The sequence below is a fragment of the Nilaparvata lugens genome, chromosome 1, assembly GCF_014356525.2.
Source record: "Nilaparvata lugens isolate BPH chromosome 1, ASM1435652v1, whole genome shotgun sequence".
NCBI lineage: Eukaryota > Metazoa > Arthropoda > Insecta > Hemiptera > Delphacidae > Nilaparvata > Nilaparvata lugens.
The window spans coordinates 97950641-98083673 of NC_052504.1; the positions used below are offsets into that span (position 1 = coordinate 97950641).

At 34.5% G+C, this 133033-nt stretch overlaps 4 protein-coding genes across 4 annotated transcripts; 1 reads left to right on the plus strand and 3 right to left on the minus strand.

Annotated features, from left to right (window-relative positions):
* Nucleotides 1-2173: 2173 nt before the first annotated feature.
* On the minus strand, nt 2174-56343 carry LOC111059307 (protein scarlet). The gene is given in 16 exon segments (XM_039419731.1): nt 2174-3742; nt 5471-5656; nt 8702-8802; nt 13185-13290; nt 18093-18228; nt 20991-21215; nt 22973-23116; nt 27396-27615; nt 32913-33072; nt 33075-33153; nt 37535-37687; nt 40751-40884; nt 43161-43210; nt 46082-46130; nt 54323-54496; nt 56207-56343. Coding segments are annotated over 14 exon segments (1884 nt in total). The 5' UTR covers nt 54468-54496; nt 56207-56343; the 3' UTR covers nt 2174-3742; nt 5471-5474.
* Nucleotides 56344-56538: 195 nt separating this feature from the next.
* On the plus strand, nt 56539-64197 carry LOC111059304 (zinc finger protein 64). Its single transcript, XM_022346938.2, has 3 exons — nt 56539-56847; nt 59654-59762; nt 61992-64197. Exons 1-3 carry the CDS (start codon nt 56836-56838, stop codon nt 63425-63427), a joined length of 1557 nt encoding a protein of 518 aa, XP_022202630.2. The 5' UTR covers nt 56539-56835; the 3' UTR covers nt 63428-64197.
* Nucleotides 64198-74693: 10496 nt separating this feature from the next.
* On the minus strand, nt 74694-105878 carry LOC111059305. The gene is given in 14 exon segments (XM_039419733.1): nt 74694-75319; nt 77514-77657; nt 78719-78915; nt 81399-81577; nt 82502-82623; nt 84273-84551; nt 85600-85890; nt 88004-88253; nt 92321-92511; nt 95415-95527; nt 99382-99613; nt 105252-105317; nt 105319-105801; nt 105837-105878. Coding segments are annotated over 14 exon segments (2790 nt in total). The 5' UTR covers nt 105864-105878; the 3' UTR covers nt 74694-75103.
* A 348-nt stretch (nt 105879-106226) lies between these two features.
* LOC120349477 (high mobility group nucleosome-binding domain-containing protein 5-like) lies at nt 106227-119851 on the minus strand. The gene is made up of 2 exons (XM_039419734.1): nt 119693-119851; nt 106227-108211 (listed from the first exon to the last, which is right to left on the minus strand). Exon 2 carries the CDS (start codon nt 107220-107222, stop codon nt 106356-106358), a length of 867 nt encoding a protein of 288 aa, XP_039275668.1. The 5' UTR covers nt 107223-108211; nt 119693-119851; the 3' UTR covers nt 106227-106355.
* Nucleotides 119852-133033: the final 13182 nt, after the last annotated feature.

The following is a 133033-nucleotide window of genomic DNA, read 5'->3' on the forward strand; positions in this document are numbered from 1 at the left end:
TAATTTTCATTAGATGGAAAAATTATCACGGAACTGGATGAATATTATATAAATTGTGGAATAGAAATATATTCTATTCATTGTTTAAATTAACATAAATATTAATAAATTATGGAATACAAATTCAAACGTGAACTGATTTTGTTAACATTTAAAACAGTTGACATCAGGTACTTGTGGATGAGAATACTGCGTGAGGTCTACTGTTCACAGAACTACTAGTAAATTTTATCTATAAAATATGGAAAACATGATGAAACGCGCGTCAGATGTCATACACACATAAGTAAGCTCGTTTCACTTTGGAACAGCAGAGCTTGGAAAAAGATAAGAAAGAATAAAGCAGTAATGGAGTCGTTTCAAGAACAGGAGAACAATGGCAAGTATTTTCACTCAATTATGAGTTTTGAAGCTCGCAGCTTTGCGGCTGTCAACAAGAATTTTAATTAAAGTCTATTCGTGGCACATTTTCTTTGCGTTCAAAGGTGCATTCTATTTCCTGGAAGGAGCACATTAAGAATTTGATGAAAAAATTGAACCAAGCCTATTTTGTAATTTCAACTCTTACCAACTTACTCGACAGAAACACATTATTGACCGCCTATTATGCATATGTTTACTCCCACTTGAGCTACGGCACAATATTTTGGGGTAATTCTGTAGACAGCCGTAGAATTTTCATCATGCAGAAAAAGATATAGAGAGTCATCTGTAGACTGAGATCAAGGGACTCATGTAAAGCATTTTTCAAAGCATTATTTAAAGTAAATATCAGTAAGTTCCAATTTTGTACAGATAATCATGAATATAATACTCGAAATAGAAATATCATTGCATTTCAAATCCATAGAAATGTAGCTTTTGAAAAAACTCCATTTTATTCAGGAATGAAACTCTATAATAGGCTGCCAACAAACATTCGAAACATTGAATCAGTCATTCTATTCAAGCAGACAGTCAAAAAAATGTTATTAGAGAAAAGCCTTTACGCAATCACAGAATTTTATTAACAAGAAAATTGATTTATATATATATATATATATATATATATATATATATAATATATATATATATATCACCTACCTTCCTTAATGATACTTGACACTTCCTGAATAAATATTTTATTTTTTGATTGTATGTATTATAGTATTAGTATTAGTACTGACAAGTTACCTGTCAAATGGGATTATTCCCAAAATTGATGTAATGTAATGATTATTAATAAATAAATAAATCGAAAGCAGACTACAGTCCGGGCTCCGGGTCCTCTCCGGACGGCCTCTTGACTACAATACTACCCGTTCAAACACATGGATTTTTTTTTTTAATGTATCTTTTCATAAGCAATAGATGCTCTTTTGTATCTCCTCAAAAGCAACGTGTTGCATCCGAAAAGATACACAATGAGCTTTAATTTATCAAGCCGTAGTTGAGCCGAACTTGATAATTATAATACTTCACTCTTGAGGCAAAGGATTAAATAGAATTGTGGTCTATAATGAAAAGGCTGTCAAGGTGAAAAAACTTTTCACTAATACTATTATATAAATTCTTTATTACAACAAAAGATTGAAATATAAAACGTTTTTACATTGAAAAATCACAAATATAATTATACTCGATCAATAATATAATCAAACATGTAAAAATTTTATAAACGTGAAACCATAATTTTTTAATCCTTCAAAAAAAGCTTTTATTTCAACACTTGTTTTGAAGAATAGAATAACTATTTATTTATGCTTTTAATAAATTTATTATTGCATCATTATAATAGAACTAATTTTTTTTACAAACAGTAAAATATTAAACAATCATGCGGCAGTCAAGATTTAGGCTAAACTTTATTCGTTTTACAAAATTGTATATCACTCTCGATTAATAAAAGAAAAGTATTTCATCTTTTAAAGGTATTTGTAAAACGTTTACAAAAATATTTGATATTTTGATAATAAATTCATGAATCACATACATTCAGGATGAAAGGTTCATCATACTAGGAGTATAAAAATATAAATGCCCGGTTGCACAGAAGCCTATTAAATTTTAATTATGATTAAATTTCATGAGAAGGCTTTTTCGAAGATAAAAGGCTTCTATGATTAGTTCAGAAGGGATTCGATCACGATTCAAATTTAACAGGCTTTTGTGCAACCAGGCCTGAATGTTTTTAAAAAAAATGATAAAGCATCATTAAATAGAATTACAAAATATTTTATTTCCTGAAGAAACATTTAAGAAGCACCTGCCTGCCAGCCTCAACTGGAAGTATCTGAAATCACCTTTCAATAAAACTGCAGTAAGTTTATTGTAGCAAATTTATATAAAAGAGATTTTAAAAAAGGCTCTACATTTCCGTTACTTCATTGAGCTTTTACAGTTACTATATACTATATACTAGACATGAGATTTATCATTAATGACTTGATAGATTAACATTACCAACACCAAGTTGAGTCAAAGACTAAAAATTAATGACTACAGTAATTAAAAATTTCAATTATTGCACCTGTGAGCACCTGTTTTTGTTATACAAATATATTTGCTTCACAAAAGCCTGTTAAACTTTAACTGTGATTAAACCATCGATGGTAATATTTTCTGATAATATAATGGAAGGCTTATGGCTAGTTGAGCGAGAATCGAATCGAATTTAACCGCTGTAAAAAAATCATCAATCTGATGACAACACTATGACGTCATTCTAGGTTGGTTAAATTTGATGGGTGCTCGTGCAACTACCTCTCAGCCATCTTCTATTAACTTATTCCATGGAGACAACAGGTAGAGAAGTCTAAAAAATTTGAAGTAATACAGTACCTACATCATTTCGGTGGGCTTGGCATACTAATACTACTATAAGCTCAATAGAGATGCATTTATTGGCATGTTTTAATATTAGCTGATACTTTTCATGTCTAAAATTTTTAATAATTTGATAATGGTTATTTGATGACAATTTCTGTTTCGATAAAACGTTGAAAACTAGTAAAATATTCACTCATCTATTTCACTATCCATGACGAGCTGCATGTAATAATCCGTTTTTGAACTATTTTCAACGACACTGCAGTCTAATTTTTGAATATTATAGTTATTAAAAACTGGTACTCACATGTGGAGCACTTTCGGATATTTTCAAATCCATTTTCAACAATCTGAGTGTTGAAAAAGTCTGTGATTTGAAAATTTCCCAAGCGCTCCACAGGTGAGTAGGTACTAGTTTTTAATAACTAATATTCAAAAATTAGACTGTAGTGTCATCGAAAATAGGTAGTTGAAAACTGATAAAATATTCAATTATAGAAATAATATTTTCAAGACAAGACTAGTTACAGGAATTGGGTATCACATTCCTAAGTGTCTAGCAGAATATGTTTGTAGTTATGTTTCTGAGCTATTTCAAATTCACTTGGAAAAGTTTATAATGTAAATATAAAAATTAGCGTACTGTATTTTTGCGTTCTCTGTTTTTCCTACTTCTTCTCATCGCTACACTATTACCAAACTCTGGGCCTACTGAATATATAGAAAAATGCATTGAAATTTTATGGAAACAATAAACTATACGGTAATAAAAGAGAATACATAAACCAAGACAACAATAAAATAGAATTAGAGATGTAGACTAAGCATTGAAGTTTGACAATGATCGGAAATATGAGGGGAAAATGTTGCACTTCATAAGCTTTATCACTCAGTCATCTCCTGGTAGACATTCTTGGCAACCATTCTTGGGAACCTGCAAAATAAGATGTCAGTTATAAGTTGGGGAAGCTAATGGGTGATTTACAGCATTCAATTTGGATTTTCGTTGAAAAATAATAATATTTGGAGCCGGTTTCCGAGCTCGGGATTCAGCCAAGTTCTAGACTTTAAACAGCTGGAGTCAGAAAATTGGCTTCCCAAAACGGGGCGTAGTCGCAGCTTATATAACAGTAGTCGTAGTTTTTATTCTCCCATTTCTATAATTGGAAACGTTTTTCCTTGACGAAATTAGACATTCCTAAATAATTGAAAATAGCTGAAACTTTACACTATTTTCTCTTTATTTTATTTTGTGTTCAATTTTCTAGTTTCTCGGAATTTAATTTTAACGTGACTATGACAATGACTGCGACTACGCCCCGTTTTGGAAAACCAATTTTCTGACTCCAGCTGTTTAAAGTCTAAGACTTATCTAAATCCCGAGCTCGGAAACCGGACCTTAATGCACTAATTTTAAAATGTGTAAATATAAATAAAATAAAAATCTCAGTACCCTTTTTTGAAATATTTTATCACATATTTGTAAATATTTATAAATATTTTATCAAGTTTTGAAAATGGCATAAATGTCCGAAACATGTTGTGATAAAATTTTTCAAAAAAAGGGTACTGAGATTTTTATTTTATTTATATTTATATTACAAGTAGCCCTATACAGAAAAGAGTTTAAAATGTGTATATGATTGGTGTGTAATTGAATAGGTGCCGTGGTGCTTAGAAAAGTCTACGGTACTGTAATACCACTTGAAATTTTTTGTTCAAATTGTATCTGAAGCCTGATAATTGGGAATCTAAAATCAAAGTTTGCATAGATGAGGCAGAGCTCATGAATTTTTTACAGATATTGGACCTTTGACAGTTGATAGAGCTCATCAATGCCTATTTTAGGTATAAATTTGATCAAAATCGTTGGAGCCGTTTTCGAGAAAATCGCGAAAACCCCCGTTTTTGACAACATTTTTGCCGCCATCTTGAATTGCATTTTATTTATTTATTTATTTATTTATTTATTTATTTATTTATTTATTATTTATTTATTTATTTATTTATTTATTTATTTATTTATTTATTTATTTATTTATTTATTTATTTATTTATTTATTTATTTATTTATTTATATTTTTCACAAAGAAGCAGTGATTGGGAGAGAAAAACTAAGGATACTCCTTGTACTATTCCTCTCCCAAATTTAGATAACTTTTTAAAAGTCCGAAATAGGGTTATGATTTCACTTTACTAAAATTTAGTCCATTTTCACTCAAAAACAACAAAAACTAAGATTCTTGAATTTTGACGGTTGAAAACAGAATAAAAAAACAAAAATATCACACTCAAATCACCATTAATTGGAAAATTTTTGAGTAATTTTACAAAATTTAGAGCCAGAAAAACACAACTCACTATTCAGCACAGCTGATATACAAAAATGATCGAAATTGTTCGTGTCGGATCCTTATATTGTAAGGACCTTAAGTTCCAGATTTCAAGTCAATCCGTTAATTGGGAGATGAGATATCGTGTACACAGACACACATACACACACACATATACAGACCAATACCCAAAAACCACTTTTTTGGACTCAGGGGACTTTGAAACGTATAGAAATTTAGAAATTGGGGTACCTTAATTTTTTTCGGAAAGCAATACTTTCCTTACTTACCTATGGTAATAGGGCAAGGAAAGTAAAATAGGATTGTACCGTGTCAGTAGGCAGCTTGCTGCTTGCTTCGCCGGACAAAGGAGAGGAAGCCGATAAAGTGAGAGAAGCAATAAATGGCTCCAAGTCCGAGCAGATCCAGTCCTATGTCTGTGGATCGGTACCCATAGTAGTCCAGTACTCCGTCCCCTGTTCTGATGCACGGCGCACCCTTCACGTCCGAACATGCTGATAAACAAATGTCATCAATCAATTATCAAGTTAAAAATTGAAGTGAAATAGAAGCATTATTTAACGAAAATCCTAAATAAATGCTGTAAATCACCCCGAAGACTTCTGTTACTGCAGACATTGACAACAGGGTTAACAGCTAGATGGAAATTCGATGAGAACTACTATCCAAAAATTAGTTGCCAGCCCGGGAATCGAACCCGGTACCTCCCAATTGCTAGTCAGGAATGCTTACCCTTACACCAAACTGACAATCTCTGGATAGCAGCGCTCATTTTATACGAAGCCATAGCGGCCAACCAGTTACAGATGGAATATCAATCTGTAACTCCTGTAACATCCATCTGTAATTCCATCTGTAACTGGTTGGCCGCTATGGCTTCTTATAAAATGAGCGCTGCTATCCAGCGATTGTCAGTTTGGTTTAAGGGTAAGCATTCCTGACTAGCAATTGGGAGGTACCGGGTTCGATTCCCGGGCTGGCAACTAATTTTTGGATAGTAGTTCTCATCGAATTTCCATCTAGCTGTTAACCCTGTTGTCAATGTCTGCAGTAGCAGAAGTCTTCGGGGTGATTTACAGCATTTTATTTAGGATTTTCGTTGAATAATAATTACATATTACAGTAGCCTCTCTCTTATCCGGACTCATCGGGACTGAGGCCAGTCCGGATAACGTTTTTTCCGGTTAAACCGACGTTCCCTAAAAGTCGTTAAATTGGTACGCATATTTTGTAGTTTATAAGCCAATAATGACTTTTACGTAAAAATAATAAAACTAGACGCTTTATTATGATATCTGTGAACACAAAACACAAGAAAATAGTTAGTTGCTAAGCCTTTTTACATTTGAAATATTTAAAACCAAACAGCCATTATGATTCGTGGCAGGTGCAGAAGTACTGTACAGTCCGGTTGAACCGATGTGCTGATGATTATTTTCCGGTTAAAGAGATGTCACTACCATGGAGTGTAGTCCGGTTAAACCGATGTCCGGTTAAAAGGTGTCCGGTTAAGAGAGAGGCTACTGTAATTAGCATTTGAATAAATGCATTCTCTATTTAATTCCATCTGAAATAGAAGCGATATTGTAAGTTCCATAAAATTCATTCAGGCCAAGCTAAAGTTCCAATGCACAAAGGCATAGCCACCTCTAATACAAGGCCCCGGCCTACGATATTGCAACGTCGCAGTGTAGGCCTAGAATCTAATACATGATTTTGAATGAAAAAGACTGAGAAATTGTCAAAAAAACCACTGATTTATTGATAATTAGAAAGACCGGTTTCGGTTATTACACCATTGTCAATATCTGATAAACTAAAACTAAATACAAGAGCAGCAGAATTTATACTAGTAGGCGAGTACTGCTATTGGTCAAGGGCATGAATGACTGCCATTGGCCCAGCTGGACAGTCTCCTCCCACTCAACGGTATTTAAATTTAAATTTTGTTATCATGGCGATTCTATTGCTTAAGCCGCCATTTTGTCACACCGTTGAGTGGGAGGAGACTGTCTAGCTGGGCCAATGGCAGGCGTTCATGCCCTTGACCAATAGCAGTACTCGCCTACTAGTATAAATTCTGCTGCTCTTGTATTTAGTTTTAGTTTATCAGATATTGACAATGGTGTAATAACCGAAACCGGTCTTTCTAATTATCAATAAATCAGTGGTTTTTTGACAATTTCTTAGATGTATTGAAAGTTTGGCACAAATAAATAATTATGTGGAACTGACAATATCGCTTCTATTTAACACTAGCAGGTAACCTGTGCTTCGCAAGGGTCTTTCTTAAAACTTGACGTAGTGAAATCTAGAAGAATTCAAAATAGACCTATGTACAGTGAGTCAGTCATTCTATCAGGGCTCGAATAATTTTGAAATTTAATTAAATAAAAATGGAAGAATATAATTTCTTTATGTAAATAACAACACCTTCATTGAAAGACATATTAACTGCATGCGTTTTCATAATGCCGATACAGCATTGATGAAACTGTAGACGTTTATAATTAGCATTTGTCTCAAAAAAATTTCTAGCTGAAAAATTAATAATCCATGCCACGTGTACATTGCATCAGGAAAACGAAGTTTCAAAACTATGTTTTCCAGGTAGAAAGCAATATAGAAACAGATGTTCCTTTTTTGATTTCGACCATATGATTTGGTGATTTTTTAATGAAATTGAATGTACCATTAATGAAATTTAAACATTAATTCTGAAAAATCTAGAAGGAAAATTGAAATTTGGGCTTCCAGGTGCACGAGATTGATATTTTTAGAATCTATATGCAAAATTTGTAGATCTAAATCATTCCCATTTTTCCGGTATGCAATCCACAAGTTGACATGTTTTGATGCGAACAAACGAACAAACACAACCCTACTCTCTCTTATTATATAGATTTAAATGTGGAAATTTCACTACAGAAAATCTCTGTTCATAGTGTAGAAAGTCATTTATTTCAAGTCATTTTGTTTGATAATAACTTTCTCAAATAATATTATAAAACTTCAACTGAGTTTAGCTTGAAAATGTGACCTGTGTGGTCACGAAACCATGGTCGTGTACCAAATTAAGTGTAGAAAACTGACAACATCTATGTGTTTTTATTTCATCAATATTATAAGATTTTTTAATTATCAACAATACCTTGAAGAAATCAACCTCGAAATTTGATGAATTTATCTGATAAAATTTTACTAAATTTGAAATTATGTTTTGAAATGTCCAACTCTAGACACTCATGTATAAAAAATTAAAACAGTAATAGAAAAAATGTTACTGGGAATCTTTTTTATTTTGACAACTCAAAGTACCTATTTGGATCGAAAACTGTGAAATGATACTAAACTACCAGTAAAAAGATACTAAAACCTGCTGCACAGCCTTGATCTATCGATACACGTTCTAGATCTTTCTAGAACGTTTCTTGATCTAGTGATACACGTTTTTGAGACATATTATTTAGTATATTGATGAATAATCTATCATATGTATATTTTATTGATGTATATTATGAATTTGTGTTTATACTCACGTATGTTGTCCACTTGTTTCCATTGGAGAATGGACACGGCTTCAATTCCATAGTAGAACATGGACAGGTACTTGATTCCATTGAAAGGGAACGGCACATCACTGCAAAATACAATTAAAGAATGATCTGGCAACGTTGAGCAAAAAATGATAGCCCTATCAGCTTTGTCAAATCAGATCAAATTTATTGCCTTACAAAATATGTTCACAATTAAATACAGATTACAAAATGTAATATTTTAGAATAAGAAGTATAATTTAATGATAATAATATACTAATTGGGCGAAACCAGCAAAACCAGAGTTTGAGGGCCGGTGACGAGTACCAAAACAGAAAACAATACTATTACTTCCAATAGAAAACTTTGATTCAACAAGGTAAGCTAAACTATAATATTATAACTATACAATTCAATCAAGGTGAAAGTGGGGAAAACACATATTTATACTGTATGTAAGTTTGATGGCAATCCTAGAGAAAAAAATAGAATTGTGTTGTGAATTAGGTGAAAAACATTTGTTGATTTAATCCAATCAATTTTTTTTAGTACTTCTTCTTCTTCTTCATCTTTGGCTGTGCCTCATCCCATTTGAATGGGGTCGGCATTCCTTCCTCTTAGTCTGCCTCTCCACAAAGCCCTATCCAATGCTTCCTCTCTCCTCCAACCACTCTCCCGCAAGTCAGCCGCTATTCTATCTTCCCACCTCATCCTAGGTCTACCTCGTCCTCTCACACCATCCAAAACCAAAACCTGCACTCTTCGTCAACATAATCCTCCTCCCGTCGCTGTACATGCCCAAACCACCTCATCCTTGTCTCCTGCATTTTCTTTCCCAGTGGTCCAACTTTTACAGTGCCTCTGATCAATAATTGAATGAATTATTCATTTCTTATTTTATCTCTTCTTGTAACTCCACACATCCATCTTAACATTCTCATCTCAGTCACTTCCATCTTTCGTTCCTGTTTCTTTGAAATGGGCCATGTTTCTGTTCCATACAGCATAGCTGGCCTCACAACTGATCTATACACTTTTCCCTTCATTTGACAATTCACTCTCTTATCACAAAGAACACCACTCATTTTTCTCCAGTTCATCCATCCACAATTTATTCTATGCTGTATTTCCACATCAAGCCCTCCATCTCTCTGTACACTTGAACCCAGGTACTTAAAACTTGCAACTGGTTGGAGTTGTTTTTTTTCAAGCTGTAAGGGTAGCCCATCATTTTTTTTAGTACTTGATGCTATCTAAAATTAAATTATCGAGTAACAGGTCAATTTATTTATTTCTTTACTACATAGGGGAACTGTCTACGGCATACTATTAGGTCTGTCCTGGAAACACGGTAATTTGATGGCGATCTGAAATTGTAAGCTGGAATGTATGGAGTAAATGTTTTTTGGATCTATTGATATAAAGTATTAATTTTTTTATAAATAGTTGTCTCACTGTCAGAACCGGGAATTCTTCATAAAGTGACCCGTATATCGTCTCGGTCTTTGGAGAGCAGCTTTTAGTATGTGCCTCTGAATCACACCTACTTTATTGAAATGAGTGTCTAAGGCACCCCCCCAAACCCTTATACCATACTGAAATATGGATTGGGCACAAGCTGAATAGACCATCATCAATAACTTTAAATCTCCAACACTGCTCAATCTGAATGAACAATATATTTAATTTTTTACACATATTATCAATATGTGCATTCCACTTCAGATGTTGATCTATTTAAACACCTAGATATAATTATAACCTCTCTCTCCTCCAGACGGCACTTTGCCATGGAGAAAAATGCCTACGATAAAATGTTATAACTGATTTATTTTGTAATGTAATTATTGTGAAATTGAATAAAGGCCAATTTATTTATTATTTATTATATTTATTATTATTAACTTCTCTCACGTTTGTCAGTGATTGACATCTACAGTCCCTAACAACAAAATCTGAGTTTGACGGACTACTCCTTTCAGCACAGTCAAACGAAAGAATTTTAATTCCACCATTTAACATTTCCGCAGGGATGGAATTTCTTGTTGGCGAGAAAGTCATATTATACGTTTTTTAAAGTGAGCGTGTGCAGATCAAGCCATGACTTAACTGCTGTGAGACCTGATTCTGTTAGAAGTTTTGTTTCTTTTCAAGTAGAACCAGAAAATACTAGAGCTGTATTATCAGCAAAAGAGATGGAATAACAGCCAATAATATTAATTTTTAGTAAGTCATTTATGTAAATTAAGAATAACATTGGTGAGAGAACTGTGCCCTGAACTGTGCCCTGAACTGTGCCGAACTCAGTTAGATTTACTCTGCTTGATTTTAATATCTGGGATCTATTTTGTAGATAGCCTTCAAAAAGTTTGAAAACTGTTCCACGAAAACCTATATTTTCCAACTTTTTAAGTAAAGTTTGATGAGGGATGGTATCATAAGCCTTTGTCAAATCCAAGAACACAGCAAACGTTTTTTTATTCATTAAGAAGTTTTCAGACAAAATCCTCACCAGTCGAGACATTACATCCTCAGTGGATTTCCCCTATTGAAAACAAAACTGATTTTCTGCTATGAAATTATGTTTCCTGAGATAATTAAGAATACGCTTTTTTATCATGTTTTCAAATATTTTAGATAAATTACTAATTAAACTGATAGGACGATAATTTTCTGGAGATTTTCTATCGCCTGATTTGTATATAAAGGTATAATCAAAGGTATATAATTTGTCAAACGATATACAAGAATAGTAACACCAATGTTAATGTAGCCTACTGCCATTATAACGTGGACCTCACTATAGTTTTAGACGATAATGGTAAAATATTCTATAGTTATAACAAGTAGGTATAATATTTAAAACGTATTTTAAAGCCTTCCAAACTATAAAAATATATTACAGGAAACTTCATAGTTTCATAGTAGGGAATCGTAGTTTTTTGTGTGGCAATGTATCCGTCTAAATACATGGCAGGCGGTTTTCTCATTCAGTTTTTTATTCCCTCTCATATTTTCCCTGAAATACAGTTAGCTTTTCCCTTAGCTAATGACAATAATGCAATGGAAAATGCACTGAATTCAATGTAGATTTAAACATGCTCTTCATAGATTACAAGCAGGCTTTTGACTCTGTAATAGTTAAAAATCTCCTAGAAGCAATAGAAAGTTTTGGATTCCCTAGGAAAATTGTAAGGCTGACATCTATGGTCCTAATGAACAACAATGCCAAAGTACTCATTGGAGTACTCATTGGAGGAAAACCAAGCGGAGAATTTCAAGTTTCTCAAGGAGTGAGACAAAGAGATGCTCTTTCAGCATTACTTTTCAACCTAGCTCTGCACAAAGTGGTTGAAAAGTTGAACCTTACTGGGAATATTATCTTCAAATCTAGACAAGGACTAGCCTATGCCGACGATATATTATTGGTAGCTCGAAATACAATTGCCATGAAAGAAATGTTTCTCACACTGGAAAAGAAAGGAATAGAGATAGGTCTTAGAATAAACAATGACAAAACAAAGTACATGAAAGTTACCTCTTCTCAGGCAAGGAGAACAACCGAAGATCTTGAAGTTGGTGAATACAAATTTGAAAGTGTTGCTAAGTTCAATGGTTAGGTTAGGTTAGGTTAGGTTAGGTTAACTAATTAGGTTAGGTTAGGTTACCTAACCTAACCTAACCTAACCTAACCTACCTTGATACTGAACTCAATGTAGATAACAATCTCACTAATGAAATAAGAAGAAGAATTGACCAGGGTAACAGGGCCTACTTTGCAAACAGGAATTTGATAAAATCTAGACTGATATCGAGAGGAAAAAATTAAAAAATATATCAAACACTGATAAGACCTGTGGTGACTTATGGCTGTGAAACTTGGTTCCTCAACTCTCAAAACACAAATTCATTGAGGATTTTTGAAAGAAAAGTTTTGAGAAGATCCAGTATGTGAGGAGGGAGAATGGCGAATAAGAACCAATGCTGAAATTAACACCTTGCTACAAGGGAAAGATATAGTACGTTATATAAAATCCAGAAGAATTAGCTGGCTAGGTCATGTACAGAGAATGGAGGTGAACAGAATGCAGAGACAGATGCTTTCTGGGAGAATGGAAGGAATGAGAAGAAGAGGCCGCCCTAGAACACGCTGGCTGCAAGATGTGGAGACATGCTTAGGAGTGAGGAATTGGAAGAGGCAGGCATGTCAGAGAGATGATTGGAGGCGAATAGTTGAGGAGGCCAAGGTCCACGCAGGGCTGTAGCGCTTCGTAAGTAAGTAAGTAATGACAATAAAATTGCAAAAAATAACTCAAAATTGATGAAACATGATTCACAAAGTCATGAACTCTTCATGACCTCTGGAGGGTTTATTTTAAATTAAGATTAAAAACAGTTTTGGGTGAATGCCTGTTGTTTTTACATGTATACTATCTATTGCCTCTAAATGAAAAAAATAAATAAACAAATCGATAGATTACTAACCTCAACGACATGTAGATTCCACAGAAAATAAGACTAATCTGCTCAATGGGTACTGACGCCAATGATCCAGTGGCAACCGATTCAAATGTGGCCGAAATCAGGCAACCTGCAAACGTAACAAATACATAATTTTACAGGAAAAACTCAAAAAAATCTATAATGTAATTTTATTGAATAATGATACTACTCCTGTCCTACTCTACGGAAGGGTAGTATTGTTTATTCCTAATTCATACATTTTTCCCTGATAAAAGAACGGTATTTATTTAATTTTTTATTCATTATTTTTCATCTCACTGAGCTATGTTTTTGTTATATTATTGCTTGTGACTGTAAATATTGTGAATTTGAATAAATAACATAAGATTGAAAGCTGCAAAGATGCGATTCCGCCGTAGAATTAAGTAAGGGCTGCCATCGGAGAGAACATTTTAGAAATGAATATATCCGATCAGAGCTGGGAATATACTATTTGAATAAAAAGTTACAGAATACCGGATTCAATAGAAGGGACATATGAAAAGAATGTCTGCAGAAAGGTTTCTCCTACACGTATTAAATTAAATTAAAAATACTAAGAAATTGTCAAAAACTACAGAAATCTGTGGTCTTTGACAATTTCTTAGTCTTTTTCATTTAATATGAATAATTACCACACTATCAACTTCTCAACTACACAAAACGTATTAAATTATAAACCTTTAGGTAGAACATCAATTGGAAGGATCCAGATTAAAAGATTGGGCCCGGTTGCACAAAAGACTGCTACATTTTTAGCCTATTACGATTAAATGCCACGAGAACCAATCAGAGAAGGCTTTACCTTAACCTAACCTAACCTAACCTAACCTAACCTAACCTAACTGTGTGTGTTAAAGAAGTCTCCTCTGATTGGTTCTCATGATATTAAATCACAATTTAAATTCAACAGGCTTTGGTGCAGCCGGGTCTTGAAGTCATACGAACTGTGACCTATAAATTGTTTATTTTTTTCAAACTAGCAGGTAACCCGTGCTCCGCAAGGGTATAACTGAAAAATTTATAAACTGAAAATTTGACCTCTTGAAGAATTTGAAATAGGACTATTTAAACCATCCTCGAAAAGTTAAGAATCTATTCAAGTTAATCAATAATCAGTCAAGCAGTTCAGACGTGATGATGCTTCATTCTTGAATTCCCTATCCCTTACAGTCACGGTCCTGTAGCTTTGCCTATCGACGGAGGGCCACTAGAATACAATACTACCCGTTCAAAAACATCAAACATTTTTTATGTATCTTTTAATAAGCAACAGATGATTTTTGTATATTCTCAACAGCAAAGTGTTGCATCCGGAAAGATACGCCAATAGCTTTAATGTAAGCAACAGATGCTCTTTTGTATCTTCTCAAAAGCAACGTGTTGCATCCGGAAAGATACGCAAATAGCTCTAAAATGCATCTTTATATAAGCAACAGATGCTCTTTTGTATCTTCTCAAAAGCAACATGTTGCATCCGAAAGATTGAATTTATAGTTTATATTTATTTATTCATTTTCTCAGTCGTACAATTATTTTTACAGTTATATGAGGAGGCACAACAGGCTTATGCCCAAAACTGTCCCTTTCCAAAATTAATACTACAGTCCAAATCAAAATCTAGGTTAAGCTACTATCATTCATCAAAATAACAATTCATTCACACTTCAAAAAACAAACACATCATCAATTACAAATAGATATACTATGAATTCGATTTAGAATCATATATATCTCTTTCCTGTATAGGGCTACTTGTAATATAAATATAAAGAAAATAAACAAACATATGATCAAATTAAGAATCTTCCAGTAGTATTTATTTATTTAATTCATATCACTTGGAAATGGCATAAATGACCGAAACATTTTGTGATAAAATGTTTTAAAAAAAGGGTACTGAGATTTTTATTTTCTTTATATTTAGAATCATATACGGTACTATGTTTACTACAATATTTGTTAATATACCATGTATGACTAACAGTATCCATTTACTATTTTGGACTTTGAAGTAAACATGTTTTCTAAAAAAAGGAGAAATAAACGAGAATAAGTTTCTCTTGCTAAATTTTTCTTCTCGTGAGATCAGCTGGATGATCCCACACACATGCACTCGTTCACTCTCTTCCATTACGGTATCGACAGACGACAAAATTTCCAGCTGTTTTTCCAATGACGTATTTATCCTTTTAATGTCCTTCAGCGAGTTATCCAAGGGTTGAGACCTAGGGCAATCGAATCTTCATATCATAAACCTACTTTGTTCCAAATTCCGTGAAAATCGTTAGAGCCGTTTTCGAGATCCGGTCACATACAGATACATAAACATATCCTATTATATTGAGCAAGCAATTTCTGAATTTGAATTGTGATTTAATATCATGCGAACCAATCAGAGGAGATTTCTTAATGGTAAAGCCTGAATTTGAATTTGAATTGTGATTTAATATCATGCGAACCAATCAGAGGATATTTCTTTATGGTAAAGCCTTCTCTGATTGGTTCGCATGATATTAAATCACAATTCAAATTCAAATTCAGGCTTTACCATAAAGAAATCTCCTCTGATTGGTTCGCATGATATTAAATCACAATTCAAATTCAAATTCAGGCTTTACCATAAAGAAATCTCCTCTGATTGGTTCGCATGATTTTAAATCACAATTCAAATTCAAATTCAGGCTTTACCATAAAGAAATCTCCTCTGATTGGTTCGCATGATATTAAATCACAATTCAAATTCAAAAAGCTTTTGAGTAGTCGGGTCTTGAAGTCATACGAATGTGACCTATAATTTTTTTTCAAACTAGCTAAGCAGGTAACCAGTGCTCCGGAAGGGTATAACTGAAAAAATTATAAACTGAAAATTTGACCTCTTGAAGAATTTGAAATAGAGCTATAAACATCCTCGAAAAATTAAGAACGGAATCTATTCAAGTTAATCAATAATCAGTCAAGCAGTTCAGACGTGATGATGCTTCATCCTCAATTTCCTATCCCGCACAGTCCCGGTTCTGTAGCTTTGCCTATCGGCGGAGGGCCACTAGAATACAATACTACTACCCGTTCAAATACATCAAACATTTTTTATGTATCTTTCAATGAGCAACAGATGATTTTTTGTATCTTCTCAAAAGCAACGTGTTGCATCCAGGAAGATACGCAAAGAGCTCTAAAATGTACCTTTATATAAGCAACAGATGCTCTTTTGTATCTTCTCAAAAGCAACGTGTTGCATCCGAAAAGATACATAGTTACTAAAATCTTGAAGAATTTGATACAAGCCTATAACTATTCTCGGTAAATTGAAAACACATGCGAAATTTCAATTTTAATCAGTCCAGTAGTTGAGACGTGATGATGCGTCATTCGTGAATTTCCTATCCCGTACGTGTATAAGCCGATTCTTCCCTTCATAATTTTTAATATCGGGGGACCGAGCTTTGCTCAGGAGTGTAAAAGCATAGAAAATTTGTAACGAAAGATTGAATTTATAGTTTATATTTATTTATTCATTTTCTCAGTCGTACAATTATTTTTACAGTTATATGAAGAGGCACAACAGGCTTATGCCCAAAATTGTCCCTTTTCAAATTTATACTACAGTCCAAATCAAAATATAGGTTGAGCTACTATCACTCATCAAAATAACAATTTATTCACACTTCAAAAAACAAACACATCATCAATTACAAATAGATATACTATGAATTCGATTTAGAATGATATACTATGTTTACTACAATATTTGTTAATATACTATGTATGACTAACAGTATCCAGTTACTATTTTGGACTTTTTGAAGTAAACATGTTTTCTAAAAAAAGGATAAATAAACGAAAATAAGTTTCTCTTGCTAAATTTTTCTTCTCGTGAGATCAGCTGGATGATCCCACACACATGCACTCGTTCACTCTCTTCCATTACGGTATCGACAGACGACAAAATTTCCAGCTGTTTTTCCAATGACGAATTTATCCTTTTAATGTCCTTCAGCGAGTTATCCAAGGGTTGAGACCTAGGGCAATCGAATCTTCATATCATAAACCTACTTTGTTCCAAATTTCGTGAGAATCGTTGGAGCCGTTTTCGAGATCCGGTCACATACAGATATATAAACATATCCTATTATATTGAGCAAGCAATTTCTGTATTTTTATTTCTGGTTATTTTTATATCTGGTTATTTATGTTCAACGGATCTCGAAAACGGCTCTAACGATTTTCACGAAATTTGGAACATAGTAGGTTTATGATATAAAATTCGATTGCACTATGTCTCATCCCTGGGAAAACTCGCTGAAGGACATTAAAAGGATAATTCATCCTTGGAAGAACAGATGATAATTTCGTCGTCTGTCGATAACAGAAGATGTGTGTGCCTGTGTGGGAGATCAGCTGTGTAATCATTCAATCAGCTTACCGTATCTCGCGAGAAATAATTTTATTATCTAGAAACTTTATCAAAATAATCTGATTTGTTGACATGACATGGTTTATCTAATCACTCTAAATTAGAGTATATCATAATATTCAAAGTTAATCATTATTTCACAGTTTTAAGTGATTAGTGAGTGTTATTTTGTTATTCAATTTGGTTTGTAAACAATCTAAATTAGAACTTTTCTGTTTTCAAATATTTTGACTAAGAATTAAACCTGAATTCGAGTGTATGAAACATAACCTACTTTTTGGACCATTTATAGTGTATAAATCAAAATTCGGGAAAGAAACAGTTTCGGGTTGTGCCTGTTAGTCCTTCCCTAATCATTTTGAAGCATTGTGTTCTGTTTATCAATAAATAAATAACGAGCGAAGCTCGGTGCCCCGATATTAATATTTATATATAGATTTTATGAATTATTCGAAAATTGAATTTGAACTGACCATAAGCTGTGGCGGTGATTGCACATGCTATGACAGGTATACAGAATTGGATGCAACCCATTACTCCTCCAAACAGACCAGCTATGTAGAAGGTGAGCGCCGAATAAAGGATTGGCTCGATCAGAGCCCTTGGCAACTGAAAAAATTAACGAAAATTAATCAATCCAACCAGATTAATAACAATAGGATAGAGGAAATCATTAGAGTAGTGTGAGATTGCCATACCAGATTTATCTATTATCATTAATTGTTTTTATGTTTTCTATTGTTAATAATGTGGTTGCCGAATAGAGGATTGGCTCGATCAGAGCGCTTGGCAACTGAAAAATTCACCAATTTAACTACATTATTAAGAATAGAAAAATTAAAAACAATAATTGATGATAATAGATAAATCTGGTGTGGCACACTCACACTAGATAAGATAGTGAAACACCCATAGAGAACAGTATGGCACACTCATACAGAAAAGATAGCATATAAGTAGATATCCCATGGTTTTGTATCAAATTATGGCGTTGTGTATCAAGTTGAGATTGCGGCACTGTATCAGACTTGACCTATTTCGGACTATGTGTAACCTTATCTAAGTTTGGGAGAGGAATAGTACAAGGATACCTTTTATTTTTTCTCTCTCTATCATTTTGATGATGTAATTATTGTATGAACCAATAAAGAATTAAGTTAAGTTGATACTGTATCACATTGTGTTGATACTGTTATTTTATTTTCGCCACACTGCACAGAAAGCAGCTGTTTTCCAGTCCCTACGTAGATCTTAAAGACATTGTTTGCAGACGACTCTCGTCTAACGTCAGAACAGGTTTCTTTCCGGCCTAGGCCGGAAAGAGTACCCTTTCCAGCCGCTAACATGGAACTATGAAAGGTGATCAAAAAACAGCTGATCAAAAAACTTTTCATTATTTGAGTTCATTATTCAATAATTAAAACATTTATAATAATATCATCTTATTGTCATTTGAAAGAATAAAAAAGTATAAACTCAACCTCCCACATAATTGAACATCATCTTTTAGGTTATTTAGACAAATCAGAATAAAAAATTAAAATACTTGGACAATTTCCTGATATTCAGATTACCTCAGATTTGCTAGAGCTATCACCTTCCACTTCTGCTTTCCGAAGTGCTTAGTAAACAACTATTCTCATACATATATAATTGTTTATTTTTGTATGTGGCGAAAAATAGCGTTCGCACCACGGGCAAACATGTTTTTCCGGCTCTCAATCTTTTTGAAAACCGATTTCGAGCCAGAAAAATCTCATTTTCTGCTCTAGGTGCGAAATATACTATTTCTGATGTTTCCTGGGCATAAGGAGATAGCATTTTACATCAAACAATTTTCCCCGGTGCAAAGCACGGGTTACCTGTTACTATACATATACAAATACTATGTTTGAATCATAGAAAAAATATAGCATAAGAAGATATACCGTGGTATAGGTCGTTTATGTTCCAAATTGCAAGCCGATTACTATTGACTATACTATCTATTATTACTGTTTTGGCTGGGTGAGAGTGTGGGAACGACACAGTATGAGAGACTACCAGCGTCACATCATCATCATCATCCACGGCTCTACAATCCAAAACGGATCTTGGCCTCCTCCAGCAATCGCCTCCATTCTACCCTGTCCATGGCAGCTCGTCTCCAATTTCTTACACCCAAGCCTCCTTGCATCTTCAGTGACTGAGTCCATCCATCTCAGTCTTGGTCGACCAGGGCGGCTTCTTCCTTCCATGTTGTAATTCATGATTCTTTTAGCCGGATATGAGTGATCAGCTCTTTCAACATGGCCTGCCCACCTGAGTCTCCCTACTCTAATAATAGCCAGTGCATTGGTGTGCCCGTACATATCATACAGATCCCTATTCTTTCTTCTGTGCCACACTCCATCAATTTGCACACCACCAAAAATTTGGCGTAGAATCTTTCGTTCGAAAATGTTGATCATATTCTCATCCAGTTTTGTTAGGGTCCATGCCTCACTGGCATAGGTCAGCACAGGCAGAATCAGTGTGCGGTAGATTCTTATCTTTGTCTTTCGGCTCAAATTCCTTGATCTGAAGTGTTTACCAGCGTCACATAGCTTCACAAAAATACTACATCAGCTTTCGGCTTGAGTTACCTAACAGTGAAAATTGGAACATAAACCCAATATAGAATGGGATATTTTCTAGTGCTATCTTCTATCTACGGTGAAACTCACAGTACAGCCTGTTGTGAAATAAAGATTTCGTTTTTCATTGCAACAAATATAAATAACTCACCAGAAAAAAAAGATAAATACAAAAAGATAAAGAGTAACAGAGCACTTCCAATCCATGGAGATCTTCTGGATTTGGGTGATCGGTTGAAGTCAAGGCATCCTCCCATGCGCATGGCAGAGCAACTGAGCGATGAAAATTTTTCCATGAGAGCAAGCTGGGAGGAAGAGTGGGTGGAAAAAGCCCCTCTCAGCATCTGCTTTAGGTACTCAGTTGGTGTAAATGTGGCTGGATTTGAACTGCCAAGACGGACGTGGGCGGCCCTCAACAGGGTTAGGACTGGCCACGGGAGATGCGGGGCCTCTCTTAATGACTGGGGCATTTACCTTCCCCTGCTTGTGATTGTGGAGAGGCTAGACAGACGCTGAAGCACATCATCGGAAATTGTAATATACGTGCCTACCAAGGCGATTTAAATGATTTTATTTCGGCTTCTCCACAATCACACTACACTACCTTGACAACCTCGACATCAAAATTTAATATATTTACAATATCTTATTAACCTGACAACGGTCTCATGACCAGATTTTTTCTTTGACTACCTACCTATATGTTTGTGTGTGTCTATATATATGTGCCATACGCTAATAATAATAATAACTCACCAGAATGACCATTTTGGAAACATAGTAGGGGCCTGGCGAATACAAGCCGTTACCGATTTCACGCAGTAAAACTGGTAGCTCGGAGGGAAAGGTGTGGAACACACTGTAGCTGAACATAAATATGGTCTCCACTATGACCAGGTACAGGAAACCCTGGATGTTCTGGATGCCCTTCTGGTCGACTGTCAGTCCCACGTACGGTGTTGAGATCAGCAACGCAATGAACTGCCAACAAATATATTCAATTACATAATCGATAAATTGATAAACACTGATTTAAAAAATCTGGTGTGGCTCACTCACACAACTTTCCTTGCCGTTATAAAAATTGATCACCTGACGCTAGTGTTCCCGCGCATCTCAAGTCTACTATTCAAAGGTTTGAGCCAGCTGGTGACAGGGTAATAACGCTGGAGACATCGAGGTCTGCTATCTTTTCATAGTGAATGATTTAATAGAATCAACAATAATTTGCAATTGAATAATCACATTTTCTCGAATTTAAAGCTTATTTTCAATTTTAGGTGAAAATGTTACTGAACATTAATTGTAGAGATTTTCATGCTCAATCTACTCCACTTGATTTTTTTCGTTTCAATTGTATCTGAAGCCTGATAATTGGGAATCTATCTGCATTGATGGGGCGGAGCTCCTGAAATTTTCACAGATATGGGACTTGAGAGCTTATCGATGACTATTTTAGGTATGAATTTGATCAAAATCGTTGGAGCCGTTTCCGAGAAAATCACGAAAAACCCTGTTTTTGACAACATTTTCGCCATTTTAGCCGCCATCTTGAATTGCATTTGATCGGAATTGTTCGTGTCGGATCCTTATAGTGAAAGGACCTTAAGTTCCAAATTTCAAGTCATTCCGTTAATTGGGAGATGAGATATCGTGTACACAGACGCACATACACTCATACACACACACACACACACACACACACACACACACACCACACACACACACACACACACACACACACACACACACACCACACACACACACACACACACACCACACACACACACACACACACCACACACATACAGACCAATACCCAAAAACCAGTTTTTTGGACTCAGGGGACCTTGAAAATAATAGCAAATAGAGATCCTTTTCATAATAAGATAATTGAAATGAAAATAATTCGGTTATAGCCTTTCAATATTATTTATACCGGTACCAGTACCATAACCTATACGGTGGGCAAACGTAAGCATGGACGAAGTCTAGGATGTTCAATGTTATCAATTTTTAAATTGTCATTTCAGGTATAAATATATCGGGGACCGAGCTTCGCTCTGGAGTACAAAAGCATGAAAAATTTATTACGAAAGAAGAAATTATAATAACATTTATAGTTCATAAAGGAATGTTCTATCTAATCACAGTAAATTGAGATTAATCATCAGTCATAATTTTGACACAGTCCCACACACATGAACTCGCTCACTCACTTCAATCATCAACAGACGACGAAATAATTATTATCAGCTGTTTTTTCAAGGATGAATAATAATTATCCTTTTAATGTTTTTCAGCAAGTTTTCCCAGGGATGAGACCTAGTGCAATCGAATTTTTATATTATAAACCTACTATGTTCAGAATTTCGTGAGAATCGTTAGAGCCGTTTTCGAGATCCAAACATATAAACATTTAAACATCCAAACATATAAACAGAAATTGCTCGTTTAATAGTATAGGATTTGTGTTTCTCATATGGTAATATCTAAAAATTATTTCATTTATTCAAAAATACATTTTAAATCAATTATTCATTCGACTTGTGTACTGAAGTATTTTGGTAGAATGAAGAAAAAGAAATGGCGGCTAAGAATTGTTTGTTTACATTTGTACAGTCACTGTCAAAAGTAAAAATGAAATATTTCTGGCAAACTGACAACATAGCAAAGCTAGATAGAGATAGCGCTATCTGCTTTGTTGCATGATAGACAAGGACAGCAACACTACTGACCATATAGAAGGCCAAGCGCAGCAGTTGGTCCTGTGGGTTGCGTCTGATCTCCATGACTGACCGCCATAGCAGCCAGTAGAGCTGAGTCAAGTAGTGCGGCTGCTGGATTGACAAGTAGCTCTCGAATTCGTTCTCCTCCTTGCCCTGCAAATTGACAAACATTTATTTATTTATTTATTTATTAGATAGAGCGAACAATACAATAGTCGGAAAAGAAAAAACAGGCTATTGCCCAAAACTTCTTCAATTTCCTGATTTTGTCACAAATCGTCCAAATATTATCTAGGTTATGTTCACTTCAATTTCAACACCAAATCTTCAATCTGAAACTATGAATCAGAATAAAACAAAGAATTTCAAATTTAGATAGATTGATAATGAAACTTCCGTTAAAACAAAAACCAAACTTCAAATATTCACTTTATAACATACACTAACTTGCCCGGCTAACTTCTTACCGCCAAAAAGTCAATGTATCTCATGTCACACTTAACTTTATTTTGTGAATCATGAAATTTATCTGACAGTCAATATTTTCATTTACATCTCAATACGGACTTCCTATGTGCTTATAGTCATACAGCATATATTTATTATTCCGAAAACATATTCTTCTCGATCAATTGGAAGTAATATTTATCAGTAAAGTGTTGAATTTAAAAAAAATAGACAGGTTAAATGAGTGTTTCAAAGATTAATTTAATGCGTTCATAATTATTGTTAATTGTCATTAGATGGTCCAGGAAATATGCGATGTACGATGAATCACACAGAATTCCATATATTCTTTCCATCTTCCCTTTTAGTATGAATTATAAGCTAAGCTCAATTCAAGAAAATTGTAAATTATTATGTCAGTCTTCAGTAATTAATGAATGCAATATGAACAACTCTCTCTCTCTCATGAGATGAATAATTTTTCCAACATTTTCCAGTTTCTCAATGATATGCGAGTGATAATTTATTAATAGGTCTTCTAAGGAATCATTATCTACAATCAACTAAACTTCAACTCCAAACTACCATATTAATACCAGTACACAATAATTTATCTGTTTATTACAGCTGGTAAATTCAGATGCTATATCATATTATCACAACATGATCTTGAATCATGATCATCTTCCCGTTCTTCCGTAACCGCTCGGGCGAAAATTTCGAAAACATAGGTCTGTAAAATGGATTAATAAATAATTGTAATTAGCCCCCATATTAGAATTTCTGGTCAGAAACCATCCCCAATATTCACACAACATAATATTCCCTAAGTTTTATGCCACTCAACGAGAATTCAAATTAAATGCTGTAATTCACCCCGAAGACTTCTGCTACTGCAAATATTGACAACAGGGTAAACAGCTAGATGGAAATTCGATGAGCGCTACTATTCAAAAATTATTTGACAGCCCGGGAATCGAACCCAGTACCTCCCAATTGCCGGTCAGGAATGCTTACCCTTACACCAAACTGACAATCTCTAGATAGCAGAGATTGTCAATCACTTTTCCATAATGAAAAACATGACTGCAAATGGTGAGTATTTGTGTGGCTCTTCCATGTGGCTGATGAAGCCACAAAACCAGGTTCTGTTTTTATAGTATTATAATTATAATAAATAAAAGTGGCTGACTATTTCAATTTGTGTTTTTCTTAGTTTCAACTCTTCAAGAGCCATTCTCATGACTTTTTTCTTATCAAATAGAACGGCTAGCAGCCAAATTCCTTCAATAAATGAATTTATTCACTTACTGTGACAAAGAGATCTTTTGGCAGATCCGCCATCTTCCTATAATAGCCAGTAAGATGAGAAATCATATACGTAATAAACATCAGTAAGTACAGCCAGGAAGATGACGGACACGCCGAAAGATCTCATTGTCACAGTGAGTGAATAATTTGAATGCTAGTCGATCTACCTTAATAAGAAAATAGTTATTTGTATATCTAGAGTGAAAAGTATGACTTTTTCTCCCCGTGGGAAAAAGTTTGAAGCCCGAGGCGAAGCCGAGGACAACAATTTTCCTGAGGGAGAAAGAGTATTTTTCGCTCGTGATGTACACAACATTTTTCCTCCATCTACATTTTTTTATAGAAACTGCAATTAAATCATTCTAATAACTTACGTATTGGTGACAATGTTTCCTAACAACATAACCTAAAATCTAAAACCTAAAAACCGGTCGTCTGATTGGCACTGCCGATTGCGCTATCTATCGGCAAAAGTTGTAACAATTTATTATATCAGCTGAGCAGCTACCAAAAATGGCTGACTCCAGATCACGAGGTTCAGATTTAAATTGCAGATCAAAAATATTTGTCGGCTGGTATTTTGAATAGAATAAAATATTTTAAAAATTGTATAAATTTTTATCGTCTACTAATATTAAGAATATAATAATTATCATACAAACATATATTTCATGATTTGATCAAATTTCTGGTTGTGGTATTGAATTCAGTTGACTCAATGACAGACACCTCTATTACACTTTCTCATCTGAGCTTAGACCTTCTAACCTATTACCATGTAAGTTTTTGAAATAGAGATGCTCCCCATGTTATTTAAATGGAGTCACTTTTACTCCCTAGGGAGATTTTCTGTTTTTTACTATCAAAAGCGAAAAAGTGACACTTTAGTATTAGGTTTCAGGGAGTAAAGTAAGTACTTTAGACAGTAGGTGGAGGAAATAGTGATTTAATAGTAATTGAGCAATGGACCTTGCTCATAGCTAATAATAGACTTTGATTGTATGGTAAGAGATGCTGTGGTATTTCTCCATAATTGGAGGAATAAAACGTTGATGTCAATACCACTTTATTTCTTCAAAAATTAATTCACATTACAGTACCAGGTTTCATGGTAGCACCTACATCAGATCTGCTGAAGATGTTGTTGGTGTTGCCATGAAACCTAGTTCTGTAATGTGAATTAATTTTGGAAGAAATAAAGTGGTATTGACAACATCAACGTCTTAGGTTACAGAGCTTGACCGACCGTCAGTGCGTATGTACCATCCTGACCATATGCATCCATAAATCAGTTTTACACATTCAGAGCTCGACCGACCGTCAGTGCGTATGTACAGTACTATCCTTTCCATACGCATCCATACATCAGTTTTTCTGACTCACAAGATGTACGCATTCACAGATTGAAGCTTATTATCTTCGTAAACGAAAGATTAATAGACGTAGATAATCAAGTTCACCCGATGGTCGCCCAAAGAGCATTTCAAGGGAAATTCAGAGCCATAATTATTTATTTGTAAAAATTTGGGAGAAGACAGTTTTGGGCTATGCCTGTTGTCTTCTCCCAATCATATTATATTTATTATAATTATGATCTGTAATTCCAATGGAATAAATAAATAAATAAATAAATAATAAATAAATAAATAAATAATAAATGAATAAATAATTACATCATTGCTTGAGGATGGAGATGAATTTTTCAACTACTTCTGAATGTCCATCAGAAATTTTGATGAGTTATTTCGAGCTTGTATCATCATTGGGAATACTTGCAGTCACTTTAAGCTACGGATCAAATAAATGTAGATAATAATGATATATGATTTTTCCAATAAAAAATTTAGAAATGATTGAAGAAATGTATAGAAAAACTCTGAATTCAAATATGACACTATTAATTGAATTCAATCATTATGCTATTCAATTTAATATCAGCTGATTGTCAGGCAGAGGTGTCAGCACATTGGTTGTATTGCGATCGAGCTACTGATCAGTACAGCTCTGAAAGATTCTATTTGCTTCAATAGCGCATCAGTCGACCAATGGAACGGATGCGCCCGGTCTTCGTACGCAGTGTAAAACGCATGGTCCTGACAATGCGAATGCATGCCGTCAGTCCTACTCTGTACCGATACATGGAATTTCTATGGAAAAGACAAGCGCAACTGACGTACGCACTGACGGTCGGTCGAGCTCTGTAACCTAAGACGTTGATATTGTCAATACCACTTTATTTCTTCAAAAATTAATTCACATCACAGAACCAGGTTTGATGGCAACGCCTACAACATCTTCAGCAGATCTGATGTAGGTGCTACCATGAAACCTGGTACTGTAATGTGAATTAATTTTTGAAGAAATAAAGTGGTATTGACAACATCAACGTTTTATTTCTTCAATTATGGAAAGATACCACAGTATCTCTTACCATACAATCAAAGTCTATGAGCAAGGTCTATTGCTCAATTACTATTAAATCACTTTTTTCTTATTAAGGTAGAACGACTAGCATTCAAATTTATTCACTCACTGTGACAACGAGATCTTTCGGCGTGTCCGTCATCTTCCTGGCTGTACTTACTGATGTTTATTACGTATATGATTTCTCATCTTACTGGCTATTATAGGAAGATGGCCTCATTCTTTCACTAATAATAGACGTTGTTTTGACCTTGAACAGCTGATTGTCGATGAACGTGTTGGGCATGTGCTGGTTGCGCGTGAGCTGTTGCTGCAGCTTGCGACCAAGTGTCTGGCCCTGTTCGGAGGCCTGGAATCGGTCGGCGATGCGAGCCACTCTGTCGCGACTGCGCGGATCCTTCACGTTGACGGCCAGCTGAGAGACCAGGAACTCGGACAGGTTGTAGGAGGTGGGGCACACCAAACCCAAGCTGTAATAACAACCCATTATTCATATATTTGTCTGATACTAGACAAAGCAAATACACAGAATAACGGTAACTTTTAAAAATCTGGTGTGGCGCACTCACACAACTTTCCTTGCCGTTATGAGAATTGATCACCTGACGCTAGTGTTCCCGCGCATCTCAAGTCTACTATTCAAAGATTTGAGCCAGCTGGTGACAGGGCAATAACGCTGGAGACACACATGAGGTCTGCTATCTCTTCATAGTGAATGATTTAATAGAATCAACAATAATTTGCAATTGAATAATCACATTTTCTCAAATTTAAAGCTCATTTCCAATTTTAGGTGTAAATGTTACTGAACATTAATTGTAGAGATTTTCATGCTCAATCTACTCCACTTGATTTATTTTGTTTCAATTGTATCTGAAGCCTGATAATTGGGAATCTATCTGCATTAATGGGGCGGAGCTCCTGAAATTTTTACAGATATGGGACTTGTGGTAGTTGATAGAGCTTATCGATGACTATTTTAGGTATGAATTTGATCAAAATCGTTGGAGCCGTTTCCGAGAAAATCACGAAAAACCCTGTTTTTGACAACATTTTCGCCATTTTAGCCGCTATCTTGAATTGCATTTGATCGAAATTGTTCGTGTCGGATCCTTATAGTGAGAGGACCTTAAGTTCCAAATTTCAAGTCATTCCGTTAATTGGGAGATGAGATATCGTGTACACAGACGCACATACACTCATATACACACACACACACACACACACACACACACCACACACACACACACACACACACACACACATACAGACCAATACCCAAAAACCAGTTTTTTGGACTCAGGGGACCTTGAAACGTATAGAAATTTAGAAATTGGGGTACCTTAATTTTTTTTGGAAAGCAATACTTTCCTTACCTATGGTAATAGGGCAAGGAAAGTAAAAACGCCATAAAACATTAGTGGAAGGGCAAAAATGATTTATTCAAACTGATGTAAAGTTCAACACTTGCCATTTGAGAATTATTAATAACATTATCACTTTTTGACAATACTTCTTAGAGGGCCGTTTGCACAGTATAGATTGCTAAACTCGTTTGAGTTAATCGAGTTTAAGTTATAATCTGGAAGTTTAAACTTGAATCGGTTTTCTCAGTGCATTTACTAATCCAGTTTAAGTTAAACTAGTTTAGCGTTAAGTTGGTAATAGAATGTCATCGTTTATAATATCAAATTTTTACAGAAAATTTGCTATTTGTTTACAAACTATCAGTGAATTGAGGTTATGTAACTATATTTCCTGGTTCAAAAACCACAGAGCTGTAAGCTGTACGGTAATAAAAGTGAAAAGCGATCAAGAAAATCTTCAAAAAATGATGAAATGCTATATTACTATTATGAACAAATTTATATTTAGTTGGCACAAAAAAAATATAATCTAGAATCTATATATATAAAAGCGAAATGGCACTCACTCACTGACTGACTGACTGACTGACTGACTCACTCACTCACTCACTCACTCACTCACTCACTCACTCGCAGAACTAAAAATCTGCCGGACCAAAAACGTTCAAATTGGTAGGTATGTTCAGTTGGCCCTTTAGAGGCGCACTAAGAAATCTTTTGGCAATATTTTAACTCTAAGGGTTGTTTTTAAGGGTTTAAAGTTCGTCTTTTAGCATGTATATTCTTCTTCTCCCAATCTCTTAATTATAATTGAAATTTCCATATCATATGTTACTATAGAACTATAATCTAGATAGAGTACCTCTTCGAAACAGTTGTTAACTGGCAACTAAATTGATAATTTTGTCAGGTTGGCATTAAGTTGAGTTGACTTTGTTAGGTTGGCACCAAGTTGAAGATTTAAATGCATTTATCGCGGAAAAATTGATTGGGCACTGCTACTTCAATCCTGGGAATATTATATTACTAGCCGACAGGCTCGCTTCGCTCGCCACATCCGTTTAGCCAGACGTTTAGTCTGAACCCCCGACTGGATTGTCCTAACATGATAAAAATGCAGGCGAGCGAAGCGAGCCTGCTAATCTCATTCTTGGACGATGCAGTCGGGGGTCCAGGGGGCGGAGCCCCCTGGCTAGACGGATATGGCGAGCGAAGCGAGCCTGACGGCAAGTGTAAGATAAAAACCTTATTTTGTTATGAAAATCTACTTAAATCTTCTACGGTCTTCCTCGTTTATTAGAAATCTCTCGAAAGCAAAATATCTCAGTTATGTGTTATTAAAAACATGTTTTCTAATTAAAGACCACTGATTAAAATTGTCTTATTTTCTATCAAGTGGTTTATTTAATCAAATACTAAATTGGCACTTGCTTTACTCAAGCAAAACCGTTAAAAAAATTCTCTATCATCCCAGAAATTTAAATGATTCGTTTTTTGTCCAATTTTTCTCAGTTCCAAAATTTCTTCGCAGTCATCTTTATCAATCGCATTAAAAACTTCTATCAATTCCTGTCAATTCTATCAATAATGATTCACTATAAACTAAATAATTATTATCGTCTACAGAAGCATTAAAAACAACCGTCGAAAAATAATTTATTATTAGCTGTTTCCCCATCAAATCTTACAGATGTCTAGTTAATCCAAATTATTTGGTTTAAACCTCCTATTTTGGAGGTTTAAACTTTCCCAGAGTTTAAACTCAATACAGAGTTAAACTGATACTGCGCAAACGGGATTTTAGTTTAAACAAAAAAAAATCCTGATTTGGTTTAAGCTTTAGCTTAAACTTACACTGTGCAAACGGCCCTAAGATGGTTTCCTCCTGAACGAATACACTCTTGAAATGTGTGTTGATGATTCCTCATTGATCGCTGCAACATCTCATCTGAGATATTGCGGATTTCATTTTGAATTATGTTTTAATTTTCAATTAACTCAAAATTATTGATGAAATTGTGAGCGAAACCCACTCTGCACGGCATTCAATGGCAACTGTACGAGTGAGTATTGTTTAGCAACCGTGTAATCTCACGATTAGGTTGCGATTCCTGGTCCCATGATCTGTCCACCTTCGATTTTCTGTTTGTGGAGCTATCTCAAATCAAACGTTTTCACAACTTGACCAATAACTGTGGTTGAATCATAACAGACAATTCAAAATGAAATTAACAATATCCCAGCTGAAATGTTGCAGCAATCGTTCAGGAATATCAACACAGATTTCAAGAGTGTATTCGTGCAGGAGGAAGCCATCTTAAATAAGTAATTGTCAAAAAGTGATAGATTTTATTAATAATTCTCAAATGGCAAGTCTTGAACTTTACATTAGTTTGAATAAAATCATTTTTGCCCTTCCCACTAATGTTCTATGGCTTTTTCAAAAGTTCCCGTTATTCTGTGTCACTCTGTATATCTATCCTTTTCTAGCTCCTCACTGTTGCCAGAACGTCGCTCTATAACTTCAAAATTAATACAAATTTAATGAACAATGGTACAGAACTGGTTTTAGTGTTGTTGAGAGAAAATACTACAAGTTTACATTATAATAGTTTAAAATTGGGCCATAGCAAGTGCTAGTAGTAGTATAATTGAAAATGGCTTTCTCCATTGTACCCATGAGTGCTATAGCGAGGTCCACGTTATAATGGCAGTGGATAAAGATAGCAGAACAACCTTGCCGATCCTCTGTCTTGTCAATGCCTTCTATAGACGGTAGCTGATACAGGTTTATTGATGTAATATAATGGCAGTGGAGAAAGATAGGGGAACAACGTTGCCGATCCACTCTCTTGTCAATGCCTTCTATAGACGGTAGCTAATACAGGTTTATAAATGTTAATTCTCGTTTAAAATAACCAATTATATTTTATTAAACAAGAAATTATATATTTTAAAATAATTTCATAATAAAGATGAAATATTTTGTTAATTAATTATCAATTCTACATTGTTGAAACACGATCTGGCAACAGAGCAAAGCGAGAAAGAGATAGCGCTATCCGCTTTGTTGAATGATAGACAAGGATAGTGTAAGCAAGATGAGGAACGGTGGGAGAAGCCTCCACCAAATATGTAAGCACGGGGATATTGAAGTTGTGTTTCTTTTCTGGCTCAAAATTTTGCAAAATTACTAAAAAATTTCCAATTTATAGAGATTTGAGTAAAACATTTTTGTTTTTGATCAGTTTTTAAATATCAAAATTTTTAGTTTAGTCATTAGTTTTGAAGTGGAAATTGGACTTTTGAAGTGGAAGTGAAATCTTAACCTTATTCATTTTTTAAACATTTATTTGTAAAAATTTGGGAGAAGACAGTTTTGGGCTATGCCTGTTGTCTTCTCCCAATCATATTATATTTTTATTATAATTATGATTTTGTAATTGTCAATGAAATGAATAAATAAATATGATAACAAAAGAGAACAGAAATACTAGAACTTTATTGATTTAATTGCTATCTTTCGGTTTTACATGGTTGAAAATGATAAATATTAGTTTTTCTCTATTCCAAAAAGGTAAAATATGAATATATATATATATATATATACAAACATAATATTAGAATCGAATTTAATGGGGAAAACAACTCGCTGCTGCTTAAGATGATTCAATCTTTGTGGTTATGAAAATTAAGAACAATGATCTTATCCAGTAGTCACCTACCTTTTGAATATGGCTTCCCCCTTTGGCATCCACTGGTTTAATCGCGACTTTACAGTTAGTATTTTAAAAGAACAAAAATTAACTGAACCAATGAATAGGCTCAGAACCCGTCTCCCTTAATAATACAATTATTTTTAAACTGCCCGATCTGTGGCAGAATAACTGTATTATAAAACGAAACGAAATCTAGCCTTCTTCACTGGATCAGCCGGACTTTACTCACAGTCCTAACGAGCGAGCTCTGCCCCAAAAGCTAAATTTTGTGTATTAAAATAAACTCATAGTCAATGCCAAACATGAAAGCCATTTCAAGTACATATTTTTATTTTTATTATATTTGACAACAAATAAAATACACAATCTTTCTGTCGATGACAAAGATTGTTCAAAGACAAAAATACTGTTCATTGAACTTTTAATTAAGAAGCTCTAAAATCCTGATCAATATATGAGATAAATATATGATTCATATATATGTCCCATATGACCAGGTGACAATAGCAATACCATTGCTAATCAAACACTGCCATTATAACGTGGACTTGACAATAGGAGTACCTCCTACTCCAAGTGAAAATTATATTCAGCAGGCTTTGTTGAACAAAACCCTTTTGAATTTAACGTGCACCTGACTATTATAGTTACCTGTTGAAATAACTCGATTCACTAGCTCACCTGTTGAAATAGTCGAGAGCCGCCTTTGACTCGCCCTGGTAGGCCAGTCGGCCGCCGCCAACCAACAGCACGACATTGTGGAACAGTTCGAAGAGACCCGACGCAGGCTGATGGATGCTGCAGATGACTGTGCGCCCCTGCACTGCCAGCTGACGCAATTCTCCACGACAGTGCTTGCGTTGTAACTGTCCAGTCCGGTTGTCGGCTCGTCACAGAACAGAAGTGGTGGATTCGTCAACAACTGCAAATTTATTCATTTAACTATCATTAAATGGCACTCACTCACTGACTGACTCACTCACTCAATCGTAGAACTAAAAATCTACCGGACCAAAAACGTTCAAATTTGGAAGGTATGTTCAGTTGGCCCTTTAGAGGCGCACCAAGAACGGATTTGGAAAAGTTTCCAAAGGTATGCCCAAAATCTGCGTTTTTCCAGCGTTTTTTTAGCGTTTTCTCAGCTTTATCGAGAACAAATGAACAGAAAATGTTCAAATTTAGTACAGAAGCTCAGCTGGGGTGTAATAATGTTGTGTTAGAAGGAATTTAAAATAACGCCAAAGATACGCCCAAAATCTGCGTTTTTCCAGCGTTTTCTCAGCTTTATCGAGAACAAATGAACAGAAAATGTTCAAATTTACTACAGAAGCTCAGCTGGGGTGTAATAATGTTGTGTTAGAAGGAATTTGAAATAACGTCAAAGATACGCCCAAAATTGGCGTTTTTTGCTTTTTCTCAGATTTATCGAGAACAAATGAACATAAATTGTTCAAATTAGTACAGAAGCTAAGCTAGGGTGTAATAATGCTGTGTTAGAAGGAATTTGAAATAACGCCAAAGATACGCCAAAAATCTGCGTTTTTCCAGCGTTTTCTCAGCTTTATCGAGATCAAATGAACAGAAAATGTTCAAATTTAGTACAGGAGCTCAGCTAGGGTGTAATAATGTTGTGTTAGAAGGAATTTGCAATAACGTCAAAGATACGCCCAAAATTAGCGTTTTTTTGCTTTTTCTCAGCTTTATCGAGAACAAATGAACAGAAAATGTTCAAATTCAGTACAGAAGCTCAGCTAGGGTGTAATAATGTTGTGTTAGAAGGTATTTGCAATAACGTCAAAGATACGCCCAAAATTAGCTTTTTTCCAGCGTTTTTTTGCTTTTTCTCAGATTTATCGAGAACAAATGAACAGAAATTGTTCAAATTTAGTACAGAAGCTAAGCTGGGGTGTAATAATGTTGTGTTAGAAGGAATTTGAAAAAAGGCTAGTTTATTATACAATTTTCACATGAAGAACGCAAACAAAAAGATGATTACATATTATTCCTACTTGACAAAAAGATTATTACTACTTGACAACACACATATGCTGCGCAGATTGATGCAGACCAAACCCTTCGAGTTGTGTAGTGCTGTGGAGTGAAAGTGTCAATAACAGAGCAGTGTTGATAGTGTGAGTGTGTATATTATATTACATGATAGCTTATTTAGTAATATATTAATATTGCTATCTTTGTTATATCTTGAGAACATTTTTCATTTTTCAGCTCTTTGCTTCCACGCTCATATCTTGAGAACAATACGTTCAACCGACATAACTAACTATTCAAAAATGAAGCTTGATAAATTATCTACACTTTTTGTTCAGTAGAATTTTGTAATATTCCCAACAGTTCCCGAGATATTCGCTCTTTAAAGTGTATATGTTAAACCAACAGGTTTTCATCCTGCGAAAGAGCAAAAAATAGGATAAAAATCAGGAATATCTCGGGAACTGCTGGGAATATTACAAAATTCTACTGAACAAAAAGTGTGGAAAATTATCAAGCTTCATTTTTGAATGGTTAGTTATGTCGGTTGAACGAATTTCATTTTTCATTTATTTATTTCATTTATTTGCAATACAAATGAGTCTAATGTAATAACATTGGTAGATAAAATAATAAGGTAGTCCTTGTGCTATTTTTCTTCCAAATTTGTAGGTGACACAGTCCAAGATGAGGTTAGAATTTCACGTGTACAATTTTCACAAAATTCTAGTCCAAAATAAACATGAAAACTATAAATTTTGAATTTAGATGGCTTGAATTAATACATTTATTAGAAATATTACACTCAATTACCACTTGTAATTGTTCTCAAGATATGAGAGTGGAAGCAAAAAGCTGAAAAATGCAACTCTTAAACCACCCTCTTCCCCTTAGCACATGAGTTAGGAATTGGGACTTTTGATATGTTCTCCTCCTGACTAGTGATTAGTTTATTGATCTTAGATTTGTGATTTGTATAATTGTATATGTTGATATTGAATTGTGTATGCTTACAATGCAGAAATTCTTTACATCTTGAGAACAATACGTTCAACCGACATAACTAACTATTCAAAAATGAAGCTTGATAAATTATCTACACTTTTTGTTCAGTAGAATTTTGTAATATTCCCAACAGTTCCCGAGATATTCGCTCTTGAAAGTGTATATGTTAAACCAACAGGTTTTCATCCTGCGAAAGAGCAAAAAATAGGATAAAAATCAGTTATTTTAACAACTACACACTTTCAAGAGCGAATATCTCGGGAACTGCTGGGAATATTTCAAAATTCTACTGAACAAAAAGTGTGGAAAATTTATCAAGCTTCATTTTTGAATGGTTAGTTATGTCGGTTGAACGAATTTCATTTTTCATTTATTTATTTCATTTATTTGCAATACAAATGAGTCTAATGTAATAACATTGGTAGATAAAATAATAAGGTAGTCCTTGTGCTATTTTTCTTCCAAATTTGTAGGTGACACAGTCCAAGATGAGGTTAGAATTTCACGTGTACAATTTTCACAAAATTCTAGTCCAAAATAAACATGAAAACTATAAATTTTGAATTTAGATGGCTTGAATTAATACATTTATTAGAAATATTACACTCAATTACCACTTGTAATTGTTCTCAAGATATGAGAGTGGAAGCAAAAAGCTGAAAAATGCAACTCTTAAACCACCCTCTTCCCCTTAGCACATGAGTTAGGAATTGGGACTTTTGATATGTTCTCCTCCTGACTAGTGATTAGTTTATTGATCTTAGATTTGTGATTTGTATAATTGTATATGTTGATATTGAATTGTGTATGCTTACAATGCAGAAATTCTTTACATGTTGAGAAAAATAATGTAAATGGATGAAAATTTAAATAAATAGTTTGAGTTTGAACTTCAACAATCTCATAATCAACCAGTTCACGATGGTCTGAGCTCTGTGTTCACTAGATTGGTTTGCCTGTGACAACGTTACACATGTGACAACGTGTTTCAATGACACTACCCAAAATCAAATCAAATCGAATATATTGCCTCAATATAATATACAAAACAATACATAATATATAGGAAAGAATCACTTGAAATACCAGATTTTGTTTTTCAGCTCATGCATGATTCAACGTGCACTTGCTTATATATACACGCATTCTATATGATCACACCAGGGGCGCCATTTAGGGGGGTGGGCAGGGGGTGCATAGACCATCCAAGGATCAGATGAATAATGAAAATGCGGGTCTATCTACACGAATCCTTAGAATCCCATACTGATTTAATACTTTTTTAAAACAGCAGTAGTATAATTCCTTCTACAGTATCAACAATGTAGCAAAATATTTTCGAGCTCAAAATTTAAGTGATTTTATTCTATATTTTGTGAATATTTGAAGTTTGGTTTTTGTTTTAACGGAAGTTTCATTATCAATCTATCTAAATTTGAAATTCTTTGTTTTATTCTGATTCATAGTTTCAGATTGAAGATTTGGTGTTGAAATTGAAGTGAACATAACCTACATAATATTTGGACGATTTGTGACAAAATCAGGAAATTGAAGAAGTTTTGGGCAATAGCCTGTTTTTTTCCGACTATTGTATTGTTCGCTCTATCTAATAAATAAATAAATAAATAAATAAAATTGCCTTGGAAGTATGGGTACGGAGTAATAAAGAATATATGTTTCTCTGTGGTATAGTTGAAGCTTACATATAGAATGGGTACAACTATTGATGAGGGCACAATAAGTGAGTTATTGCATAAATTTCAAGGTGAGAATTAACAAGTTGCAAGATGTCACAGTGAAAGCAAAAGAAAGGGCACAATAACACAATCAGTCAATCAATAATGTATGTACAGAGTTGGTGAGAATTATGGGAACAGCTTAATGTTTCTTTAGCTTTCTAACTGAAAGTTATTCTCCATTTAGAATATGATCCCCAATAAAATTGTTGAAATTGTCATTGTAAAAGAAAAATTTATCTTTTTCCATGATTTTAAAGAAATCTGTTTCAGTGCATTGCTACTTTAGGCTCTCTCTGTAGGCCTATATTTCTAATAAATACTTCATGATTAACTAATAATGTAGGCCTATATGCTTGTATTGATACTTCAACCACATTTGTATAAAACTGGAGAAAATGAAGCATATAATAACATCTTTGAATGTAACGTAGCATTTATGAGGAAACCCAGGACCCTCTATCCTTTCGGCGTATTCCTTCCCCCCCTCATACCTCTTGGTTTTTGCCCCCCCCCCCCTATCAGTTTGGTGAAAAGGCACCACTGGATCACACGTTGAAGTGTAGGACTCACCTCAACGCCGAGAGCGACCTTCTTCATTTCCCCGCCAGACAGCGCTGATATCTGCGTGTTCTTGCACTTGTTGAGGCCCAGCTCGACCAGCAGAGACAGCACTCTCTGGTTACGGTGACTGGTCGGCAGGTCTTTGTCCATTTTCAGTCTAGCCTACACAAATAATAAACATTTATCAACAATCTTCTTCATTTTTCAACTCGACATTCAGTGTGTTTGTTCAACTCTCTCCTTTTCAGTACTTGGTTTAATATTTAGTGTGCTCAGGAAGGAACTTAGAAATAGAAATAGAAATATATTTATTAGCCGATAAATACTTAAAATAGTACAGTGGGCCATGTCACATATAAACATCTCAATATAAAAAAATACAAGTTACAACATAACTACATACATCAATCAATAATTATAACATAACAATTCTCTTAATTATATAAATATATCAGTCAGCTTGGAAGAAATTATTTATAATAACACAAGGGAGATCAAAGAACTCTCCAACACTGTACAGTGGGTTCTCTAAAAGCATCCTTTCCACTTTTGTTTTGAAAACAGATATACTCAGATTCCTGGAACATAGCGGTAATCTATTGAAAGCTCTTATTGATAGAACGTCAGATTGACACTGCAACTTTCTCAATCTTACATAGGGAACATCCAAATAATTACTCTGTCTAGTGTCGTGCCTATGCATTTCTGATCTACACTTCAAAGTATGCAACTCATTTTTTACTATTATCAGAAGAAGCATAACATACAAACTGAACACTGTCATAATATGTTGTGATTTAAAAAGAGGACGACAATGCGCATATTAGTCTGAACCAGTCATTATTCTCAGTACTTTTTTTGGAGTAATAGAATTCTTCCCACATTAGCTGCCCCACCCCAGAGAATAAGCCCGTACATCATTACACTCTGGAAAAACCCAAAGTATGAAATCTTCAAATAGTGATGAGGAACAAGATTTTTCAGTCGTCTTAACAGAAACACCACCCTGCTGAGTCGTCCACACACCCAATCAATGTGACTTATCCAAGTTAGCTTGGAATCCAACATTATACCAAGGAGTTTAACGGTTTCAATTTCATTCGTCACGTTTCTCAGATTAAAAATCATTGTCATACATGTCATACATTGACAACTTTGTCATACATGACATCAAAACCTATTCAATTTTTGAAATATTATTTTGTGAATTGGAAATCTGGTCGCAGATTTAATTATTAAATATAATTGATAAAGCGAGAAGATCTCCAATGTACAAAGATGAAACGTGTTTTATAACGTTTCGTGAAGGCAATATTATGGTTTTTAGCTCCATGCTTTACAAACAAGAGTGAGTTGACTTTTGGTCTGGTGAATCAAAGCTGCATGTGTTTTTCACATAAATAGATTTTGAATTTTTCTTTCGAGGCCCGTATTACTTGAACCGTTTGTGAAGTTAGTTGTTGAGTTAAAACAGTGGTTACCTGAAGGATTCTGTCTTGAGAATTCAATTAAAGGCTGTCGCAGTCCGGGCAGTTAAAAACCTACATAATTGTGTTTTCAGGATTTGAATCTTGTAGGGAAAGCTGGTGTTTTTGATTCAATCGACTGGCAGAGTTTTTTTTATATATTTTTTTATTTAAATTCGGGAGTGTTTTAACTGGACCTTGAAGAGCAGGCCAAGGGAATCTTGTTAAGGTAATAATAATAATATCGAGTGACCTGGCTGGCTCAGGTCTGGTGTCAGAGTTTTCAGGTCGCAACTGATCAATTTCAGGGCCTCTGACATGACCTAACGACTGCTTTTTAGGCAGCCGGGACCGACGGCTTAACATGTCCATCCGAAACACGGGAGTGGCCCGAGATAAATATCTTGTTAAGGTAAAGTAAGATAATAGTTAATGTACATTTTTTTAATTTTTTCAGATCTATAATTCTAAATAGTATTTTTTTATTTATTGTTATCATAAACTGAACGACCACAGATCAGCAAAGCGAGTAGCCCCTGAAATATTCATCTGATTATTTTCTAATTCTAATTTCGTAATAAATAATTTATTGATTTGTTTTTAATATCAAAAACCTGTACGATCTTTCTTGTTTTTCATTTTCCCACCCTTACATATTTGGTGAAGGCACATCTTGCTCACAACTTTCAATACGGTACCACCTTGAAACCCACTCACTCATCTCTAAAGTGAAGTCCACGTTATAATGGAAGTTTCAAACATTGGTGTTGCTCTATCCAGATACAGATGCAGATAGCTCCGCAACGTTGCCAGATCGTTTTTCAACAGCGTAGAGATATAAATAATTAACAAAATATTCAATCTCAATTTTGAAAATTTATAATTAAATCCTTGAAAAATAGACTAATAGAATATAATTGATTATTTTGAACAAGAATGAACAGATAATATTACATCAGACATCTTCTATAGAAGACGCCTTAATCATGGATTCATCGTTATTAAAGTGAGAATTCTAGGCTTCATTAGATGAAAGTCTTTCATTGAAGTTTATACCGGTATCAGCTATCTTATACAGAAGGCAGTGACAAAGCAGAGAATCGGCAACGCTGTTCTACACAGCCATCATAACTTGGACCTCACTATAATAATCTTAGACCAGTTATAGAATAGACACGCTGGGAAGTCTAGCATCTGAAGCCAACATCTACTGCCATATCGCCCCATCGTGACGTCAGCATCGGATAGAAAACTTTCAGATTGTGTCTATTTCAGATGGAAGTAAATTATTATTTAAGAAAATGCTAAACTAACGCTGAAATAGACACAATCTGCTATGGAAAACAATGTAAACAAACTCTACAGAAAAGTGTTCTGACGTCACGATGGGGCGATATGGCAGTAGGATGATGGCTTCAGAGGCTAGATTTCCCAGCGTGCTGTCTATTCTATAACTGGTCTAAGATAATAATAGAGATACGTTATGTAGGATACATTTTATTGTGTTTACACAAGCTTCATTGATTCAAATTATTTTATGCCCGTTGGATTGACACAGTCGATTCAATAATTTCAGCTATTCATTATCTCTGTATTTATTCATTCATGAAATCATCACAAAAATAGAAACGTTTGTACTGTATCATCATTCATCCCCTCTTCATCACCTGGGAGAGTTGCCTTTGTAAATAAATAAATACATAAGAGACAGTTAAAGAAAAAATAGAAACTTTTGAAAAATTCTAAGTGGGTACTTTACCATCAGTTGCATGTGTTCGAGCACAGTTAGGCAGCCGAGTGTGAGATCTTGTTGAGGAACAAATCCAGATAATTTTGTCATGACATCGTTCGACATGTTTCTACCATTCACTAGAACGTCTCCTTCAACTTTTCCTGTGAAATACATTTTTGATCAAATACAAGAAAATTTATTACAGTATATAGCACACTAATCTATGTCATTCACTAAAGAGTTGTGCAGAGGAAACGCATGTTTTTCGAACAGCCAGTACCATAGCCACCTCTAATACAAGGCCGCGGCCTACGATATTGCAACGTCGCAGTGTAGGCCTAGAATCTAATACATGATTGGTGAAAAAGATCAGCTGGTATTTTTTAAAATCTTTTTCACCAATCATGTATTAGATTCTAGGCCTACACTGCGACGTTGCAATATCGTAGGCCGCGGCCTTGTATTAGAGGTGGCTATGCCAGTACTCGTCAACGGGAGAGGGAATTGCCCAGGAACGAATGTTGGCAGACGACCCATACTATGCCATTTCAGTTGCTATGAGCGTTGGAACGTACAACATCGTGTGTTCACTGTTGAGCATTTTGTTTTAGGAACAATGAATCTGTAGTCACAGTGCAAAGCTTTTCCGTCAATATTTTAGAGTTGGGCGTCGAGGTGCAATGCCCGATCGAAATACTGTACTCCGATGGGCTGCAGCGTTTAGGAGAACTAGTTCTGTGATGAAAAAGAAACCACCTGATCTTTCCCGTTCAGTTCGTACTCCTGAAAATGTAGACCGAGTCAGTGTCGTCGAGTCGATCGTCTAGGACTAGTAACAACTGCCGTTCTGACTCGGTCTACACTTTCCGGGGAACGGGGAAGACCAGGTGGTTTCTTTTTCATCACAGAACTAGTACTCATAAACGCTGCAACCCACCGAGTACAGTATTTCGATCGGGCATTGCACCTCGCGACCCTCAACTCTAAAATGTTGACAAAAAAGCAGTGTACTGTGACTACAGATTCATTGTTTCTAAAAAAAAATGCTCAACAGCGAACACACGATGTTGTACGTTACAACGCTCATAGCAGCTGAAATGGCATAGTATGGGTCGTCTGCCAACATTCGTTCCAGGGCAATACCCTCTCCCGTTGACGAGTACTGGCTGTTCGAAAAACATGCGTTTCCTCTGCACAACCCTGTATAATGTGAACCGTAGAAGAAATATAGCATATAAGTAGATATCCCATGGTATAGGTAGTTTATGTTCCAAATTTCAAGCCTAAGAAATTACAAAATAAATTAAACAATTCGGAGTGAGTGCAATGTGCAACCACTAACAGAAATCATAAAAAATACAGATTGGAGTGGACAAATCACCTGCGCCGTATGCCACCAACTCGTCTTCCACTACAAGCTCGGAAGTTGCAGTTGGATGGGAAAAGAGACGTCGGGCGACCGAGGAAGCGGTGGACACCAGAACAGGCTTTACAAGCCTAGTCCATGATGGATGATGAATTTCAAGCCGATTTCTTGTCAACTCAAGCCGATATCTGTCGAGTACTGTCTATTATTACTGTTTTGTTGGGGTGAGAGTGTAAGAATGGCACAGTATGAGAGACTACCAGCGTCACATAGCTTCACGAAAAGACTACGTGGACTATTGGCTTGAGTTAACAGTGAAATTTGGAACATAAACGCCCCATACCATGTGATATCTTCTTATGCTATCCTTTCTCTATGATTTAAACATAATATTTGTATATGTATAGTAACAGGTAACCCGTGCTTTGCACCGGGGAAAATTGTTTGATGTAAAATGATATCTCCTTATACCCTGGAAACATCAGAAAATAGAATAATTATTAATTACTTTGTCAAAATTATGTTGGTAATCTTCATAAGAGTTGAACATTTGCAGCAAAAAAATGAGTTTGACTGGTCTGGAAGCCGCAACCTTTGATAAATGAGTCACGCGTGCTGTACCAATGTCGCCACGACATCACTTGCAGAATGCTCTCTCTCATTGGTTAGGCTCTTATACAGTTGTGTAAACTTTGAATCACAAATTGAATAAATATGTTTCAATTAATAAATCAAAATTTATTGATAAATAATAAAAATAGGCCTATAACTATCGTCGGTGAATTCAGAATCTTTATGTAAAATTGCAAGTTAATGTCAGTTCATAAAAGTTAAGATTCGTCAATCGTGTATTTTGCTACTGTATTCTGTAGGCCTACATGTATGAAGCCAATTCCTCCCTTATTATGAATAATTATTATCACAAATAATTTGACCATCTATAAAAAAACAATTAGCCAACATTACCTTTCCCTTTAAATTAAGAACGAATATTTTGAATAAAATTATAAATAAAAGTTTAATTACTCTGGGTTTGAACGATAATTGAATAAATATTGGAAAATTGTTCACCTTTAAATCGTTGACTTATAGTTGCCAATAGCGTTGTTTTCCCTGCGCCACTGTAAAAATGTAGAAAATAAATTTATTTCAAATTTGAATGTTGTTTTGTTCAATTTTGAAATACAGGGCCCGGCATAGAAACCTGACGATTTTTGAGGGATAATAACTAAAGTACCTTTCTTACTAAGGTAACTTTCTTACAATTAAATCATATGATATATCAAATTGAAGATCAAGTTTTGCAATTTATAGTGAATTACATAGATTACTCACAAACTTTCATTTGTAGATTATGTCATCCAAATGATTTCCATTACTTTTCACACACTCACTTAATCTAATTCTAAAATTTGCCATTGCTCGCTCAATCATCACTTGTGGAATCGCTTCAATTCCTCGTTGAATGACTTCCTTTAGTTCTGTGGATTATTGGCTACTCAATAACGGTAATTTTGTTTATTCACAAATCCCGAAAAATGAAAATGTTCCTCGTCACTTGAAAGAATAACGGCATCCTGGAGGGAATTTTTGAGAATGATCTCGCAAGGTTCTTTGCAATGTGCCCAATAGTTTGCATCAAGTTGTTACACTAACATTATCTTATACAGATGAAATTTTAGGTCGGAATGAAGAATTCGTCGTACACTTCGATCGGAAATGGCTGGCGCAACAGCATGTTTGCTGCTGAACGTCGTGGAGACCGTGTAACAGCTACTCAGGCGTTTTTGAGGAGTTCTCACGGTTCGTTTTCGTCCTGTTGGTTTCGTTTTTAAAGCGGACAACGTGTTCCTGAAATTCTTCACCCACAACAAGATCGTATTCCTACTGGGAACAGGCGCGTGTCGATTTAAATTATTGAAATGTCTGCGACATAAACGCTGTGTTAAAATAACTGAGTCAGTAGTTATTTTAACATAGCGTTTATGTCGAAGACATTTCAATAATTGAGTCATTATTTTTAAAATAAGCTTCAATCACAATCGCTTGATGTTCACTTGACCACGACATACTGGCTACTGAAATGGCAAGAATAGACCTATCGATGTACTGCCTTTTCAATGACAGTGGTTCAAACATAACAATTACTACAAAATCTTCAGATTAATATGCCGGTCCCTGTAGTTGGTGTGATGTAGCTTCTCAATATTCAACTGGACTACAATAAATACAAATTATGATAAAATATTTTGCTAGGACTACTTGAATTTTGAATTATTAATTATAGAAATTTACTATACCCTCTTTATATTTTATTTATTTTTATATAAAATACAAAGAGGAAACTAGTAATCTTCTATAATAAATCAACAAACTATAATAATACAAACACAGTGAATTGAAGTATATTTGCGTACTAACTGACAATGATTTGATATTACATAACCATTCAGAACAAACTTGCTCATTGTAAATACAGATTTTATCTTGATCACAATAGACAAATAGACTAGAGCAACTGATTTTGGAGAAATCGAATTCCAGAATTAGATTTGATCTCATTCTGATGAACTAATAGCTGATTCTCTGAATATTACACTAATTTATTGAAATGAATAGATTTGAGAAAGAAATTTAATGTGATTCAAATGGGACAGAGATTTTTTTCAAGTTTTAAAATTTTTTTTGTTAAATAATAGGAGCTTGATTCGAAAGAAACTTCAATAAAAACTTGAATGAAAAATTATTTTCTAATGAAGCCTAGAATTTTCACTTTAACAACGATGAATCCATGATTAAGGTGTCTTCTATAGAAGAGAGCTGATGCCGGTAGGTATGTCTTATGTAATATCTGTTCATTCTTGTATTATTAATTAGATAATTAATAATATTTTATTCCTCAAAAAGATAAACTTTTCAATGATTTTATAATACTGAAGCTACTTAAATTTAATTTTTAGCCACTTTGTAATTTACTATTATGTATGCGAGTAGGCTACCTATAAACCCAAATATATTATATTCTGCATAAATGGAGAAATATCTACTCATATCTTCTGTAGAATTTTGTTGTGAATCATTTTTCAATTTCAGTGTAAAGCTGCGTTTACACCGGAGTTAATAACACGAGTTATTAACTTGACTGAATCGTCAAAAATTTCTCTTGACAAAAGTTAATAACTCATGTTTCTAACAGAAATTCCTTGTTATTAACAACTTGTTATCAATATAATTGACTTCCATATGATTTCTTTTAACGAGACTATTCATATGGTATAACAGCCGCAATAAAAAGCAAAAAATTGTCTTCAAATTTGAATTTAAACATGTGTGTGATCATTAAAATAATGATCTAATGTAAATAAATTATAATGCGTTTACACCAGAGTTTAAAACAAAAGTTTTCAACATAAGTTAATAACATTTTTTTTTGGCTGCTAGTTTTGTTATCAAAAAAAGTTAATAACTTTGTCACGTGTTTGGTTTGCAGCTGTAGTTATTAGGGAACAGCTGTAGTTGTAGGGTAGGGATGCTGGGCGAGGAGGTTGCGGGGAAGATAGTAATACCTGTTATTAACAAAAGTTACCGACTCTCGATAGATAACATAAATCTTGTTAATAACAAGGAATTTTCTGTTGAAAACACGAGTTATCACTTTTTTTCAAGAGAATTATTTGTCGATCCAGTCAAGTTGACAACTTTTTATTAATAACTCATGTTATCAACTCCGGTGTAAACGCAACTCAACATTATGTTATTAACTTTTGTAATTAACATCAGTTGATAACAGAAATGTTAAAAACTTGTGTTATTTACTCCGGTGTAAACGCAGCTTTAGATGTTTTTCCATGACTTCAAAACGTTGCTATGAGTGTATTTAGTTTTATTAATAAACTCAATAATTTTACTTTGAACTTTATCAATAAAAATGAGAAATATCAACATTTGTCACAAAAAATAGAAATGAGATAATTGTTGTAATAATGGTTTACCTAGGTCCCATGATGGCTGTCAGTGAGCCTGGTTCTGCTACGCCGCTTACTGAAAAGGAAAATTCAGAGAATTAAAAAACCATGTAATTTTTTAAACTAATGAATGCTAAAACACATGAGAACTAGTAGTTCAATTTATTCAATCTTGAAAAATATCAAGTAAATCAATACTAGTAGTTCTGTGAACAGTAGACCTCACGCAGTATTCTCATCCACAAGTACCTGATTTAAACTATAGACCTTATGGAAATACAGCAATAGACTGGCTTCTCCACACATCTGTGTAATCACTTGTCAGCTGATTTATTATCAGTAATTACCATAGGTAAGAAAAGTATTGCTTTCCGAAAAAAATTAAGGTACCCCAATTTATAAATTTCTATACGTTTCAAGGTCCCCCGAGTCCAAAAAAGTGGTTTTTGAGTATTGGTCTGTATGTGTGTGTGTGTATAAGTGTATGTGCGTCTGTGTACACGATATCTCATCTCCCAATTAACGGAATGACTTGAAATTTGGAACGTGAGGTCCTTACAATATAAGGATCAGACACCAACAATTTCGATCAAATGCGATTCAAGATGGCGGCTAAAATGGCGAAAATGTTGTCAAAAACAGGGTTTTTCGCGATTCTCTCGAAAACGGCTCCAACGATTTTGATTAAAATTATACCTGAAATAGTCATCGATAAGCTCTATCAACTGCCACATGTCTCATATCTGTAAAAATTTCAGGAGCTCCGCCCCATCTATGCAAAGTTGGATTTTAGATTCTCAATTATCAGGCTTCAGATACAATTTTAACAAAAACTTTCGAATGGAATAGATTGAGCATGAGAATCTCTACAATCAATGTTCAGTAACATTTTCACCTAAAATTGAAAATAAGCTCGAAATTCGAGAAAATGTGATTTTCCAATTGCAAACTGTTGGCAACTGTTGATTCTATTAAATGATTCACTATGAAGAGATAGCAGACAATATAACACACCTCGTGTGTCTCCAGCGTTATAGCCCTGTCACCAGCTGGCTCAAATCTCTGAATAGTAGACTTGAGATGCGCGGGAACACCAGCGTCAGGTGATCAATTTTCTTAGCGGCAAGGAAAGTTGTGTAAGTGCGCCACACCAGATTTTTACTCTAATATTGGCATATGAAGGAGGCTTCTTTTTCCATTTATATTATCCTTGAAATGCAAAATTTCCAAAAAAAAAACTTGTATATACGTCGACACGTAATTAAAAAAGGAACATACCTGTCAAATTTCATGAAAATCTATTACCGCGTTTCGCCGTAAATGCGCAACGTATAAACATTCAAACATTTAAACATTAAGAGAAATGCCAAACCGTCGACTTGAATCTTAGACCTCACTTCGCTCGGTCAATAATACATTTTCATAATTGAGATTGAATATTTTGTTCATTAATTTTCTACATTGTTTGAAAACTTTCTGGCAACGTCATCTGCTTTGTAGAATGATAGACGAGGATAGCATCACCAGTGTTAATTGACCGAGCGAAGTGAGGTCTAAGATTCAAGTCGACGGTTTGGCATTTCTCTTATTGTTTAAATGTTTATATGTTGCGCATTTACGGCGAAACGCGGTAATAGATTTTCATGAAATTTGACAGGTATGTTCCTTTTTTAATTGCGCGTCGACGTATATACAAGGTTTTTTTGGAAATTTTGCATTTCAAGGATAATACAAAAGGAAAAAGAAGCCTCCTTCATACGCCAATATTAAAGTAAGAATCAGACTATAGAATTATTCATCATAAATCAGCTGTCTAGTGGACTATTAATACTACTCGTTCAAAAACATCGAACATCTTGAAAATGTATCTTTCCATCAACGTTAGTAGACAGTTGACTATAATACTACCCGTTCAAAAACATCGAACATCTTGAAAATGTATCTTTCCATCAACGTTGTAGACAGTTGCAGCCAGACCTGATAACAGCGCTCACACTCACATTCCGGGACGACACGTCACGGTACGATAGGACAGAAAGCTCTATATTTATTTAGGATTTTTTCCAGACATTTTTAATTGATAGATTATCTATTAATTTTTGAAAAAACATTACAACAGGTCAATGTAACTTACTGAGCGCGAGGTCTACTGTTCACAGAACTACTAGTCAAATACTGCCATTATAACGTGGACCTCACTGTAGAGCTAAAATTAATGTAAGAGTTGAAAATCACTTCTCACGTTGGTTCGGAGCCCACGTGAAGCATGAGGTTCAAGTATTTCCTGTCATCTGCCTTCCTATTATTTACGCTTGAGCCTGGAGTAGCTTACATGACCATCAAAATAAAGCAAAAAATTTATCATCCAATCCTAATAAAGGATGAGTAAAACGAGATAGGCTTACCTAGCAAAGTGAATCGATCTATATTGAGATTTACGTTATAGTGAATCTGATTTTCCTCAGTGAAAATGATAGGGCTTTTTTTACTCTCCCACAGCCTTCTATATTTTATATACTTTGTGATCCAAGTCATCCCGACATATGTAATATAATATTAATTGTTGATAATAATCGATTTTAACTCAAATATAATATTCAGAAATATATCATGATTGAAAATCATAACGGATTTTCAACATTGAAAATAAATATTCTTGTATTTCTTCATAGTCTTCAAACTATTCGGCAACAGTTCAGAGTTGAAAAAGGATAAAGCTATCTGCTTTGTCTAATGATGACAAGGATAGCAAACCAATCAATAGGTGCTGACTTCATGAGGAATGAGTACTGCCATAGCCACCTCTAATACAAGGCCCCGGCCTACGATGTTGCAACGTCGCAGTGTAGGCCTAGAATCTAATACATGATTGGTGAAAAAGATTTTCTAAAATACCAGCTGATCTTTTTCACCAATCATGTATTAGATTCTAGGCCTACGCTGCGACGTTGCAATATCGTAGGCCGGGGCCTTGTATAAGAGGTGGCTATGGTACTGCTCTTACAAATCCAGCCATATGAGTTTTAAGGCCTTTTCAATAAAGTTTTATAACCATTTACCACCAAATGTTCGAGGTTTGACGCTCAGGGAATTAAAACTAAGAATTAAGAATTTTTTTATAAAAAATTGTTTTTATAGTGTATAATGAATATTTCAATGTTAACATGGAGTCTACCTAGAGTTTTAGGTAATTGATATTGTTGTATGATCTCTAATATAGTTTGTAATATTGACGTGGCCGATAGAAATTGTAAAGTGTTTGTTTGTCTGTGGCAATAAAATGATTTGATTCGATTTTATAACGTGGAACTCAAATTGAAAAAATCCAAGAAATTAACATTTTCATTAGAAAATTAGAATATTACTATTCATTAACATCTCATTAAGTAGAAAATATTTTATTATTAGGCGTATATTTTTAAACTTGAACGTAAATCTGAAATCACTGTGGATTCAATTCAACACACCGTGTGTAAATGACAGCACAAAAGCTGAAATATTACGTAACATTTCAAGTAATATTTGATAATTGGATCCACAGTTGGGAAAAATTCCACACAAAATTCCTGAAACATTCGGCTAATCAAGTTTCACTCTGGAGAAATTAGAAAATTGATATTTATTTTAATGTTCCTAAAAAATAAACTACACTATAGTGATATTTAAATTTACTGTCAGCATTCGTAAAATGGGTTAATTGATAGGTTACATTTAAGGGATACTGACAGTTCTGAATCTGAATAGCGATGCCAGTAACATGAGCCCAACCGCATTGGACTGTATTCCAGCTTTCAACCACAGAATATAAATTTCAATGTTGAATTAATGTGATATGTTTCCAGATTGATGAAAAAAGAAAGTGGACGATTTATCGTTTTTTGTCTCACTCATCAACAATCCTATAACTATGTGTAACCTTTTCTAAATTTAGGAGAGGAATAGCACAAATTTACCTTATTTTTCTTTCCCTATCATTTTGATGATGTACTTATTGTATGAATCAATAGAGAATAAAGAATCCTTTTTAATTCAAATTTATTTAATTGCCTAAACATGATACATAAATACAATAGCCTACACAGTACATTTAGAAAAATCTGGTGTGGTACACTCACACAACTTTCCTTGCTCATTGATCTATAAGCCTCATTAACGAGGATAATTTAGGGAATAACATTAAGCCGATTGGCGGCTAAATAATTAAAACTACGATTATACTATTGTGATTGTGTTCAGAGTACATTTTCCTTTGTTTGAATTATGAAATTTGAGGATTTTTTAAAAGTTGTCAAAACAGCTTTTCTACAAATAAAATATCGACATGTGTTCTTTTGAATAAACTGCTCTACCTACCTACCTCACGCACGAGAAGGAGGTTACAAAGTAAATTTCTCAAGGATGGGGTGGACCCCCTGTTAATTTCTTAGGGAGGAGACTCATGCCAGTTGATAGAGCTAATATATAACTATACAGGGTATGAATTTGAATGAATCGGTCAAGTCGTTTTTGAGAAAATCGTGATAGAAATTTAACAAAATTCATTCTTTTCAGGAATATTACGGAGCTCCTGCAATTTTTCCAGAAATAAGACTCATGTCAGTTGATAGGGCTTATAAATAGCTATCTGGAGTATAAATTTGAAGGAAATCGTTGGAGCCGTTTTCGAGAAAAATAAATAAATAAATAAAACCGTGAAAAACATGGTTTTTTAGCCATTATCAGCCATTTTTTCCGCCATTTTATATTGAATTTCTTATTGTCGGATCCTCATGGTATAAGGAACTTAAGTTTAAAATTTCAAGTCAATCGGTTAATTAGGAATGGAGTTATCGTGTTCACAGACACACACACAACAGACCAACACCCAAAAATCATGTTTTTGGACTCAGGGGACCTTGAAACTTATAGAAAACATGAAATTGGGGTACCTTGAATTTTTTTGGAAATCAATACTTTCCTTACCCATGGTAAAAGGGCAAGGAAAGTAATGAAACGTATAGAAAACATGAAATTGGGGTACCTTAAATTTTTTTGGAAAGCAATACTTTCCTTACCTATGGTACCTAATAGGGCAAGGAAAGTGAAAATCACTGGAAAGTACAAAAACTATGATGATTGATTTTTTTAAAATAAATTGGCGTTACCATCAAAACCTTTTATTGGTTTGTGTGCTGGCGACAAGTAACAAAACAGTTTCAAAATTAGAATCGTATATCGTACAGTGGGCCCTACTTTCTATCTATAGTGAGGTCCACGTTATAATGGCAGTGGGAAAGATAGGAGAACAACGTTGCCGATCCTCTGTTTTGGCAATGCCTTCTATGGAGGGTAACTAATATCGGTTTATTGATGTAATATGAACTGTTCATTCTCGTTCAAAATAATCAATTATATTTTATCAAGCAAGAAATTATATTTTACAATGATTTCATAATGAATTTTCATAATCAAGATTGAATATTTTGTTAATTAGATTTCTACATTGTTAAAAAAACAATCTGGCAACACAGCAAAGCGAGAAAGAGATATCACTATCCGCTTTGTTGAATGATAGACAAGGATAGCAATACCATTGCTAATCAAACACTGCCATTATAACGTGGACATCACTATAGATTTATTGCTTGATTAGATTTATTCCTTAATTGTTGAAACTGAGTCACATTTTAAAAGAACGTATTGAGAAGGTACGAAATCGCTTATTTTCAAATCATAGAGACCGTAATAAAAATGTTCTATAAATAAAATTAAAAATCAGAACTTAGTAGAATTGATGGTGATGTTGTGAAATCTCTCCATAATAAGAAAACAAAGATATTGTCAAATTTCACTAATGATGCGTTGGTTAACTACGTGAAACCATGGTTCTGTTTTAAAGTTTTTAATAAATTTTTAGTGAAATTTGACAATATCTTTGTTTTCTTATTAAAAATCAGAACAATCGAAAGCTCTCTATGGGTACTCAATTTGGAATGGGTAATTTAAAATTATGCACTCTAGATTCACTTTAAACTGCAGCATTGTTCAAATGATTTTTATGTTATTTATTTATAAAACGAATGCTAAAAGCTTAATGTGAATCCCACTATTATTTATATATGTATATAGAACTGATGCCTGCAACATAAATATATATATATAATGCAATGTAACCCAAATTGTGTTCTTGTCAAGAGATGTTATATAATACGGATACCGTATTATTATGATTTCCCAATATTCGTCAATACTGGAATATTGCCATCAAAGATCTCCTTCTCTCTAACATATTAGCCTAGATAATGTGCTACTCCTCAATACTTATTATTTTAGAAATCCGTTTTTCTAGTATTTTTTCTCACATTATTCTCAATTTTAAGAAATCTTCTATAATTTTTGATTCTCCTTCAAATGTAATTAAAAATTATTATACAGGCGCTCTTCATCCAGCATAACATATTCACAGTTGTCGCACTCTACATATACGAAGTAACAACCCTGGCTGTGAGGAGTAGCCCAGAATTGAGGGGAGATAGACATGCCCACAACACAAGAAATGGAGCCGGCTCAAAATTCAGCAGGTCGCCGGCCTACTCTGGGGCCCGACTCTTCAACCTTCTGCCCAAGGAGCTCAAGGCAATTCGGGACTACGGTGCCTTTACTAGAGGTCTGAAGAACTACTTGATCATGAGGCCCTATTATGCATTGGCAGAGTTCATAGACGACCACACATACCAGCATCACAGACCGTGAATCCCCATTGATTGGGCAGAAATTTGACAATTCCCAGGTCAACGACCATGGAGAAGACTACAACAAGATAAGACAAGACAAGACAAGACAAGATAAGACAAGACAAGAAAAAAATACATGTGTTTCAAAAATACTGGCTAAATCGTCGGTCCCGGCTGCCAAAAACAGTCGTTATGTCATGTCTGAGGCCCTGAATTTGATCAGTTGCGACTTGAAAACTCTGACACCAGACCTGAGCAAGCCAGTTCCTCGATATTATTATTGAATTTAGAAAATTGGAAAATGTTACATTTTTTCAAATAAACAAGGAGAATGGTACACTTTGAATGAGGGTACGGTATGGGATATTTTTTACTTTCCTTGCCCTATTACCATAGGTAAGGAAAGTATTGCTTTCCGAAAAAATTAAGGTACCCCAATTTCTAAATTTCTATATGTTTCAAGGTCCCCTGAGTCCAAAAAAGTGGTTTTGGGTGTTGGTCTGTGTGTGTGTGTGTGTGTGTGTGTGTGTGTGTGTGTGTGTGTGTGTGTGTGTGTGTGGTGTGTGTGTGTGTGTGTGTGTGTGTGTGTGTATGTCTGTAAACACGATAACTCCATTCCTAATTACCCGATTGACATTTTAAACTTAAGGTCCTTATACCATAAGGATCCGACAACAAGAAATTCAATAGAATTAAATTCAAGATGGCGGGCAAAATGGCGGATGATGACTAAAAAACCATGTTTTTCACGGTTTTCTCGAAAACGGCTCTAAAGATTTTCTTCAAATTTATATCATGGATAGCTATTCATAAGCACTATCAACTGACATGAGTCTCATTTCTGGGAAAATTGCAGGAGCTCCGTAATATTCTTGAGGAAAATGGCGGATAATTGCTAAAAAAACCATGTTCTTCACGGTTCTCTCGAAAACGGCTCGAACGATTTTCTCCAAATTTATAGCATGGATAGCAATTTATAAGTACTATCAACTGACATGAGTCTCATTTCTGGGAAAATTGGAGGAGCTCCGTAATATTCTTGAGAAAAATGGCGGATAATTTTCACGTTTTTCTCAAAAATGATGACCGATTTTTTTCAACTTCATACCCTGTATAGTAATTCATCAGCTCCCTCAACTGGCATGAGTCTTCTTCCTGGGAAACTGATGGGGGGTCCAGCCCCTTCTCGTGCATGAGGTAGGTAGGTAGGTAGAGCAGTTAATAAAAAGAACACAATATTCGAGATATTTCATCTGTAGAACAGCTGTTTTGATGACTTTTGAAAAAATCATCGAATTTCACAATTTACACAAGGGAAAAGGTACTATGAAAACAATTATATATAAACATATACAGTAGTCTGATCGTAGTTTCAAATATGTTGCCGCCAATCGTCATTATGTTATTCCCCTAAATTATTCTCTTTGGAATGAGGCTTTCAGTTCAATGAGTAAGGAAAGTTGTGTGAGTGTACCACACCATATCTTTAGTTTGCTTTTCAACAAAATATATAATTTCTATTTCCAAGTTTGTAAAATATATCTAGTAAAAATACCTTCGTGCAATAGCTGCGTGTCGTACATGTGCTTATTGAACCAGGAGCTTTTTTCCTCGTCTTTGATTTTGACCCATACGGAGAGGCCATGCCAGGATAAGGTCAAGCGCCCATCCATCGCTGGGGCATCCCTTGAATAGTCCATTCTAGTCTCTGATGATTTTAAACAAGCACCTAAAAAGAAATATATAGCTTATAGAGTAGGTAGGTAAGTGATGATTTCGCACTAAATTCTACAATAATTAATAAAAGTTTTTCTGCCTTATCATTCTCAGAGAAAGAATTGAGTTGATAAATTATTACGGGCGGAGTTAAGACTCTAGGTCCTCTCTGCCACACAACTCACTCTCTCTCTCTCTCTCTCTCTTAGAGAGTAAGTAGGGACTTTTGGTAGAGTTACTTTTGGTAGAGAGTTAGTGGGGAGGATATTTTTATTATTCTATCGAGAGAGAGAGAGAGAGAGAGAAAGAGAGTAAGTAGGGACTTTTGGTAAAGAGTTAGTGGGGAGGATATTTTTAATATTCTTTCCGAAGAATGGACATTCATATGTCCAAATCCCCGCCAATTTATGTAGATGCATAACAATATAATTATCTACAGTTATTATATTATAAATTGCTTTTTCATATCATATACAGTTCAATAATTATATCCTTAGTCTATATTATGTAAATTCATCTATGAGTTTGCTGTATTGTAAGCTATTGTATATAAGTGTATAAGCCAGTATATATTGTAATCTACATAAATAAAGTACTCAATCAATCAATCGAGAGAGAGAGAGAGTGAGAGAGAGAGATTGATTGATTGAGTACTTTATTCATGTAGATTACAACAATATATAATGGCTTGTACACCAATTTAAATAAAATTACAGTATTGCTAATATTATTCAACGAGTTTTACAAAGTATGGTATGAAAAATTAATTAATGAGAATAATATAAAGATTGAATAAGATTATATGATATATTGAGATATGTAAGTACATAAATCGACGGTATTTCAACAAATAATTGTCGATTCTCTGAAAAATCCTTGGAGAGATGAGAGAGAGAGAGAGAAAAAAACATTAGAGAGAGAGTGAGATAAATATCAAAAGACCTGAAATATAAGGTAACCAGCAAAGATTGTGTTAAACATGTGTGGATAACATGAAAACGCTTATATAAAGAATGATAAATTCACAGATAATATTATATAAGGTAGGTATATCATAATATAATAATATCCAGGACTAATTCAAGTTTTTAAGAATAATTAATCGAGGGGACCCAAATATTGAATTAAATATTTCTCATTCAACTGGGGTATATAAGACAAAAAAGGTCTTGTTTTATTACAGAATTATAAATGTGATAATAAACAGCACAATCACAATATTATACGGTAGTACAAGTATTGGGTACCTAGCCTTGGTCAATAATATAGAGGCTTCTATTAAATTTATAAAACAAAATATTGTTTCTGTGAAATTCTATTTGTATACGGTACAGTAACTTACCGTAGCCTACAGTACGGTACCGGCGAGATGGTTGAATAACTGTGTTGATAAAGCCGATATTCAAATACTACCGAAGAAAATTCACTACAATCTATTCATTGTTCATGTTGCCTTGCTCTAGACCAGAGTAACACATAGTTTCAAGATTTCAACTAGACTTAACGTGTGTTTGCTTATTTTATCGCCAGCGCCGAGTGTTATGTAACAGGTAAATAAATGCGACGGAAAGTTGACTTTTGGAAATAAAGTTGTTTAAGACTTGTAAAGTCGTTTGTCTAGGGCGACAGTTGAAATAATTGTAGAATTATAATGAGAATGGTGAATAAAACTATACGAAAGTTTTAGTATGATGAACAATAATTGAAATAAGATGGTACTTGCCTCACGTTTGTTGAATTGCGTCTTCTGTCTTCTGCTGTACTCTATACACTACACAAAAAGAAGTTTGAAGACCTTCTAGACTGGCGCTTGAGTGTACCACGTGACTTGTCCAGTAATCCTGTGGTGAACTAGTTCTTCTGTAATTATATTTTTGAAAACTATGATAGTCTATTACTATAAAAGTTTATTTTGAATTATTACATTATAAGCACTTTAGTTACATTGAGACATGTATAATTAATACAATTATGAATCAGCTTTAATATATCACAGATTATGAACTGGAGTTCATTTTTCATGACAGCTTAACTTCTCTAGTTCTTCACCCATCACCCATCAGTAAACAGATCGATCCAGAATCAAGACAACTTGAATCCTTGAATTTGCATTTTGGATAAATTCCAAAATTCAACAGCATTGACAAGTCGTAATAAAGATCTGTCTTTTTCATTTTGTCACTGTATGCCATAAAAGTGAACACATTTTGGCTAGCCTTGGATTGCCTCTAATTCAACTTGAAATTCCAGTTTTAAATTCAAAGCTTGCATTTCAGATTTTAATTTTTTTCTTATTTCAACTTAGTTAAGTATGTGGAATTGATTAGTTTTTACATTGTCAGTCTCCAAAGTATGGATTCTAATGTAAGTTTGATTTTAATATTCATCATTAGATTATTTCTAAGTTTAATTTCTTAATTCTTTTAAAATATAGTTTTAGAGGTTATGTTTTCAACCTACAAATAACAATAATACAATGTAGTCTATAGGTTCCCACCAACACTAATTTTTCTGATTGTATAGAATGTATAGTTCTGATTGATAGTCCTACTCAGCACGGCTGAATAAGCCTATTTAAACTTTTGGAAATAATAATAATCGATGACGATTCTCCGGTCTATGACTCCAAAGACTGAGCAACTCTAATCTCTCTAAACCGGTCTCTTGCACTGTCACAGGTGTATGAGAATCCTGCTTGAAGATAGACTAAAGTATAATATTATATCTAGGGGTAAGAAGCGGATGCTTATTTGCCTATGTTCACACACATAAACATTAGAGACTATTTCAATTCACACTTGAAGATTTTCCATGATAGTCCAGTAAGTTAAACAAAGGGTTATAGAGAGAGTTTGGACAATTTTTGTCCCTGTTTAGGGTAGTTCTATGTAAATCAAAAGTTCCCATCGCTACCCCCCGTGCTAATGGGTGGGGGTGGTTCAAATGTACCATTTCTTAGTTTCTTGCATATAACTCAAAAACTATGCATTTCACGGACATTAGGTATTACTATACATAGAAAGCTTACCGTACATCATTTTCTACAAATTGATTTGTGAATTTTTTCTATATCTTTCACAGTTTCTGAGATGTCCGCCCTTAAAGATGTGACATTTTTGAAAAAAAACATGTTTACTTCCAATTTTTTGCACTTCAAAAATCTATGGAAAAAATTCATGTTGATTAGAAGCTCATCAGATTTAATGTGGGGGTTGAAATATCCAATTTAGTAACAATTGATCATTTGTCAATGAAATTTGAGGGGAACATCTGAAACACTATTATTGTTGACTCTGCAGCTCAATTTGTAAGCAGGATGTGGAACGGCGGGAGAAGCCTCTACCAAATATGTAAGCATTATGTGCCTTCACCAATTATGTAAGGGGGAAAACTATTATAACAAAAGAGAACAGAATAACTAGAACTTTAATGAGTCTTCAACATATTTACATTTAAACAAAACAAGATTAGTTTGATTATAAAAACATGATTGATATGAATTAATGGGGAAAACACTCGCTTGCAGCTAATGATGATTCAATCTTTGTGGTTATGAAAATTTTAAGAACAATGATTCAGTAGTCACCTACCTTTTTGAAATGGCTCCCCCCTTTGGCATCCACTGGTTTAATCGCGACTTTAGTATTTTAAAAGAACAAATATTAACTAAACAAATGAATAGGCTCAGAACCCGTCTCCCTTAACAATACAATTATTTTTATACTGCCCGATCTGTGACAGAATAACTGTATTATTAAACAAACCGAAATCTAGCCTTTTTCACTGGATCAGCCGGACTTAACTCACAGTCCTATCGAACGAGCTCTCCACCTAATATAATTAATATAAGTCAATGCCAAACATGAAAGCCATTTCAAGTAGGCCTACATATTTTTATCTGTCGCACAAACGGCACGTTTGTTATTAGAAACAAAAGAGAAGCTACGTTAAATTTAGACAGCAAATGAAATAAACAATCTTTCTGTCGATGACAAAGATTGTTCAAGGACAAAAACACTGTTTATTAAACTTTTTTAATTTAAAACTCTAAAATTCTAATCAATATGAGACAAATATATAATTCATATATATGTCCCATATGTCCAGGTGACAAATTGGGGACTATTTAAGAGTTAAACATAGCAATAAGTGCGCATTTCCAGCCCGAGTGTTTAAGGTATAGAACCGCTAAATTTTCACTTGTTGAATAAATGGTCCTCCAAACTCTTCCTTCTATATTGTAGAGTATTCATTTTTTGAATATTCATTGCCTGGACTATGAAGCAGGCCTAGGAATAAAGCATTGATTGTGGAGCTACCTTTAAACCAGACTAACCTTCAACTAATGTCAACTGGAACATTGATGCCAGTTTCTCCAAAAGCCAATTTTTCTGCTCTTGCTTGTCAGCGGGAGACAAGAGTTCATTTGCTTGTCAGTCGAAAATACCCAGTTGAACTTCAATTTCAACTTCATTTTCAATTTCGGAACATGCCTGTTCAGTTGTCAATCTTTAACACATACAGTAATGCCGCGTACAAGAAAATTTTGCTCTCTTGGCTGTTCCAACAGAGTAGAGAAACATCGGAGATGTTATTGCGATCTGCTTACCATTTCTAGAATATTTTTTGAAAATAATAATCTGTTTTTAATTTGCTATGTCCGTCTCTGGCATGTGCTTGTCTGGCGGCCCTGATGGATGATCCTCGACCCAAATTAAAACTTTTCTATTCTGTACTTTCTCCTTACTATCTCTCTCTTTCTATCTATCTGTCTCTTTTTCTTTCCCCTTCTCTTCCCTTCTTCCATTTTTTCTATCTCTCTTTAGTTAGTTTTTCCTCTTGTTTCCTCCTCTGAATTAAAATGAATATATAAATAATTCGAACTCTTCTTCGCACACAGGCATCATAGCCCATGTGAAGAAAATTTCCTATAATGCTTTCTATAATTTTTTTGTAATGTGTATTTATAAAGAGGAATAAATTGATTTGATTTGAACTTTACCTTGTCTTTACTCTGTGGTTTGCAATCTTATACAGTGTAGTATAACTGTATAAGTTATTCTTGTTATGGTTTTGTAAGATAGGGCCATTGTAGTTATGGTCACCATATCGAAAAATCTATAAGAATATGGAATAAAATACATTTCTAAAACTCTGTTGAAACTTTCAGGATGAAGTCGACAAGTCTTACGCAGAAGAGGAAGACTCTAAAGAAGGAATTGATGGAGAAGTGGGAGTCAGTCCATTCTCTACAATTTTTATCAAGGAAGAAGTATATGGTAAGAATTTGAATCCATCTCTTTCCTCTAACTGTTTTCTGATGGTTTATAACTGTACAATAATATGGGAGAGTTGCACTTTTCGGTTATATTGAGGAATAATGGCAGATTTAAATTCCTTTATTCATGTGATTAACAATACAAAATTCAACTTACGTTCTAGCGTTAAAAATAAATACCAGTATCGGTAAAATATCATGGTGAATCGTATCAAACTAAAGAGTTCTACAATAATATTGAGCAAGAAAAATGATGAAATATGCGAAAGTTAAGGTACTACTGTAATGTTTTCACATGAAACGGTGAAGTTCGGACCTTAAGAAGTCTATTCTCAGAGAGGATATCGAGGATACCCTCCCCTTCAGCACTTAACCGTAGATAAAGAATGTTGAAAATTCAAACGAAATATTATTGTGGGGAGAGAGATAGGAAGACAGTGTTGCCGGTTCTCTGCCTTGCCACTGCCATCCATAGAGAACTGCTGATACCGGTATATCTGATGTAATATCAACTGTTCATGCCTGTTAATAACTTAATATTATATTTTATTCGCCACGAAAAGATATTTTTCAATGAGTATTATTTCAATATTTTTCAGTTTAAATATTTTGTTAATTATATTGTTGGTGAACAATCTGGCAACGTTGCGCAGCTGGTAACGGATATCGCTATCTGCTTTGTCGAATGATAGACAAGAATAGCAACACCAATACTGCCATTATAACGTGGACCTCATAATACAGAGTGAAGGGGCTTTTTGACAGGGAATGTGACGCTGGAGTGTAGTATATGGCACAGAGGTCAATACGTACTGGAGACAACAGTCATTGAGAAACTGTGTTATGTCTGATTTGGCTGGTTTTATATTGAAGAAAAAAAAGAAAAACTGTTGAAATAAAATAAAAACATCTAGTACACTACCTCTTCATATAATGAAATACTGCACTGGAATATATATATATATATATATATATATATATATATATATATATTTGAACTACTGATACATTTTAATTGACGAAACAGCAAAATGTAATTTTCTTTCTTCCTTCAAATAAAACAAAACAAAAGATTGCTGCTTCTATTACTGTTGCCTCCAGTTATATTGAGCTCAGTGTATATGTGGAATCTTATTGGATAGACGATTGACTTGGACCCCCTACATTGACAAAATTTGTAATAAAATGTCTTCTGCTGTATTTATTCTCAGACAACTTTCCAGGTTGAAAGACAAAAAGTTACTCCTAACAGCATACCACGGTCTTTTATTGTCACATGTGAGGTATGCTATTCTAGTTTGGGGTAACACATCTAAACAGAACCTGGACAGAGTTTTCAAAATATAGAAATTAGGTGTATGGAAGGTATAAATGATAGACTGGAGTCATGCAGGCCTCTATTCAAAAGACTTGGACTGCTAACAGTACCTTCTTTGTATCTTTATGAAACAATCTTGTATGTGAAAATGAACAGTATAACCCAAAATTTTAATATTCATGATCACAATACACAACATAGAGCCGATTATTATCTAGAAAGCCATAATAGCAGACTTTTTGAGAAAAAGCCTAGCTATATTGGTAGGGTATTTTATAATAAACTACCAAATACATTGAAAAATCAGGAAAGTATAAAAATAGTCAAGAATCAAATAAAAAAGCTTTTAGTCGATGGAACATTTTATAGTATCCAAGAGTTCCTTTCCATCTGAATATCTAGGTTTGTTTCAAAGTCTTGACATTCTATGTGTATGAATACACAGTATTTTCTATGTTATAAATAAACTGGACAGCCTTTTCACATAGGTACATACTGCGAGTTATATTCAAACCATATGTGTATATATATACACACACACACACACACACACATATATATATATATATATATATATATAATATATATATATATATATATATATTACATATGCATATTATATGGTATATTGACTTGTCTTATACTCGATCCTGGGGTCTCCAAGACGTAAAAAAAATGTACTTGCCTTATGTAAAGTGCCAGCTCTACATTCCCTGTCAAAACGACCCTTAACGAAAAAGTTTCCCACACTTTTGGAAGTAAGAAATGAATTTTCAACATTAGAAAGATGAAAATAAATACATGCATCTATTATTTTTTGTGTTTTACTTCATATGGACCTAATAATCTTAATTACTATTACACCTGTTATACTTCATTATACTCAAATTCAATTGATTATGTTGTTTTCAGATTCAAGCAAAGAATCTTTCGAAGATTTCGAACCAACTTCAGCAGAGGTAAGTACTGGAGAAGTCATTGAGGAGCAAATAGAAAGACAGGACACCAAAGATGGAACTACAGCTGTTGAAGAATTGAGGAAATGTGCTCAAGAAAGCATCGGTAGGGATGACCTAATTGATTCTGAAAGTAGGACAGACAAACAGTATTTTTCAGAAGTGAGTGGAATACCAGCTGACCAGTGTTCAGCTGATGAAAGTAGGGCGGACAAACAATATTCTTCAGAAGTGAGTGGAATACCAGCTGACCAGTGTTCAGCTGATGAAAGGGCGGACAAACAATATTCTTCAAAAGTGAGTGGAATACCAGCTGACCAGTGTTCAACTAATGAAAAAAGGGTGGACAAACTATATTCTTCAGAAGTGAGTGGAATAACAGCTGACCAGTGTTCAGCTGATGAAAGTAGGGTGGACAAACAATATTCTTCAGAAGTGAGTGGAATACCAGCTGACCAGTGTTCAGCTGATGAAAGTAGGGCGGACAAACAATATTCTTCAGAAGTGAGTGGAATACCAGCTGACCAGTGTTCAGCTGATGAAAGTAGGGTGGACAAGCAATTAAGTGGAGTAACAATTATTGATACTGTAGATCAGTGTTTAGGTACTTGTGTGGCTGCGAAGACATCGTTCAATTGCGAGTTGTGCAACTACAAGACGAGTAGGTTGAACTTGTTGAAGACCCACATTCGCACCCACACCGGCGAAAAACCTTTCAGCTGTGAGCTGTGTACCTACACCACCTGCCACCCAACAGCACTGAGGAGACACCTAAAATCGCACCGCGGCGAAAAAGGCTACAGCTGTCACTTCTGCGAATACAGGAGCACTCAGTCGAGCGACCTGAAACGCCATCTAAGAAGCCACACGGGCGTAAAACCTTACAGCTGTGAATTCTGTGATTACCAGAGCAGAAGGTCGAGCGACCTACGGAGGCATATCAAAGTCCATACCATCGGACCGAGAATGAGTTGTCGGTTTTGTGAGTTCAAGGGTACAAGTTTGAGCGATCTGAGGAAGCATGTGGCGACACACAAAACGTTCAGTTGCAAACTGTGTGGACACAAGAGTGACAGTGCGGGAGGTTTGGAGACGCATGCGCAGAAACATAACGAACCGTTGCGGTGTACTTTGTGTTCCTACCAGAGCATCCACTCCGGCGCACTCAAGCGTCACCTGAGGACACATTCGGGTGTGAAACCGTACGGATGCGAGTTTTGCGACTACCGAGGTGCGCAGTCGAGTGACTTGAAGGCACACATGTTGTCGCACACCAACGACAAGCCTTACACGTGTGACACGTGTCACTTTCAGACAGCTCGCGTCTACGCGTTGAAGAAACATCAGAGAAGACATGCCAGTTCAAAGGCGAATCTTGAGGATACATCTTAGTACAAAGGCGAATCTGGGGATTTGAATGAACATCTTAAGGTGCGTACAGATTTACGCGCCGCGAACATGAGCAAATCAAATCAAATGCCAAATTCATATAGCTTAAATAATTCACAAAACATGGAAAACAAAATTCAGTTTCATACATTAGAAACTTACTAACAAAAATACAAAAGCTTTTATTGAAACTAAATAATAATCAAATATATAATATTGGCGTTACAAGCAAAACAAAGTTTGTGCGCTAGCAACGAGCATTCAGTAAGCACTCAAACTAGAAAAAAAGTAACTGTAGAAACAAAAAATTTAGCAAACACTTCAAACAAAAAATTAGCATACACTTTCAAAAAAGAAAAAGAAAAAACATGATAGTGGAGTAGTTCATAGTATAAACATAAACGTGAACAAAATATAATTCGTTGAACAAATATTAATTTTGATATAATTATCAAAAGTTTGAAATTAGTGCAGGATAACATTATATAAATTGGGTTCAGTTTGAGAGACAACTTTCAATAGTAAAGGGGGAAATGATTAATTTGAATCAGTGCAGGATAACATTATATAAATTGAATTTAGTTTGATAGACAACTTTCAGATAGTAAAGGGGGAAATAATTTGAATAAAACATGATAATAAAGAATTGATGAATGCCTAGATTTGAAATAGTTTGACTACAACATTTTCGGTCTTGATCCAGTTCTCAATTTTTGTTTTAAGTGCTTTAGAGGGTTTTATTTTTATAAAATGTTCTGGAATAGCCTAATATTTATTAGTTTATTTACCATGTAGTTGAATTTTCTTCTGCATATAGTTAAGTCAGTTCAAGGAACAATAATTATATCTGTTTGCAGATCTGAAAATATAATTAGTTTGAGCAATTCACTTTTAATCAGCTGACTATATCTGTATTTTTACAGAAACGATAAGATACAGATATAAAAAGCTTGGCATCAGCTGATTAAAAGTGAATTGCATATTTGCATCTGTATCTTACCGTTTCTGTAAAAATACAGATATAGTCAGCTGATTAAAAGTGAATTGCTCATGTTCGCGGCGCGTTTATCTGTACGCACCTTAAGACTTCACACGTGTGACACGTGTCACTTGAATGCGTTGACGAGACATCAGAGAAGGTTCTGGGATTTGATAAGGTGCATACGGACTTGAGCCCCGCACAAACTCATCAATTTTTGTTCGTACAATATTTTGCCGTCCTTGCAAATTATATTGGTAAGGATTAAACAGATTATTTACAAATTCAGTCTGTTTCCTCATTTTTGACTCACTTGCATTTAAGTAGGGCTTCAAAACTGATTGATCACGAATACAGGATTCACTCGTTTTAATTATTTAAAATATGTTTTTTGCTGTTGCTCTTTTTCCATTTTTGTTTAAAAACCACTGGGAAATTACAAATTCTGACAAAAATGATCTAACTACAAACAGTAATGATAAACTGGTTTTTTTGTTTGTGATATATTGTATTAATATTGTTCATTTTGTGGGTTATGTGATGTTACATTATTTTGTAAACTGTTTCTTGAAAATAATAAAATTCGGTTTGAATAGAACAGAACAATATTTGGGAGTAATTAATAGGATTTTGAATGCTGTGGCCCGGTAGCACAAAAGCCGGTTAAATTTTAACCGTGATTAACTTTACGAAGGCGTTTTTGAAAAGACGGCTTGGCTTCTCTGATTCGTTCTCGTGGAACTAATCACGGTTAAAATTTAACCCGCTTTTGTGCAACCGGCATTTTATCTTTCAAACGAATGAAGAAAAGAAGTGTTATATAGAAGCAATAATCGATTAAATGATTACTGGAAATAGTGACAAAAAAGCTTGAAAGCTAGTAAGCTTGAAATTGGGCTACCTGAATTATTTTTGGAAAGCAATACTTTCCTTACCGTCCTATGGTAGTAGGTAGGGCAAAGAAACTAAAAAATCTGGTGTGTTGCACTCACACAACTTTCCTTGCCATTATGAAAATTGATCCCCTGACGCTAGTGTTCACGCGCATCTCAAGTCCACTATTTAAAGATCTGAGCCAGCTGGTGACAGGACAATACGCTGGAGACACACGAGGTCTGCTATCTCTTCATAGTGAATGATTTTTAATAGAATCAACAGTTTGCAATTGAATAATCACATTTTCTCGAATATCGAGCTTATTTTCAATTTTAGGTGAGAATGTCACAAGACATTAATTGTAGAGATTTTCATGCTCAATCTTTTCCACTGGTTTTTTTTTGTTTAAATTGTATCTGAAGCCTGATAATTGGGAAACTAAAATCAAACTTTGCATAGATAGGGCAGAGCTCCTGAAATTTTTACAGATGTGGGACTTGTTGCAGCTGATAAACTCATCAATAACTATTCTAGGTATAAATTTGATAAAAATCGTTGGAGCCGTTTTCGAGAAAATCGCGAAAATCCTGTTTTTGACAACATTTTAACCGCCATCTTGAATTGCCTTAAGTTCCAAATTTCAAGTCATTCCGTTATTGGGAGATGAGATATCGTGTACAGACTGTACACAGACGCACATACACTCATACACACACACAGACCAATACCCAAAAACTACTTTTTTGGACTCAGGGGGCCTTGAAACCTATAGACATTTAGAAATTGGGGTACCTTAATTTTTTTTCGAAAAGCAATACTTTCCTTACCTATGGTAATAGGGCAAGGAAAGTAAAAACATAATATGGTTATGCTGCAATTTATTTTGCTGAATATTAAGAAGAGTCATAGCAGAATATTATTGATATGCAGTTATTCAAAATAATTACGGTATTCATTTCAACACTTGATAATGGAATGAATACCCAAAACCGGTTCTTTAATTAAAGATAAAAAAAAATTCCAGCTTTGATATTCATTTATATACCCACAATTTCAATACTAGGAATAGAGAGAATTTAACAGTGCCTCACGTTCGACTGAGGAAAACTTACAAAAGCCATTATTTCCAGCAAATAAAATTATTCAACAGGCTGCCGATAGAAATTAGAGCGCTACCAGTTGGTCGTTTCAAGATGGTAGTCAGCAAGTGGGTTACATCCAAGTCATTCTATACAGTGCAAGTTTCTTGAATCTGATATTGTTATTAATGTCTAGCAGAGTAGAGTCTTGTTCATTGACCGAGCGAAGTGAGGTCTAAGATTCAAGTCGACGGTTTGGCATTTATCTTAATGTTTAAATGTTTATATGTTGCGCATTTATGGCGAAACACGGTAATAGATTTTCATGAAATTTGACAGGTATGTTCCTTTTTTAATTGGGCGTCGACGTATATACAAGGTTTTTGGAAATTATGCATTTCAAGGATCATATAGAAGGAAAAAGGAGCCTCCTTCATACGCCAATATTAAAGTAAAAATCAGGCTATAGAATTATTAATCACTAGCCGTCAGGCTCGCTTCGCTCGCCATATCCGTCTAGCCAGGGGGCTCTGCCCCCTGGACCCCCGACTGGATCGTCCAAATATGAGATCAGCGGGCTCGCCTGCATGTAGACCTCAGCGGAACCTCTGTACCAAATTTGAACGCATTATGTCAATTTGATCTCGAAAAACACCCAGGACCTCCTAAATAGGTAGGCTATTTAGGAAGTACAGGATAAATTGGTATTTAGGTGGTCCTACATATTTTATGCATTTCAATCTTCAACTTGGTGCCAACCTAACAAAGTCAACTCAACTTAATGCCAACCTGACAAAATTTTCAATTTAGTTACCAGAACAATTACTGTTTCGAAGAGATCTCTAGATTATAGTTCTATATTAACATATGGTATGGACATTTCAATTATATTTTTAAGATATTGGAATAAGAAGAATATACATGCTAAAAGACGAACTTTAAACCCTTAAAAACCACCCTTAGAGTTAAAATATCGCCAAAAGATTTCTTAGTGCGCCTCTAAAGGGCCAACTGAACATACCTACCAAATTGAACGTTTTTGGTCCGGTAGATTTTTAGTTCTGCGAGTGAGTGAGTCAGTCAGTCAGTGAGTGAGTAAAGTGAGCCATTTCACTTATATATATATATATAGTGAATAATATAGAATAATATAGATAAATCAGCTGACAAGTGATTACAAAGATGTGTAAAGAAGCCACATCGTTGTTCGTTTTTTAATTGCGCGTCGACGTATATACAAGGTTTTTGGAAATTTTGCATTTCAAGGATAATATAAAAGGAAAAAGGAGCTTCCTTCATACGCCAATATTAGAGTAAAAATCAGGCTATAGAATTATTCATCATAAATCAGCTGACAAGTGATTACACAGATGTGTGGAGAAGCCAATCTATTGCTGTTATTCCATAAGGTCTATAGTTTCAATCAGGTACTTGTGGATGAGAATACTGCGTGAGGTCTACTGTTCACAGAACTACTAGTAAAATAAGCTACATTGTGATAATGTTACACTTGTGGTACAGTGTTGAGTGTTTTAGTCAGTTTTGTGTGTTGCTTTTTTGTATGACTATTCAATTCAATTCAATTTATTTCACCAAAACACAAAAACTTTACAAAGATGTGACAATCAGAAAAAAAACAATAATTATTATTCTAAATATCTATATCATCTATCTGTAAAATACGGCTGGAGGTGAAGAACTACTGGCATAAGTGAAGCACTTGTTCGCCAGTAGGAGTAGGCTAGAGACTTACCGTAACTGTTTCTAAATCTTAAGCTAATAATTTAAAATGGAATATTTTTAGATACTATTATTCGGTTGGTTCAGTTGTTTGTTTTATTGTAACTTTTATTGTATTGTTACTTCTGCCAGTGTTATGATTTTGTTACTTCTATTGCATATTGTTTGTGACTTTTGCCTATTACTGCATTGTATAATATGTTTATTGGCAATAAAAGGCATCTTATCTCATCTTGAGAAAATAAAAGGGTACTTCTTACTACAAACAAAAAATTCCCCATACCGTACTAGCACATATTGACTCTTTCAGGCTGTCGTCACCATAAGTGAGAAAATGAACATTGTTGATATGTTTGCTACGCTGAGTAACGTAGGTTCAAAGTTATTAGTGTTTGAAGGTTTTAAGTATTCAAAAAATATATCTTTATCTATCACCCACATTGTTTGTGTCATTAAAACAAAATTCAGAAATGAAAAGTCAAAACATTAGAATGAATAATGATTAAGACGATGTGTTTGCGAGAACCAATTTGACAGAGCTTATTCATTCAAGATGACTGTATCTTAATAAATTATTGTCGTACAATCATGGTTCTAGCCCACTCTTTCAATATCAATTAGAATGTAATTGATACATAATTTTTAAAGTGATTCTATTAGTAGAATATTTTGATGTTTTCCATGATTAAACACCTAATAATAACTCAGATGAGCATTGTTTCAAAGTGGATATTCCTCCTTAGGAGTAAAATGCATTCCATATTTCTCAACGAAAAAAGGAAGTTTACTTAAATATTTACTTGGAAACAATAGTTCCAACTTCAACCATAGAGAAATGATAGCATAAGAAGATATCCCATGGTATAGATCGTCTATGTTACAAATTTCAAGCCTATTAATGTTAATTAACCCACTGTTTATTATTACTGAATAACACCGGGTGACAGTGTAAAGCTGCGTACACATATTCGCGCTTCCAACCCGCACCGAGCACGCTCCTCCCTCGCACCGCCCTCGTACCACCATCGAACCACATTCGCTCCGCCCACGCACCCATCATGAACGTTACGGAAGATGTTAGATCTTCTCGCGTTCCCCGGTCGAACCACTCTTGCTCGCTGGTCGATCATCAATCGCTCTGCTGGAGTGACGTTCGGTTGCGGAGCAGAGCGAAAGTCTGTACGCACCTTAAGAACGGCACAGTACGAGAGTTACCAGCGTCACATACCACTAGGATTACCGGCTTGAGTAAGCATTGAAAATTGAAACATAACCATATCATGGTGAATATCTAACTTCTTGTGCTACCTATATTTCATCTATACTTCAACAGAGTTCAAATATTTTAATAAGTCAATGAACTTTCAACGAAGTTTGTGGAGGAGAGGTTAAGATTGGAAATAATAGAATTTTTGCCGTCCATACCTTGAATTCAAATTTTTATTAACGTTAGAGATTTTGAATTCAAGTTTTCATAACCTCTAAAGTATATAACTATGAAGTAAAAACTCAAAGTTTTCTTCTTCATATCATACTTTCTTCTGCATCATTATTTTTCCTCCACCTACTGTCCAAAGTACTTACTTTACTCCCTGAAACATAATACAGTACTAAAGTGTCACTTTTTCGCTCTCGGTAGTAAAAAATAGAAAAACTCCCTAGGGAGGAAAAGTGACTCCATTTAAATAACATGGGAAGCATCTCTATTTTAAAAACTTACATTTGAAATATGTTAGAAGGTCTAAGATGTGGAAGCATAATAGAGGTATTTGTCATTGAATCAACTGAATTCAATACCACAACCAGAAATTTTATCAAATCATGAAATATATGTTCGTATGATATTATATACTTACTATTAGTAGACGAAAATTTATACAAATTTTAAAATATTTTATTCTATTCAAAATACCAGCCAACATATATTTTTCATCTGCAATTCAAATCTGAACCGCGTGATCTGGAGTCAGCCATTTTTGATAGCCGCTCAGCTGATAATTTTTATAACTTTTGCCGATAGATAGCGCAATCGGCAGTGCCAATCAGACGACCGGGTTTTACGTTTTAGATTTTAGGTTATGTTGTTAGGAAACATTGTCACCAATAACATAAGTTATTAAAATTATTTGATTTGCAGTTTCTATAAAAAAATGTCTATGGAGGAAAAATGTTGTGTACAGATATACAAATAACTATTTTTCCTACAGTTACCTTGAAAAGTGACCATTCCTGCACTGATTACAGAACGCAAAGAATCACTTTTCCGCTCTAGTGCGCAAAGTATTACTTTGTGTACTCTTAATACTTGGCATATTATCTTGCAGCCATCCCAATCAGCTGTTGACATTGTTGGCGTGTATTTTGAATGGGAATTTGTTCTATCTATATTTTTCTGATTTTCAAATAAATAAAAATGAGAACTCATTAAATTATACATTTTGAATATTATTATAATTACTCATTATTTCAAATAATATATTTTCATTCATAAATTGATTGGTTGAAAAATTATTTAGAAATTAAGATTTACTCAAAATTATTCAGATTAATTGGATTAATTTAATTTTTAATTTGAATAAATTATCGATTATTAATTTTCAATTGGATTATCAAGTTTAAAATTAATTAAAGTTGTTATTAATAACAAAATTATACAGACAAACATTTCATGGATTTCAGCCATCATTTTACCCTTAATCAACCACTTTTCAAATTCAATGGTAACTGTAGGAAAAATTTTATGTGAAATACGTGCGCAAAGTTCCTCTGCTGCACTCAAGAAACCATTCCGCCCTCGCCTACGGCTCGTGCGTAAACGTTTCTTTCGGTGCAGCAAACTGTCACTTTGCGCACTAGTTGCACAAATAACTAATTTAGCTGTTTATACATTCTTGTCAAGACTGACAACTGTATTTATCTTATTTTCCCATTGGTAGGTTGGATAGTAGGCCTACCTATACCATGGGATATCTTATTATGTTATCTTTCCTCTATGATAGCAACTTCAAGATCTACTTGAATCAACAAAACTTGAAGAAGGGCCTACATTGGTCTAGGTGGGCCGTCCACTGGAACCGATTTCGTCCGAACTAGCATCGGCCGAAAATCACCGAACTTGTCCGAACGATCCCCCAACAAAGAAAGCTATAGATGCTCGTACATTGCAACAGGTTCATACGTCCGTGCACGGCTGTCTCCGGCCGATCAAGTTTTCGATCCGAATTGAATGGATTTTCCGGCTCTATCCGTCCGAAGTCGAGCTGAGACAACATCATCCTAACCTCAAAATTGTTTCACAGTCTTGTCTGTTTTTTGAACTTGTTCTGTTTAATAAATATTTTTTTATTATCTTTGTGAGTAAACACACACAGAAGAATGACTTTCCCTACTAACTAAAGTGCGAGATAAATTACTTTTAACACGGCTCTTTCTCGGAAGACGGAGAGGTCCGATGCTCTATCCTCCACTAATCGCTCCCACTACCTAGCAGCATTCTCCTTCTTTTGTGTCTGATTGAGAGAGCTTTGTAACGCGACGCGGCAACACTCCCCTCCATCTATTGCTGGCAATTCTCCAAGTAGGGAACTGGTCAGCAGGTATATTGGTTTGTGTATGTTACAGAGATGTTTTCATCACAAGAACATGAAGCAAAATGACACGGCGCATCCAATTGTGCGCAGGATGTCCGTCTGTGTCTATGCTACAAACTGTGGAGGGAGAAATGGGTTTCTCCTCTTCATGTTAAAAGTAATTTATCTCGCACTTTAGCTTGCCTCTTTACTTTCTGGCAACCAGCCAACTACAGAACTAGACTGACGAAAACGGTTCCAATGGACGACCGTGTTCGTCCGAATTAACGGCAGGCAGATTCGTCCGATCCAACGGCCGAACGGATCGGTTGAATACGGTTCCAGTGGACGGTTACCCTTAGGGTATTCAAGTTCCTGTTCTTGCAAACTTGACTAATGTACACGCCCCTTAAGAAAAGGAAACATCCAGGGCTTCATAAAGTAAGAAGATGATGATAAGGTAACTATAGGAGCAGAACCATCATTAGTATCTAAAAAAAAGACGACAGTTTCAAGTGAATATCACTGTAAGAACCTTCTATCTTTAAATAGAAAAGCGTAATGATTTACCGTACTCTAATACTATGGTGAGGTCCACGTTATAATGGCAGTATTTGATTAACATTTGTGTTGCTATCCTTGTCTATAATTCGACAAAGCTGATAGCGCTATTCATTTCTACCTCCGCAACGTTGCCAGATCGGGTTTTTACAAACAAAATATTTTATATCAATAAAATGAAAATTCACTATTCAAGATATACTAAATTCAATATTCATTTTCAATATTTTATACAATATTTTCTACCTCTTTTCTGTATAGGGCTACTTGTAATATAAATATAAAGAAAATAAAAATCTCAGTACCCTTTTTTTGAAATATTTTATCACTACATGTTTCAGACATTTATACCATTATCACTTGAAAATGGCATAAATGTCTGAAACATGTAGTGATAAAATATTTCAAAAAAAGGATACTGAGATTTTTATTTTCTTTATATTAATATTTTCTACCTCTGCAACGTTGCCAGATCGGGTTTTAACAATATAGAAACAAAATATTTAATCTCAATAAAATGAAAATTCACTATTCAAGATATACTAAATTCAATATTTTATACAAGAATGAACAGCTAATATTAAGCTGGTATCAGCTATCTTCTGTTGTAGGCAGAGAGTCGGCAACACTGTGTTCCCATCTTTCTCCACAGCCATTATAACGTGGACCTCACTATACAATCTGAAATTCAGACACTGGTAAATTAATTATTATTGTTACTATGCAGATGATGGTGTTTTGATGAAAGCGACCAATTTAGTATAATAAACTGTATTATAATATATCAACAATTTTGGAAACAGAACAAGGTAAACTGTGGAAAATCGTATCAAAGCCAATTAATTATACAATAAATAATTCAAAGTATAAAAAATACTAAATCAGTAGATTTTGTTAGTTCGATATTTGATTGAAAATACTAAATTGATTGAGAATACGTAAGTTATACATTTTTTTATAATACACTGGAAATTGAATTGAATTGAAATTACTAATGAAGCAGTGAAAATGATTGAGAAAGAATATTATGAATTTTGTTGAGATAAATTAAAGTAGAATAGAATTTGAATTGGTAGTTTATAATACACTGGAAATTGAATTGAATTGAAATTACTAATGAAGCAGTGAAAATGATTGAGAAAGAATATTATGAATTTTGTTGAGATAAATTAAAGTAGAATAGAATTTGAATTGGTAGTTTATAATACACTGGAAATTGAATTGAAATTACTAATGAAGCAGTGAAAATGATTGAGAAAGAATATTATGAATTTTGTTGAGATAAATTAAAGTAGAATAAAATTTGAATTGGTAGATGAAAGAGGAGTATTAGTCGGATATAAATTAGACAACTAAGCAGAAAAAAAATCAGGAAACATATTCATAATCCGATAGATAAAAACAAAACAAAAACCCGTTCTTACTGGATAAAATCAAACTGATTCCTCTCATAAATGGATGGATCCACATTAATTCCGACCAACAGACAATGAAAAAACCTAGGTAATTTTGTAAGAATTTTCAAGTTTCAAGTCACTTGCGATCTCTCAGTCTTCATAAGAACCATTTCAGAAAATATTACATCTCATGGCACTAAATCAAACTTATTTTACAATCTATCCTATCTGAAGTTGTTGGAAACCGTAGCGTTAGTTCAACATCCATTTCGAAAGATATGCATCAAGATTTGAGACATCATGTTTTTCCAGTCTTTGTGATTGGCAACAGTTCAGCCTCTCTAGAGAATAATAAATTATGTTGTGAAAACGTTGACGTTGTAGGAATCGTTGACAACAAAACCGTTGAAATTAATATCATGCCTTCAAACAGTTACTTGAGTGCAGCACTCACTTGTTTGAGGAAATGCAGACAATGTTATCACAAATAGAAATGGTTTACAACAAACCCGTTGTAAAGCCAGAAAACAAAGATGGATCAAGATTAATAAGAGAGTGTAGTTGATTTAATTTAACGTTGACATTAGTATTATGCGTTCAAACAGTTACTTGAGGGCAACACTAAAATGTCGACAATATTATCACAAAATTAGTTAAAATCAACGACAGTTACGTTGATTACAATATCAACGTAATCAGTTTCAAACAATAATTTTTAGAAAAAATATCAACAATGTAATCACAAAATTAGTTAAATCAACGACAGCTACGTTGATCAAAATATCAGCGCAATCAGTTTCAAACAAGTTCTTGAGAAAATGTCGACAAAGTCAACAATATTATTAATGTTAAATCAACAACAGCTACGTTGCTTACAATATCAACGTAATCCGTTTCGGACAGTTAATTCAAGAAGTGCCGGTTGCACGTACGTCGGTTGAATTTTAATCGTGATTAATTCAACGAGAACCAATCAGAGAAGCCGTCTTTTCAGCCTTCTCTGATTGTTTCTCGTGAAAAATTAATCACGGTTGAAATTTAAACGGCTTTTGTGCAACCGGGCCATAGTAGTTAATCATCATACGTCATTCACAGTGTTCCAAATCAATTAAACATATTTAATTCAACGACAATCACGTTGTTTACAGCAGCTTTGACACCTTGTGCGTTTCAAAATGTTCGACTCTGGAAATGTTCAATTAAACTTGATTTAAATGTTCAATTAAACTTGATGTAAATGTTCAATTAAACTTGATGTAAATGTTCAATTGAACTTGATGGAAATGTTCGATTAAACTTGATGTAAATGTTCAATTGAACTTGATGTAAATGTTCGATTAAACTTGATGTAAATGTTCAATTATTCTTGATGTGAATGTTCAATTATTCTTGATGCTGACAATACTGACCGTAGAGCGAAGGATACAATAATTGCACTCACACACATACACATGTTGATAGTAAGGAATGTTTAGTGTTCAGACGGCTGAGACTTGGACGCTCTCGATGCGCGAGACGGGACTGGCCAGCTCCACAGAAAGCGTCTGCTCTGTGCTAGTCTGCTGTGACTCCCCTCCCTCTCCTGCTTGTCCTTCCCCTCCTTGTCCCTGGCCTTCCCCTCCACTGCACCTGATCTTCAAGTCACGCATCTTGTCCATGAGTGCGTTGATCGTGTCCAATGAGTCTGGATTCGCCTGTCAACAAAACACAACAAAATTAAAGATGTAATAGTGTAATAGATAGTGTAATAGTGTAATTGATGAATTCCACTGGATTTGCACATAGCAGTGACTGTCAACATTGGAAATAGGCCTACAGTGTCCCACAAAAGGTTTAACAGCCCAAGATCATAGATTGTATAAAGAGGTCCACGTTATAATGGCAGTGTTTGATAGGCAATGTTATTGCTATCATTGTCAACAAAGCGCATAGCGCTATCTCTTTGTCGCTTTGTTCTATTGGCAGACCGTCTTTTAACTATGTAGAATACCTAACAAAATATTTAATTTAATCTAATTGAGAAATTCATTATGAAAATATTGAAAAATATAATTTCGTGTTTAATAAAATATAGTTGATTATTTAAACGAGAATGAAAAGTTGATATTACATTAATAAACCTCTGTTGCCAGACAGTCTTTTAACAATGTAGAATTAATAATTAATCAACAAAATATTTCTTCCTAATTATGAAAATTCACTATGAAATCATTGAAAAATATAATTTCATGTTTAATAAAATATAGTTGATTATTTAAACGAGAATGAAAAGTTGATATTACATTAATAAAACTGTATTAGCTACCGTCTATAGAAGGCATTGACAAGACAGAGGTTCGGCAACGTTTTTCTCCACTGCCATTATAACGTGGACGTCACTATAACAGTGAAAGTGAACATTTCTTCCCACGAAAGATGTAACAGCCGAACACCATAGATTCTTCATGAAATTTGCGAGAAAAAATGTTCAGTAAAATTCTCTTACATCGACCTTAATTTTCGAGATATATTATCGATATTTTTGAAAAACGTCAATAACTAGAAAACTATCAGTCAAAATCGATATCTATGATTGGGAAGAGGGAGAAATTTCCAAGTAGATTAATATAATTTGTTACTTTGTTTCATGTTTTTGAACTTTTTATGAGTGTTCAAAGTTGAAAAAATAACATTCGTCGAGGTCAAAGTCAAATATCAAACAGTTTGAACTCTTATTATTAAAAGTTCGGCAAAAACTGCACACATTGAAACAAATTGAAACTTTTGAAAATTTTTTCCTTTTTTCAACCATAATATTGGGGCACCGAGCTTCGCTCGTTATTTATTTATTGACTTTCGATAAACCAAACACAATTCTTTAAAATGATTGGGGAAGTACTAACAGCACAGCCCAAAACTGTTTCTTCCCCGAATTTTGATTTATACACTATAAATAGTCCAGAAAGTAGGTTATGTTCCATACACTTGAATTCAGGTTCAATTTTCGGTTAAAATATTTAAAAACAAAAAATTATAATTTAGATTATATACAAACCAAATTAAATAACAAAATAACACTCACTAATCACTTGAAATTGTCAAATAATGATATACTCTAGTTTAGGAGGATTATCAATGTCATGTCAACAAATTAGATTATGTTGATCAAATCGATTAAATTGTCTAGCTAGATAAAATGTTTCGCTGATTGATTATGATTACACAGCTGGAAATAATTCTGCCTCACTCCCCCACAGGCACACGCATCTTCTGTTATCGAGAGACGACGAAATTATCATCTGTTCTCCAAGGATGAATTATCCTTTTAATGTCGTTCAACGAGTTTTCCAAAGAATGCGACCTAGTGCAATCGAATCTTTATATCATAAACCTACTATATACCAAATTTCGTGAAAACCGTTAGAGCCATTTTCGAGATCCGTAAAACATAAATAACCAGATATAAAAATAATCAGATATAAAAATAACCAGATATATACAGAAATTTCTCGCTTAATATAATAAGATTCTTAAAATTGGATTTTGACAGATGGTTTTCTAGTTGTTTACGTTTTTCAAAAATATCAAAGTCTTGAAAACTAAGGTTGATATAAACAAACTTTACTTGTCATTTTTTGTTGGAAATTTCATGAAAAATCTATGGTATTCGGCTGTCACACCTTTCGTGGGACATTCTATTTTTCTTATCGATATCAAACACTCATTTTTATTACATTATATTGTTATTTGGTTTTTTCTTATTATCTCTGAATCTTTTGCATTGTATTTATATATTTTGCTAACGACGTGGTCAAGTGGTAGAGTGAACATTACTTCGCCACATCATTTAATAAAAAAATCATTTTATTCGATTCTATTGTATGAGACCGACAAGCAGGGACGACTTGCCTGTGGCAGCGTGGTCTGACGCCTGGGGGGCCGGGTGACTGTGACAGAGGCGGCCGTCGACTCGACCGAGCCAAGGGCGTTCGTCAGCTTGCACTTGTACACACCGCCGTCAACCGCTCGGCACAGGTTCAGCTCCAGACTAACCTACAAACAAAATCAAGAACAATACTGATTAACATAATCAACAACAATTAATTAACATTATTAACGACATGTAATTATCATCAATTATAATCAATTAACATCCCTCATCTATTGATCTGTCCAAAAATTGACAAAAGTAAACAAATAATCTTCGATGGTTCAGTCAAGAGAGAAAAGTCAACTAAAGTAAACACATATTTAAGGACTGAAAATTTGTGAAGTGAAGAAATAAAATCTGGTGTGGCACACTCACACAACTTTCCTTGCCATTATGAAAATTGATCACCTGACGCTAGTGTTCACGCGCATCTCAAGTCTACTATTCAAAGATTTGAGCCAGCTGGTGACAGGACATTAACGCTAGAGAAACATGAGGTCTGCTATCTCTCCATAGTGAATGATTTAATAGATTCAACAGTTGCAATCAGATTGTAATTGAATAATCACATTTTCTCGAATTTCAAGCTCATTTTCAATTTTAGGTGGAAATGTTACTGGACATTAATTGTAGAGATTTTCATGCTCAATCTTTTCCACACGGAATTTTTTGTTTAAATTATATCTGAGACCCGATAATTGGAAATCTAAAATCAAACTTTGCATAGATGGGGCGGAGCTCCTGAAATTTTTACAGATATGCGACTTATGGCAGTTGATATAGCTTATCAATGAGTATTTTAGATATAAATCTGATCAAAATCGTTGGAGCCATTTTCGAGAAATTCGCGAAAACCCCTGTTTTTGACAACATTTTTGCCGCCATCTTGAATTGCATTTGATCGAAATTGTTCGTGTCGGATCCTTATTATTGTACCTTAAGTTCCAAATTTCAAGTCATTCCGTTAATTGGGAGATGAGATATCGTTTACACAGACGCACATACACTCATACACACACACATGCAGACCAATACCCAAAAACCACTTTTTTGGACTCAGGGGACCTTGAAACGTATAGAAATTTAGAAATTGGGGTACCTTAATTTTTCTCGGAAAGCATTACTTTCTTTACCTATGGTAATAGGGCAAGGAAAGTAGAAATGACTCTGGTAGTTGGCATACCTTGGTGCCATCGCATGTGAAAAGCATGCGATCGTTGGGCGAAAGTGTGACGCCGTCCTTTGTCCACACAACGTCGGGTGTGGGATTGCCTGTGATGTCGGCACTGAGCGTGAGGCAAGCACGTTCGTCAAGCGTCACGTCGCTCAGCTCGCTCGCAAACGCGGGTGCCACCTCCGGCAGATCGGCCTTCTTTTTATCTGCAACCACAACATCACATCAATCAATTCAAATTAATAACTCACACATCAACTTCAGTACAGTACGCGTCACGTAGACGCGGCTCCGTCACTTTGAAACGGCGTATAGGCAAGGTATGAATAGAATAGAATAGAATCTTTTTTGCAGCAATATCTGAGGTCTTCAGATACAAGTGTCAAATATATACAACATAATACAAAATACAAATATATTACATCAGTAAGTTACACTATCAGTACCCTATAATAATATGTCACCTGTATTTATACTAATTTTAGAAGAACGTATGTTCCGCCTAAGTGTTGGAGCTCCTAATCCGGTTTGAACGGATGGCTTGATCATTGCTAATGACAACTTCATCAAAAACTCACGTCTCTTCATTTTATTATTTTGAATCTCAAGTTGTAGAGAATCATAGCATTTATTCCAATCTGATCCATCATCCCATACCACATTCTTAGTGACAATACAAGTAAATCTTTGTAATAGTGTTTGATAAAAGTCCTACGTAAAAAACACTCTGGGGTGTTAGACACCCCAAACGAAGAACGAGATGAGCTGGTGACCTTGTAGAATGCTATTACTGACTGGAAGTGGTGGAGAGTAGTTGACAATACTACAAACCTAATTTAGACTGGGCATAAATTCCCATCTGTTTGATATTGTCAACTGCAGAACAGAAAAAAATCCCTGGGGTGTGAAACACCCCAGTGTGTCTCTTTAGGGTTAACAATGTAGAATTAATAATACAAAATATTTCATTTCAATTATGAAAATTCATTATGAAATTATTGAAAAATGTAATTTCTTACTTGATAAAATATAATTTATTTATTTATTTAGCGTATGGCAGATACACAAAAAATATAATAGCTCATGAGTCTCAAATGCCTAGATATACACTGTATATTTCAAAATTCTTTGAGATGTTGTGTAGTTTTCGGTCAGGAGAACATAAGTTTGTCTGACCGCCATCAGACAAATATAATTGATTATTTTTAACGAGAATGAACAGTTAATATTACATAAATAAACCGGTATCAGTTATCCTCCAAAGAAGGCATTGACAAGACTAAGGATCGGCAACGTTGTTCTCATATATTTCTCCACTGCCATTATAACGTGGACCTCACTATAGATGGAGGAAGCTCCCTACACACAGAGATATTTCATGAATGAGAGAGTTGCAACGTATCACCAACAATGGAAAGAACATGTTGAACGAATGTCAGTCAGCTGATAGGCTGAGTTCTGCTAAAAGGACGTAACTCCAAAAACCTCCTTGCGTATCTTTTCTGATGCAACACGTTGCTTTTGAGAAGATACAAAAGAGCATCTGTTGCTTATGGAAAAATACATTAAAGCTCCTTGTGTATCTTTTCGGATGCAACACAAATTAAACGATGCTTTTGAGAAGATATAAAAGAGCATCTGTTACTTATGGAAAGATACATTAAAGCTCCTTGAGTATCTTATTGGATGCAACACGATGCTTTTGAGAAGACCATCTGGAAATGCACTCATGCTCAGAAAGAGCATCTGGTGCTTATGGAAAGATACATTAAAGCTCCTTGTGTATATTTTCGGATGCAACACGATGCTTTTGAGAAGATACAAAAGAGCATCTGTTGCTTATAGAAAGATACATTGAAGCTCCTTGTGTATATTTTCGGATGCAACACGTTGCTTTGGAGAAGAAACATAAGAGCATCTGTTGCTTATAGAAAGATACATTGAAGCTCTTTGTGTATATTTTCGGATGCAACACGTTGCTTTGGAGAAGAAACATAAGAGCATCTGTTGCTTATGGAAAGATACATTAAAGCTCCTTGTGTATCTTATTGGATGCAACACGATGCTTTTGAGAAGATACAAAAGAGCATCTGGTGCTTATGGAAAGATACATTAAAGCTCCTTGTGTATCTTATCGGATGCAACAGGATGCTTTTGAGAAGATACAAAAGAGCATCTGGTGGAAAGATACATTTCCAAAAATGTTCTATGTTTTTGAATTATTTGTATTGTAGTCTAGTGGCCCTCCGCCGATAGGCAAAGCTATGGGCCCGGACTGTAATTCACAGTTTACAATTTATTGATATTAAAATTTTCTCAAAAATTCAATATTCAAATTGTTTTTGAGAACAGTTTATATTTCGTCAATGAACAATGTAACAGGTAATATTTAATTTCATAATTATAATACAAACTATCTTATACTTACCTTCTTGTTAACAAAGTCGGACATTCTATTACCTATATAATATTATGAATAGACTATTGGTTACCCACTGTAACAGGAACCCACCCCCTACACTCAGACGAATAGTCTTGTAGGGGTATTCTAGTAAAACATGCTCTGTAATACAATGTAATCTGTATTTTGTATGGAATAAAGAATATTTGAATTTGAATAGTAGTGACAGGTTTGCATTGAAACAACACTGCCAGTTTGGCGTGTAACGCACTACACTTTTGCACTTACCGACAATAGTGAGATGGGCGGCTGTAGTGACTTGGCCGTTATTGTTGATGGCAGTGAGCTTGTACTCGCCGGCGTCCTCGGCGGTGACCTTGTCGATCAACAGTTGCACTGTGCCGTCCACTCTGGTCACAATCTTCACTCTGCCCTTGTTGGTGTTCAGAGCCGCGTCGTTCAGAGTCCTAAACATCACACACACATCATCATATGCACACAAACAAATTCAAGAATCATGTGTAACTCAACTAAATTACAGTCATAACATATAAAGGTGCGTACACATATTTGCACTACGAACACGCTTCCAACACGCTATGATCATGAACGTTACGATAGATGTTTCGCGAGAGGTTCGCAAGATGATCGCGCGCTTGTCTTATTGTTGACTTCAATATGCTACCTCATAAATGAGAAATGTTCAATCCAGCTGATCTGGTGACAAAACTAAATAAAATATGCTGACCAGGATTGCTGGGTAGCTTAATAAAAAATTATATTTACTTAATAAATACTAGTAGTTCTGTGAACAGTAGACCTCACGCAGTATTCTCATCCACAAGTACCTGATTGAAACTATAGATCTTATACAAATACAGTAATAGACTGGCTTCTCCACACATCTGTGTAATCACTTCTCAGCTGATTTATGATGAATAATTCTATAGTCTGATTTTTACTCTTATATTGGCTCTGAAGGAGGCTCTTTTTCCCTTTTATATTATCCTTGAAATGCAAAATTTCCAAAAACCTTGTATATAAGTCGACGCGCAATTACAAAAGGAGCATACCTGTCAAATTTCATGAAAATCTATTACCGCGTTTCGCCGTAAATGCGCAACATATAAATATATAAACATTTAAACATTAAGAGAAATGCCAAACCGTCGACTTGAATCTTAGACCTCACTTCGCTCGGTCAACTACATCTACAGCTGGCGAATTAAAATTAATTTCTTTTTGTTGATTTTCTTTCTTTGCAATATGTTTTTCATGTTATATTTGTTATTTAATACAATTATGCACAAAGTAACAAACATTGTATGTGTTGAACGGGATCGATTGAATGGAAACGTTGGTTTGGAACATTTTAAAGAATGCTAGCTTACCATTCCAGTTTATGTCTTCTCGGAGGTCCCTCCAGCTTCAGCTCCATTTTGGCTGGGTACCCCTCAACAGCATTAACAGCAGACAGTTCGTTTACGATGTTCGGCTTGGCGTCTTTTAGATTCTGTAAACACAACATCATTAATACCACCTTAGCCCATACAACTCAAATTTTATGTTTTTATTATGGTTGCATGTGATGAAATATTCAAACTATCTGCATGTGTTAGAAAAGTACGAAAGTGATTCAAAACATCTGGTGTGGTGCACTCACACAACTTTCATTGCCGTTATAAAAAATTGATCACCTGACGCTGGTGTTCACGCGCATCTCAAGTCTACTTATAAACAAAGATCTGAGCCAGCTGGTGACAGGACAATAACGCTGGAGACATATGAGGTCTGCTATCTCTTCATAGTGAATCAGCTATCTCTTCATAGTGAATCATTTAATAGAATCAATAGCTGCCAACAGTTTGCAATTGGATAATCACATTTTCTCGAATTTCGAGCTTATTTTCAATTTTAGGTGAAAATGTTACTGGACATTAATTGTAGAGATTTTCATGCTCAATCTTTTCCACTCAAAATTTTTTGTTTAAATTGTATCTGAAGCTTGATAATTGGGAATCTAAAATCCAACTTTGGATAGATGGGGCGGATATGGGTCTTGTGGCAGTTGATCGATAACTATTTTAGGTATAAATCTAATCAAAATCGTTGGAGCCGTTTTCAAGAAATCGCGAAAAACCCTGTTTTTGACAACATTTTCTCCATTTTAGCCGCCATCTTGAATTGCATTTGATCGAAATTGTTCGTGCCGGATACTTATATTGTAAGGACCTTAAGTTCCAAATTCCAAGTCATTCTGTTAATTGGAATTGGAACCTTAATTTTTTTTCGGAAAGCAATACTTTCCTTACCAATGGTAATAGGGCAAGGAAAGTGAAAATAAATGATATTGAGATATGTTTTGTACCCAGGAACAATGCCCTAGATCCCTAGAATATTGGTATCGAGTTAGGAAACTCTGTATATCCTCCTTGCATGAGACTGATCTCACTATATCCCACTTTAATCTCCAACATTTGTTAATAAATTACAAGTTAGTTGGTTTAGTGCTAGAAGTAGAAGTCCTTGTGAAAACTACCTTATGTGAAGTCCTTACTTATTAAGGCTGTGCAAAGGCTAAAAATAAACTTTCTACTGGTGATATTTTTCAATGTTTTTCGATTTGTATATCATAAAGCTATCAAAATGAAAAAGTTTTCTCAGGAAATAATTTTTTTTCCGATCATTACTTTTTGAGATATTTTTATATGATATAAAGTTTGAATTTTTGGGACAGAACATTTCAAATTCGTTAAGAATGAAATTTAGAGGATAAATTCTTCATGGTATTGTTGATCGAATAAAACAGAAATATCAATTTTTGAGAAAGTTATTCAATTTACCAAAAATAACTCAACAAAAAGTTATTTTTAGTAAATTGAATAACTTCCTCAAAAATTGATATTTTCAGAAAATTCTTGTTTTATTCAATCAACAATATCAACTACAGGAATGTTTGCGTAAAAGAAACATACCTGCAAGATGTCATCTTCAAAAAATAAATGTCACGGTATTATTTATTCTAAAATGGCATTATTTTTACTATTGAATGATATGAAAAACTTTATTTAAAGATTTGTTTTACTTGAAATTATTCAACTTTCAAAATGATCCGTTCCTCTGAAACACTCTGTATATAGATAATAATCTCGGCTCACTGACCTTTGCAAACATTAGATAGGCGATGCCCTCCGACGGCATCCATGCGATGTCGTAGGGCTTGACTTGGCGCTCGCCAAGTGCCGCCTTCAAGTCTCTCACCCGCATTCCTGCCGCCAGCCCCGACACTTTCATCACGAACTCAATGGGGAGGGGCGGACGTCGGATGCCCCATGAGCCGCCGCCCCTGTAGCCGCGACTGCCTCCGCCTCTGCCTCTACCACCGCCCCCGCCACCATTCCTGCTGCTACCGCGACCCTCGGCTCCGCTCCTCGGCTCCGTCTGCTGAAACACAATCATACATTTACTAAATCAATTCAAACAAATTAGCAACCAATAATAGTAATACTCATAAATAGAGACAAAAGGTAGAAAATCATTTTGCCTCATCTACAAAATACAAAAGGGGAACAGAAGTTGGCTGAAGCAAGGTCTATAGGAACCAAGTAAACACACCCGTGTTCCTTATTGAGCGGCCATTTTGTGTTGTTTTTTTTGGCGGCGCATTTCAAAATTCAACTTACTCGTAACAGAATCATGCATTATGCATTTTAAAAACAATATTATGGTTTAAATAATATTAAAATTCAGGGTTTTTATTTTTTTATAATGAAATTTCAATAACAAATGGTTAAATAATTTATTATAAGAAATTGTTTTTATTCTAGTAACATATAAAAGTTTATGGATATAGATGTACATAAGGCATGGGACAAGAGGATAACCTAAGACAGTTAAAAGTTCCCAATCAATTAGATATAAAATCAACAATTCAGTATCTACTTGGAATATGAATACTATAATTTTGACGGAAGAATTAATTTTACAATTCCAAGCCGAGCAATATCCTATTTTTTTTAGAGAAAATTACTAATAACACATCCTGTTAATTTAAGCTACAATGATAACAGCTGGTGGCGAAATATTCCCAAAAGAAATTCATATCTTTTCCATGGAGGCGCTGAATTCACTGAAATTCAAGAAACCATTTTCGGAAAGGTAGGTGTTATCCTTTTGAGTTTTCTTTTATATTTTTCATTACCACAAAAATTGTGCCAAGGCAGCAAAGCGAGAAGCCATTAATATTATTTTCTTCTAATAAAGTAATCTTGATTGTTTTGAATGTAAATATATGATAAAGTTTCATTAAAATTTATAGTAACTGTTCACCTTTGTTTAATCTTTAAAACCACCAAAACATATTACAAATTATATAGTTTTCTTTTCCCCATTAACATATTTGGTGGAAGTATCACATCCTGCTTACAAAATGAGACTTGAACGATCAAATTGATTCAACTAAATTGACAATTGGAAAGTGGACACTCACGTTGCCATTCTTCTGCCCCTCCGTTACTCTGTCCCTTCGGTTCTGGCGTCTCTTGGTTCTGCGGTTGTTCTCGGGGCGATTGTTTTCAACACGGTTGTTGTTGTTGTTTGCTGTGTCGTTGTTGTCGCCGTTGTTGTCGCCGCTGTTGTCGCCGCTGTTGTTGCCGCTTGCGTCTTGTTGGTGCGGCGTTCGGTTGCGCTGCCTGCGGTTGCGCCCTCTGCGTCCGCCGCCGCCTCCGTTGCCCGCTGGCACCGCCACTTCTTCCTCTTCCTGGCCACTCTCAACAGCCTGCTGCAACAACCACAATCCCTATTTAACTTTCATTCTCAACTAGCAGATGCACTAACGCCCTGTGGGTTGGGGGAGCTTTGAGACCAACATCGTACTCAAGAATGTGTTGAAAACCAGAATTCACCCACAGTATCAACCTACACTAGAACATGGTACACCATAGTGGAGTGGGTCAATTTCCATACAGAAAAAATTAAACAAGTGGAGGACACATAAAATTTTTTTGTATTTGCTGGAATTGGAAAGTGAGCATGGTTAGTGTGAATGTGTGAGTGATTGCTAATTTTTCTTTCTTTCTTATTTTTATATTTTTCTACTTCTCTATAAATTCATAAATTATTTATCAGATATTCATTCCTGCTCGCAGACGTAGATTTTTGTACTCTCAGCAAGCAGTATTTTTCTATCCAAATTCACAAATTAGTCCTGGTTTAGCATGATCGAATTCTTCTCTGAAGTTATTATTTAATAAATTACTCTTTTATGTACTTAATAAATTATCAACTTATTACTCTAATATTGTTAAGCTGTATGATTTTTTCTCATAATTTGTAAATATTGTGAATTGAATTGAATGAAATTTGGAATATTTGAAATTTGTAACTAACTATTGTATGTAATTGTAACTTCTTATAATATCAATAGCCTTTTTATAATCGCCTAAAATCTCATCTTCTTAAATGCCTATATCCTATTTTGTGATGGCTATCTTTATATCAGGTAGAATCTTTCAGGTAGGATCTTTTGTATTTATTCTTTTGTAGGAATAATGGTGATATATATCATGGTTGAATCTAAAAAGTTTTAGATTAAAACTACTGGTTGTGATCGTATCTGGTATAGTTTCCTCTTCCACATACGAATTAGTTGAGCCATTTTACTATGAGCAAAAGGTGATAAGCTGCTCTAGACTAGACTCGCCTTTTTTGAAGCATTTGCTTTAAAAGTTGATGATGACTTTTTCACGCTATTATTTCAAAATTCTAAAATCAACTAACCTAAAACTCTTTTCATAAATAGAAAACAGAGCAGACACTTGCACATTTAGCGCTTCCGTGAGCGAAAAGCGAATCAGCTGATGAAAAATCTTTGAAATACGTGATCATTTACTCCAGAGTTCAGGAGCATAAGGTAAAGCCAAGGTCTATAAATACAGGTCATGACACTCGTGTTCCTTATGGAGCGGCCATTATGTGGGGTCTTTATGGCGGTACATTTGAAATATTCCAAACTGCTCATAACAAAATCATGCATTATGTTTTTTAAAAACAATATTCTGGTTCAGATAATATATGTAAATTCAGGTTTTCGATTTTTCAATAATGAAATTTCAATAATTCATTTTTAATCATTAAAAATTGTTCTTATTCTTGTAACTTGTTATGATTCATAAGGCATTGGGACAAAAGACTAACCTCAAAAAGAGTTTGAAATTCCCAATTTAAAAATCAACAATTCAGTTCCTAGTTGGAATATAAATATTATTATTCTGTGGGCAAAGTTATCAATATTCCTTGAACAATATAACAAAATAACACATAATCATGTTGTTCAATCTATAATGATAACAGCTGATAAATTTGAAAATTGGTGAACTAGAAGCCCATAAAATGGCGATTTTGCAATGCATCACGGGATTGTGTCATGACCTGTATTTATAGACCTTGGGTGAAGCTTATTCATATAAAATGAGCAAATGCTTTTGCGTCTACCTTTTGCTCATGAGCAAAACCTTATGCTCCATGCTCTTGCTCAAAGACCTTAAAGAGATATATACCCACAATGCCTATGCCTTCACAATGATAGCTCTTACTTGAAATTGAAGGCCGCCATTGGGGTATTTAGCACGAGATATTATATACATATATTTGAAATACTATAGATTACAAAGGCATTGGTATGTAATAATCTTATGGGTTGCCCCCTCAATGGCCGATTTCAATTCCAAGTAAGACACTAGCGCTACATGTGAGTCTATGCATCTTTAAGGTCTTTGCTCTTGCTCATTAGCATTTGCTCTGGTTTTATTCATATGGGATAATATGATACAGTATCATCTCAACTTGATACACTACACCATAATTTGATACAAAACTAACCTAACCTCACTCACCTGCCTCCTCTCCTCATCACCGCCTCCACCTCCCGCATAGTAGCCGCCGCCGCCACCACCACGCATACCACTCCTTCCCATTCCTCCCCTGCCTCCTCTACCCCGCCCCCGGCCACGGCCACGGCCCCTCGTGTTGCCGCCCCTTCGTGCTCCGTTGATGCGGTAATAGTTACGGCCAAACAGCATGGGCCTCACGTAGTTCTCCTCCTCGTCAGTGTCATCTGCCTTCAGTGTGCAGTCAACGTTCTCTCTGCAATTCACATCAATAAATGCATTTATTTCCTCCTCAAATCCTATTATATTGAGCGAGCAATTACTATATATATATATTTATATGGTTGTGTGGTTATATGGGTATATATTTATGTTCAACTGACCTCGAAAACGGCTCGAAATTTAGAACAAAGTAGGTTTATGATATGAAGATTCGATTGCACTAGGTCTCAATCCTTGGATAACTCGCTGAAGGACATTAAAATGATAAATACGTCCTTGGAAAAACAGCTGGAAATTTTGTCGTCTGTCGTTACCGTAATGGAAGAGAGTGAACGAGTGCATGTGGGATCATCCAGCTGATCTCACAAGAAGAAAAATTCAGCAAGAAAAAACTTTTTTTGTTTATTTCTCTTTTTTTTAGAAAACATGTTTACTTCAGAAAGTCCAAAATAGTAACTAGATGCTGTTAGTGTAGAATAGTACATAGCATATTAACAAATATTGTAGCAAACATAGTATATCATTCTAAATCGAATTCATAGTATATTCATTTATAATTGATGATGTGTTTGTTTTTTGAAGTGTAAATAAATTGTTATTTTGATGAGTGATAGTAGCTTAACCTAGATTTTGATTTGGACTGTAGTATAAATTTGAAAAGGACAGTTTTGGACAGTTTTAAGCCTGTTGTGCCTCCTCATTTAACTGTAAAATAATTGTATGACTGAGAAAATGAATAAATAAATAAAAACTATAATTCAATCATTCGTTACAAATTTTCTATGATTTTACACTCCAGAGCAAAGCTCGGTCCCCCGATAATTTACAAATTACATAAGTAGAAATTAAATAGTATCTTGAAAATTATCAGATATTGAAGTACACCGTGTCCCACGAAGTGGTTTACACGTTTGATTTTATATTACGTGCTCATTCATGCACGTAATTTTAAATTATTACACAGTTTACAAACTATAGTGAGGTCCACGTTATAATGGCAGTGGAGAAAGATGGGAGAAAAACCTTGCCGATCCTCTGTCTTGTCAATGCCTTCTATAGACGGTAGCTGATACAGGTTCGTTGATGTAATATTGGTGGAAGTAGTCATGTTTCTGGTGTTCTTCTCCAGAAAAAAGCTGAGAGGATAATAGTGGGGACAACTTTTAGGGAACATTGTAAACCGTTATTTGTTTCTCATGGAACATTAACGGTTTACAACCAATATATTTATGTTGTTGCCTTGTATATGCATAAAAATAAGTGAAATAATGAACACACGAGGTATGGTTCATTCATACAACACCCGCCAAAGACAACAACTTGATACCCAACGTACAAGATTAACCAAAGTACAGAAGTCCCATCACGTCTTAGGAACAAAGGTCTACAATAGGTTGCCAGAGCCAATAAAAATGTATCCAGTCTCTTGTTCGGCAATCACTATTTGATCTTCTGCGTGCAAACCCCTTCTATTCTTTGGAGGAGTTTTTCACACATACTTTTTAACAAATTAAGTGTTAAGTGTTATGAATATTCTACTGACGTTGCTGATGACTGTATGGTTCGATAGCAAAAGAATTAAATCTCATCTCATCTCTTAACTGATCATTCTCGTTTTAAATATTCAATTATATTTTATTAAGCAAAAAATTATATTTTTCAATAATTTCATAATGAATTTTCATAAATAAGATGAAATATTTTGTTTATTAATTCTACATTGTTGAAAGACGATCTGGCAACAGAGCAAAGCGAGAAAGAGATAGCGCTATACGCTTTGTTGAATGATAGACAAGGATAGCAATACCATTCAAATTCATTCTATTTCCAGAAAGTACATTTTACAATATATTCCCTGAAAATTACTCCCTCTTATATGGAGCAAGTCCGTGTTTAGAGGAGGAGTCATAATGATTATTGCCATATGAGCTCAAAATTTAAGTGATTTTATTCTACATTTTGTGAATATTTGAAGTTTGGTTTTTGTTTTACGGAAGTTTCATTATCAATCTATCTAAATTTGAAATCTTTGTTTTATTCTGATTCATAGTTTCAGATTGAAGATTTGGTGTTGAAATTGAAGTGAACATAACCTACATAATATTTGGACGATTTGTGACAAAATCAGGAAATTGAAGAAGTTTTGGGCAATAGCCTGTTTTTTCTTTTCCGACTATTGTATTGTTCGCTCTATCTAATAAATAATAAATAATAAATAAATAAATAAATAAATAAATAAATAAATAAATGAATAAATAAATTTCAATTTCAATTTATTTTCCTTTACACACATACATAAAATACAAGTAATATTAAATTACAACAAGAATAAACAAACAACTAGCAAAATTAGTACAAAAAAAACAAAAATGTCCGTACAAGATGCTAATTCAGAATTTGGTGTAAAAAAAAATTGAAGCTCTTCCAACTATGGTTACCCATGTACTAGGAAGGCTTTCAATCCTTGAGAGGGAAAATAAAGGATTAGGAAAAAAGGTGAGGTGGGATGATAGGATAGTTAATTTAATAAAGAAAAATAAATAAAAAGGTCCACACTAGATTGGTAAGTGAGCACACAAAAACACTAAGTTCCTCTTTTACTTTGTTTATTTACAGGTAGAAAAAATAGTTCGTTTTAATCCAAATACTAATATCATGTTTTATTTTTTTAGTCAATTTTGCGCAGCAGATATATTCTTCAGGAATTTTATTTATCAATTTAGTGCTTAAATATATAAGTTGTCTTCTGATGGTTTCAATGTTTGTATTGTACATAAGATACTTATTTGAGGAGGAATCTCAGATTGTACAGGTTATTGATTGTGTTATTTGTGCAAGGAAAATTAGCTTTATGTTTGATTATATATTTCGCTACATTTATTACGTACAACTGCCTAACTGTTAACACATTAAACTCTTTGAAAGTCAAGTCGGTTGGGTAAAGTCTGGGTTTATTTAAAATTGTTTTGATTATTGATTTTTGAATTATGAAAAGCTCTTCTAAGTGAGAATTATAACAGCCCCCCCATACGGATATACCATACTGAATTATGGACTGGACCAGTGCATGTTTTATTAAATAAATAAATAAAAACAATAGACACAATACAAGAAAGAAAAGTTGACTTTCTACTGCTGTAGTTTACAAGCATAAGCTATTCAAACATATTTAAATATACAACAAAACAGTTTACATTGCCAATAAAACACTGCCATTATAACGTGGACCTGACTATAGGTTCTAAAAATATACTGGGAAAATTTCATCTCCCTAACCCTCGTAGAAACAAAATGGCGGCATATTAATTTTCATAATAAAGATGGAATATTCTGTTAATTAATTATTATCAATTCTACATTGTTGAAAGACAATCTGGCAACAGAGCAAAGCGAGAAAGAGATAGCACTATACGCTTTGTTGAATGATAGACAAGGATAGCAATACCATTGCCAATAAAACACTGCCATTATAACGTGGACCTGACTATAGGTTCTAAAAATATACTGGGAAAATTTCAGCTCCCTAGCCCTTGTAGTAACAAAATGGCGGAATATCAATTTTCATAATAAAGATTAAATATTTTGTTAATTATTATCAATTCTACATTGTTGAAAGACAATCTGGCAACAGAACAAGCGAGAAAGAGATATCCGCTTTGTTGAATGATAGACAAGAATAGCAATACCATTGCTAATCAAACACTGCCATTATAACGTGGACCTCACTATAGCAGACTAGCTTCACGTCTCAATATGCAACTTGCCCAGATAGCTAGACACCTGGTCCGTTAAAATTCATATAGTGAGATCCACGTTATAATGACAGTGGATTGAGATGGGAGAACAGCGTTGCCGATTCTCTGCCTTGATTAATTATCTTTCTACATTGTCAAAAACAGATTTGGCATCGTTGTGGAGCAAGAAAAGGATAGTACTACCTGCTTTGTCGAATAATAGACAAGGATAGCAACACCAAAGTTGATCAATTGCTGTCATTATAATAACGTGGACCTCACTATAGGAGAATAATTCATTGTAGCTTGTGACATTTATGAAGCGGGCCCACATTGGGCGAGAGTGTGGATGCGGCATAATACTGACTTGATGAGTTCGTCGCGGATGATGTTGAGAACGGGCACCTTGGTGATGCGCCGATTCGACACCCGACTCCAGATGATGCCGGCCGGCTTGTCATGCTTCTTCTCCACGTTGATGACCTGCGTCGGCGTCACTATCACGTCGACCGGCACGTCTTGCGCCGTGAACAGCTCGTGTGGTAGTGTGTCGTATACCTGTTACAAATTACAACCATTCATGTTAAGGCCGGTCCACACGCTCAAGTTTACCATCAGAGTTTTGCTCAAGCAAGAGTCGGAACATGGAAGTCAATGGCTGATAAGACCTCTGAGGAGAACACCAACTTAAAATTATTATTCATAAACCTGACTGTAACCAGTCTTATTGCCAGTGTGTTCCTCTCTTTGTTCATGATTCTGTAAAATACCTAGGCATCATGATAGATTCTCGACTAAGGTGGGAGCCACATATTTCTTATGTTTGTAATAGATTAAGGAAAACATTTTATAAGTTTGTTCAATTGAGAATATTCTTCCATTGTACCAGTTAAGGATGGTATTCCTTGCCCTAATCTCTTCTGTAATTGAATACGGCATTGTTGGATGGGGAGGTTGTGGATCTTCCATCTTACAACCCCTTATTTTGCAGTATATGAAAATTGTAAAAATATGTCTGAATAGACCAATTAGATATCCACTAACCTAATCTATAAAGAATTCAAAGTTCTAAGCCCTGAGGATTTATATAAATTGAACTTATAAAATATGTATTTGAACGACCATTAGATTTTCCAGTGACTCCTGAACATGGATATACAACTCGTGGTCAAGCCAGAGAGAAACTGTATGAGCCGAGATGTGTAACTGCATCTGCGGCTGGTCATGCAGCCTTTCAGGGTCCTCGCTTATTTAATGTTTTACCTTTCGATATTTCTAGAGAGTCCTCCTTATCGATTTTCTGTAGAAGGTTAAGACTGTATTTATCGGCTTCATAAATTGTTTCGTTTTGTTTTGTTTCATTGAAATATGTTTAACTTTATTCTGTAAACTATGCTATATAAACTAAGCATTGTAATCAATTTGTTTCTTTTTGTGGAAGATGTGTATTTTTTTTAGATTGCTTAATGGCATAAGATAATACTATTTATGTAAGTAGCTCTATATAGTACTTGAAGCAGCTGAATCGTTTTTCTTATATATTTTCTGTAATTCATAAGACGAACCACTCCTCGACGCAGGCCTAGCCTAATGAGGAGTGCACCTGATATTTTTTATGTTATTATGCTTTGTAAAATTGTACAATGAAGTGAATAAAAGTTATTATTATTATTATTATTGCGTGTGGACGGTAAAACGGATGCGTCATCAAGCTTTAAGGGCCGTTTTCCGAGCTCTTAGCTAAGTCCTGGACTTTAAACAGCTGGAGACAGAAAATTGGCTTTCCAAAACGAAGCGTAGTCACAGTTTTTTTACTTTCCTTGCCCTATTACCACAGGTAAGGAAAGTATTGCTTTCCAAAAAAATTTAAGGTACCCTAATTTCATGTTTTCTATACGTTTCAAGGTCCCTTGAGTCCAAAAACATGATTTTTGGGTGTTGCTCTCTGTGTGTGTGTGTGGTGTGTGTGTGTGTGTGTGTGTGTGTGTGGTGTGTGTGTGTGTGTGTGTGTCTGTGAACACGATAACTCCATTCCTAATTACCGATTGACTTGAAATCTAAAGGTGCGTACAGACTTTCGCTCTGCTCCGCAACCGAACGTCACTCCAGCAGAGCGATTGATGATCGACCGGGGAGCAACAGTGGTTCGACCGGGGAACGCGAGAAGATCTAACATCTTCCGTAACGTTCATGCTGATGGGTGCGTGGGCGGAGCGACTGTGGTTCGATGGAGGAACGAGGGCGGTACGAGGGCGGAGCGTGCTCGGTGCGGGTTGGAAGCGCGTATATGTGTAGGCAGGTTTAAACTTGAGGTCCTTATACCATGAGGATCCGACAATAAGAAATTCAATTCAAGATAGGAGGGCTTATAAATAGCTATCCATGGTATGAATTTGAAGAAAATCGTTAGAGCCGTTTTCGAGAAAACCGTGAAGAACATGGTTTTTTGATCATTATCCGCCATTTTTTCCGTCATCTTGAATCGAATTTTATTGAATTTCTTATTGTCGTATCCTCATGGTATGAGGACCTTAAGTTTAAAATTTCAAGTCAATCGGTTAATTAGGAATGGAGTTATCGTGTTCACAAACATACACACATACACACACATACCAACACCCAAAAATCATGTTTTTGGACTCAGGGGACCTTGAAACGAATAGAAAACTTGAAATTAGGGTACCTTAATTTTTTTGGAAAGCAATACTTTCCTTACCTATGGTAATAGGACAACGAAAGTAATAAGGTTGGGTTACTCTTATTATATAAATGTATTTGTACAGAAGCAGTAAGATACAGATATAATAATATGCATAGCTTCAGCTGATGAAAATTAAAGTGTGCGTTTTTGTTATGTATGTACCCAGCTTTACACACAAACTATGACTTTCTGGCCCGATTGCACAAAAGTAGGTTAATTTTAACAGTGATTAATTTCACGACAACCAATCAGAGAAGGCCTTATTGATAACACGGCTTCTCTGATTGATTCTCGTGGAATTAATCACCACCAGCCCACCCAACACTGGTGCTACAGACTCAAGTCTTTGCGGAGAGTATTTACTGTTAAATGTTTAAATTAATTTTATAAATTTCTATACGATTTTGTGAATAAAAAAGCTATTTGGTTTGATTTAATTGGAAAAATAAATACCGGTATAACGGGAACCGGTACCTCGATTTTAATGAATCAGTGGTTGGACAATATCTATAGTGTGGTCCACGTTAAATGGCAGTGAATAAAGATAGAAGAATAGCGATACCGATTTTCTGCATTAATTGATTATATTTCTACACTGTTAAAAACATAATTGTCATCGTTGTGGACCTGGAAAAGGATAGTATCACCGGCTTTGTCGAATGATAGACAAAGATAGCAAAACTAAAGTTGATCAAATACTGTCATTATAACGTGGACCTCACTATAGTATTTTTATTCAAAAATAATGTATTACTGTTACCTGTTGGTCGTGAACAGTACATGCGACAATCGTGTCCTTTGTGATGAGACCCTGCGACAACAACAGCGCATACTCCAAGTCAGAAAGTCCCAGGCCTCGTCCGATAACATGGCCTGCAAGCAACAACTCATCATTAGCTAACATCACAGCAAAAACTATTTCCAGCCTCGAACACGGATCAACGGGGCTAAATTGAAACCAATTCCGGATGGCGCGCTGTGCTGCAACTACTGAACAGCAACTCGAAAAGTAGGCCTCAACGGTGCACGCACGCTCCTCCTGTTCCAAAGCATATTGGCGACTGAACTGTGCAAGAACAAAACTTTAAAACTACCACTCTCGTAGAGGCTTGGCGCACACCAGTTAGTCAAGACTACAGTAACTATATTACCCACAGTATGGCCATTGGATTATTTTTTCCCGCCGCCGCCATGAAGATTCCAAATATTTGAATTTTACAATGGAGCTTATAGGCGATTCAAGTAAAATCGCTTGCCTTTACTTATTAAGGTATATTTTTGTGATTATTAACTTCGATATAATTTTTTTAATGTTTTTTCTATATTCCCAATATAGTTTTGGAACTTGAAATAGTGATTCGTAGATAATAGCGAGTAAAAATGAAAGGTAGGTAACGTAACCTGTAAGCTGAATCTCCAAAAAACTTTTGAGATATGTCATGATATTGTAATAAATTTTGTTCCATTGACAAATAATAATGAAGTTCTCATATCTATTTGTAGAAATATGATGTAATTCTCATCACAATAGATTCCATAACATTCAAATATTTTGTTTTATTAGTTGACAGCCAATAAGTCTGACGAAAATATTGTAAACACAACATTGGATATAAACTGTGGAAAAGCCAATTGTTCTAGCCATAGTTCTACTTAATGATTTGTAAGCAATTGAAAAAGAAAACACATAACCCATAACCATTATTCATATTTAGTGATATTTCAAATCTTAAGCTCGTGGTAATGCAACTCTAAATCCATATTATATCAATAACTATTGACCAATTATTGAACATGTTATGGATAGGGTACTCAGTACTGAAGAGAATCAATAATAGAAGTCAAAACGTACTACTTAATCAGCACTTAATCACGGTTAAAAATTTCATAAAATGTTATATTTAATTGAGCCGCAAAAAGTATTTTGAAATTGGATTATTTGAAGTTCGATCCAATAAATTGGATGAGGGAATACAATAGAATTGAAATTTATCTTTCTGCATATTATCTAGATCACTGGTTCCAATAAGTTGTCCGCGAAAGCTCTAGAAGTGGTCTGCGAAGAGTCCGAAGGAAGGAAAATAATTGTTTCAAGCTTTATTAGTGTTTTAAAATTTTCTTTATTACCTATATTAAAGTATAATCAATTTCCCTTCGGAAATGATATATCAAATCATCGTGAGTTCAAAATATATGTTTACAATCGGTAAAAGAAGTGATAAGTTCCAAATATATAATGCTATAAGATAGGACTTTTGTTTGTTTGTTTGGAATCTCAATGGCGGGTTTGTACCATGTGACCGAGCTAACCAATCAGAAGCGTGACAGTCAATGGCCATACTGTGGGTAATATAGTTACTGTAGTCAAGACAAGACAAGACATGATCAGACACTTTTAGTCACAATACGTCACATAGTTGCTTATGAAGACATGTCTGATTGAAATGACTAATCAGTGTGAGTTGCGTCATAAGCAACAATTTATTTATTTATTGGATAGAGTAGAACATAAAGTAGTCGGAAAAGAAAAAATAGGCTACTGCCCAAAACTTCTTCAATTTCCTAATTTTGTCTTGAATTGTCCAAATATTATGTAGGTCATGTCCATTCAATTTATACACTATCAGTGGTTCTCAAAGTGTGGGGCGCGACCCCCAAGGGGGGCTCGATGAATGGTCAGGGGGGGCGCAAAGCTTGGTTGGAAAATGTTTTAAATTTACTTCTAAAATAATTACGATAAGCGATTTTTATATTTTTAAAATTACATGTAATTTTTACTCATAAAATATTTATATTAACCGTATTGTCAAATTCAAATTGTCAATCAATAAGTGCTCCCTCAACGCAATAGAAAAAGAAAACCTCATTGATCTCCAAGGTGACTTTGCGCTTAAAATGAAGTTTGAAGAATATTCTCTTACATCCTTCTGGATTGGTGTGCAAAAGGAACACCCAATTTTGAGTACATGGCATTGAAGATATAGACTCCATTTGCTTCAATTTATCTGTGTGAAACTGGGGTTTCTGCTCTAGCTGTCATGACCCAGGAACTTAGAGTAGCGTTATCGGAGCTGACACCTCGTTTCAACAAACTCTGTGCGAAAAAAACAAGCTTATCCTTCACACTGACGCTCTTTGTATTGTTAATTTCTATGAGAAACAAAAATAATAACTATGTACTATAGTAGCTGTAGTGCCTGAATAAATAATAATTTTTTGATTGTATAGAATTTGTTGTTTTATTATGATTGAAACTGTAGAATGTGCAAAACTTAACTAAATAAATATTGAGTGTAAAATATGTAGGTATATACGTACGTATACGTATATGTACAGCATGTATAGTAGTCTATGCTTATACATATAGGGATCCGGATACAGCTGAATTATGCAGGGGGGGGGCTTGAAGTAAAAAGTTTGAGAACCACTGCACCAAATCAATGTGAAGTATAGTGACTAAACGTGTCTGATCATGTCTTGTCTTGACTAATTGGTGTGCGCCTATAGTGAGGTCCACGTTATAATGACAGTATTTGATAAACGTTGATGTTGCTATCCTTGTCCATCATTCGACAAAGCAGGAAGTACTATCTTTTTCTAGCTCCGCAACGATGCCAAATCTGTTTTTGACAATGTATAAATATAATTAATCAAGGCAGAGAACAGGCAACGCTGTTCTTCTATCTTTATCGACTGACATTATAACGTGGACATCACTACAGCCTTAGCATTCCGCTATGGCAATGGTCGCCAAACTTATGAGCCTGTGAGCTAGAATAGCATTTATAAAACTTCTAGTGAGCTACCAAGGAGTATTAGACTGAAGAAAGTATCTTTTACTGCCTATAAAGATACATTTCTAGTATTGAAATCTACTTATCTCATAGTAAAAAGTATAACAAAAGTTGAAATGTATATTTCAATGAGAGCAGTGGAACGTACTCTTTCTGGTCATCAAGTATTTTCTTGATGTTTGGAGTGTACGTTGTAGCCGCCATTCTGATGCAATTGTCCAAATGTTCATCAGTCAGTCTGCCCATATCGATTTTTCATGACTTTCATACTTGAAAAAGATGCTTCACTCAAGTAAGTAGAGCTGAACATAGCTTTCAACCTCAATGCAACTTGAATAATATTTGGATATATTTTTTTGGGGGGACTTGAGGCCAAATATTTCCAGTTTTAGAAAGTGATCTGAGAGACAGATCATTTTGAAAATCCACAAATTCCATTTCAACTGAAGCCTGATCTCCACCAAAATGTTGTACAACACAAGCTGCAAAATCTTCTGCATAGATCTCTACAAAAGAGAGTTGATGAATTGTACCATATTTGATATGCTTTTAAATTCTTGAAATCGTTGATCAAACTGTTGTCTCAAGTCTGGAAGAATTGTAACGTATTCTTGGTTATTGCTGCGGTGCTGTGGAGGATTTTTCTCGTCATTGATTTTCTTCAGACTGGGAAAGTGTATATATTCAAACTGGACGACATTCTTTTGCACGAGCATTTCTGTGAGCTACCAAAAACTACCCCACGAGCTACCGGTAGCTCGCGATCGACTGTTTGGCGATCACTGCGCTATGGCATCAACTAACTGAACAGTAAACATTTAAAAAAAGGAAATTATGATGCCGCACCCTGTATATGCATTTTCCAAAGTAATTAAATTTGGTACAAGCTAATGAGCAACGTGTTCACCCGATACATGAACGTCAACCGCGTACCTTCTCGAGACACGGCAACCGCACCGATGACAACAAGGTCCACTTTGACGGAGTCGTCTTTGAGCTCGACCGGCTTGCCAATCTCACGCATGCCCTGCTGCGTGGCGTAGAACATCAGCTGCTTGTCGTCCACCACTTTGGCATCGTCCCCTTCTCCTTCAGGCACCACTTCCGCCTTCAGCAGAAAGCCGGTTGTCTTCTGAGGGTTCGGCACCAGCAGTTGTTTGCCAGCCTGAAATTCAATACAATTTTTATTTCCCTCCAAACAGTTACTAAGTTTGTTACAGTATATCCCTTAACACAGTATAAATAACTTATATATTTTTGTAGAGAAAATACAGTATATGAAGGTTATGTCAGAGGCTTTATTTCCACCACATGTGCGTTGATCAATAGTTTTTGTTAGTGATGTTTAAAGTATAGAGAGAATACAGGAATAGTAAAAGTAAATTTGTATGGCTTTTGTTGGTGGGGAGTCCCTGTGGGAAGGTCCCACCACCTGAATACATCATTTAAGCCGTCAATGGGCCTTACAACTGTCATACTTCAGCCGGGACCGACAGTTTAACGTGCCCATCCGATAACACGGGAGTGATCTGGTTAAAAAACTTTTGGTTGTGAGAGAGTTTGAACCCGGGATCTCTATGCTGCTAAGCAAGCACTCTATCCACTAGACCACGGATCACTCCAATACAAGATCTTTATTAGCCATAAAATAAAACAAGTTTACAATAGGCATCGTCAGTTTAACAATATTTTTATTTTTGAAATAATTGAGTCAATTTATCAGATTTATAAAATAATTACAATTTAGATACTCATCTGTTGAGTAAAATCCTCTAACCTTAAGCCAACCAGCAATAGTTATTTTAAAACTGTTCAGCGGTAACAATCTAATGGATAAAGGCAGCTTGTTATACAGTAAACATTGAAGATGTTTATTTTCATTGTTGCTTTTCAATGTTTTACTTGATCTAACTCTCGGTGTTAGAGCTTAATCACATGACAGCGATTTACGCTCGGTTGTCGCTCGATTGGCAAATCGCTCGGTTTGCCAGCCTCGTACACATGACAACGATTCATGAGCGGTTTGCGCTCGGTTATGATAAATAATTACTATGTACAACATCTATGTACTCAATCTTAATATCTTAATCTATGTACTTAATCACTACATTACTCTTAAACATATATTACTGCTCTGATCAGAACCGCTCGGTTGACTGAAGACATGTGTACGCTCTCATGCCTGGTCTAGTATATCGAGCCGCCCGGCAACCGAGCGACAACCGAGCGGTTGTAGTCTGAGACTACAACCGCCGCGATTCGCCGGCGACTACTAAAACCGAGCGATGCATGTGTACGGCACCATGTGTTTCCCTATACCTGGCAATCGCTCGGTTTGTCAACCGCGCGACAACCGAACGTAAATCGCTGTCATGTGAACAGGCTCTTACCAAAGACAAATAAGAAGATATGTATAGGTCGTTTATGTTCCAAATTTCAAGCCGATTTTTTTTTAAGCTAAAGCCGATAGTCCTAGAACTTATTTTCCACGAGGCTATGTGACGCTGGTGGTCTCTCATAATGTGCCGTTCTAACACACTCACCCCAACAAAACAGTATTCGGCTGAGTTGGCAAAAATCGGATGACATTTGAAACGTAAACGACCTATACCATGGGATATCTTCTCATGCTATAAAGGGCAGTGGATTAGGAGCTGATATTACTTTGTATGCGGATGACACTAGCATCCTAAATGCTGAGAATGACTGTGAGCGGCTGGAGTTGGATGCTTATGTATCAGTCAATAACATTTGTCAGTGGTTCAACAGCATCAATCTGCATCTTAATGTTAGTAAAACTGTTACAATGACCTTTTCAAATCGTGTATGTATATTGGTTTATTGCTGGATGAGTTCGTTTCAGAGGTTGAAGTGTGTAAATTTTAGGTATTCATCTGGATTCTAGTCTTATCTGGCAATCTCATGTGGATCATACTTGTTCTAAACTAAGTTCAGTGATTTTATTTTAAGAACACTATCCGCTATTGTACTTTCAATATACTTAAATGCATATATTTGCTTTATTTGAGTGTCATCTGAGATATGGAGTAACAGTTTGGGGCAATTCTTCTGAAAGAAATGTAAGAAAAATATGTACTTTACAAAAAAAACCATTAGATGTTTGTGTAAACTGATGAGATATCAGTCCTGCCGAGATTATTTTAAAATTTAAAAGTATTCTCACATTTCCATCTTTGTTCATATACAAAACTATCCTTAGCACCGTTAATAATAATGTTTTTACCCACTAATAGCAATATCCACAGTCATAGAACAAGAACTGCAAATAACTATCATTTACCTAATGTTAATTTAGCGATAGCAAAGAAAAATCCATTTTATCAAGGAATAATTTTTACAATAGTCTCCCAAATGAAATAAAATCTATTAAAACAAATAAAAATGTATTTAAAGCCCAATCAAAGAAATATTTATTGAATGGTGGCTTCTATTCCATAAAGGAATACATGTATAATTAGTGGATACATTTCAATAATATAATATTGTGTACTTATCAATTAATAGCTGTGGTTGATAACTTATTGTACTTTTGTGTTTTGTACTTTGTGACATTGATCATTTTCATGTAATTTATTTGTTTTCATAATAATTGACGTTTGCCATATCTGTAATTGTACAGCTTTTTATGCAATAAAAATATTTTATTTTATTCATTTATTTATGCTGTCTTTTCTCTATATTTTTAACAACAATTTTAACCTGACACAATCTTCTACTTCAAGGAAGTTCCTGAAGACCAAAGTACCAAACTCTTAAGAAAATTTAAAGATACAGATCCCATGATATTTGTTAGTGTATTTTTGGACCTTTCAATCAAAACTGAAATTTAGAAGAGAAATAGCACAAGTTAATCATATATTTTTCTCTCAATATCATTTTAATATAAATTCAATGCTAATTAAATACAAAATCATTGATTGAATTATAATAAATATGGCGAGACAGAATGAATATACCGTAAATTTGTTTATTCTAAAAGTTATGACGCTGTACTCAATAAGATTAAATGAATGGAAAATCAGATTCCATGACATAAAAATGCTTTACCAATATGAATGGCACCATAAAGTATCCCTGATTATTGCCATCTAACCAATCAGTGTCAAAAACATTTGGTGGCGAATCAATTGTATCGGAATGCTAAGAATTTATTTATTTACTATTAGTCTAGACTACACTAAAGCAAACATTCTTTGTCTGGTTATGAATGGAATGTCGTTTTTATCTTCATGTAGCCATGCTATTTTTACTTTCCTTTTTGCAAGAGAAATAAGCCTACATTCAAGAAATTTATTCTATCTATTGAAAGGAAGTCAGTGCTTATTATAATATACTAGCGCTTAGAATACGATTCGAAATTAATGAGACTCATATTTTCCATTATTGTAAAACATTACAACTTTCACTTTTGTAGCAATCATTTACTATATGAGAAGCATTAATAATTGTGTTAGTTTAAAATGTTGATTGCACTTGGACTAGAGAAGTTATCAAATGTAATTGAGAATGGCTCATTCAGAAAATGCCAATTGGAGAGAGCAAATAATATCCTATTATATTAAGCGAGCAATTTCTGTATATCTGTTTATATTTTAATATCTGGTTATATGGTAATTTATGTTTAACGGATCTCGAAAACGGCTCTAACGATTTTCACGAAATTTGCAATATAGTAGGTTTATGATATAAAAATTCGAAGTCTCATCCCTGGGAAAACTCGCTGAAGGACATTAAAAGGATAATTAATCCTAGAAAGAACAGATGATAATTTCGTCGTCTGTCGATAACAGAAGATGTGTGTGCTGTGTGGGAGATCAGCTGTGTAATCAATTAGCTTACCGTATCTCGCGAGATATCTAGATATTTTAATTGACTCGATTAAAATAATCTGATTTGTTGACATGAGATGGTCTATATCATAATATTGAAAGTTAATCATTATTTTACAGTTCTAAGTGATTAGTGAGTGTTATTTCGTTATTCAATTTGGTATGTAAACAATCTAAATTAGAACTTTTATGTTCTCAAATATTTGGACTGAAAATTTTACCTGAATTCAAGTGTATGGAACATAACCTGGAATATTTATAATGTATAAATCAAGATTCGGGGAAGAAGCAGTTTTGGGGTGTGCCTGTTTGTCCTTCCCCAATTATTTTAAAGAATTGTGTTCTGTTTATCAATAAATAAATAACGAGCAAAGCTCGGTGCCCCGATAATCATTTACTATATGAGAAGCATCAATAATTGTGTTAGTTTAAAATGGTTGATTGTACTTGGACTAGAGAAGTTATCAAATGTAATTGAGAATAGTGCATTCAGAAAATGCCAATTGGAGAGCAAATAATGTCACGAACACGTGCATTTCACTTTTGATCAGCTGATGCAACGATAATCATATCTATATTTACTGTTTCTGTACAAATACAGATATAATCTGGAAAATAGAAATGTGTTGTGCATTACCTTCGTAAACAAAGCCATAGTGCATGACAGGTGGTTGATGGTACTTCAGCACAGGTAGGGCTCCTACACCAATAAAAACACTAGCTGATATAGATCAGCTGAAATCAACAAATTTCTATTGGTGTAGGAGCCCTACCTGTGCTGACGTCACCAGAATGCACTACTGCTTTGTTTACGGAGTAGGTGGTTCGTGGCGCTCACGTCTGTACGCAGCTTTACACGTGAAAATGACGTTGATGTTGCCAGACGTTGATGTATTATGGAGAAATGCTATAACATCTGTTACCACATAAGCAAATATCTAATAAATGGATAACGGTTTGGAGAATTATTTATTTTATCATTCAGAATTACAAAACTTGAAAGTACGACAGGTTTACGCCCAAAACGGTTCAATTCTAATTTATACACAAGTCCAAATGTAGCTAAAGTGAGGTCCACGTTATAATGGCAGTGTTTAATTAGCAATTGTATTGCTATCCTTGTCTATCATTCAACAAAGCAGATAGCGCTATCTCTTTCTCGCTTTGCTCTGTAGCCAGATTGCTTTTCAACAATGTAGAAATATAATTAACAAAATGTTTAATCTTGATTATGAAAATTCATTATGAAATCATTAATAATATAATTTCTTGCTGGATAAAATCATAGAGAAACAATAGCATAAGTAGATATCCCATGGTATAGGGCGTTTATGTCGCAACTTTTACTGTTATCTCAAGCTGATAGTCCATGTATTTCTTTCCCGTGAAGCTTTATGACGCTGGTAGTCTCTCATATTGTGCTGTTTATACACTCTTACCCGGTCAAAACAGTTAATATCGACTGTAATCGGCTTGAGATAACAGTAAAAGCTGCGACATAATCGCCCTATACCATGGGATATCTACTTACGCTATTGTTTCTCTATGATAAAATATAATTGATTATTTTAAACGAGAATGAACAGTTATATTCAACTAACACTTACGCGACTCAGGTCGAGAAGAGACTCGACTCTAGTCGAGAGCATGTGTTTTCAAATGGTGACGTCGCGGAGACTAGAATCGACTGGTCTGAGTGTCACCATTTGGAAACACATGCTCTCTCTCCTCGACCTGAGTCGCGTAAGTGTGAGTTGAGCCTCAATAATTACATCAATAAACCGTTATCCGTTTCCGTTACTCTCCATAGAAGGCATTGACAAGACAGAGGATCGACAACGTTGTTCTCCTATCTTTCTCCACTGCCATTATAACGTGGACCTCACTATAGGTTATGTGTCACTAGTCACTTTATGGAGAAACAGAACAATATCAAATATCTAATAGACCTACCTTGAGCGTGTGATAGCGGACGAAGCTCTGCGGTTTCTCGGGGTTGACCTGAATGCTGTTGGCATTCCTTGAAGATGTCGAGCTCGGCCAGTCTGTCAGCCGCCTCCGAGGCGCCGACAAAGTGTGGAATGCGACCAAGACACGGCCGCGGGAACCTCACCAGTCGCTGGCGATCCAGTCTGCTCCAAACGTCCCATCTGATTTCGCTCTTGGAATTTTTTTTCACCGCCGGCGTTGTCTCGACCTCCGTCCGAGCTGGCTCCGACGTCGTTCCGACATTTTCTGCAGTCGGCGTGCTGCTGCTGGCACTAGTACCTTGGGGACCACAGACAACGTTACGACACGCTCCCGACAATTCATGTGCAGCTGTATCATCGCCAACTTTCCGTCCATCAGTCTCTACATGTTCCTTGGAATCTTTCTGTTCAGCCTTAGCGTTACTAGCTGTCTTAGTACCACTCTCCTTAGAATCCTTTTGTGATACATTACCTACACTATCCTTAGAACCCTTTTCTTGTGCATCTTCGTCCTTAGAATCCTTTTGTGGTACCTTACTACACTATCCTTAGAATCCTTTTGTGGTACCTTACCTACACTATCCTTAGAATCCATTTGTGGTACCTTACTACAGTATCCTTAGAATCCTTTTGTGGTACCTTACCTACACTCTCCTTAGAACCCTTTTCTTGTGCATCACTATCTTAGAATCCTTTTGTGGTACCTTACCTACACTATCCTTAGAATCCTTTTGTGGTACCTTACCAACACTATCCTTAGAACCCTTTTCTTGTGCATCACTGTCCTTAGAATCCTTTTGTGGTACCTTACTACACTATCCTTAGAACCTTTTCTTGTGCAACTTTAGTACCACTGTCCTTAGAATCCTCTTGTGGTACCTTGGCAACACTTCCTTAGAACCCTTTTCTTGTGCTACCTTAGTACCATTGTCCTTAGGATCCTTTTGTGATACCTTAGCAACACTTTCCTTGGAAGCCTCTTCTTGTCCAACCTTAGTACCATTTTCCTCAGGATCCTTAGCAACAATATCCTTAGAACCCTTTTCTTGTGCAACACTGTCCTTAGAATCCTTTTGTGGTACCTTACCTACACTATCTTTAGAACCTTTTCTTGTGCAACTTTAGTACCACTGTTCTTAGAATCCTTTTGTGGTACCTTGGTCTCACTATCCTTAGAATCCTTCTGTTGTGCCTTAGCACTACTATCCTTGGAAGACTCCTTTTGTGATGACTTGGCACCACTATCCTTGGAATTCTCTTCCTGCGCCTTTGAATTGCCATCTTTGGAATCCTTTTCATCTAGTTTAGAATCCTTCACTTCTACCTTCGTCCCACTAACCTTAGAATCCTTCTGCTGCACCTTATTACCTCCATCATCTCCTTTTGCCTTGGAAACACCATCCTTCAAATCATTTTTCTGTGCCTTGGAATCTTTTTGATGCACCTTGGCACTATTATCCTTGGAATCCTTTTCTTGTGACTTAGTACCATCTCCAGCTTTCACAAGATCACTAGTTGTTTGTTTATTAGAAGCATCTTTGTCAGCTGCTACTTTGCTGGAATCAAGCAACGATTGCTTCATCGTTTCCTCACTGCCAACAAGTTTCGAATCAATTTTGGCTTTGTTATCAACTTTACAGTCAGACTTCTTGTCATTTCCTTCGACAATGTCTGACTTTTTCTTGGCCGACTTGGCAAGTTTTTCATCACTACTATCTTTAGCATGTTTCTTCGAAACATCAGACTCTTTCCCGACAGGTTCATTACTTTTCTTCTCATCCATCACACTCTTCTTAGTGTTATCTTTGTCCTTTTTCTCTTCCCCCACTTTCTTAGCGACATCTTCTTTACTCGCCTTTGCCTGCTTTTGATCACCATTCTCCATGCCACTTTTGTCCACCAGGTTTTTAGCGGTATCATCACTGTTCAAGCCAACGCTTTTACCACTTTTCATGTCATCTTCTTTGCCTTTAGCCGGAGTTTATCACTTTGTGGCTCAACTTTTTTGTCTTTACCTGTAGTTTTAGCGTCAACTTCTACATTTTTTGCAGGGGTTTGTGGTGTTTTACCAGATTTTGATTCAACTTCTTTATCTTTTGCATCTTTTTTCGAGTCAGTCTCTTTCTTTATCGCCACACTTTCCTCCTTCTTCACACTCACCTCTCCCTTCTTCTTCTTCTCTTCCACTTCCACCTTCACCACGACACTTCCATCTTTCTTATCATCATCCTTCTTTCCTTCTACCTCCTCCTTCTTCACATCATTCTTCTTCTTCTCTGCTCCATCCTCCTCCAACTCCAACAGCTCCGGAGAAGACGTCCTCTCCGATTTGATGTCTGATATGCTGATCACCTCAAACGACTCGTTGCTGGACGCCGATTCAATCGGACAACTAGATTCGGTTGTTACCGCACCCAGCTCCTCGTCGCTCACCGTAGACGTAATGTTCACTTCTGAGGTAGCAGTCGGTTTACCGTCCACAGATTTCACCTTGGTGTTGACAGTTGGAGCTTTTTCTGTCCGGCTTTCGTTTTGACGACTCCATCTTGGATTTGTCGACTACTGCAGCCGAACTACTAGTAACCTTTTGGTCACCACTGCCGCCCAGACTGGGTGTTGATTTGTTCAGTTTGCCGGCAGACAGTTTACTGGCGTCGCCCTTAGAAGTAAGCGAGTTCAGACTAGACGACGAGCGTTGTTCGGGTTTTTTCAAACCACTGTCAACCCCCGGTTTAATTTCTAGATTAGTTTTCGAAGTAGACAGCGATTTCTGGGCGGGAGTTAGCAGCGATGTTTTACTGCCGGCTTTGGTTAGCGCCGGTTTATTCGCGGTCGGTTTGACGGCGGTTTGAGCGGCGGGTTTTGCTTTGGAAGCTGCCGCTGCTGAACTATTAACGGTCGGTTTACTGTTGGAAGAAGTGGGTTTCTTCGCAGAAACGGGCGCTGTGGAAACAAGCAAATGCAATAGGCCTAAGTATGCATACGTGCAGTGCAGCAAGCAGATAGGTGACCACAGATTGCAATCAGAAGCGACACATCGTCGACCATTTGAGGAGATTATAACGGTTATTTTCACAAAAATTTCAAATATATCTTTTTTAAATTATGAATCTATAATACAGGGTGTTTACGAACTCCCTAACAATACTCTATGGCATTGTTCCTTGGTAAAAAACATATCTAAAAATCATATTTAAATTATCCGGAAGTCTTTAGTTACTCACACAGCGGCCATTTTGCTTTTTTCACTCATTATTTTCTTCTGAATAATGGTTAAAAATTATGATAATTTTTCAAATACATAAAACAAAATGGCAGTCATTTAAAATTTTGTTTCTTAAATAACTCAGAAGCTGTTGATTTTACAAAAATAACTTTTTTTAATTTAATTGCCTATCGATTGATACCAGAGTTTTAAGGATTTAAGAAATATTAATTGAGATACGGCAGCTTTAGGTTGGTGACCCACCTTTATAGAGGGTTATGTAACTCTATTTTATTGTTTAAAATGACCAAAAATCGCTTAAAATTAACATGCAATGCAAATAGAGATTGTTGCATCATTGTTGCGACTCTATTAGCATGCCTTGGTTTGCACTGCAACAAACTTTCAGTGGTCACCTATCACTAAGGCTACCATATCTCAGTTAATATTGGTCCTATCTTAAAAAATCTGGTATCAATCGATAGGCAATTAAATTTACTAAACAAAGTTATTCTTGTAAAGTTTTGTGTAAAACCAACGGTTTCTGAGTTATTCAAGAAACAAAATTTTAAATGACCGCCATTTTGTTTTAAGAATTTGAAAAATTATCATAATTTTTCTAGCTTTGTCTAGTTGTTATAAATGATCCTGCAAAGTTTCAATTCCGTATGTTTAACCATTATTTAGAGATGTCACAATGAGAATAGAATATAAGTTATTTATCAATTCATTAAATAAATTGTCATATTCATCACATTTGGTCTTACAGTACTCATTTGACTAGTCAATTACAAAGATGTATTACTCTATTATTAATCTTCGGCAAATTAAATCTACCAAAGAAAATCTGAGGTTAATATCAATGAACAAAATAATAAACTGATTAGAAGATTCGAAAATTGACCAAGAACTCAATCATGAAATCATTGAACCAGTTGGATACATGAAATTGATTGATGTAACAGCTAGAACTAGTATCTCATTGTTTGAATAAATGAGTTTATGGCATCATTATGGGTTGATAATAATAATATCGAGTGGCCTGGCGTCAGAGTTTTCAGATCGCACCTGATCAATTTCAGGGCCTCTGACATGACATAACGACTGCTTTTTAAGCAGCTGGGACCGACGAATTAACGTATCCATCCGAAACACAGGAGTGGCCCGAGATAAATATTTTGCCCGGGCCTCTGAATCATAAAGCCAGCATCTGATCCACTCGAGTGATATGGGTTGATAGAATTGGCTAACTCGGACTCGCTGACTCAATGTTGAACTGCCATAAATATGAATCAATACTACACCGATCAGAGCAGTTTTGATTCATACGGCAGTTTAACATGGAGTCAGCGAGTTCCGAGTTAGCTAATTCTATCAACCATCATTATGACTGTTTGGGTTGGTAACACTGTACTCCCTGTAATGACCGTCCCTCAATATTTCTAATTCATTTTCATTTAATGTTCAGATTATAATTTACAATTTTTTTTTAATCATTATAATTCATAAATTTTGTGAAAATGTTATAATTTATACATTTTTGTAAGAATTCTATCTGCAATCTGTGGTCAAATTCTATTTGATTGAAATGAAAAAGTAGAAGTCCATGAAAAGTAGAAATGAAAGAATGAAATGAAAGATAGAAGAGATTTAATACCAGTAGCCTAATAAAGGATAAAATAAGAAATGATGATGGTCAATACTGTAAATAGAAGAGATAGATAAGGAAGAAAATATACGAGTGAAAAAGAGACAAGAAATAGAGATACAGATAAGAATTGGCTTAGGGATAAAGGCTGGATAAAACAGGCATGAACTCAACAAAAGCTGATTTAGGAAAATTTAGTCAAATTGATTTGAGTTTCAAATGTTAATTGATTAGACCTAATTCAAGTTCAGATTAAGGCCTCAATTCTTTCAAGTTTTGAAAATTTAGTCTAATTGATTTGAATTTCTATGTTAATTGATTAGACCTAATTCAAGTGTCAGAATAAGGCCTCAAATCGTTCAGGTTTTGAAAGAATCTTGGCAAATTAATTTAAAAATACAGTATCGTATAGTGAGGTGGCCACGTTATAATGGCAGCATTTGATTAACATTTTATCCTTGTCTATCATTCGACAAAGCAGATAGCGTTATCGTTTTCTAGCTCCGCAACTTTGTCAGATCGTTTTTAACAATGTAGAAATATAATTAACAAAATATTTAATCTGAATCATGAAAATGTATAATTAAATCATAGAAATATATTTTTTCTTGAAGAATAAAATAATATAATTAAACATTTTTAGCAAGAATGGACAGTTAAGGCTGTGCAAAGGCTAAAAATAAACTTTCTAATGTTGATATTTTTCTAAGTTTTTCGATGTGTATATTCATCAAGCTATCAAAATGAAAAAGTTTTCTCAGGAAAACATTTTTTTCCCGATCATTACTTTTTGAGATATGAGCTCCTGAAGTTTGAATTTTTGTGACAGAACATTTCAAATTCGGTAAGATATAAACCCATGGGATCTAGAGGATGGATTCATGGTATTGTTGATCTAGTAAAACAACAATTTTTGAAAAAGTTATTCAATTCACCAAAAATAACTCAACTAAAAGTTATTTTTGGTTATTTTTAGTAAATATAATAACAATATTAAAAATTGATATTTTCAGAAAACTTTTGTTTTACTAGATCAACAATACTATGAAGAATCTATCTTCTAAATCGCATGGATTCATCTCTTACCGAATTTGAAATGTTCTGTCCCAATAACTTAACTTTAGGCGCTCATACCTCAAAAAGTAATGATCGAAAAAAAATGTTTTCCTGAGAAAACTTTTTCATTTTGATAGCTTGATGATATACAAATCGAAAAACTTTGAAAAATATCACGAGTAGAAAGTTTATTTGCAGCCTTTGCACAGCCTTAATGTTACATCAGATATACCGGCATCAGCTATCATCTACAGAAGGCAGTGGCAAGGCGGAGAATTGACAACGCTGTTCTTCTATATCTTTCCACTGCCATTATAACGTGAACCTCACTATAGTCTGATAGTCAAGTTGTGAATTGAAATGCTTCAAAAAATAAAGATAGAACTCAACTTCGACTGGATTTTAGGATTGAAAGTAATTTCTTAGAGTCCTACTCCATATTAAATTAAGTTGAAATAAGATGAAAGGGATAAACAAATTTATTATTCAACGAAAAAAGTGTTTGGAAGAGATTTAGGTTGAAAAAGTTTCAAGAAATTGGAAGGGAGAGATGAAAAACAGGAAGAAAGAATAAGAAAAATGTTGAATACGAATAGAAAATTTGTGAAAAACTATATCAATAAAGGATAAGCAAATCGAAAGGCAATAAGAATGCATTCATAATGCAAATGAAGAAAATCACTTACATTGAAACAAGCGAAGATATACTCTATAATACATTATGGCTGTTCGGTACACTTTTTTCATTTAAATCGGATAAACTTTTTCAATATAATTGTTAAGATCATTATAAGAGTGAGAAAAAGTGGCAACTGAAATTTTTAAGTGGTCTAATAAGCGAGTTATGGGTTGCTAACTTTCCAGATTCCGTTTTCATAAACGGTTTCGACTATATTAACAGAACTTCTCTTAAAAATTCAAAAAATGTATCTTTTCAAACTAAAACATTTTATTCCCCATATCATTCATAAATAAAAAAGTAACATTTTTTGTAAATTCGAAAACTTGTTTAATTTAGCAAAAATCGCGAAAAAAATAATATTACAACAAAGCCAATGATATACTGAATGTATTAAAAAAACTCCAATGGAAAATTGGAAACGGTTTATAATCTGGAAAGAGAACGGAGTTAGCACTTTCAACAACCCATAACTCGCTTATTAGACCACTTAAAAATTTCAGCTGCCACTTTTTCTCACTCTTATAAATGATCTTAACAATTATATTGAAAAAGATTATCCAATTTGAATAAAAAACAGCCATAACAAAACATAGCAACTAACAAAGAAGTAAATGATAAAAATATTAGTGCCGCAAAAGCATCAGAGCAGGCAAGAATAAAACATCCAGCAAAAAAGTCAACCAACTACATTCAAGAAATTATAAATTTATACAAAGCTTAACTTATCTAAGGAAGTTACAATGCGTACAAGCACATTCAATACTAACATGCACAAGAAAAAAATGTCCAGGAATGTTTCTTTTAATTTAAATAATGTTCATGAGCCCTAAATTTCCTGAATAAATAGATAAGTATTTGCCAGAAAAGAATTTGATTAGCCATAGATAGAGCTCAAGCCTTCCAACTTTCAATTAATCACAAGTCTTGAAATGAGCAAATAAAGTCTGTTTCTTCCATTTTTGAGAGGAATTGAGGTATCAATTCTATTTAGAATTCTTCAAGATTTCAGTATGTCAAATTATTAATCAGACCCTTGCAGAGCACGGGTTACACCTGATATAGTGAGGTTCAAGTTATAATGGCAGTGGAGAAAAATAGGAGAACAACGTTGCCGAACCTCTGTCTTGTCAATGCCTTCTATAGACGGTAACAGGTTTATTGATGTAAAATTTTATTATTATTATCGAAAATCCTAAATAAATGCTGTAAATCACCCCGAAGACTTCTGCTACTGCAGACATTGACAACAGGGTTAACAGCTAGATGGAAATTCGATGAGAACTACTATCCAAAAATTATTTGCCAGCCCGGGAATCAAACCCCGGGTTTCCATCTAGCTGTTAACCCTGTTGTCAATGTCTGCAGTAGCAAAAGTCTTCTGGGTGATTTACAGCATTTATTTAGGATTTTCGTTAAATAATAATTATACATTACTTAGCATTTAAATAAATGCATTCTCTATTTAATTCCATCTGTTATTGATGTAGTATTAACTGTTCATTCTCGTTTAAAATAATCAATTATATTTTATTGAGCAAGAAATTATATTTTTCAATAATTAAATATTTGAGATGAAATATTTTCATAATTAATTATTAATTCTACATTGTTAAAAGACGATCTGGCAACAGAGCAAAGCGAGAAAGAGATAGCGCTATCCTCTTAGTTGAATGATAGACAAGGATAGTAATATCATTGCTAATCAAACACTGCCATTATAACGTCGACCTCACTATAGTGACAAATATTTGCTGGACATTACAATTGAAACTCGGAAAGCGGTTAATTATCAAATGTAAAATGATCTAAACCAATTCAACTATAGCTCAGAATTGAATTAACTGAACAAAACAGTTTGCCTCAGCATGTGCCAGTCTCGAAAAGCTTCAAACTGGAGATTAGAAGTTTGGGGAATCGAAAGATTATAATTTATTATCTCTAACGGTTTAGCAGGATGAAATTCCAATCAACAGATCATTACACTGTCAGCATTGGTTAAATGACAAGTATTGGTGATATTTGAATAGATTGCTGACAGTTTAATCTCACTATCTTATCACAGAGCGACGACTGGAATAAACAGCCACAACGTGGCAAGTATCAAACAATTGCATCATCTCACAATGATCCATGGAAAGTATTCAATAAATAAAATTTTAATTCAATAAACCTAAAATTACAAGACTTGACCTATTTCGGGCTATGTTCAACCCTTAGACCAGTTATAGAATAGACACGCCCCATTGTATATTATTATTATTATTATTGTCATTTGTTACGTGAAGCCACAAATCTGAGCAGAGCTCAAGTGGCATGTAACATGTCATGAACATTTTTCTATGCAAAGTGTATGCATCTGTATAAACTCAAAGTATGAAGGCACCACAACATTCCTCCATTGTATAGGGACACGCTTCCACAAGTACATTAGTAATTGAAGACAAGAAAAGCCTATGACTACCACCTAACCGTATTCTTTCAGGTAGACAATTGAAGAGCTTCAGTCCCGAATAATATGGTCCTTTTTCCAAAAGTGTCAGTCTGTGAGCGGGGTACTGATAGACAGCTGGACTCTTTCCTCTTGTTCTATAGCCATGGCAAACTACATTTCCTTCAAATCTATATTCATATTGAAAGTCGATGAAGCCTACATCTACTGCCATATCGCCCCATCGTGACGACAACATCGAATAGAAAACTTTTCTGTAGATTGCAGATTGTGTCTATTTCAGCGGGAGCGCACCATTTTCTTAAATAATAATTTACTTCCATCTGAAATAGACACAATCTGAAAGTTTTCTATCCGATGCTGACGTCACGATGGGGCGATATGGCAGTAGATGTTGGCTTCAGAGGCTAGACTTCCCAGCGTGTCTATTCTATAACTGGTCTAAGGTTTAACCTTATCTAAATTTGGGAGAGGAATAGCGCAAGGTTACCTTATTTTTTCTCTCCCTATCATTTTTGATGGTGTACTTGTTGTATGAATCAATAATAAAGAATTTCAAGTTTTGAATCACAGTCACAGTTATTTTCTTAGTCTATATTATGTAAATTCATCTATAATTTTGCTGTATTGCAAGCTATTGTATATAAGTGTATAAGCCAGTATATATTGTAATCTACATAAATAAAGTACTCAATCAATCACACTGAAGAGTACACCATAGGTGTTGAAACTTGTTTGTAACATTTTAATAAATTCGAGATATTTTTAGACAATATCTTAGTGTTTTTTTAATAAAAAAATGTTTTTACAAAATACCAGCACTGTAAAATTCTTATCCACGTTCCCTCAATTACTTCAAGAGTCAAATTTTAGCAAATCACGAACAACAGAATTCGTTGAGCACTCTATTTTTTTTATCCAAAACAAATTTATTCATTCATTCACAAAAGTGAGGTCCACGTTATAACGGCAGTGTTTGATTAGCAATGGAATTGCTATCCTTGACTATCATTCAAAAAAGCGGATAGCGCTATCTCTTTCTTGTTGCCAGATCGTCTTTTAACAATGTAGAATTAATAATTAACAAAATATTTCATATTAATTATGATAGTATTAAAAAATATAATTTCTTGCTTAATAAATATAATTGATTATTTTAAACGAGAATGAACAGTTAATATTACATCAATAAACCTGTATAAGCTACCGTCTATAGAAGGCATTGACAAGATTGATTGATTGAGTACTTTATGTAGATTACAATATATACTGGCTTATACACTTATATACAATAGCTTACAATACAGCAAAATTATAGATGAATTTACATAATATAGACTAAGAAAATAATTATTGAACTGTATATGATATGAAAAAGCAATTTGTAATATAATAACTATAGATAATTATATTGTTATGCATCTACATACATCGGCGGAGCTTTGGACATATCAATGTTCATTTTTCGGAAAGAATATTAAAAATATCCTTCCCACTAACTCTCTGCCAAGACAGAGGTTCGGCAACGTTGTTCTCCTATCTTTCTCCACTGCCTTATAACTTGGACCTCACTATAGCAGGTGTAACCCGTGCTCTGCAAGGGTTTAATTAATTGATAAACTGAAAACTTGACGTACTGAAATCGTGAAGAATTTAAAACAGGCCTATAACCATCCTCGGTAAATTAAGAATATATATGCACAATTTCAAGTTAATCGGTCCAGTAGTTAAGACGTGATGAAACGTCATTCGTGAATTTCCTATTCAGCACGTGTATGAGCTAACTCTTCTCATTATTATATTATAGTTGATGATTATATTTTATTATCAATTTATAGATAGATAAATCTGACGGTGCATTGCATACTATTGTATGACTGAGCATGTAAGGGCTGAAACACACGAGGCGTTTTTCAGACGAGTCGGCACGGCACGAAAGGACAGGAACCTCCCGATTGGCTGATTCTCGATACGCCAATCCAATCAGCCAATCGGAGAGCTTCCTGTTCTGTCATGCCGTGCCGACCGTCTGGAAAAACGCCTTGTGTGTTTCAGCTCAAACTCTCAACAATTTAAGATTACTTCTGTTATTCATAGTAAATATAAGTTTAGATATAACTTGAATATTAATATATTAGTCCAATAAATCCCAGAAATATAATCTACTTGTTACTCATCTAACAAAAATACAACAAAATTTGTTACTCATCCAATAGATAACGTTATTAAAGTAGAGAAGAAATATCAATTTCTTATAAAGTTTCCATCCTAACTTGAATAGTTTATAATCCAAAGCAAACCAACTAGTCTCTGTGAGGTTATACTATTAAAAATTGTATTCAATAGAACAACTTACAAAGTAGGTACTATGAATTTTATTGACTATAAAACTGATTTGTCATAATCGACAAATTTATTATTCTATGTTTTACAAGGAATGCTTAGTGAACCACGTTATAATATAATAATTATAGAGAGGTCCACGTTAAAATTGAATTATTTGATTGCAATATTGGTTTTGCTATCCTTGTCTATCATTTGACAAAGAAGATAGCTCTATCGTTTTCTAGATCCGCAACGTTGATAGTTTTTCAACAATGAAGAAATATAATTAATTAACAAAATATTTATTGACCGAGCGAAGTGAGGTCTAAGATTCAAGTCGACGGTTTGGCATTTCTCTTAATGTTTAAATGTTTATATGTTGTGCATTTACGGCGAAACTCGGTAATAGATTCTCATGAAATTTGACAGGTATGTTCCTTTTTAATTGCGCGTCGACGTATATACAAGGTTTTTGGAAATTTTGCATTATTTCAAGGATAATATAAAAGGAAAAAGGAGCCTCCTCATACGCCAATATTAGAGTGAAAATCAGACTATAGAATTATTTATCATAAATCAGCTGACAAGTGATTACACAGATGTGTGGAGAAGCCAGTCTATTGCTGTATTTCCATAAGGTCTATAGTTTCAATCAGGTACTTGTGGATGAGAATACTGCGTGAGGTCTACTGTTCATAGAACTACTAGTATTTTATCCGTCAAGAAAAAATATTTTTCAATGATTTAATGATAAATTTTCATAACTGAGATTGAATAATATTTTCAATTGATTAGGCTATACTTCTACATTGTTAGAAAACGATCTTGCAACGTACCTAGCGGAGCTATAAAAGATAGCAGTATCTACTTTGTAGAATGATATAGAAGGATAGCAATAACAAAGTTAATCATATACTACCATTATAACGTGGACCTTACTATAGAATAGAGATACCTTACATGCTATCCCGGATTAAAGTTGGTCATTTTTGGTGTATCATAAAAATAATGACAAGTGTTACATCATGCAGGCATGCATCAAAATACAACAGCAAAGCATACCAAGACAGTTACATGCTGGGAAAAGTTGGATAATTAAGATAATAATGAATAGCAGAAGCGCATTTTTTTCAAGTAGTGAACAAAAGCAAAGCCAATGAGAAGCGAAGTGAAACCGTAAAAAGTAGAATAATCCAATTCCAATACAAATATTGTAATCTAAAAAACAACATATCACATTCCGTATTATATGACGAAATCCACCCATTACAAAGGCTGGTGATGGACTTAGATTGAATTGAGTTCATATTCTAACTTCCAATTTTTAATATTGTGTTCTTCTGTGTAGTGTTTTTTAGTAATGTAGTAACTTATCTTCCAAAACTTTAGACTTTCATCATCACAAAAACATCGACTGACTTTTTCTGTTCAATGTTTTCGAATAGATAGATTACAACCATAACTGTTTTACAATTACAATCATAACTGTTCGCCGATCATTGACCAAATTTCTTCAAGAGGCATCTATGATTCATCCTATTATATATGAAAAAGCGTAGACTCATTTATTACTGTAGCTTTAATACTTGCTTGCAGTTCAAAAATGTTTATCGTACATTTTTGATAGTGTTGCCGTGTACCCGTATTGTAGAGAACATAGTGGATATAAATTTTGGGTGGGTTCCCAAACACCTGATGCAAAGAGTTTATTCAACGACTTGTTCATTCAATCTCCCAACTTGTTGACAAAAATCGTTGAAACGGAATGAATCACAATTCTCACTCCTTGCTATTCAAAAGTATTATTCAAATTACTTCACTATTTTTTTCAAACTCCAAAAAGTTATCCATTCTTCTAATTATGCTGCACGTTTCAAATAGTATTTTCTGATAGTTTGAGTAACTTTTAATGAATATTCTCCTGTTTCTGACTTATTTTGTCAAGGCTTGTTATTCAACTTTGCTTTCAATTTCCAACCATTCGACACATGTTTTAGACGTGTTGGTGATGATACTGCTACAATCGTTAGTCACACAAATATTAAACAAAAATCAACTGTTACACAGAAAAATATGTATTAAATTATTAGAAAGCAAATCCTGAAAACAGTAGAACACAGAAAGACCAGTAGCATTGAAACAAATACTACACACATTAAATCAAACAGGAATCAATGTGAAAAATTCAAAAAATTGTAGTTCTAGTGATTGTTTCTCATAATTTTATAGCTGATTAATATCAAGTATTGAGTAAAGATAGTAAAATTAGGTTGACTATTTCAACTAAAGTGAGGCTTGGGTAAAATTCAATAAACTTATCTTTTCTACTACTTGAGATATTACTAATAAGCCTTCTACCTAGTCAACTATTACTCAATATCAAATATTAGTCTGTTCAAAAATGCATTTTTTAACAAAAACTCATAGTTTATTCTATTTAAAATACCCTAGTAATAGTTGAAGATAATTAATGTTTCTTTTAGCATAAAATTTGTCAAGGATTTCAAAGGTTTCAATAAGATAAAATTTCTAATTCATCAAAAATAGTACATGAAATAAATCTCATAATACATGCTAAACTGAGTTGAAATGTCTAAGATAAAATAGAATAAAGTACCTACATTTGCTGAATATTAGTAGGATATATATGCTCATAGCTTATGATAGTGAAAAGATAACCAGTCATGACATGTCAAATTGTATCTCCATTGACCAAAACCATGCCGGTTTTGATTGGGGTGGTAAGTTTAGTTTAAAATAACTTAAATAGAGTTATTTTTATGAAAATATTTTTTATTTACTGTACAGCATAGTCTTTATAAACTGTGAATTATGATACTTTATCAAATAGAATATGAGAAGCAGATATTAAATTATTAGGGATGAACTCCACGTGTTGAAGGATAACAAGAAGTTTTAAAGTAGAGTGAATCTACTAAAGAAAGTAAAGATTGAACAAATTATGAAATATTTTTTATGGAATTTCAATGATGGTTCTCACGAGCTAACCCTACGTGACACGAATCCCACATGCATGGTAAGTAATGAAATGAGCTTACCTTTCGGAACTTCCGTATCGGCCATGACTTGTTAGCTAGCTACTTCAACTTTTGCTATTAGTTTATCTTTAATTTTGATCAATAGAATTTTCAAACAAAATTAAAGACAAATGAGACTGAGCACATAGAAGAGATAGAAAGAAAACTTTTTGGCCACTCAGATAATACGAGTGCTGCCAACGTAAAACTACTAAATTAGGAGTTCGTGAAAAGATAACTTTTTCAAGGAAAATAACCGCAACTCAAAATGAAAACTTGCATTTGCTTGAACTGAGAGTAGATAAATTTAAGTCTTCTAGAAGTGCTCATGGAATTTAATACTCCACCCCCTACATAAAAGCTTCCATAGCAATGGAAGGAAAAGATCAAATAGTGGAATAATATATTGAATTTAATATTGCCTGGTTTCAAATCCTAGCCCAATATTTATCTCTGCCGGCCCGGCAAGATATTTATCTCGGGCCACTCCTATGTTTTAGATGGACATGTTCTATTATAGGTCCCGGCTGCCTGAAAAGCAGTCATTATGTCATGTCAGAGGCCTGAAAGCTCTAGCACTAGACCTGAGTCAGCCAGATTACTCGATTTTTTTTTTTTTAGCCCTAAATGCAAAAAAATTTATAAAACAGATTATTCTAGCTATGCCAAACTTTCAAGATCGAATATCTCAAGAACTGTTGAAAATATCAAAAAACTCCTATGATAAAACATTTTTGCAGATCATTTTATCAAGCTACATTTTCAAATGGTTAGTACGGTAATGTCAGTTGAGCGCATTTTTCACTAGATATAAGCTTGTAAACAAAAAACCAAAAAAATGCAACTTTTATACCATCTCACCCCTTCAGCACAAGGGGTAGGGATGGGTACATATAACTTTTAATATGTTAACCTCCCAAAAAGTCCAAACAAAGCTGCAAAGTTATAAATTGTGTTGAAAAAATCCCTTTTAAGTCTTTTGTCAAATGGTTTATGTTTTCTCAAGTTGGGATTTCACACTCAATACTGAAGCTACAACAGTAAAAAATGCCTTATATTGTGAAATCATAATTCAAATTGGGGTGATTTTAACGCTTTATTAGCTCATAATCAGCATAGATTTTCCCATTGATTTATAGGAATAAAAAGTCATATAAAGTTACTATCAAATAATTGAGGATGAGAGTTTTTTTTCAAATGTCACACTTTCAAGAGCGGATATCTCAAAAACTATAAAATCTACAAAAAAAGTTGATGGATGGGTATTGTGAGAAATACGGTTAGCTTCAATAATTTAAAATAAAATTATCATATTCGTAAGAAGTATAGTTTTTTAGTTATATGCGAGAAACCATAAAATGGTACCTTTGAATCACCTCCAACACCTTAGCACAGTGGGCATGGTTAATATGTTTACCTCCTTACCACTCTATAATGGGTGGGGCGGGGTCAAGAATATTGTTTTTCAAACTTTTCCCTCCACAACCCTCTTTTGACTGGACTATAATCAATGCTTAACATTGATTCAACTGAATACTCATTTCAGATTTCAGTGCTCAAATTCAGCTCTTCAAGTGAGTACGCTTTAGAAAACATACAACGACAGTCACATTTTAAGACGTAGAAATTATCTATTCACCTATGAAAGGTGGAGTCAACAGACATGAATGAAAAACATTGTAATTGTTTATAATTCCGAAAAAACATCATGAAAATTAAAAAATCATGTGATGGAATTAACTCTGTTCGATACTTTAGAATTTGAAAAAATAATATCACGCAACAACAATTTATTTTCACGAGTCATCGCGATGACTCAACGTTGGCGCACCTACAACAGTGCAACGGAAATCCAATGAACCGCCAATTATGAAATTTGGTTTCAATATTATTCATTGACAGGAAATAATATAAAGAATCTACAGAATCAGTTGCTATCTGCAGTACATGACACCGAATTCGAATTTGATAAATATTAAGAAAGTATTGATGTTCAAATAAGTACCTAAGTTTTTCAGTTTTCATCAAATAAAATACGAGAGTTGTAAAAACATATTCCTTAACCAAGTTGAACCTAATCCTTTTTTACAATAAGATGCCTTTATCTTACAGTTTGAATAATAAATTGAATGTCTTTTATCAAATGTATTTTATATCATGATATCATAAAACATTTTTAAACAAGCAGTTTGAACATTTCAATAGGTACTGTACTTCGCACATCGAATCGTATCAGTAAACGCGGTAAACCAGCACCGCAATAATTTTATAGGTGCGGTAGGGACGTCCACACTGCAATACGTGTACCAAAAAAGAAAGTGCAATGTCGTAAGTCGTGTTCTTCATCTAAAAGAATAAGGCTAAGTGACTCATGCAGAAAGCCAAGAAGCAAGCAAATAACATAATAATAATAGTCTTAAAAGCAAATTATTTTTAAGTTGAAGGAGTAGACCTATGTTTACCTACTGTCTACTTTAAATGAGTGCCTGTGTATCTTCACTCTTCACTTTCTGCTCTTCAACTTACCTATTTCTAAAGAAGTCGATTCTAATACTGAGACTGAGTCAGATACAATTATGAACCTCAAAGAATAAATTGATGGAGTCTAAAAAAATGCAAAAATACCAAACTAAAACATGATAGGTACGGTAATTTAAGTTAGAATATAGACTATATTATTATCACACTGTTACTGTTGTATACAGCAGTTGTCAACTCTTTTGTTCTTAACCCTGATTTTGACAATTTGAAGAGCATAAATAAATATATACAAGAAATTGAAGCACAAAATAATTGTTATCAAGTAGGCTACTACACGGTACCTTTTCATTTTGTAAGGAGGTGCCTCCACCAATTATGTAAGGCGGCGGTGACACTTCCACTAAATATGTAAAGGGGAATGAGAAAAACTATATGAAATATGTTTTGGTGGTTATAAGATAAAACAAAAGGCTGAACAATCTATACTATATAATTTAATGAAACTTTAACATATATTTACATTTAAACAAATCAAGATTACTTTATTAAAAGGAAACAATTTTAAAATGAAATTAATGGGGAAACTACTTGCTTGCTGCTAAAGATACAATCTTGTGGTTATGAAGAATATGAAAAGAAAACTCAAAAAGGATAACACCTAACCTTTTAAAGATGGCTTCCCCCTTTGGCATTCACTGGTTGAAACGCGACGTTAATATTATTAATTTAAAAAAATCAAAATAACTGATTTAGTGAAATGGGTTCAGTTCCCGTCTTATTCAATAATACAATTCTCTTTAAACTGCCCAAACTGCAACAGGAAAACTGTATTATAAAACAAAAGCAAAATCTATCCTTTTCACCAGAACAGCCGGACTTTACACACAGGTCCTAACGAATGAACTCTGCCCAAAAAGCTAAATTTGGGTATTAATATAAACTCAGTCAATGCCAAACATGAAAGCCAACTCAAGTACATATTTCTATCTGTCGCACAAGCACACGTTTGTTATTAAAAACAGAGAGAAGCTAACGTTAATATTGACAACAAATAAAATAAACAGTCTTTCTGTCGATGACAAAAGAATGTTCAAAGACAAAATACTGTTCATTGAACTTAAAAAACTCCAAAATCCTGATCAATATGAGATAAATATATAAAAATAAATAAATAAATGTTTATTTCCCAAAAAAACTAAAACTACAACATCAATTACACAAAATATTAGATAAATGACAATATTACATAGTACAATAGTTAGTTACAAAAATTATTTTAATGTGTCCTCTACCTGTTTAGTTTTTTTCTGTGTGGAAATTGACCTACTCCACTCTGGCGAACCATGTTCTAGAGTAGGTTTTGTTAGTTTTTTGTGCGTATTATTAATTAGTTAGTGTTTAGTAAGTTATTAGGTGGTTAGTTGTTATTTGAAATAATGTTTTCTTTGTTCTGTCTTCCTTTGCTCATCAACCAATTGTGTACTATTGTTTTGAACTTTCTAGGATGATTAATCTGTTTAAAGTTTGCAGGAAGTAGATTATATAATTTTGATGCTAAATGATTGAAATGTCTCTGGTATAGTGTCTTCCTTGCAACACTGGTGATGAGAAGATTCCTGTATCTGGTGTTGTGGTTTCTGGTTTGAAATGTTGTTGGGTTCTTGTGTAATCTGCATAGTATCTCCTTGGAGTAAAGCTGCCTTGGATCTATCACGTCAAACTCATTGAATAGCTGGTCTGATGAATAGCGTGGAGGTTTCTGGTTGATGACCCTCATGATCAGCTTCTGTACCCTGAGGAGCGGTTCGATGTGCAAGAAGCTTGCACCTCCCCATCCCACAATCCCATACAGCATGATGGACTGTGCTAGAGAGAAGTAGATAAATCTTATACATCCCTTGTCGACCAGTGTCCTCAGAATCCTGAATCTGCAGATAGTCTTCCTCAGTCTCCCGCATAATTCATTGAGATGATGATCCCAGCGCAGAAAAGAGTCCATTGTAACTCCCAGGTATTTCTGTGACTGTTTCCTGCGAACTGTGTATGAAGTGTTATTCCGTTGATTCATATATATGTCCCATATTTATGACCAGGTGACAATTTGATAAATTTTATTGTGTTTAGACTGTAGTATCGTCAAAAATAGTACAAAACAAATTAAAGATCATTATAAGACATAATATAGGTGTACAGTAAACAATTATAAATAGGCTATTTTGTCAACATTACTGAGGGCTCAGACATGTTGAATTCTAGTTTGGCAAGATATGCCAACAATATCAAATGCTGGTTGTTCAAATTGTGCAATGCTTTATACTGTATAGACCTGCCTACTTCTCCTAATTTGTACTTTCTGGATAGGCCTACCAGTAATTTATTCTGAAATGCTGAGTAGAGGCACTCAAATGCTGCGATACTAAAATTTTGAAATTTTTCTCGAACCGGTACTACAACTTGATTTTTTTCTACAGAGCTATTGAAATGATAGTAAACAGCGAATGATTCCAAAATAGGCCGACAAACTTTTTGTTCCCTTATAAAATAGAATTATATAGTATCCTTTGAAATTGATAAAATACTGTAATAGAATACAGCAAGAACACAAATTATAACTACGGTAATAGTTTCAGTCAGGTTAACCTGACGATGCTGTGATCACCGAAACTAGTAGTTATAATTTTGTATTATTATTTTATCAATTTCACACGGTACTATGATTATATTTTATAAATACAAGAAAGTAGCCCTAAGTCATGCACTATTTCGTGTTCCCTTATATGAAAATTAAGAAAACAGTTCTAGTAAACATGGGTCCTGAATGTTCGGTGGTACCAAGTAATAATGGTGGAAGATTCCACATTGATCTTTAAATTTTCAATTAAATAATTTTGTGGCGGCCTCATGAGGGGACTTGAGTGATCAAATCTTATGGAAAAGTAGGTAGCTGAGAAATCAAATGGAACCAGTTGGAAGTTTCTACCAACTTTGATTACTGAGGTAATGGGTAAAATATTAAAAAATTAAATATCATATTAGAAAATTATTCTTATTTCAAAATTAAAATAAGGCGAGGTAAGATTCACTTGAAACTGACACAGCATTCCATTTAAGAAAATGCAGCATTCCCGTTTAACCAATGCTGATATACTGTAGTTGGAAGTGATTATTTTGGATTCATTCATAACATTTTGAACGAAAAAAATTGAATAATAACAATCACACAGCCAAAAATGTGCAACTAAGCATATTAGTAATGATATGTAATTTTTATGCGGTGCTAGAAAAAATAATTCTTCTACCATATAACATCCATGTAGCTTATGGTAACGTATGACCTTGGACGTAAAAACAGCACCGATATACCATTATTATCAACTTGAACTCTGACATCGTTTTAGTACAAAGAAATTATCGTTGTTGACTTATTTACATTTATATATTAAAATGTAGGTCAAGATAGTTTCTTTTAGATAATTCATTCAGCAAGAGCAAATTACAAAGCAACTGCTGAAGCATCATATTATTGAATGTTGATCACTTCCTGAAATATTCAATTCTACAATGATATAAAATAATAGTGTATGTTTGCTTTATAGGCTACTATAGAGATGAACGCAATAAAAAATTTAATTATACTATATATGTTTCATCTAGACTAATATTGAAAATTCACATGTCCCGTAGGCCTATTTCTTATTTTTAGAACTCGTGGCTGGAGCTCAAGGCTTCTTTTTCCAGTCACGCCAAAAACTATTGAATTTTAATAATCATTTTTATTTGTACAAATATTTCTTGTATTTGGCAATTATAAATTATGATTATAAATTTCAGCACTGATGCCATCATTGATGGAAAAAGCACACAGAGGTCTGGTTGCACAAAAAACCGTTACGGTAAATTTCAATTATGATTAACTGCCAAGAGAACATATCGATGAATTTTCTTTAAAAGAAGGCTTCTCTGATTGGTTCTTGTGATATTTAATTACAGTTGAAATTTAAAAGGCTTTTGCCACGGTTGCAAAAAATCTTGTTGAATTTAAATCATAATCAAATTCTACTAGAACCTCAGAGAAGAAATAAGGTTTCTCTGATTTGTTCTTGTGGCATTTAATCTGATTTAAAGTTAACAAACTTTTGTGCAACACGGGTATTGGAGTGTAGGCCTACATTTTTTTCAATCATATTTTAATTATGTTCCTACATTACGGGATATGACTTCTCATATTGAAAATCGGATGTAAAGCTCACAACACATGACAGTGAGAATACAGAGGTGTTTATTATAAGTTCCAAAGGAATTATTCATATACTAGTGTCTCTCGGGAATAGTCAGTTAAGGCTGTTCAAAGGCTAAAAATAAACTTTCTATTCGTGATATTTTTCAAGTTTTTCGATTTGTATATCATCAAGCTATCAAAATGAAAAAGTTTTCTCAGGAAAACATTTTTTCTGATCATTACTTTTTGAGATATGAGCGTCTAAAGTTTAAATTTTTGGGACACAACATTTCAAATTCAGTACGTTATGATAAATCCATGAGATTTAGAGGATGGATTCTTCATGGTATTGTTGGTCTAGTAAAAAAAAAATTCTGAAAATATCAATTTTTGGGAAAGTTACTCAATTTACCAAAAATAACTCAACTAAAAGTTATTTTTAGTGAATTGAATAACTATCTTAAAAATTCATATTTACAGAAAAGTTTTGTTTAACTAGATCAACAATACCATGAAAAATCTATCCTCTAAATCTCATGGATTTATCTCTTACCGAATTTGAAATGTTGTCCCAAAAATTTAAACTTTGGGCGCTCATATCTAAACAAGTAATGATCAGAAAAAATGTTTTCCTGAGAAAACTTTCTCATTTGATAGCTTAATGATATACAAATCAAAAAAACTTTAAAAATATCAGGAATAAAATTTTTATTTTTAGCCTTTGCACAGCCTTAATTAAAACATATGGGAATTATACAGCGTGTTTATAAAAGGACTTTACATCTTTACCTGATACCTGGATAGTAACTCTATTTGTATGAAATACTGTATGTTCAAAGACAAATAACAATTTTGATTGATTTGACTTTACATCTTTTAAAGCATATAAATATTTATTGAAATTACTTACAGAATTGATAAATGTGTCCAAGGCTAGTTCAATCATAGATAAACGCGCGGATAGTAATACTCTTAAATCTATGGTTTAATACAGTAATTGTGAAAATTGAAGTCTTAAAGCAGATCCGTGAAAATATAATTCCTCAGTTCTAATGGGAGCATTCACACTCAGCATGAATAGCCCCACTAGAAATAATGGGAATAATCTTTTCACTGTACCGGACGCGGACACTTGTGTAACTTGAATACCGTATGTCAACATTCAAGCATCAATTCATTGATATTTCAACTTTTGTCAAACAAAAAAGAACCCATAGAAAAATCACTTAATAAAGCAACATGTAGACAAGAGCAAAATTCACAATCAACTTTTTTCAAGAGAAAGCTCCGAATTGTGGTAGATAAATGGTGATTGTAGTCTAATATAAAAGAATTAGCTAGAACCATAGAGAAAAAATAGCGTTTATGCTATTGTTTCTCTATGCTAGAGCTCCCAAAGTTATTAGGTACTGTAATCATTTATTAAAATATTTTTCTAGTTGTTTCAATAGACAAGTAATCGTGGTAATTTCTTTGTCTTTAGCATTAAATTTGTTTCTAACCATCAAAAGCAAATCTCAATAGCGTTTCTCATAGAGAAACAATAGCGTTTATGCTATTGTTTCTCTATGCTAGAACTCCCAAAGTTATTAGGTACTGTACTCATTTATTAAAATATGTTTCTAGTTGTTTCAATAGACAAGTAATCGTGGTAATTTCTTTGTCTTTAGTATTAAATTTGTTTCTAACCATCAAAAGCAAATCTCTGTCTACTTGCAATAATTTTTGGAATTTCTTAGAACCTACCGTATAGAGTTCAAAGAATAATTTTTCAATTTCCTAAATTGCTAACTTCTCATCTTTATTCGCGAATCATGTTGCCCGGTTGCACAAAACCCTTGTTTAATAGCCACTAGAAACAATGAGAGTTTACTTACTTTCAAAAAAGCCTCAGGCTAGGCACACACCAGTTAGTCAAGACAAGACACGTTTAGTCACAATACTTCACATAGTTGCTTATGAAGACATGTATAATTGCAATGACTAATCGGTGTGTGTTGCTTCATAAGCAACTATGTGAATAGTCTTGTTTTGACTAGGTGTGTGCCCACCCTAAACTGATTGGTTCTAGTGGGATCTAATCACGATAAAAATTTAACAAGCTTTTATGCAACAAGGCCAATATAAACGAAAAGCAAACGACAGGCATAGACTTTAGTAGCTTTCGCTAGTTGCTGCGGGAACACGGAATTGGAATTGTACGGTACTCACGTGTATATACCATTTTTCCAATTCCGTGTTCCCTTGGTAGCTACTATTGTCCCTGCATGCAGCTTGCTCAAGTATTCTAGAGAATGGGAAGCTTCCAAAATTAATAGAATTATGAGATAGAATACTCACTGATACAAAATTCTTCAAGAATGTTTTTATTAAATTCCTTCTGTAAATCCGATATTTGGCTCAAATTTTATTAAAATTAATAAATTCAAGTAAAAATATTACTCAGAAATAATATTTTCTTCAGAGATAAAATGTATAGCAACTTCATTTATTTATTTGTGCATGATTGCTTGTTGACAAATGATTGTTTACTTAGAAATAATAATGCATTCTGTCTTTCAATTATCATACACAATTTATCGTCGGATTCGTTAGTCAACCCATAAGATAGCTCAACTGACAACCTCTAAGGGCCAAACCATATAAGGCGTTTTTTCAGGCGCCAAATTAATCAGCCAATAGAAGAGCTTCCTGCCCTGGTGACTCATATTATGGTCTCGTCCTAAAGCTCTGATTTTAGCTTGAGAAGATCTGCTTTGCTGAAATTCTACTCAATTGTATCATAGAGAAACAATAGCGTAAGTAAATATCCCATGGTATAGGGAATTTATGTCGCAACTTTTACTGTTATCTCAAGCCGATTACTCTCGATTATTGTAAATTTTTACTGTTTTGTTGGGGTGAGAGTGTATGAAAGGCACAATACAAGAGACTACCAGCGTCACACAGCTGCATAGGAAAGAACTACGTGAACTAGCGGCTTGGGATAACAATAAAAATTGCGACATAAACGCCCTGCATAAACCCTATCGGATCGTGTGATAAGACCTGTTGCTTGTCACCTTGGGCCCGGCGAATCTTATCACCTGACAGCGTGTTTGAAATTACCCTTCAATCATTCGAACATCTAATGTATCTAGTCGAATGACAATATTTAGTTTATCTTACTCTTCTTCTATTGTTATTGATTCATAATAAACCTGTCTGGCTAATTGAAAACTAAATAAAACTTTGCAGTGAATTGTCTCCCTACACGGAAACTTGTGATAATATACTTCTTAGTATCATAGAATTTATGGGACTCTAGTAGAATTCCTATAATATTATAGTTGCAATTATAATTGGATAGGTTAAATAATTGGGTAATTCAAGTAACCCAATTTTATTCAGTATTGCATGTTATCTTGATACAGCCGGTATTATTTCATTAAGGATGAATAGTTTTTCTCTTGGTTTGACCAATAAGAAAAACCCCAAACTGATTTTCAATGGTTTCTCCTTTAGAAGAGCAGGTGATACTGTATTGGGTGATGTTCGATGGCGTTGCCTGTCTAGTACCTGTAAAGCTTATCTAAAAACAGACAACTCAGTAACTAAAATTATTGAACTTCCGATCTTTCACAACCATTCACCACCAAATTGTAATATAAATGAATCTCAAAATTCCGTTACATGCTCCACACCAATTACTGATAGGGTGGAAGTGCCGCCTTCTCAATCTGATATTGACGTTTCTATAAATAACTCGACTCCTAGTTGCTTATTTCCAGTTCAATCTTCAGATGTAAACAAATGTAACAAGTGTTTTAGTTTCATAGAGACATTGATAATTGAAAATCAATCTTTAAAAGAGGAAAATGTTCGTCTGAGAGAGCAGTGGAATGCAGCTATTGACCGTTCAATTATGAATGATAAACTGATTATGGAGATGAAGGAGAAAAATTCATTTGAGATTGGAACACAAACAGAACATTTGCAGAGTTTTCATGCACTTAGTACTACTAAAGATGCATTGGATAAGGAAATTGCTAGTCTAGAGACTGATATCGCTAAGAGTAGAATCTTGATTAGTTCATTAGAGATGGAACGAAAAAATCTTGCCAAATATTTATCTAAAGTAAGCAAAAATATCGAGATTACTGAAGAATTAGTTCTAGGGGTTGGCAATAGGGAGATACTTGGTTCAATACCTAAAATCACTTGTACAAAAAAGGTAGAGAGAAAAATAATGATCTTCTCCGATAGTCAAGGACGTGAGCTGGCTAACTTATTGCAAGATATAATTTCACATCCGTATAAAGTCTCAAGTTTTGTGTATCCTGGTGCTGGTTTGTGCCAAATCTTGAATTCAGTACATAATTGTAGTGAGGTGATGCAGTTAAATGAGGACGACTTCTTAATTATAATGGGGGGAACAAATGACTTTGATTCTTCAGCAAACGAAAAAGATATTGTAATTCTCAGACTTGCAGTTGAGAATTTTCTGTCTCAAATAAGACATACTAATTTAATCATGGGGACTGTACCGTACAGATACGACATGCCGCCCACCTCATCTGTGAATATCTTGATAGAATCACTCAATGACCATCTGAGGGAAACTATCTCTAAGAATGCTATGTTGCTAGAGACATGGGATCTTTCTGCTGTTGAACATACTAGGCACGGTCTTCACACTAATAAAAGAGGGGAAAATGAGAATTGTCAAAAGGATCTGTACCATAATTGGTGACTCTCTCAATGCGAAACAAACTTGTTTCTCTCTTCCCACTTTGAATAGGAGACCATCAATTAATGATTTGCATAGAGTTGAAATAATAAACATTGCAGGCTCTGAGGATACTATAGGTGTGGTTCCTACCTATCTGGACGCTTTGTCTTCCGGACATTCAAATGAAGAATTGAATTTAAACTTTTAGCTCATGACAATGAGGTTGATTATGGTCATAGTATGGTCAACAACTTCAGCCTGGACGCACAACAAATTGGCCTACCAATACCTGTAATTCTTAGTCAAACTAGAAAACCAAAACCTCAAACAGATATATTTCTGTTCTGGAATTTACAGGGCCTGACAAACAAGATTGATGATCTTGCTCTTTTAACGACTCAATATAGTGTGAAAATTATTGCAGTAGCTGAGCATTGGCTCAGAGATACTGAGATGAATTGTATATCAATTCCGGGATTTAGTCTTGTATCTTATTTTTGTCGATCTGATAAGAGCAGGGGAGGAGCTGCTTTATTTGTAAAAGAAAATATTGTCATCAACGATCTTACAGATGTAAACAAATTATCCACTGAAATGGTATGTGAAGCTTGTGCCATTGAGATCCCAGAAAAAAAAGTAATAGCTGTTTCAATTTACCGGCCTTATAACAATGATTATGCTGTTTTCACTGCCTTCCTAAATTGTTTGTATGAGATTCTTTTGTTGATTTTTAAACGAGGTTTTTCGATAATTATTGGTGGTGATTTTAATGTAAATTTTGATCGTGAGTATAAAGAAAAAACACAACTATGCAGTATGCTCGATAGTTTTGGTTTAAGTCCTACCATAAATAGTATCACAAGACCAGGGATAGTAAATCCAGGATCTTGTATAGATAATGTATTAACAAATATACACGGTAGTAGATACAATGTAGATGTCATTCATACAGCTCTTTCAGACCATAATGCCTTACTTTTTGAAGCTGACATAACAGTTAAGCCTGCTCCTCTTTCTATGGATCACAGATTTGATAAAATTAGGCTAATAAATTATTGTAATATATCTCATTTCTTGGAGCTTATTGGATCTGTTGTGTGGTTTGATGTTTATAAATCAGATAGGGATAAAAAATTCAAAAATTTTCTGGACACATACTTAAAAGCTGTTAACACTGCTTTTCCTTTAATTTTTCCCAAGAGAAGAAATGCAAGACCTGACACTAAATGGTACACAGGTGAACTAAAAACTCTTAAAGATGAATGTGATGAGTTGTATTATCTCTATCAAGTTTACAGATCTCAACATTTAAAAAATCTGTACAACTCCTCTAAAAATAAATATAAGAAGTCAGTTAGGGATGCAAGAAAAAAGTACTTCAGTCACATGATTCTCAGTTCTCAGAATGTGAGTAAAACTACTTGGAACATAGTTAGATCACTGTCTAATGTTAACACAAAATCTACCAATGTAAGGTGCTCAATAACTGCAGAAAAGTTCAATAATTTTTTCACAGGACACATAGCAAACCTTAGCAGTAGGATTCCAAAGAGCAACCTGCTCTCTTCTGATTATTTGGAGAGGGTTGAGAAGCCAAAAAGTAATTTTTCTTTCAAGTCTGTCACTGTGGAGAAGGTCTATGCAATGATTCATAATCTAAGTAATAGTAAATGTCTAGATATTTATGGCTTAAATTCTCTTTTATTGAAAATCTCTGCGAAGTATATATGCGAAGTATTAGCCTACCTATTCAATCAATATGTTGTTAACTGTTCTGATTTTCCTCCTGAGTTGAAGAAAATAAAAGTAATACCTATTCATAAAAGAGGCTCCAAAGATGATCCATCAAACTTTAGACCAATATCAATAGTGCCTATATTTTCTAAATTATTTGAGATGATAATGCAGGAGCAACTCTCTGAGTATTTCGAAAAAAATAAATTATTGTCAG

What these genes read in the sequence shown, in the direction of transcription:
- LOC111059304 (XM_022346938.2), top strand. An exon ending in TATCAAGGAAGAAGTATATG is followed by an intron (nt 59,763 to 61,991) that starts GTAAGAATTTGA and finishes TGTTGTTTTCAG; the next exon opens with ATTCAAGCAAAGAATCTTTC.
- LOC120349477 (XM_039419734.1), bottom strand. Translation starts at nt 107,222, where the DNA reads ATGAAAAGTGGTAAAAGCGTTGGCTTGAACAGTGATGATACCGCTAAA.